The 128,951-nt window shown below is 37.3% G+C and overlaps 9 protein-coding genes and 1 long non-coding RNA gene across 19 annotated transcripts; 5 read left to right on the forward strand and 5 right to left on the reverse strand.

Moving 5' to 3' along the window:
- Positions 1–16,478: 16,478 nt before the first annotated feature.
- LOC147761395 (uncharacterized) lies at positions 16,479–27,190 on the reverse strand. The gene is made up of 6 exons (XM_087014614.1): positions 27,092–27,190; positions 26,799–26,944; positions 26,248–26,412; positions 25,461–25,507; positions 23,465–23,527; positions 16,479–16,608 (listed from the first exon to the last, which is right to left on the reverse strand). The coding sequence occupies exons 1-5, from the start codon at positions 27,151–27,153 to the stop codon at positions 23,495–23,497; spliced, it is 453 nt and encodes a 150-aa protein (XP_086870740.1). The 5' UTR covers positions 27,154–27,190; the 3' UTR covers positions 16,479–16,608; positions 23,465–23,494.
- Positions 27,191–36,088: 8,898 nt separating this feature from the next.
- On the reverse strand, positions 36,089–41,511 carry LOC147761396 (uncharacterized). The gene is made up of 7 exons (XM_087014635.1): positions 41,424–41,511; positions 40,608–40,685; positions 40,313–40,458; positions 39,762–39,926; positions 38,980–39,026; positions 36,540–36,602; positions 36,089–36,209 (listed from the first exon to the last, which is right to left on the reverse strand). Exons 2-6 carry the CDS (start codon positions 40,667–40,669, stop codon positions 36,570–36,572), a joined length of 453 nt encoding a protein of 150 aa, XP_086870761.1. The 5' UTR covers positions 40,670–40,685; positions 41,424–41,511; the 3' UTR covers positions 36,089–36,209; positions 36,540–36,569.
- Positions 41,512–46,390: 4,879 nt separating this feature from the next.
- On the reverse strand, positions 46,391–52,798 carry LOC106156473 (uncharacterized). The gene is made up of 3 exons (XM_013531736.2): positions 52,502–52,798; positions 51,980–52,119; positions 46,391–51,542 (listed from the first exon to the last, which is right to left on the reverse strand). Exons 1-3 carry the CDS (start codon positions 52,597–52,599, stop codon positions 47,200–47,202), a joined length of 4,581 nt encoding a protein of 1,526 aa, XP_013387190.2. The 5' UTR covers positions 52,600–52,798; the 3' UTR covers positions 46,391–47,199.
- A 3,611-nt stretch (positions 52,799–56,409) lies between these two features.
- On the reverse strand, positions 56,410–64,768 carry LOC106158042 (uncharacterized). 6 transcript variants are annotated; one of them, XM_087015310.1, is made up of 4 exons: positions 64,438–64,768; positions 62,118–62,152; positions 59,328–61,271; positions 56,410–59,234 (listed from the first exon to the last, which is right to left on the reverse strand). In XM_087015310.1, the coding sequence occupies exons 1-4, from the start codon at positions 64,500–64,502 to the stop codon at positions 56,836–56,838; spliced, it is 4,443 nt and encodes a 1,480-aa protein (XP_086871436.1). In that variant the 5' UTR covers positions 64,503–64,768; the 3' UTR covers positions 56,410–56,835. The 6 variants fall into 6 exon arrangements, with proteins under 6 accessions (XP_086871436.1, XP_086871435.1, XP_086871437.1 ...); XM_087015309.1 differs by having other exon boundaries at positions 56,410–59,144; positions 59,220–61,271; XM_087015311.1 differs by having other exon boundaries at positions 56,410–58,727; positions 58,905–61,271.
- A 9,166-nt stretch (positions 64,769–73,934) lies between these two features.
- Positions 73,935–87,374, forward strand: LOC106158046 (contactin-2-like). Its single transcript, XM_087015427.1, has 26 exons — positions 73,935–74,055; positions 75,263–75,353; positions 75,825–75,919; positions 76,272–76,360; positions 76,712–76,899; positions 77,386–77,493; positions 77,626–77,839; positions 78,276–78,406; positions 78,939–79,034; positions 79,311–79,523; positions 79,817–79,928; positions 80,303–80,490; positions 80,646–80,939; positions 81,177–81,470; positions 81,963–82,177; positions 82,450–82,576; positions 82,807–82,971; positions 83,279–83,404; positions 83,762–83,859; positions 84,242–84,340; positions 84,511–84,664; positions 85,007–85,128; positions 85,616–85,805; positions 86,158–86,273; positions 86,463–86,640; positions 87,235–87,374. Exons 1-26 carry the CDS (start codon positions 74,050–74,052, stop codon positions 87,369–87,371), a joined length of 3,846 nt encoding a protein of 1,281 aa, XP_086871553.1. The 5' UTR covers positions 73,935–74,049; the 3' UTR covers positions 87,372–87,374.
- Positions 87,375–89,743: 2,369 nt separating this feature from the next.
- On the forward strand, positions 89,744–103,431 carry LOC106158041 (uncharacterized). 2 transcript variants are annotated; one of them, XM_087015553.1, is made up of 16 exons: positions 89,744–89,891; positions 92,045–92,200; positions 92,485–92,613; positions 92,982–94,257; positions 94,520–94,746; positions 95,139–95,294; positions 96,002–96,157; positions 96,436–96,759; positions 97,161–97,277; positions 97,931–98,032; positions 98,343–98,459; positions 98,756–98,826; positions 99,314–99,403; positions 102,264–102,365; positions 102,509–102,564; positions 102,742–103,431. In XM_087015553.1, the coding sequence occupies exons 1-16, from the start codon at positions 89,811–89,813 to the stop codon at positions 102,867–102,869; spliced, it is 3,288 nt and encodes a 1,095-aa protein (XP_086871679.1). In that variant the 5' UTR covers positions 89,744–89,810; the 3' UTR covers positions 102,870–103,431. The 2 variants fall into 2 exon arrangements, with proteins under 2 accessions (XP_086871679.1, XP_086871680.1); XM_087015554.1 differs by having other exon boundaries at positions 94,535–94,746.
- Positions 90,217–91,954, reverse strand: LOC106155081 (uncharacterized). The gene is made up of 3 exons (XR_001237572.3): positions 91,646–91,954; positions 91,136–91,191; positions 90,217–90,643 (listed from the first exon to the last, which is right to left on the reverse strand). It is a non-coding gene; the product is annotated as an uncharacterized LOC106155081 (long non-coding RNA).
- A 933-nt stretch (positions 103,432–104,364) lies between the features above and the next one.
- Positions 104,365–116,108, forward strand: LOC106158044 (uncharacterized). Of its 4 annotated transcripts, none has more exons than XM_087015453.1 (7): positions 104,365–104,501; positions 109,814–110,197; positions 111,114–111,269; positions 113,903–114,109; positions 114,389–114,485; positions 114,846–114,951; positions 115,168–116,108. In XM_087015453.1, exons 3-7 carry the CDS (start codon positions 111,185–111,187, stop codon positions 115,627–115,629), a joined length of 957 nt encoding a protein of 318 aa, XP_086871579.1. In that variant the 5' UTR covers positions 104,365–104,501; positions 109,814–110,197; positions 111,114–111,184; the 3' UTR covers positions 115,630–116,108. The 4 variants fall into 4 exon arrangements, with proteins under 4 accessions (XP_086871579.1, XP_086871580.1, XP_086871581.1 ...); XM_087015454.1 differs by having other exon boundaries at positions 111,117–111,269; XM_087015455.1 differs by having other exon boundaries at positions 111,120–111,269.
- Positions 104,551–108,692, forward strand: LOC147761397 (uncharacterized). The gene is made up of 2 exons (XM_087015452.1): positions 104,551–105,898; positions 107,557–108,692. The coding sequence occupies exon 1, from the start codon at positions 104,796–104,798 to the stop codon at positions 105,891–105,893; it is 1,098 nt and encodes a 365-aa protein (XP_086871578.1). The 5' UTR covers positions 104,551–104,795; the 3' UTR covers positions 105,894–105,898; positions 107,557–108,692.
- A 2,014-nt stretch (positions 116,109–118,122) lies between the features above and the next one.
- LOC106172992 (uncharacterized) lies at positions 118,123–121,046 on the forward strand. The gene is made up of 6 exons (XM_087016411.1): positions 118,123–118,253; positions 118,804–118,872; positions 119,231–119,470; positions 119,870–119,975; positions 120,283–120,396; positions 120,614–121,046. Exons 1-6 carry the CDS (start codon positions 118,244–118,246, stop codon positions 120,636–120,638), a joined length of 564 nt encoding a protein of 187 aa, XP_086872537.1. The 5' UTR covers positions 118,123–118,243; the 3' UTR covers positions 120,639–121,046.
- Positions 121,047–128,951: the final 7,905 nt, after the last annotated feature.

Genomic DNA, 128,951 nt, shown 5'->3' on the forward strand with positions numbered 1-128,951 from the left:
AAGCTCTGGATAGTAATCCGTCTGTTGGGAGATTCCGACCAAATCAGTGAAATATATATCAAAATGCTAACGATTGCAAGCCCAACACGACGAAATGTACGTCGAGTTAAAACTTCCTTTCCCATCTTTTGGGAATTGTGGCGTTTGTCAGTGTTGTCGACGCGGCTATGCGTTCATGTCATTTATATGTTGCATGTGATGTAGTTGTAGTATCTCACTGCTCAATTAGAGTTCTTAGAGACCATTCACAGACCCTATCGTACTAACTTTGGATCGAGCTATCTCCAAGGGGATTCTCGCTTAATTGCAATTAAACGGATTAGATGTCTGTCACGCCTACTGAAGCTGATAGGGGTCATTAGCTATTGTTTAACAGCTTTAGTGGGCGTCCCAGACATCTATGCCACTGAAGCTGGAAGCAATTTAGTGAGAAACCCTGTGGAGATGGACCGATTCTGTTAGATCGATCTGGCGATGGGAACCCAGTCTTAGTTTGCGTGATAGGGTGTGTCCGTGCGAGCCACAGCTTCGTATTGGTCAGTACACTGAATACTGTTCACGATGCTTTTCTATTGTGTGGTTTGCGTAGTTTTCAGAATGATGACTTCCTGTTTTTTGCCATATGACGTCACCCACCGGTTGTCTTTTTGTCTTTCTTGGAAAAGACTGGGAAATGTATCCATGGAGACACCCCAAAACTTCTGATTCATATAGAACATGTAAACTATCTGTTGTAGCAAAAATAAAGACGTGAAAGGAATTCGTAACGTGTTTGAAAAGTCGACATCCACCGTATATCATGACAATTCCATAACCGCGTGTCCTCATATTTATTTGAATACATTAAAATATGGGAATTACTTTTAACAGAAGTTGTTTTCGACCGGTACAAAACTATCCTGGTGATAGGCGTAAGTATTTTACTGAGATATACTGTTTATCTATGAGGTTTATTTCAAATGGATATAATAAGGACCTTTCAGCCACCACGCTAGTTTTTATTTTGAAATAATTAGAGAATTGTGGTATTCACCAAAAATTCTCAACATTACTGATGATCCATAATTATATTTTTTCGCCATGATTTCTTCTTTAAAACTGGAACTGAAAAGGAAAAAATATTAAATGAAACTAGTATGTTTAACTTTGGGAGTTCAGTCTAATACTATATATTTTACGTAATTTAATGCATATGTAAATATTTCACCAGCTATCTATCTATGTACTTGTACATATGCCAAGTACAGGTGTCACATATTCACCACTTACCGCTTATGGCAAATATTGCGGGTAGTTGTTTACTCCAGCGTGGGGTCGTACTTTTTCAAAAGCTTAAAAAGAAACAATATTGTAGAAATTTTCCGAAATACTGTTCATTACAAATATAAACCAATTTTTATAAGCGTGTAATATCACTGTAGACTTTAGGTTTCTATGAACTAAACCGGTTTCAAACACTCTGACCTAATTGCAGCCAAGTCAAACGCGCTTGCTGTCAGAAAAAATGAACGGTGATTGTTTAGACAAAATTATCTTAAACTTCCTTTCAAGTATTTCTTTTCGATTAAGTCGGGTATTTAATCCTTTCTATAGATTGTTTCAAGAGGTAACAAAATCTTTTTTACAACTAGAGGTACACATATCTAACTAAAACGATTCAAACAGTTAAAAAGAGCGATTGTTTTCATAGTAATAATGATATACAAAATAACCAACCATACCTTTTCACATAATTCAATACATTCATCATTGTCTGTTTGCCCATTTCCTGAATAAAATAATCAGCTGCCATTATATGCGCATTGCCATGACGTATACACATGCATTTACCTCATCCGCCCCACTCTCCTTCTAAACCGACGAAACTTCGCTTTATTTTACACTAAGACGCCAGATTTGTTACGGATGATCCCTTTTACGAGCATTGTCATTACGAACACTTAAGAACATTTTCGATCGACGGATAATGATTTTACTGTATTGGTTTTTTTCAGGCAAAGAGTGCGTTCTTCTTCAGTTGTTTGAGAAACGGGACCATGTTAGACATGAGAAACACTCACCATTGTTATCTAGTTTCCCAAATTTAAACATATCATCTTCTGTCAATACTCCATTTTTATCTAAATCACCCGCTTGAAATAGTGCGCTAGACCACAGTGGGCGAATTCTGCTATCCAGTTTGACCATATATCTCAGCAACTCACTGTGCGTGACTTCATCATTGTCTAAAAACCCAAAGAATAATGGGTATTGGCAATAATCTAAATTTCACATTCAATCGATTCACGAAATTATTATTTCAGATCACGCAACATTGAATGAGTTTACATGTTCATCTTGTGCAATGCTTATTTTTTGGTATTAAAATTAAGGTACAAATTCAAGCTGAAGTTACGCTTCTTTTAACTATTGCAGACAAAACATGCTAAAACTTACGGTCAAAGTCCATGTTAGCCAGTAACCCAATCCATTCCAGTTTAGTCATGATGCCATCGTTATTGGTGTCCGTGGCATTGCAGATTAACTCTCCAATCTCTCTCGCTGTAAGCAGAGGCTTTGCGTCATTTACAGGAGCACAATTACTAAAACAATGTCAAATAAAATTCCAATAATTTCTCTGAAGGGTGCTTGCAATTATTGTGCTGTGACGTGAAGACAAAAGAAATATCCATATCAGCAGAAATAGCATATGAGTTTTAATTAATTATACACTGTTATAAGATGTAATGTATATAACATGTATTTATGTTATAAGACAGATTCATCCTAATTATAAATGTTTACAGCTCATCGATTATTAAGTAATCCTGCGTCATTGATCAAATGCCTAAAGCAGTTAAAAACGGATTCCAGTGGAGCCCAGACCGACAACATACAGAGAGAGAGAGAGAGAGAGAGAGAGAGAGAGATGAAAGCATGATCCCTAGTACTTACATGTTTGTCACCATGGAGACAACAGACAAGGTCACTGTCATCATGTGGAACTTCATCTTCTATCTATCGTTTATTGCGATAGCTATGTGAAAGTCACGTCATCAGCGTGTCCGACTTGAAACAGGGATATCAAATATGATTCAAAGAGAAATTTTTGCCTATATCATATGTCAGAGAAACCTGTTTTAATGAAAAAAATCATATACAAGAAATTATCGGTTAAGATCACGTAGGGAAGCCATTAATGTCTGCCTCGACGGCTGCCGGCATCACTAACACATGTTAATACATACCGTGAACACAAAAGGACTGGATAATGACAAATCAGCAACAATCAAAACGCAGTAGTTTCATACACCAGTATTACATTTTTTCACAATTATTATTGAAATGTGCATTTTTCACTAAACAAACAGAGTTTCATTTGTCAAAAGCCATAGAAAAATTAATGGGATTTGCCAGTATTTCTTCCTTTCACAGTCTGATCTAACCAGAGACATGAGGGCTTTGATAGATATTTTGATACTTTAAATTGCTTTTAAGTGCGTTTTAAGAATTCTGATCTCAGCCCCGAAGCTGCTGGGCGTATATATACTGGAAAGTTAGTCCGTTGAACTCTCGAATATATCCAATTTAAGGTAGTATAATTGTTGTCTGCACGAGACGCAGCATATACACTTTGACATACTTTTTTTGTAGACTTAGTTGCCTTAGTAGCTAACAAGTAGCAAAATCGATGAGTCTATTGCGAAAAAAATGTTTTATTATACTCCCACACCACAAAAACAAATTGGTTCCATGAACTGACTACAGTATACAGGCTTACATCCCGTACTACCGTCAATGTCATTAAATGGATAACAGGGTTATAACATAATTATGTTATTGACTTAGTTTCAATTTGATCTTGGAAAAGCCATTTATATAACACAGAAATTTAATTGTCAACGCAATCTCATCCACGTATCCCTGTCCATGTATCTAAATAAGTTAGACGTTGATCTGAAAATAACAAATCTTAATTAAGCTTTGATTAAATTTCTGACATTACAACTTCCTAACATACTATCAAAGAAGAGACATACGAAAAGTATCGCCTTAAACTGAAAGTACGGCTGGCATAAGTTTGGTGGTATAGCCGAGCGAAATATCGTAAATGAATATATGCACTGCAACCCTGGATGGCCACCATATGCTACACATGCTACCCGAGCTTACTTGACAGTTCCATACCCGCACGTGTCTACTGGGATGACGTTACCAGCTCATTAACAATCTACAGTGGATTTTGGCAGATGTCATTTTAATGGGGCATATAACTACTATCACTGCAATTCGTGTTACCAGGTAATATGAATAGGCAATATTGAAATACTAAAAATCATTTGGAAGTAGTGTGACATTCTATTTTTACTGTGACAATCTTTGAAGTGAAAACACCACAGTAGTATCACACAAAATTTCAAAATCACCAAAATGAAATTTCCTTCACATGTTTCATCCTTATACCAACCCCAACTGAAATGGAAAAAAAGTAAACGGAATCAAACATGTCTGTAGTTTATATTTCCCGACCGAGGATCCCGACATTACTACAGTTTTTTCTCTCTCTCTCAAATTCAGTAATCTTCTGACATATTGCTAAGCATAACTTAATTACAGGTAGCTTGCGCTATTTAATCCTATTATATAAAACAGAGGGTCATCTGGCTGAAACACCTGACATACCGCAGTAGTAATTATTCTAATACATATGTAAGCATATATTGCATGATATCTCATGTAATGTATGGTAAAACTTACCATTCATGATAAAGATTGGGGGTAGCTTTTTACTGCAGCTGAGGGTCAAACATTTTCAAAATCTGCAATTGATTGAATATTGTATGTTTAACATCAAATACGAAAAGAATTTCATGGTAAGAAATGACCGATGATTATTAAGAGAAAATTATTTGATTTTTTTTCATTGAGACGTTTCTTATTATTCTAAAGTGAGGTACGTAATTCCTACTGCAGATACCTGCAAAAACTAATACGCACATTTTACCTATCGCGGTGTTCAATATGAATTTTCTCAAACAAACAAATCGTTATCAGGCCTACCCAACTACCAGACTCGGCACCGAATGATCCTGAATTCACCGGTAGATCAGACCACACTACCCGTTTTCAAGGTGTGAGTCAGTACGCATTACACAGTATCATACCCTGAACAAATTTTGAGTGGTGATGCAATGCATTTCAACCCCGCTGAGAATCGTCACTATCACATCGCGTACTAGGCAAGAGCGGTGTCGCGTCTGATACTGTGAAATGCGTACTGATACGCACCTTGAAAACGGGTAGTGTGATCCGATTTACCGGTGAACTCAGGATCATTCGGTGCCGAGTCTGGTAGTTGGGTAGGCCTGGTTATTATGTGCAGAATAATGAAAGAATCGTTCTAATCAAGTTTACCTTTTCACATGCTTCAATACATTCCTCCGTCCTCACGATCCCATCACCTGAATTAGAAAATAATAACTTTGTGACGTAACTTTTAGAATTTGTGCAACATAAGGCATCGGCTCTGTTTCAGAAAAATATGAATTTAAGGTTTACTCTTCATTCGAAAGAATAAAGCAAACTAACCATCGATATCTAGTGTGAGTAAAAGGTCTACATCAGCCGTAGTCAAAACACCATCGTCATTGAAATCATCCAGTTCAAATAATGCACGGATCCACTTTAATTTTAGATCATGATCAGTTTCAATGAAAAATCTCATATATTCGCCTAGAGTAACTTCATCATTATCTGAAAAAAAAGGTTGGTATTTTTAAATGTGGAGAAAATTACGTGTCAATTTTCTCGATTATAAAAGACTTATATGACAAACTGGAATGGTATCCATTCCATGTTTCTAATTCCAGCTTATGCTGAACTATCAATACCGTTCCGGTTAAGTAGTGACGAGACTTAAACCCCATTCCCAGTGATTAGATCGATCCAACTAGATCGACCTAACTCCCTGGGGGTTCACGCTAAATAGCTGTCAGCCGAGCGGTCACGAAAGTTAAATACCCCCTTAAAGCTTGTAGTAGGCGGGACGGGCATTTAAGGTGGATTATCTGACAGCAATCTAGCGAGACTCCCCACCGGGATAGATCGCTCTAAAACCTATGGGAATGCGCCCTTACGGTTCAAATCTATACTGGCCAGTACAGCCCCCCATTCGAGTTTTGTGAAGATACCATCGTTATTGGTGTCCGTGGCATTGCAGACTAACTCTCCAAGCTCTCTCGCTGTTAGCCGTGGCATTGTGTCATTTACAGGAGCACAATAACTAAAACAATGTCAATTTAATTTTAAAAAATTCCGATAATCTTTATGAAGAGTATTTGCAATTATTGTGTTGTGTTCAGAGATGTGAAAGGAAAGCCACAAGAAGTATTCTTAAATGAGGCAAGCCTGTGTTTATAAGGAAATGGTTTAACAAAGGCGTTAAAAGTAGTGGCGATTTTCTTGAAAATAACAGAATTTTAACAAAGGAATAATTTGAACAAATATTTAGCCTACAAAACTGTGGTGTGCTCACATTTTACGGTGTACGAAATTCTGTTAAGCACAGGCCTATGAATAAAACACAAAACGATGTTCTTGAGTTTACCCTTCACCCATTTTTGCCTCAAGCAATGGAGTTTCTTATCAAACATAGTAAAGGGTGTATAGACTTTTATCAAACTCTCTACCAGCCAGCTACACGGATGACAAACGAAAAAAAATTGAATGCAAAGTTAAATTTTGATGTACATTGGAAAGATGTATATAATAACTGTTTCGAAACAACAAAGAATACCACACGCAGTGGTTCCAGTGCCACATAATACATAGTCTCCTGCCTGTTTAATCATATTTAAAAACTATAGGGCTTGAAAATAATGACGTCTGTTCTCTGTGTTGCCAGGAGAAGACATTTCGCTTACTTTCTTCCACTGCGCGTATAGTAAGAAAATTTGGGCAGAACTGAAAGCTTACATCTTTATAAGAACAAATAAAGACATTACCTTTAATGAAAAATGCATCATTTTCGGCTATTCAACAAACCCAAACAGCCCAATTAATTTTGTTATTCTTTGTACAAAATTTTATATTTACAAAATTTTCAAAAAGAAATAATGTGTGCGTCTTTTTTCATTCATAAATTACACAAAGGATCAATTTATAATAGAAAGATTCAATGTATTAAAAAAGCTAAATTTAACAAGCTTTGAAAAAAAATGGGAAAATTGGTCAGACGTGTGAATTTAATGAGTATTCATCTGTTTCAGCAAAATAATATATTGCACTTTTTTCTTGTTTAATAATCTATTGTATGTTTAGTTGAATACATTGAGGTATCGATATTTTTTTACACCTATTGCTCATGAGATTATAAACGTATATTCGTGTGTGTGTGAGAGAGTGTGTAAGAGAAAGAGAGAAAGTGAGTGTGCATTTAATATTTTTATGTATATGTTCTTCCCTGGACTGAAATATATCAATTAAAAAAAAGAAGTATTAGCACAAATAGCTAATTTATCATACGCTGTTATAAGCTGTTAATATACACATGTTATACATTCACCCTAATTATTAGTTGTTTACAAACCATTAATTGATTTTAAGTTATCCCGAGTCAATGATCAAAACACTAAAAGAGTTAAAAACGGATTCAAGCGAAGCCCAGACCGAAGACAAAGAGAGAGAGAGAGAGAGAGAGAGAGAGAGAGAGAGAGAGAGAGATGAGGGGAGAGAGAGAGGTTTAAGCATGATCATTAGTACCTACATGTTTGTCACCATGGAGACAACAGACAAGGTGACTGTCATCAAGTGGAACTTCATCTTCTAGCAGCAGTGTGTGCTACTTTAACATAATTTATTTATATTAATCCAGTAGATGAGAGTACAGTGAGACAACCAAATGCATATTTTAATTTTACTCTAACACGTACGGCATGGCTTAAGGTCGCAAATTGCACCTCAAAGGGACCACGCGTAAAGATCAATTATAGAATCAGTCTCGCTTTAGCAATGCTCTTGTAGCTACATTTACCTACTATTTTTCTGACTAATTCTAAAATCTAAATAAATGTCTACATGTAACTGAACAAAAAATATGGGAAGATTTAAAGCAATTGGTTATAATGTCATTTCACACCTTTATTGTACTGGTATATTACAGTCTGTCAAAATGAAAAAGTTTGACTTTGGACAATACGAATACTGGCCACTTAACGTATAAGTAACAAAGCGGAAGCAGGTACACAACGTAAAGGGTAACCTGGTCTGCTTTATCAAAAACGATTAAAAAAAACGAATTATCTTTTTTCATGAAAATTAGATGAAGCATTGTAATTTTGTGAATTGATACAAATTGAAATATCATTGGAATGATCATATAAACTGTATGTAAATGGTTTAAGAAACGGGGTCACATGATGTTTCTGATCCAACTATCTGGTATCACTCAAAATCCTTTAAACAGAATGCTGAAGAATCAGCTTACATGTAGGTTTATGTTTTGCAAACATAAACAACTAGTAAATCAAGCTATGTCAACTAGCAATAATTTCATTTAAAAACTTACCTGATATGATTGTTTACATTAGCGATGTTTATCAGTAGAGATCTCCGATTAAAATGACAAACTGAAGCGCACTTCTCTTCCAAGGGAGTTTATTGCGATAGCTATGCGACAGTCACGTCATCAGCAGACATACGGGTATTTTCGAAGTATTCATTGACGGATGGAATTAAATCGGAACCCCTTCTACAACTCCTATCATAACTGCTGTAATAATGAACGTGTGTAAGGCAGACATGAGTGTCCGCCTTGAAACAGAGAGATCAAATTTGAATCAAAGTGAACATTTTCATCATGTCACATCCAAGAAAAACCTGTTTTAATTACAAAAACATATAGAGGAAATTGTGAAAACTATCGGTTAAGATCACGTAGGGAAGCCATTAATGTCTGCCTCGGCGGCTGATGGCATCACTTTCACATGTAAATAAATACCGTGAAAACACACACACACACACACACACACACACACACACACACACACGAATAAACCCTGGATAATAGACAAATCAGCAACAATTAAAACGCAGTGGTTTCATATACCAGTATTACATTTTTTTTTCACAATTATAATTCAAATGTACATTTTTCACTAAAACAGAGCTTTATTTGTCAAAAGATTTTAAAAAATTAATGAGATTCGCCAGTATGTCTTCTGTGATATATATTTTAATACTTTCAAGTACTTTTAATACATTTTAAGAATTCAAAAACAGCTCCAAATCTGCTGGGTGTACATTACATGTACTGGAAACATCCCTAGTCTTCTAAACTCTTGAATATAGCCAACAAAAAGTAGCATATTTTTTATCTAAACAAGACACAGCATATACACCTTGACATAGATTATTTTATAGACTTAGTTACCTTAGTAGCTTACAAGTGACAAAATTTATGGGGTCATTGCCAAACAAATGCTGTATTATACTCCCATACCACCAAAACACAATGGTCCCATGAACTGACTACAATATATACAATCCGTACTACACTCAAACCCAATATAGAGGTGTAATTGAGGTCAAAGGCATGCTCTTAAAATATTTAGTGCACAGACTGCAATCTGTGTTTGATTATTTAAGGGTCCCACAGGAAGAAGTTTGTATCAAAGTTTCACTCTCATGGAACCATGAATAATAAAAAATAATTCATCGTCTATCTCCAAAAAGGAACATACTTTACCGTCACAAATGCAAAACGTCCAGCTGTTTTTTATTTACTCAGCTTGAAAACCGGTTGTCTTATTGTCTTTCTTGGAAAAGACTGGTAAATGTGGCCATGGAGACACCCCAAAACTTCTGAGTCATATAGAACACGTTAACTATGTTTTGTAGCGAAAAAAAGAGGAAATCGTACCGCCTATGAAATATCAACATTCATCACATTCCTCACATTTATTGGGACACATTAAATTAAAATCTGGGTATTAGTTTTAACAGAAGTAGTTTTCTACACCATTGTAACGATACTGGAGGTCCGTGTAACAGAAAGTCCGTACTCCATTAAGTTATAATGGTTAAGGTTAGTCTGACCTAAGTGGGTCAAAATCTAGGGCTAGGTTTACTTGAACATGGGGGGGGGGGTCTCTAGATCACGTTACACCGTTATTTATGCAAATCATGTTGCCAGGCATATCTGTATTATTATATTATTACATTATATTGTATTATATAGTTTTATATACTATATTACTAATATGTTTGGTTATACAGTTTATTACAAATGGATATTATAACGAAAACCTTTAAGCCACTAAACTAGTTTTATTTTTTAATAATTAGTTAATTGCCCAAATGGTATTGAACCAAATATGTTCAAAATTGCTGATGATTCACTATGATAATTTCCTGTCACGATGTCTTCTTAAAAACAGGAACTGAAAAAGAAAGAAACGATGTTGAATAAAACAAGTATGTTAACTAGACCAACCGACTGATACACAGAGGTGTCACTCAAGTGGCTGAACATGCAAAAAAATACTCCCCCTCCAAAAAAAATAAAATAAAAGTGTTACATTGAATTTCATCTTCTGTTATTGAATTTGTGTGAATTTAGTCCGGAAACATCGCATCATTTGTCTTTTGAGCATGGTTATTAGGCTTTTGGGACTTCAGTCTAATACTGTTTTACGTAATCTACTGCATGTGAATATACCTACAAATGTCTATGTATTTATCGATACCTGCGCATACACCAAAATGCATGAGTCACACATTCAAAACTTACAAATTTTAGGGTAAATATTGTGGTAGCTATTTACTCCAGCGTAGGGTCGTACTTTTTCAAAATCTGAAATTGATTAAAATAATTGATTAGCAATAAATATGAACGTAATTTTCTGTAACACTCATCCTTATACATTAATTTTCGAGTGTGCTGTCTCAAAAGGCTTTAAGTTTCCCAGCATTCATTCAAAAACTGTGATGTGGTAATTCGTCAGATGGTAGCACTGTGCATTCAAGCGTGCTTACTGTCAGGGGCTGCTTCTTTTTAGTTTAGGGAAAGATCATCTGAATTTTCTTTCGTAAAGTGATATATCTTTCATATTGACATATGTTTCAGCTATTTGTGAGGTATTTAATTTCTAGTATAAATGAGCTAATGAAAACGTTTCATATAAGATACGTATTTCCAACATGCTTAATTTCTAAGATTAAAAATGTTGTTGCTTTCAAAACGCCATCCATACGGATATGGATACAGACATGGATATGGATATGGATACGGATATGGTCTTACAACGTAGTAAGTACGAACTTGGTTTTTGTTTATATTCGTACTCGTACTTCATCTCTTGCCAAACCTCCCTCAAATTAAAACTCAAACAGACCTTTACACACGCCTCGACACATTCCTCCTCTTCTAACTGGCCATTGCCTGAAATAGAAACCAACAGTCATTTTATGGGATGTCGGATAATTCAAGCACACGTCTTCGACATTTAAGTTTTATGATATACAATATGACGAACCATACATGATTATAACTAGGTATAATACTTCAGACTTGTGCGTAAACATTTATTGGCTCCTGTAGCTTATTACAATTATACAAGTTACATCTGCTTCTTTGATAACAGTGTTTTATTTATTTATTTATTTATTTATTTATTTATTTATTTATTTATTTATTGTTTTTTTATTATAACTTTGTATTTTTTAAAAAGTTTCGAGATCGCTAATGTTAATTGAACAGCAGGAATTTTACAAGCTCTGAATCGAGTTAGAATTGAATTAGAAGCTGTGTCTATATGTTATATTGTGGTTAAGACGGCATCAGGTCTAAAGACAAAATTATCAAAGCCGTGCTCATACTCTATTTCACTTGTAATATGTGGAGATTTCAATCAGAAAGATTGACTTTCAGAATAAAACATCCCTTGTGTGTTACATTACATTTTGATGAAAATATTAAAATAACTTTAGTATCATTGACCACATAACAAAAAAGTTTTAAGTGAACTTCTTGGGTAGATTTCTTTAATTTACGTCTGTTTTACAACAAGAAGCAAAAAATCCATATTTTGTTTTCATGAATATCTATTTTTTCAACTGTAACCCGTATTTTTTGTCATTAAATGACTAATTCATACTTCAGATATTTGAATAAACTGTTATGGCAGGGGCAAAATGCACTTACCATTGGTATCTAGTGTCAATAAGTCAGACAATTCATCTTCTGTCAGTACCCCGTCTCCGGTAAAATCAACCATTTCAAAGAGTGCACGAGACCAAAGCGGCTTAAATGTGGGATACTTTTTGGTCAAAAACCTCAGCAGTTCACTTTGTGTGACTTCATCATTGTCTACAACACGGAAGAATATTGAGCATTGTCGGTTAAGCAATACTTAATTGCATGGATTCGTACAATTAATCTTTCAGAGAATGTTCAATGTGTTCACAGTGTCGCCTTATATTTCATACTGTAGCTTATTGAGAGAGCAATTAATATTAAATTTTATTCAAGAATTTCCACCATCTCAGTGCTATGAATATTAGCAAAGGTTGTGGTCAGTGACTTCATAATTCCAGAGTTATTTGTGAAAAATATTTAAATTATATCACGAATTTGGTTTGGTTGCAACGTTTAATGCTAACTTACTGGTACTAAAAATACAAATAGAAATTTCGGCTATGTTGCGGTGTTATAACCGTTACAGATAAGACATACTGCGTTACGAAAGTGACACGCTGCAACTTACGATCAAAGTCGGCGGAAGCCATGACGGCAGCCCATTCCAACATAGTGATAATATCGTCATCATTAGTGTCCAAATAATCGCAACCCATCCTCCCAATCTCCAACGCTGTCAACTGAGGCTTTTCCTGATTTGTGGGAGCACAGTGACTAAAATAAAGTAAATTGATTCAAATAATCAAGTATGTGCTATGTTCAAGATGTACGTATGTTTCATTTCAAATGTAAAAAATGCATCCTTTTGATTTTGTGTGTCTTGCACAACCATCCTGTGTTGTGATTGAATTTCGAAGTGTTGAAAATAATGCCAATGGGTTTTAATAGACAGACCCCTGAGTGCCGAGAGAGAGAGAGAGAGAGAGAGAGAGAGAGAGAAACCGAGCATAAGCACAAGTACTTACATTTTCCTAGCCATGGAGACAACACACACAACCACGATTATCAACTTCAACTTCATTCTGCAGTTTGGTGTACTTGAACAGAAGTAATTGATACAAATATGAATATAATTTCAAAACTCACGTGTTGATGTTAATGTTCAAAAACGCAATGGAGTAGAGCTCTCCGACCGAAATATCCACAAAACAGGATTCGCTCGAGTCTTTTTATGAGAAATTATAGTGAGAGCTAAGTCAGCTGCTAACATACGGGTATTTTGATGTACTCTACAAAAGGTGAAAGTACACTGTAAATGAGTCCTTGAAAAGTTTCCACTTGAAAAGTGTTTTATTAAGGCGTTTTTGTCCGTCTTGGGAGAAGGAGGTAGAATTTGTTTCAGTCAAAAGGATGTTTTGCTTACGTAAAATTGTGTGAGAACAAGTTTGCCCTGTTCAAGACAAACAAATATAAAAAGGAAGTATTGACCCTTTATATATATATATATATATATATATATATATATATATATATATGGAATTTCCAATAGCATTTGATAAGGTCACGTACGACAGCTGCCAGCATCACTTAATTACATGTTAAAAAACCCATGGAGCCAACAGACAACATATAATAAATCAACAGAAATAAATTTAAATGCAGTAGTGGCACATCTACATTTATATAGTATAGCATCATGAATAGCGGAAAATCAAGACATTCAATCACTCTGTCCTTCCATGGTTTTATTGAAACGTCGTTACATCAGCAATTTGATATGGTTTGTGACAGATGTCATTTTGCACCTGCACAAAATTGTCCCTGGTAACCAGTAGTAACTAAAGACATATCTCTGCCAGTTTTGAAGATATAAGGAACGAAAAAGTTGTCCAATTCAGTTCATGGTGAAAAATAGACCAAAGGTCAATTTGAAGGTAACAGTTAGATTGCCAATATATATCTTCCTATGCAAGTTCAACAGTAACTATAGTTCAATAGTATCTCTACCAGTGTTGGAGATATTAGGGAAAGAAATCTTGCAAAAGTCGGTTCATGTTGAAAAGTAGGTCCAAGGTCAATCTCAGGGTCACATTTAGATTGCCAGTATATGACTTCCTATTCAACTTCAATAGTAACTATGGCCCTATCTCTGCCAGTTTTGTCGATATAAAGGACTAAAATGTTTTTGGAGTTACGGTAATTTGCCATAAATTCCTTACAGAAGAAATTAATTGAAATAAAGAAAAGGGACGTGAGACGTGCTCAGAAATTCCAGATGTTCGAATTTAATGAAATTAATTTCATTTTTTACCATGGCGGCGGAGCCGGCGGACGAGACAGGTCGGGACTTAAACCATGCGTATCGCCAGCGCCTACGCTGGTGGTAAAATAATAATCCATTTTGCAATCTTAAAGTTTAAAATTGAAAAAACATCACAAGATTCCCTCTAAAAATAATCAGAATGAAATAACACCCATTTCATGGGCTTATTGGAGTTGTCTAATTCCAATTATATGACCTCAAAAATAGACAGTACTTATACTGGTTTGGCGTTTTAGACATTTGTATCAAAAGACGTCGACCTTTGTCATCAAATATAACTTAAAACATTCTTTGTATTTATAACATTTTAAAAACCTCATTATGACTTTATAAGAAGTATTCGCAAATAAGATTTTAAGGTAGTCCTCACCCTAACCTTGAATAAATTTTAAGTAGTTAGCAATTGCTATCAAAAATGAACGATTTCATTTCAAAACTTACTTGAATTCTCACCAGCGATGTACATCAGTGGCGATCTTCGACTTAAATGTCAACTAGGAACCCCCTACTGTTGCCATCAGCACAATATGGGGATTTTTAAAGCTTGAATCGATTGCGTAATGTATAGTAAGACATGACTGACGCCTGCCGTTTTTAAACATATACACACGTAATTGTGAAAAGCAAAATCTATTTTGATCACGAAAGGAGGACGTAAAATGGCAACGATACCGGCATTAGTGTTTGCAGTGTTAAAAGCGTAATTGAAAGTTTGACAGATAATAAATAATCACCTAAAAACATATAAGCGCCATACACGTCTACCAGTATCTCACGCTTCACAGTTAGCACGAAAAATTACACATTCGACACTAATGTGAAATTCATTCAATTCACTGTGTTAGGAAAAAGTTACTCAAATTTTAAGCCACATAAATCGTGTTCCATAATCCCTCACCACAAAGCTCGTGTATATTGATTTCATTTGATGAACTCATTTAGTATTATATCTTTCTCAATAAAGCGGGGTAAAGGGATATAAATTTGATTGATTGTGTTATGTCCGTGGTTTCGTCTGATATGACCGTCGGGTTCTGCTTGAAACTGAATGCGATGTATTCACAATGCCCGAGTTCAGTTGAGCGATGGCGTAACAAGTTGTGCAATACAGAAATGTGCACAGCTAGTGAATAACCACGGAAATACATATATATCGATACATATCTGGTGAAAGCGCCCGCTCTGCAACACGACAGAGGGTATAGTTTGGTAGAAAAAAGAGCCAAGGGTCGGGATTTCATGTGCTGCTGGGATTAGCAAACCTGACATATGATCAGGGTGCTGCACTAATGACTGACAGGTGTAGACAAGCGTATTTTGCGTCAACTTCAAAGGGAAATTTCATTTTAAAGAAAAGGATAATTTTTTTCTTTCGTTTTCAACCGTTAATAATGTGTGCTAGGAATGCTTTTTTAAAGAATTTTCTGTGAATACGGTTTTCACAAAACTTCGTGCCGGGTTCCTTTGACTCTTTGATTCCAAAGTTACATGAATAAACTAGAACATACATGAACTGGAGTGTGCAATGCAGAGAAGAACCAATCCCCAAATAATCTGGACCAACTTCGCTAAGTTCTTTATGAAAAATGGGACAATGTCCCACAAAACAAGATTGTTACGCTTGGTGAAGGCTTGTTGCGCCGCCTACAGGAGATAACTGCAGTGCGCGGTAAACACACACGCTATTAGACACGTGACCGTTAATAAGCAAATTCTAATGCTAATTGTGTGTAAATTTGGTGATATTTGGTGGGCTCTTTTTAATTTAACAGACGCTGCTTTACCTCTGTGGAAATCACAGTGATATATAGATATTTTCTCCGCTATTTTGAATTTTCTGAACGATTAATCATGAAAGTTATGTTATTTGGAATAAAAAGCAATGTTTAGAACAGTTTACACCAGTGACGTTACCATTTGTTAATAAAAGCACATGGAATTGGGGGTCGGATAACCTTTTTGGCAAATGTTGTATGTGTATTAGTAATATGTTTGATTATAAGGTTTATTACAAAGGGATATAATAACAAAGACCTTTAAGCCGCCAAACTAGATTTTATTTTTATAATTATCAGTAAATTGCCCAAGTGGTATTGAACAAAATATTCTAAATATTAGTGGTGATTCTCTATAACATCTTCCTGCCATGATGTCTTCTTAAAAACAGGAACTGAAAAGGAAAGAAATGATGTTGTATAAACAAGTATATTACCTAGATCAATCTAATGATACACAGAGGTGTCAGTCAAGTGGCTCAAAATGAGAAAAAAAAAGCATTTTCCCAAAAACGTGTTACATTGACGCCCATCGTCTGTTATTGAATTTGTGTGAATGCATCGCATCATTCGTCTTTTAGACCATGATTATTAGGCTTTTGGGAGTTCAGCCTAATGCTGTTTACGTAATCTACTGCATGAGTAAATATTCCGACAAATATATATGAATTTATTGTCGTTTAACGAGTCAACGTAAATGTGTTAGAGAAGCGAGTAAGGTGAGAAAATGAGTTCATAGGGCGGAGAATTCGAGATGCGCAGATTGAGTATTGCGCATTAGTATAAAAGGAATAACGAGATGAGTAGTTTTCATTCGAGACTGTTTCAGCCGTCTGCGTCGGACTGGTGAAGTAAATCGCGAATGAGTTAAAAAAGGAGGCAGGAGTCGGATTCGGATAGTGAATTAAGATTCCGTAGACGAACGAGAGAGCAGAGATTTTGTAGAGTTGGTGGTAGACGATAAAGAGAGGGTAACGAAGAGACATAAATCAGGACAGGGGATGTAATTGAAAACAGTTCCGTCGGTAATATGGCAGACACGTTATCGTTGTCTAAAGTCCATATGGGAAAAACAGTTCAAATAGTTGAAAAGAGAACACGCACAAGAAAGTCAAAGCCAATACACAAAGTTCAAGACGGTATAGCAAAAATCTTTATTTACGGGAAATCAAAAAACAGTAAGAAATAAATACCGAAGTAATTGAAAAAATTCAAAAAGTAGATATGTTAATTAAGGATGAGCAGGTAAAAGAAGACCGTAAGGTATTGAAAGAAAGCATTGGCATTTTTCAAAAGCGTAATAAACACATAAGAATAGCAGAGAAGTCAAAAGCAGGTTAGAAAGCGGTAAAAGAATTTAAACTGCACGAGTCAATTTTGCATGTGTTTCTGACAGAGGATATTTCCTTTTTTGAAGAGAAAGATGCCCAAAATCAAAACCAGTGATTTGCCTACGGGATATATGGCCATTGGACGGAGTTCTGCACAAATAGATATCAAACCCAGGGTACAGTGCCTCCACGTGAAAGAACATACGGACACACAATTCGGGAAAGAGAAGATACAGGTAGCGGGAGATAACAGAACTAATAGAAGCAAGACGAGCAAATGAAAATAACAAGATAAGTATATGATCGATAATAATTTGAGAGATTCGGATAAGATGAAGAATTACCAATTTAATGTTAAAGGGAGACGTAAGAGAAACTACCAGTTCTGGGAAAGCATACAGAATTTTAACTGTGTTTTAGACGTATTCAAAAATGGATAAATCTTTCCATTTATTCAGACTTCGTTGGATTCAGTTATCAAGAAAGCATCTTTCGAAAACACAGAATATGTCAGCAAAGACATTTGTTAAAATCTGTTAGAATTTGAGAAGTGAAAGAAATCCCAAAGGTGGTAAGTCCGTTGAGGGTTACTTCTAACAGCAGTAATTGATTTAAGACACGCGAATCCATACATTTGAAAAGAGAAGGTAAAATTTAAAGATGCGAACGAGGATATACAATATGTTAAATTGGGAAGGTTTAAGGTTGATTTGAAAGATGGTTATTATCACATATATATATATATATATATATATATATATATATATATATATATATATTAGGGAATCACAATTTTTGTTTTCAACCAATTTTTCTTGATGTATGAACGGTTAAAAAAATACGATATTGATACAATGCTTTATTTTTAGAATTTCCTCAGCAGGTTACATATTCAATAAAGTTTTGAAATGTTTAGTGAAACAGAGATCAAATCATATAACAATTATTATGTAGATGATTTGGGATTTAGTGAAAATTCAGAGACTTGTGGAAATTTTACGAATCTAGTCGGACACGATTCAATTAAACCTGGTGTCTGGTATACGGAAAATAGCACAAAAGTCGAGCTGGTTGGGGTTAAATTGGAATTTGGAAACAGCAATTATTTCAATAATTAACAAATCATTTGCAGATTTTAAAGTTCATTTAATGGATATATCAAAATATGATATAATATAAAATATAAAATATATAAAAAATATCTGCTCGAAGTTACGAGAAAAATTATGTATTTACATATAGTAATAGGTGATGTAACGAAAATGACGACTAGAAATTTGTATCAAGTCATAAATGGCTAGGAAAATTGGGATGGCCTTGATGATTTACATTACAAGTTAGATATGTTAAATGAATTAAAATTTTGGTTGTCGGACATAAACAGACTAAATCGCAGAGACATGTTCGTGAATGATGCACCAAAAATACTGGGTTTTTCAGATGTAAGCGAACACACATTTGGCGGTTATTTGTTTTGATGCAATTTTGAGATTTGTTAAAAAAATGTGATCAGATATTGAGAAAAAGCAGAGCTCAATACGGAGACAATTTAAGTCGTTACTTATTTCATTGCAGTCATTTATAAAATTTATTAAAAATCGCAAAATCGGGTGATTTACAAACAATCAAAATGTTGTGAGAATGTTACAAACATGGTACAAACTGGATTGACTAAAGTGAATTTGCAAACATTGGCATTAAAAATTTCAATTTTAGTGTAGAAAATAATACTATTTTGCAAATAAAATGGATTCCAAGAGCACAAAACGAAAAAGAGGATTATGTAAGTAAAATTATAGACACGGAAGTTTGGCAAGTTACGAAAAATTTATTTAATTTTATGATTAAAAAATGGGGCACATATACAATAGATAGATTTGCAAATTACGAAAATACAAAGGTATCTCGTAAAGGTAATTCAAAATTTAAGAACTAAAATACAGAAGCTGATGATTCGTTTTTACAGGATTTGTCAAATGAAAATAATTGGTTATTACCTCCAGTGGTGTTAGTGACAAAAGTTATAAATCATTTATTATTTTGCAAATTAAGAGATAATTTAGTAGTACCAGATTGGAAATCGCCAACATTTTGGTCTATATTGCAGGATTAAAAATCAAAGCGGAAATGGTATGTTTAAGATACCATAGCTTTTAAGAACAGACATTTGCAAACAGGAAAAACAAAGGTCTTATATAGGATCAAATAATTCAAGCATTAAATTCTGGAAATAGTGATAAATTGCTCTGTATGAAACGATTAGATCGAGATCGAATTTAGAAGAAATTGAAATAGTTATTGAAATAATTATATAGCGAGTTTGAAATGGACACGGAAGAGGGTAAAACGATGTTTGTTTTGATAAAATTAATGAGAGAGAAAGACAATGAGGCAAATTATTTTTATTTAAAATATAACAGGTAAAATGCAATGGAGCACGAGTAAATCGAGAAGTGATTTGACGGATTTACAATGGATTATGCTATTAATTACATAAAATTTGTATGTATTATAATCATTTATGAAGAAGACATAGTGAGATATTGATCAATATGGTTGATAATCGAATCGAGATGTGATTCGATGTGAACCGAGATGTGGTTCGATACGAACCAAGGTGTAGTTCGTTAAGAAGTGAAATCTGATTTGATGCGAATCAAGATGTGATTCAATACGAATCAAGATGTGGTTCGATATGAACAGAGATATTTGATACGAATCGAGATGTGATTCGATGCGAACCGAGATGTGGTTCGATACGAACCGAGGTGTGGTTCGATACGAACCGAGGTGTGGTTCGTTAAGAAGTGAAATCTGATTTGATGTGAATCAAGATGTGATTCGATATGAATCAAGATGTGGTTTGATATGAAAAGAGATATTTGATACGAACCAAGGTGTGGTTCAATAAGAAGAGAAATGTGATTTGATGTGAATAAAGATGTGATTCGATATGAACAGAGATATTTGATACGAATCGAGATGTGATTCGATATGAATTGAGATGTGATTCAATATGAATTGAGATGTGATTAGATATGAATCGAGGTGTGGTTCGATATGAACCTAGATGTGATTTGATATGAATCCAGATGTTATTTAACATGAATTGAGATGTGATCTAATATGAATCAAGATGTGATTCGATGTAAATCGAGATATGATTCAATACGAATCAAGATATGGTCGATACGAATTGAGATATGAATCGAGATGTGATTTGATTAGATGAATGTGGATTTGATATCAGTTTGAAGTTAAAAGGTAGAATTGAGATGAGATCGAGTACGATATAGTCTAAATGTGATTAGATTTCAAAATTGCAAATAATACAATGATTATATGGCAAAAAAAAAATAATAATAATAATTGATTAGACAAATGCAAAAAGGGAAATTGTAAGGTGAATGTGGAATGGTGAAATTACCATACTGAAATAGACCGAGCTTAGAGATGATGATAAGAGATAAGTAGCATAGATATCCATTATTGGTATTAATGTGAATAATAATTTTCCATTGCAGATTTTCAAAACGGAGATAAAGACAAAGTTGAGAGAGGCACAGGACACATCACTAAAGATTTTGGGTACAAATTTACCACAGGTGTTGGAACATTCGAGAGCAGAAGATACTGTGCGGTAATACTTATATGTATTTCAGAGAAAAATGGGCAAGTAATTTTGTATAAGTAAATATTTTTTCCAGAAAACAAGCATGACATTGAACTTTTAAGTTAAAACATGTTTAGTTTTATACAACAGTATTGTAAATCAGGAACGATTCAAGACTTTAAGTACGGTTTAAAATGGGCAGATGAAATATCAGGTATGAATACAAATTCTTGCGATAATATTATGACAAATTATCTTGTTGAAGCGTCAAAGAGAATGTCATGCAAGAAAACAGTGAAAAAGGAAATAGTTATTCCGAAAATATTAGAATTCAAATTGTAGTTTAGCAGATTTACGAGATGTTGGTATATTCTTAATATCATTTGCAGTTTTGTTAAGATAAAGTGAAGTATGCAATATTAAGAGATCGGATTAATATATTTATAGAAATAAATAAAGACTGACATTTAGGCTTCGTTCACATGCAATGTCTATTTTCTAATTTCTATTTTCTATTTGCGCTATCTTATGATCACGGTCTGTGGCCTGAATATCCCGCCGCGTAATTACTGGCAGCGCGAGCCAGTTACTTATAGTAACTTATAGTAACTGGCTCGCGCTGCCAGTAATTACGCCGCGGGATATTCAGGCCACAGACCGTGATCATAAGACATACCGAAAATAGAAAATAGAATTTAGAAAATAGACATTGCATGTGAACGAAGCCTTACAGGGACGGATCTACTGCTTAGGTTGCTAAAACCGGAGAAGCTACATGTTAAAAAGACATTTGAAAGTAGGTAGTATTGATGAGAATTCAGATAATTATATATTTAGAACAGTTACTTATTTAAAGAAATCCAAAAAAGCACATTTTACGTAAAAATGGGAAATCGTCGTAAACAAGAATAAGAGCAGTTATTTTAGAGAAGTTAAAAAAAAAGTTTGGTTTACATAGTGTTGGAGTCAAAGATCATTTGTTTAAAAAGCATGGACGTTGGATTTAATATAAAGCAAAAGACACATATACAAGAGTTTTTCAAAAGGAGTCAAGTGTCTCTAAATGTGGTAAATTTTAAGATGTAGAATACATTATTTTAATCGGATTCATAATTCGTGATCATTATCAATCACTTATTACGGTAAGTACTTTTTTCAGGTGGTAAGTATACATGTATATCTTTGAATAAAAGAATTAGTAGTTGTCGTTTTTTAATCAAAATTAAAATAAAATTGCCCGTTCTTTGTGGTCGACGCAGACAGGCATGCAACAGCTCATAGCAAGGGTTAACGAAATAAATGATTTGAATTGGAAACGGTGGTTTGTGTTTTCGTTGCGAGTTATTAGACAATAAATGATTTATATGCGATTAAGTGAAACGAATAAGAATATAAATGAATTTATTGTCGTTTAACGAGTCAACGTAAATGTGTTAGAGAAGCGAGTAAGGTGAGAAAATGAGTTCATAGGGCGGAGAATTCGAGACGCGCAGATTGAGTATTGCGCATTAGTATAAAAGGAATAACGAGACGAGTAGTTTTCATTCGAGACTGTTTCAGCCGTCTGCGTCGGACTGGTGAAGTAAATCGCAAATATGTGATAAAATAATAGTATAGATAGCATACGAAGAAATTATTAGCAGGTCAGAGAAGTAATGTTTATAAGAAAAGGTATAAGAGGGTCCAGTTGACATAAGTTGATGTATTGAAAAAGGGTATATATATTTTGTAGTATTAACGAGTGCAATTTCAACACTGTAAAAGGTGAAAGCGGGGTGTAGGTAACAAAGAAGAAGTGGTAGTAGTGGTAAGATTGAGAAGGTGATAGTTTCTGATGTTCAGTTTGTTCGTGGTATGTACGCATTCGGTAATACAGATAAGAAGGCAACCATTAAAAGGGTTAATTGAATTGTATAAAAGGTGGAGACCTAGATGTGTGGAGAGACATGATCGCCAACGCTGAACAGCAGGGCACTACAAAAAGATGATAAAATGTAAATGTGTATAACAAAATAGCAGATGTATTGTATAAGAGAAGTTGATAGAGGGTTATAGTTTGAGAGTGGGTGAAGTACAGTTAATGCGTGGTATGTACGCATTCTGTGACGCAGACAGGCATGCAACAGCTCATAGCAAGGGTTAACGAAATAAATGAATTGAATTGGAAACGGTGGTTTGTGTTTTCGTTGCGAGTTATTAGACAATAAATGATTTATATGCGATTAAGTGAAACGAATAAGAATATAAATGTATTTATCTATACCTGCGTATAGACCAAATTCCATGAGTCACACATTCAAAACTTACAAATTTCATGGCAAGTATTGTGGTAGCTATTTACTCCAGCGTAGGGTCGTACTTTTTCAACATCTGAAATTGATTAAACTTATTGAGTAACAGCACCCTGAGCTTCAGAGCTGACTTGACACTAACCTTTTCACTGTAGCCTATCTCCATCGTGTCAAGTAACCTCTGACGAAAATAGTTTGACCTATTTTATATAAGCCAATCGAATCCATGTTTCAAAATTTTTCACCAAAGTTTGGTGAAAACGCTGATTGGTTGATCGTCAATCGGCAATCCTCGGCTGATTCCGCAAGTTCCATACTAACAACATAGTTATTGTCGAGTGCGGAGACATCCGAGTAGTTCCGAATGGTTCCGAGTGCATAACCGTACACAAAGAAAGCATGGAGTATATCGGAATTGAAACCAGAGCAGTATGATGCCCTGCATCATTATCTACTGAGGGATGATGTATTTTGCGTGCTGCCCACAGGTTACGGCAAGTCCCTGATATTCAGCCTTATCTTTGATTGGTCCGGATTTGAACAAAGCGCGCTATGACTCGTTCGCGTTCATTGGCTAGATCGTTCAATGAGTCATTGAGTGCGGGCTTTAAATTTGATTGGCGGGCGGCGGGGGCACTCGAATCTGGTCAGAGGTTACTTGACACGATGGAGATAGGCTACAGTGAAAAGGTTAGTGTCAAGTCAGCTCTGAAGCTCAGGGTGAGTAACAGTGGATATGAACGAAATTTTCTGGGACACTCATCATTATATAGAAAAACATTATTCGTCAGATGGCAGCACTGTGCATTCAACCGTCAGGACTGCTTCTTTATAGTGTAGGCAAAAGTCACTAGGATTCCCCATAGGGGAATACTATTGTTTTTGGTATTATTATTATTATTATTATTATTATTATTATACTTATTCTTTCCGCGCGTTTTTTTTTTGCAAAAAATCTGAAATAATTTACATAGGTAGCCTATGGTAAGAACATGCCATAGACCCAGTTTCAGTGACCTTGACCTACTTTTCAAGGTCACAGGGGCTTTTGAAGGCAAAATTTGTAAATTTTGAAATTGCCATTAGCCCTTAAGTATAAGCCATATGGCTAAGTGCCTTAGAGATAATGATACGGAGCCAAATCGCCACATATTGACCTACTTTTATGCAAGTAGGTCAAGGTCAAGGTCGCTAATGGCCAAACGGGCTCAAAAAAGGTTTGTTTCGGAGATCTCAAAAAACCGGAAGGCCCAGAGCCCCAATCATAGTGGCAAATGATGCCCTATATATTTATCTAAGGTTAGCTGTAAATTGGTAGCGACTGCCTAATTACTTTTTTTAATATAGATTTTTAAATATTTATGACATTGCAGAAATCTTGAGTTTGGCAATTTCTCCATGAAACACTGGTTTTTGGTCATAGCATGCTATAGTAAACTACCCCAAACATATACCCAAAACCCCCAAATCAAATGTCAAATTTGACCTTGACCCTCATTTTCAAGGTCATTCGGCTATTTCATGGAGAAATATTGACGTGGGCTAAAAGTGATGTTTTGTTGACCCCCCCCCCCCCCCCCCCAAATTCGCATATGCTCTTTCAGAATATGGGATCAAATTTAACCCATGACCTTCACATGACCTTGTAAGAGCATTTCCACGCCTATTTTGCAGGGGAATCCTCCGCCACTGGAATTAGCTAGTTGCAGTCTAGTCTGAATTTTCTGTCCAAAAGTGGCAGTCTTTCGTATTTACATGTTTCTGCTGTGTGTCAGGTATTTTATTTCTAGTATAATGAACTAAACAAACGTTTTATATAAGATACATAGCTCCAACATGCTTAATTTCAAAGATTAAAAATGTTGTTGCTTTCAAAGCGCCATACATATGGATACAGATATGGATACGGATATGGTCCTACAATGTAGTGAGTACAAACTAGTTTTTTGTCTATATTCGTGCTCGCACTTCATCGCTTGCGAAACCTCCCTCAAATTAAAACTCAAACAGACCTTTTCACACGCCTCAACACATTCCTCCTCTTCTAACTGGCCATTGCCTGAAATAGAAACCAACAGTCATTTTATGGGATGTCGGATAATTCAAGCACATGTCTTCGACATTTAAGTTTTATGATATACAATATGACGAACCATACATGATTATAACTAGGAATAATACTTCAGACCTGTGTGTAAAGAAATTATTGGCTCCTGTGGCTGATTACCATAATACAAGTTACATCTGCTACTTTAATGACGGCATTTTTTGTTTATAACTATGTATTTAAAAATAGTTTCGATATCGCTAATGAAACTTGAACGGCAGGAATTTTACAAGCTCTAAAATGAGTTAGTATTGCTGTTAGAAGCTGTGTCTGTATGTTATAGTAAAGATGGCATGTGGTCTAAATACAACGTTATCAAAGCCGTGATCATACTCTCTTTCACTTGTAATATGTGGAGATTTCAATCAGAAAGATTGAATTTCAGAATATAATATCCCTTGTGTGTTACTTTACATTATGATGAAAATATAAAAATAACTTTGGTATCGTTGACTAAATAACAAAAAAAATTTTAAGTGAATTTCAATAAAGAAGAAAACTTGAGTGGTTTTCTTGAATTTACGTCAGTTTTACAACAAGCAGCAGAAAGCCCATATTAACCAACAGTTAATTTGTTTTAATGAATATATCTTTTTTAAACTTAAACTCGTATTTTTTGTTATTGAATGCAGATTAACTCATACTGCAGATATTTGAAGAATGCTGTTATGGCGGGGGTAAAAAGCACTTACCATTGGTATCTAGTATCAATATGTCAGACAATTCATCTTCTGTCAGTACCCCGTCTCCGGTAAAATCAACCATTTCAAAGAGTGCACGAGACCATAGCGGCTTAAATGTGGGATCCCCTTTGGTCAAACTCCTCAGCAGTTCACTTTCTGTGACTTCATCATTGTCTACAAAACGGAAGAATGTTGACCATTGTTGGTTAGGCATTGTTTAATTCCATGAAAATGTTCAATGTGTTGACAGTTTCGCCTTATATTTCTCACTGTAGATCTAGATTATTGAGAACTCAAATTAAATGTAATTTTATAAAGAATTCCCACTATCTCAGTGCTATGAATATTAGCAAGGGTTGCTATCGGTGACACCATAGTAATTTATTGAAGGGAAATTTTGTGAAAATATTATAAATTATATCACGAATGTGGTTAGTTTCCAACGTGTAATATTAACATTTCTTGTATTAAAGGAAGCTTATTTTATAATAAATGCAGATACAAATTTCGGCTATGTTGCGGTGTTATAACCGTTACAAATAAAACATGCTGCAACTTACGATCAACGTCAGAAGAAGCAATAAAAGCTGCCCATTCCAACACAGTGATAATATCGTCATTATTAGTGTCGGCGAAATCGCAAACCATTTTCCCAATCTCCGCCGCTGTTACCTGAGGCTTTTTGTCATTTGCAGGAGCACAGTGACTAGAATAGTGTGAATTATTTCAAATATTCTTTCTGCAAGGTATTTGCAGGTATATGCTGTGTTTAAGATGTATACGCATATTAAAATGTCAAGAGAGAGAGAGAGAGAGAGAGAGAGAGAAACCGAGCATGAGCACAAGTGCTTACATGTTCGTCGCCATGGAGCCAACACACAGAACCACAATTATCACGTGGAACTTCAACTTCATTCTGCAGTTTGGTGTACTTGAATAGAAGTTAGATATCAGCTAAATATAAGAAAATACAGTGAGACCTGTTAATAATTTCTAATGTTTTTTTAATGAAAACAACTGTCGTTTTGGACAAGAAACGAATTTTCCTGGGGTAAACGACGATTTTCCCATACTTACCAATGGTTATTGAATCTATTCCGGCATTCAAAGTAAGTCCACGCTATTTTTTTCATAAGTTTGTTTGTAATAATCTCGTACATGTAAGATTTGGATACATTTGAATCTGTATAGATGGGAAATGGGTTTAAGACAACTAAAGCCCCACATAATATTTAACGTAATATTTACCATAGTGGATACCAGTAGAAAACTTAAAGGGTACCATGGTCTTATATATCACAGGAAATAAATATCCCCGAATTTAATCAATGATAAATTACAAAAAATTAAAATACCCTCAAATGACTAGAGAATGTTTAAAATGGTACAAAAACAATATCGCTGACAAAATGATCAGGTATCATGTTTTACATGTAGGTATGACTAGATCATGATCATAAAAAATAAAGTAAGAGGTTCGATTGAACCCAAGTGTTCATATAATTCTAAAGCTAAAGCTTTATAATTCTAAAGCTGTAATATTACACAAAGGTGTAACAAACGAAATAGGTCATAGAAATGTAATAGAGCAATTGATGAAAATATAAATGCTGTGTCAATACAATAATCGAGCAATCGATAAAAAAAATAATTTCAAAACTTACTTGTTAATGTTAATGTTCAAAACAGCAACAACTTGGAGTAGAGATCTACGACCGAAATATCCACAAAACAGGATATTTCGAGTATTGAGTATTTTTATAAAAAATTCTAGTGAGAACCACGTCAGCTGCTCACATACGGGTATTTTGACGTTCTTGATGTAATAGTAGTATTTATTTTCTTAAATTTTTATTTATTTTGTCATATTTTCAGTCTGTTCCGTTTGTATGTTTCCATTCCTTATTTTCTGTATTCCCTGATTTCTTTCTTATTCCTTGTTTTCTGTCTCTATACGTTCTTGCTTTTCATTGGTTTAAAGTCTCTAACCGGTAATTTCCTTTGTCCGATTCCTCACTTTCTCTTAGATCTCGTAGGCTGAAGTTGTCTTTTATTTTACAGGTAAAATTATTTTCTTTTTATCTTTAATTTATATTAAGTCATATATTATTTGATTAACTCTCATTATTTAGTTATTATTATCAATTTAATGTTTAATTTAAATATTTATTTAGCAAACTATGTAATTTATGTAAAAATAAAGACTTTCTCTTAGATCTCGTAGGCTGAAGTTGTCTTTTATTTTACAGTAATAAAAACTGTTACAATTTGGCGCCCGAACAGGGACCTACGATAGTAAAAGAGAAGTCACGTAACACGTATCTGCAGTTGGTCGATCCCACTCATTGAGCTAATGGTAGCCCGAATGGTGATTCCTTGGTGTTAAAAAAAAAAAAAACTGGTTGAGCATATCGGGTAAAATGATCGGTAATGACAAGAACATTGCCCACACCACCTTTGCAATCCTCAATAGACAAGTAATCATGCGTGTACACTCAAGAAGTTTTACATTGACAAAAGGTAAAAGTACATTGTAAATGAACCCTTTAACAGTTTTCGTGCGACGTGACTGTCCGTCTTGGGAGAGGGAGGTCGAATTTGTTTTAGTCTGAAGGACATTTTGCTTACGTAAAATTGTGTGAGAGCAATCTGTTTATCCTGTTTAAAGCATACAGATGTAATTAGGAAATTCTGTCGTGTAAAGAGGAGATTCTGTCCTGTTTAAAGCATACAAAAATATATATATATGGAATTCCCAATAGCATCTGATAAGGTCACGTACGACTATTGCCTGCATCACTTAATTACATGTTAAAAAACCCATGAAGACAAAAGACAACATATAATAAATCAACAGAAATACAATAAAAAGCAGTAGTGGCTCATAAACGTGCCGGTATAGCATCACGAAAATCGGAAAAAACAAGATTACTCAACCCTTCCATTGCTTAATTGAAACGTCGTTAAATCAGCACTTTAATACGGTTTGTGACAGATGTCATTTTGCACCTGCACAAAATTATCTTGTTTATGTTAATGTTTTCCTGGAAAACGTGTTTTTGTTACTATACAATTGACCATTATGTATTTCACACATATGAATATAATAATAAAAAAAAAACATTTAATCATGCTGAGAAAGAGTGTTACTGGTGAAGTCAAAAGTGTTTGGACGAAAGCAATTAGTGTAACTGAACAGTTTATAATCTTCCTTTATATTACAACACTATTACACAGAACAATTTCTTTCAGGTAATGTGTTTAAGCCAACTCACTATATTTTAATATTTATGAACAATTAGCAGCCTTTTGTACTGGACAATTTCTTAGAATTAATTGAACGCGTGAATTATCTACCTTTTCTCTGATAATATCTTCAAAATAGGAAGTGAAATGGAAAAAAAAACTGAATGAAACAAGTCTATTTAGTATCAGTGTTTGCAGTGTTAAAAAGCACTATTATATATTGAAAGTCTGACACTATAAAATTCCTAAAACACTTAAGTGCCATCGAGTCTACCAGTATCTCTCGCTTCACAGTTAGCACGGAAAATGACACATTCGACACTTATGTTAATTTCTTTCAATTTACTGTGTTAGCTACTCAAATTTTAAGCCACGTAAATCGTGTTCCAAAATCCCTCACCTTTTTGACCAATGTTGTGTGTGTATAAGTAATATGTTTGATTATGAGGTTTATTACAAAGGGATATAATAACGAAGACCTTTAAGCCACCAAACTAGTTTCAATTTTTAATAATTAGTTAATTGCCCGAGTGATGTTGAACAAAATATTCTCAGACTGATGATTCACTATAATATTTTCCTGCCAAGATGTCTTCTTAAAACAGGAACTGAAAAGGGAAGAAATGATGTTGAATAAAACAAGTATATTAACTAGTCCAACCCAAAGGCCGAAACCTGTTACATTGACTCTCATCGTCTGTTATTGAATTTGCGTGAATACATCGCATCATTCGTCTTTTAAGCCATGGTTATTAGGTATTTGGGAGTTCACTTCAGTCTAATACTGTTTTACGTAATCTACTGCATGAATAAATATTCCGACAAATATCTATCTATTTATCGACACACCAAATGCACGAGTCACACATTCAAACCTTACCAATTTTGTGGCAAATATTGTGGTAGCTATTTACACCAGCGTAGGGTCGTACTTTTTCAACAACTGAAATTGATTAAACTTATTTATTAGCAAATAGATGAATGTAATTTTCTGTAACATTCATTCTTATAAATTAAAAACATTTATTTTCGAGTTTGCTGTCACGAACGACTTTTAGTTTCCCAACATTCATTCAAAAACAGTGTGGTGTGGTTATTCGCCAGATGGCAGCACTGTACATTCAAACGTGCTTACTGTCAGGGTTGCTTCTTTTTAGTTTAGGCAAAGATCATCTGAATTTTCTTTCATAAAGTGACATTTTTTCATGTTTCAGCTATTTGTCAGGTACTTAATTTCTAGTATAAATGAGCTAATGAAAACGTTTTTATATAAGATACGTAGTTCCAACATTCCTAATTTATAAGATTAAAAGGTGTTGCTTTCAAAGGGCCATCCATACGGATGTGGATACAGATATGGATACGGACATGGAAACGGATATGGTCCTACAAAGTGGTAAGTACGAACTAGGTTTTTGTTTATAATCGTACTTCATCGCTTGCGAAACATCCTCAAATTAAAACTCACACAGACCTTTACACACGTCTCGACACATTCCTCCTCTTCTAACTGGCCATTGCCTGAAATAGAAACCAACAGTCATTTTATGGGATGTCGGATAATTCAAGCACATGTCTTCGACATTTAAGTTTTATGATATACAGTTTGACAAACCATACATTATTATAACTAGATATAATACTTCAGACCCGTGTGTAAAAATTTATTGACTCCTGTGGCTGATTACCATTATACAAGTTACATCTGCTTCTTTGACAACAGTGTTTTATCTATTTATTTATTTATTTATTTATTTATTTATTTATTTATTTATTGTTATTTTATTATAACTTTGTATTTTTTAAAAAGTTTCGAGATCGCTAATGACATTTGAACAGCAGGAATTTTACAAGCTCTAAATCGAGTTAGAATTGAATTAGAAGCTGTGTCTATATGTTATATTGTGGTAAAGACGGCATCAGGTCTAAAAACAAAATTATCAAAGCCGTGCTCATACTCTATTTCACTTGTAATATGTGGAGATTTCAATCAGAAAGATTGACTTTCCGAATAAAACATCCCTTGTGTGTTACATTACATTTTGATGAAAATATTAAAATAACTTAAAAATCATTGACCACATAACAAAAAAGTTTTAAGTGAACTTCTTGAGTAGATTTCTTTAATTTACGTCAGTTTTACAACAAGAAGCAAACAAACCATATTTTGTTTTCATGAATATATATTTTTTCAACTGTAACCCGTATTTTTTGTCATTAAATGACTAATTCATACTTCGGATATTTGAATAATCCTGTTTTGGCAGGAGCAAAATGCACTTACCATTGGTATCTAGTATCAATATGTCAGACAATTCGTCTTCTGTCAGCACCCCGTCTCCCGTAAAATCAACCATTTCAAAGAATGCACGAGACCAAAGCGGCTTAAATGTGGGATACTTTTTGGTCAAAAACCTCAGCAGTTCACTTTGTGTGACTTCATCATTGTCTACAAAACGGAAAAATATTGAGCATTGTCGGTTAAGCATTACTTAATTCCATGGATTCGTACAATTAATATTTCAGAGAATGTTAAATGTGTTCACAGTGTCGCCTTATATTTCATACTGTAGCTTATTGAGAGCGCAATTAATATTAAATTTTATTCAAGAATTTCCACCATCTCAGTGCTATGAATATTAGCAAAGGTTGTGGTCAGTGACTTCATAATTCCAGGGTTATTTGTGAAAAATATTATAAATTATATCACGATTTTGGTTTGGTTGCAACGTTTAATGCTAACTTACTGGTACTATAAATACATATAGAAATTTCGGCTATGTTGCAGTGTTATAACCATTACAGATAAGACATACTGCGTTACGAAAGTGACACGCTGCAACTTACGATCAAAGTCGGCGGAAGCCATGACGGCAGCCCATTCCAAAATAGTGATAATATCGTCATCATTAGTGTCCAAATAATCGCAACCCATCCTCCCAATCTCCAACGCTGTTAACTGAGGTTTTTCCTCATTTGTGGGAGCACAGTGACTAAAATAAAGTAAATTAATTCAAATAATCTTTCTGCAAGGTATTTGCAAGTATGTGCTGTGTTCAGTATGTACGTATGTTTCATTTCAAATGCATCCTTTTGATTTTGTGTGTCTTGCACAACCATCCTGTGTTGTGATTGAATTTCGAAGAGTTGAAAATCATGCCAATGGGTTTTAATAGACAGACCCCTGAGTGCCGAGAGAGAGAGAGAGAGAGAGAGAGAGAGAGAGAGAGAGAAACCGAGCATGAGCACAAGGGCTTACATTTTCGTAGCCATGGAGACAACACACACAACCACGATTATCAACTTCAACTTCATGCTGCAGTTTGGTGTACTTGAACAGAAGTAATTGATACAAATATGAATATAATTTCAAAACTCACTTGTTGATGTTAATGTTCAAAAACGCAATGGAGTAGAGCTCTCCGACCCAAATATCCACAAAACAGGATTCGCTCGAGTCTTTTTATGAGAAATTATAGTGAGAGCTAAGTCAGCTGCTAACATACGGGTATTTTGATGTACTCTACAAAAGGTGAAAGTACACTGTAAATGAGTCCTTGAACAGTTTCCACTTGAAAAGTGTTTTATTAAGGCGTTTTTGTCCGTCTTGGGAGAAGGAGGTAGAATTTGTTTCAGTCAAAAGGATGTTTTGCTTACGTAAAATTGTGTGAGAACAAGTTTGCCCTGTTCAAGACAAACAAATATAAAAAGGAAGTATTGACCCTTTATATATATATATATATATATATATATATATATATATATATATATATATATATGGAATTTCCAATAGCATTTGATAAGGTCACGTACGACAGCTGCCAGCATCACTTAATTACATGTTAAAAAACCCATGGAGCCAACAGACAACATATAATAAATCAACAGAAATAAATTTAAATGCAGTAGCGGCACATCTACATTTATATAGTATAGCATCATGAATAGCGGAAAATCAAGACATTCAATCACTCTGTCCTTCCATGGTTTTATTGAAACGTCGTTACATCAGCAATTTGATATGGTTTGTGACAGATGTCATTTTGCACCTGCACAAAATTGTCCCTGGTAACCAGTAGTAACTAAAGACATATCTCTGCCAGTTTTGAAGATATAAGGAACGAAAAAGTTGTCCAATTCAGTTCATGGTGAAAAATAGACCAAAGGTCAATTTGAAGGTAACAGTTAGATTGCCAATATATATCTTCCTATGCAAGTTCAACAGTAACTATAGTTCAATAGTATCTCTACCAGTTTTGGAGATATTAGGGAAAGAAATCTTGCAAAAGTCGGTTCATGTTGAAAAGTAGGTCCAAGGTCAATCTCAGGGTCACATTTAGATTGCCAGTATATGACTTCCTATTCAACTTCAATAGTAACTATGGCCCTATCTCTGCCAGTTTTGTCGATATAAAGGACTAAAATGTTTTTGGAGTTACGGTAATTTGCCATAAATTCCTTACAGAAGAAATTAATTGAAATAAAGAAAAGGGACGTGAGACGTGCTCAGAAATTCCAGATGTTCGAATTTAATGAAATTAATTTCATTTTTTACCATGGCGGCGGAGCCGGCGGACGAGACAGGTCGGGACTTAAACCATGCGTATCGCCAGCGCCTACGCTGGTGGTAAAATAATAATCCATTTTGCAATCTTAAAGTTTAAAATTGAAAAAACATCACAAGATTCCCTCTAAAAATAATCAGAATGAAATAACACCCATTTCATGGGCTTATTGGAGTTGTCTAATTCCAATTATATGACCTCAAAAATAGACAGTACTTATACTGGTTTGGCGTTTTAGACATTTGTATCAAAAGACGTCGACCTTTGTCATCAAATATAACTTAAAACATTCTTTGTATTTATAACATTTTAAAAACCTCATTATGACTTTATAAGAAGTATTCGCAAATAAGATTTTAAGGTAGTCCTCACCCTAACCTTGAATAAATTTTAAGTAGTTAGCAATTGCTATCAAAAATGAACGATTTCATTTCAAAACTTACTTGAATTCTCACCAGCGATGTACATCAGTGGCGATCTTCGACTTAAATGTCAACTAGGAACCCCCTACTGTTGCCATCAGCACAATATGGGGATTTTTAAAGCTTGAATCGATTGCGTAATGTATAGTAAGACATGACTGACGCCTGCCGTTTTTAAACATATACACACGTAATTGTGAAAAGCAAAATCTTTTTTGATCAGGAAAGGAGGACGTAAAATGGCAACGATACCGGCATTAGTGTTTGCAGTGTTAAAAGCGTAATTGAAAGTTTGACAGATAATAAATAATCACCTAAAAACATATAAGCGCCATACACGTCTACCAGTATCTCACGCTTCACAGTTAGCACGAAAAATTACACATTCGACACTAATGTGAAATTCATTCAATTCACTGTGTTAGGAAAAAGTTACTCAAATTTTAAGCCACATAAATCGTGTTCCATAATCCCTCACCACAAAGCTCGTGTATATTGATTTCATTTGATGAACTCATTTAGTATTATATCTTTCTCAATAAAGCGGGGTAAAGGGATATAAATTTGATTGATTGTGTTATCGCCGTGGTTTCGTCTGATATGACCGTCGGGTTCTGCTTGAAACTGAATGCGATGTATTCACAATGCCCGAGTTCAGTTGAGCGATGGCGTAAAAAGTTGTGCAATACAGAAATGTGCACAGCTAGTGAATAACCACGGAAATACATATATATCGATACATATCTGGTGAAAGCGCCCGCTCTGCAATACGACAGAGGGTATAGTTTGGTAGAAAAAAGAGCCAAGGGTCGGGATTTCATGTGCTGCTGGGATTAGCAAACCTGACATATGATCAAGGTGCTGCACTAATGACTGACAGGTGTAGACAAGCGTATTTTGCGTCAACTTCAAGGGGAAATTTCATTTTAAAGAAAAGGATAATTTTTTCTTACGTTTTCAATGTGTGCTAGGAATGCTTTTTTAAAGAATTTTCTGTGAATACGGTTTTCACAAAACTTCGTGCCGGGTTCCTTTGACTCTTTGATTCCAAAGTTACATGAATAAACTAGAACATACATGAACTGGAGTGTGCAATGCAGAGAAGAACCAATCCCTAAATAATATGGACCAACTTCGCTAAGTTCTTTATGAAAAATGGGACAATGTCCCACAAAACAAGATTGTTACGCTTGGTGAAGGCTTGTTGCGCCGCCTACAGGAGATAACTGTAGTGCGCGGTAAACACACACGCTATTAGACACGTGACCGTTAATAAGCAAATTCTAATGCCAATTGTGTGTAAATTTGGTGATATTTGGTGGGGTCTTTTTAATTTAACAGACGCTGCTTTACCTCTGTGGAAATCACAGTGATATATAGATATTTTCTCCGCTATTTTGAATTTTCTGAACGATTAATCATGAAAGTTATGTTATTTGGAATAAAAAGCAATGTTTAGAACAGTTTACACCAGTGACGTGACCATTTGTTAATAAAAGCACATGGAATTGGGGTCGGATAACCTTTTTGGCCAATGTTGTATGTGTATTAGTAATATGTTTGATTATAAGGTTTATTACAAAGGGATATAATAACAAAGACTTTTAAGCCGCCAAACTAGATTTTATTTTTGTAATTATCAGTAAATTGCCCAAGTGGTATTGAACAAAATATTCTTAAAATTAGTGGTGATTCTCTATAACATCTTCCTGCCATGATGTCTTCTTAAAAACAGGAACTGAAAAGGAAAGAAATGATGTTGTATAAACAAGTATATTACCTAGATCAATCTAATGATACACAGAGGTGTCAGTCAAGTGGCTCAAAATGAGAAAAAAAAAAGCATTTCCCCAAAAACGTGTTACATTGACGCCCATCGTCTGTTATTGAATTTGTGTGAATGCATCGCATCATTCGTCTTTTAGACCATGATTATTAGGCTTTTGGGACTTCAGCCTAATGCTGTTTACGTAATCTACTGCATGAGTAAATATTCCGACAAATATATATGTATTTATCTATACCTGCGCATAGACCAAATTCCATGAGTCACACATTCAAAACTTACAAATTTCATGGCAAGTATTGTGGTAGCTATTTACTCCAGCGTAGGGTCGTACTTTTTCAACATCTGAAATTGATTAAACTTATTGAGTAACAGTGGATATGAACGAAATTTTCTGGGACACTCATCATTATATAGAAAAACATTATTCGTCAGATGGCAGCACTGTGCATTCAACCGTCAGGACTGCTTCTTTATAGTGTAGGCAAAAGTCATTAGGATTCCCCATAGGGGAATACTATTGTTTTTGGTATTATTATTATTATTATTATTATTATTATTATTATAGTTATTCTTATTCTTTCCCCGCGTTTTTTTTCGCAAAAAATCTGAAATAATTTACATAGGTAGCCTATGGAAAGAACATGCCATAGACCCAGTTTCAGTGACCTTGACCTACTTTTCAAGGTCACACGGCTTTTGAAGGCAAAATTTGTAAAATTTGAAATTGTCATTAGGCCTTAATAATAATAATAATAATAATAATAATAATAATAATAATAATAATTTATTAGATAAAATTGCAACCCTAAGGTTGAAGTTGTACAAAGAATGTTTAAAAGAAAAATTGACAATAAACTTTAAATTATAAAACAATAAATTATTCTTAAAATACTACAAATTAAAAAGGCATCCATAATTACTACAAGTTAAAAAGGCAATAATTAATAAAGGAATTTTTAAAACGTTCCGTCTTCACTTTTGGTTGTAAGAATTTGGTGTTGTTTCGTAAAGGGCGGGTGTTTCTTTCAGGCAATAAATGACTTAACTTTTCACAATATTTTAATTTTGTATAAAACCTCTGATACAGCAAATGTCTACGTTTGTCTAGGGTGTCAATGTTACAAACTTTTAAGGCATCATCATAACTGAAACCCGGGCAAATAATCCTTAAGGCTCTCTTTTGAACTGATTCTAGACATTCAGATTGCGCAGCAGTCAGACCTGGTCCCCATACTGGACAGGCATATTCTAAAACTGATCTTATTACAGACTGGTAAATAGTTAATAAATCTTGTATGTCCAGTTTTGCCCTCTTTAGCTGTCTGAGATAAAAAAAAAAAGCTTTAAACATGCCTTAGCATACATGGTTTGGATGTGTTCAGCCCACTTGAGGTCTGGGGTTAAAATAATACCAAGTATCTTAAACGTTTTGACCTTTTCTACACGTTCACCATCTATTTCCAATGTTGCTATTGTAAGATTACAGTTCTTGGTAAAATTAATGTCCATCAACTTAGTTTTCTTTACATTAAGTTTCATCTTGTTTTGCTTGACCCAGTCAGCCAATTGGTCTATTGCTTGTGGTAGATGCGGTGTTTTGCCAAATTTGCAAATTTCGTAAATGGAGGTATCATCGACAAACTTAATGTCTGAATAACAAGTTTTCAGGTCATTAATCATTGCAAGGAAAAGAATGGGACCCAATTTAGTGCCCTGAGGCACTCCCCCCACTAGCTGAACCCAATCAGATTTAAAGCTACTGCATTTTACTCGTTGCAACCGTTCGCAAAGGAAGGAATAAATATAAGCCATATGGCTAAGTGCCTTAAAAATAATGATACAGAGCCAAATCGCCACATATTGACCTACTTTTATGCAAGTAGGTCAAGGTCAAGGTCGCTTATGGCCAAACGGGCTCAAAAAAGGTTTGTTTCCGAGATCTCAAAAAACCGGAAGGCCCAGAGCCCCAATCATAGTGGCAAATGATGTCCTATATATTTATCTAATGTTAGCTGTAAATTGGTAGCGACTGCTTAATTATTTTTTTTAATAAAGATTTTTAAATATTTATGACATTGCAGAAATCTTGAGTTTGGCAATTTCTCCATGAAACACTGATTTTTGGTCATAGCATGCTATAGTAAACTACCCCAAACATATTCCCAAAACCCCCAAATCAAATGTCAAATTTGACCTCGACCCTCATTTTCAAGGTCATTCGGCTATTTTATGGAGAAATATTGACGTGGGCTAAAAGTGATGTTTTGTTGACCCCCCCCCCCCCCCCCAATTCGCATATGCTCTTTCAGAATATGGGATCAAATTTAACCCATGACCTTCACATGACCTTGTAAGAGCATTTCCACGCCTATTTTGCAGGGGAATCCTCCGCCACTGGCTTTAGCCAATTGCAGTCTAGTCTGAATTTTCTGTCCAAAAGTGGCAGTCTTTCGACATGTTTCTGCTGTGTGTCAGGTATTTTATTTATAAATAGTATAATGAACTAAACAAACGTTTTATATAAGATACATAGCTCCAACATGCTTAATTTCAAAGATTAAAAATGTTGTTGCTTTCAAAGCGCCATACATATGGATACAGATATGGATACGGATATGGTCCTACAAAGTAGTGAGTACAAACTAGTTTTTTTTTGTCTATATTCGTACTCGTACTTCATCGCTTGCGAAACCTCCCTCAAATTAAAACTCAAACAGACCTTTTCACACGCCTCAACACATTCCTCCTCTTCTAACTGGCCATTGCCTGAAATAGAAACCAACAGTCATTTTATGGGATGTCGGATAATTCAAGCACATGTCTTCGACATTTAAGTTTTATGATATACAATATGACGAACCATACATGATTATAACTAGGATAATTCAGACCTGTGTGTAAAAAAATTATTGGCTCCTGTGGCTGATTACCATAATACAAGTTACATCTGCTACTTTAATGACGGCATTTTTTGTTTATAACTATGTATTTAAAAATAGTTTCGATATCGCTAATGAAACTTGAACGGCAGGAATTTTACAAGCTCTAAAATGAGTTAGTATTGCTGTTAGAAGCTGTGTCTGTATGTTATAGTAAAGATGGCATGTGGTCTAAATACAACGTTATCAAAGCCGTGATCATACTCTCTTTCACTTGTAATATGTGGAGATTTCAATCAGAAAGATTGAATTTCAGAATATAATATACCTTGTGTGTTACTTTACATTATGATGAAAATATAAAAATAACTTTGGTATCGTTGACTAAATAACAAAAAAATTTTAAGTGAATTTCAATAAAGAAGAAAACTTGAGTGGTTTTCTTGAATTTACGTCAGTTTTACAACAAGCAGCAGAAAGCCCATATTAACCAACAGTTAATTTGTTTTAATGAATATATCTTTTTTAAACTTAAACTCGTATTTTTTGTCATTGAATGCAGATTAACTCATACTGCAGATGTTTGAAGAATGCTGTTATGGCGGGGGTAAAAAGCACTTACCATTGGTATCTAGTATCAATATGTCAGACAATTCATCTTCTGTCAGTACCCCGTCTCCGGTAAAATCAACCATTTCGAAGAGTGCACGAGACCATAGCGGCTTAAATGTGGGATCCCCTTTGGTCAAACTCCTCAGCAGTTCACTTTCTGTGACTTCATCATTGTCTACAAAACGGAAGAATGTTGACCATTGTTGGTTAGGCATTGTTTAATTCCATGAAAATGTTCAATGTGTTGACAGTTTCGCCTTATATTTCTCACTGTAGATCTAGATTATTGAGAACTCAAATTAAATGTAATTTTATAAAGAATTCCCACTATCTCAGTGCTATGAATATTAGCAAGGGTTGCTATCGGTGACACCAAAGTAATTTATTGAAGGGAAATTTTGTGAAAATATTATAAATTATATCACGAATGTGGTTAGTTTCCAACGTGTAATATTAACATTTCTTGTATTAAAGGAAGCTTATTTTATAATAAATGCAGATACAAATTTCGGCTATGTTGCGGTGTTATAACCGTTACAAATAAAACATGCTGCAACTTACGATCAACGTCAGAAGAAGCAATAAAAGCTGCCCATTCCAACACAGTGATAATATCGTCATTATTAGTGTCGGCGAAATCGCAAACCATTTTCCCAATCTCCGCCGCTGTTACCTGAGGCTTTTTGTCATTTGCAGGAGCACAGTGACTAGAATAGTGTGAATTATTTCAAATAATCTTTCTGCAAGGTATTTGCAGGTATATGCTGTGTTTAAGATGTATACGCATATTAAAATGTCAAGAGAGAGAGAGAGAGAGAGAGAGAGAGAGAAACCGAGCATGAGCACAAGTGCTTACATGTTCGTCGCCATGGAGCCAACACACAGAACCACAATTATCACGTGGAACTTCAACTTCATTCTGCAGTTTGGTGTACTTGAATAGAAGTTAGATATCAGCTAAATATAAGAAAATACAGGGAGACCTGTTAATAATTTCTAATGTTTTTTTTTAATGAAAACAACTGTCGTTTTGGACAAGAAACGAATTTTCCTGGGGTAAACGACGATTTTCCCATACTTACCAATGGTTATTGAATCTATTCCGTCAAAGTAAGTCCACGCTATTTTTTTCATAAGTTTGTTTGTAATAATCTCGTACATGTAAGATTTGGATACATTTGAATCTGTATAGATAGGAAATGGGTTTAAGACAACTTAAGTCCCACATAACATTTAACGTAATATTTACCATAGTGGATACCAGTAGAAAACTTGAAGGGTACCATGGTCTTATATATCACAGGAAATAAATATCCCCGAATTTAATCAATGATAAAATTAGAACAAATTAAAATACCCTCAAATAACTAGAGAATGTTTAAAATGGTACAAAAACAATATCGCTGACAAAATGATCAGGTATCATGTTTTACATGTAGGTATGACTAGATCATGATCATAAAAAATAAAGTTAGAGGTTCGATTGAACCCAAGTGTTCATATAATTCTAAAGCTAAAGCTTTATAATTCTAAAGCTGTAATATTACACAAAGGTGTAACAAACGAAATAGGTCATAAAAATGTAATGGAGCAATTGATGAAAATATAAATGCTATGTCAATACAAATAATCGAGCAATCGATAGAAACATGAATATAATTTCAAAACGTACCTGTTAATGTTAATGTTCAAAACAGCAACAACTTGGAGTAGAGATCTACGACCGAAATATCCACAAAACAGGCTTCGCTCGAGTATTTTTATGAAAAATTCTAATGAGAGCCACGTCAGCTGCTCACATACGGGTATTTTGACGTACTCAAAAAAAGGTAAAAGTACATTGTAAATGAACCCTTTAACAGTTTTTGTGCGACGTGACTGTCCGTCTTGGGAGAGGGAGGTCGAATTTGTTTTAGTCTGAAGGACATTTTGCTTACGTAAAATTGTGTGAGAGCAATCTGTTTATCCTGTTTAAAGCATACAGATGTAATTAGGAAATTCTGTCGAGTAAAAAGGAAATTCTGTCCTGTGTAAAGCATACAAATATATATATATATATATATATATGGAATTCCCAATAGCATCTGATAAGGTCACGTACGACTATTGCCTGCATCACTTAATTACATGTTTAAAAACCCATGAAGACAAAAGACAACATATAAGAAATCAACAGAAATACAATAAAAAGCAGTAGTGGCTCATAAACCTACCAGTATAGCATCATGAAAATCGGAAAAAACAAGATTGCTCAACCCTTCCATCGTTTAATTGAAAAGTCGTTACATCAGCACTTTAATACGGTTTGTGACAGATGTTATTTTGCACCTGTACAAAATTATTCCTGGTAACCAGTTTTCCTGGAAAACCTGTTTTTCGTTACTATACAATTGACCATAATGTATTTCATACATATGAATATAATAAAAAAAGCATTTAATCATGCTGAGAAAGAGTTTGACTGGTGAAGTCAAAAGTGTTTGGACGAAAGCAGTTAGTGTAACTGAACAGTTTATAATCTTTTTTACATGTATATTACAACACTACTACACAGAACAATTTCTATCAGGTAATGTATTTAAGCCAACTCACTATATTTTAATATTTATGAACAATTAGTAGCCGTTTGTACTGGACAATTTCTTCTTTGAACGCGTGAATTATCTACCTTTTCTCTGATAATATCTTCAAAATAGGAAGTGAAATGAAAAAAAAACTGAATGAAACAAGTCTATTTAGTATCAGTGTTTGCAGTGTTAAAAAGCACTGTTATATATTGAAAATCTGACACTATAAAACACCTAAAACACTTAAGTGCCATCGAGTCTACCAGTATCTCTCGCTTCACAGTTAGCACGGAAAATGACACATTCGACACTTATGTTAATTTCTTTCAATTTACTGTGTTAGCTACTCAAATTTTAAGCCACGTAAATCGTGTTCCAAAATCCCGCATCTTTTTGACCAATGATGTGTGTATATTAGTAATATGTTTGATTATGAGGTTTACTACAAAGGGATATAATAACGAAGACCTTTTAACCACCAAACTAGTTTAATTTTTTAATAATTAGTAAATTGCTCGAGTGGAGTTGAACAAAATATTCTCAGACTGATGATTCACTATAATATTTTCCTGTCATGAAGTCTTCTTAAAAACGCGAACTGAAAAGGGAAGAAATGATGTTCAATAAAATAAGTATATTAACTAGACCAACCAAATGGCTGAACATGCAAAAAAAAAGTGTTATACATTGACTCTCATCGTCTGTTATTGAATTTGCGTGAATACATCGCATCGTTCTTGTTTTAAACCATGGCTATTAGGCTTTTGGGAGTTCAGTCTAATACTGCATACGTTAAATATTCCGACAAATATCTATCTATTTATCGATACACAAAATAAAGGAGTCACGCATTCAAAACTTACCAATTTTATGGCAAATATTGTGGTAGCTATTTACTCCAGCGTAGGGTCGTACTTTTTCAACATCTGAAATTGATTATACTTATCGAATAGCAGTGTATATGATCAAATCATCATTATACAACATTCATTTTTGAGTTTGCTGTCACAAACGGCTTTAGTTTCCGAGTATTCATTAAAAAAGTGTGATGTACCTATTCGTCAGATGGCAGCACTGCGCATTCAAACATGCTAACCTACAGGGTTGCTTCTTCATAGTTTAGGTAAAGATCATCTGAATTTTTTCCAAAGGTGACATGTCTTTCGTATTTACATGTATCTGCTATTTGTCAGGTACTCAATTTCTAGTATTGATGAGCTAACCAAACGTTTTATATGAGATACATAGCTCCAACATGCTTAATTTCAAAGATTAAAAATGTCGTTGCTTTCGAAACGCCACCTATACGGATATGGCCGTACTTCGTTAAGTACGCGAAACAGTCCTACAAAGTAGTAAGTGCGCACTAGGTTTTTGTTTATATTCATACTCGTACTTCATCGCCTGCGAAATCTCCCTAAAATTAAAATCAATCAGACCTTTTCACACGCCTCGACACATTCGTCCATTTCTACCTGACCATTACCTGAAAAAGAAACCAACAGTCATTTTATGGGATGTCGGACAGTTCAAGCACAAGTCCCCACACTGACATTTAAGTTTAATGATATAAAAGAGGAAGAACCATGCATATTATTAATATGACTTAGACGAGTACTTTTTGACATAAAATGAAAACTAACTCATACTTCAGGTATTTGAAGAACGCTGTTATGGCGGGGGTAAAAAGCACTTACCATTGGTATCTAGTGTCAATAAGTCAGACACTTCATCTTCTGTCAGTGCCCCGTCTCCATTAAAATCAACTATTTCAAAGAGTGCACTAGACCATAGCGGTTTAAATGTGGGATCCATTTTGACATTAAACTTCAGCATTTCACTTTGTGTGACTTCATCATTGTCTACAAAATGGAAGAATGTTGAGCACTGTTGATTAAGCATTGTTTAATTCCATGGCTTCGTACAATTAATCTTTCAGAGAAAGTTCAATGTGTTCATAGTTTCGCCATACTTTTCATACTGTAGATTATTCTAAAATACCCACTATCTCAATGCTATGAATATTGGCAAGGGCTGTTGTCAGTGACTTCATAATTCAAGGGTTATTTGTGAAAATATTCTAAATTATACCACGAATTTGGTTATTATGCAACGTGTCATGTTAATTTTCTGGTATAATATCAAGTTTATTTCAGAAAAAATACAGTGACAAATTTCGGATTTGTTGCGGTGTTATAACCGTTACAGATAAGACATACTGCGTTACGGAAGTGACATGCTGCAACTTACGATCAATGTCGGCAGAAGCCACGACAGCAGCCCATTCAGACACTGTGATAATATCGTCATTATTAGTGTCCGCGAACTGGCAAGCCATCCTCCCAATCTCCGCAGCTGTCAAGTGAGGCTTTTCGCCATTTGCAGGAGCACAGTGACTAGAATAATGTAAATTAATTCAAATAATCTTTCTGCTGGGTATTTGCAAATTAATACTGTATGTACTGTGTTCAAGAAGATATGTACGCGTATTTCATTAAAAATGTCAAAACTGCAATGCTTATGTGTACGTTTTTCAAAATCACCCTTTTGATTTTGTGTCTTATACAACCATCCTACATTGTGATTGAATTTGGAAAAGTTTGAAAATCATGTCAGTTGGTTTTGATGCAACAGCAAATAAAATGTCGAGAGAGAGAGAGAGAGAGAGCATAAGCACAAGTGCTTACATGTTCGTCGCCATGGAGACAACACACAGAACCACGATTACCAACTTCAACTTCATTCTGCAGTTTGGTGTACTTGAATAGAAGTTAGATATCGACTAAATATATAAAAGTACAGTGAGACATGTTTATAATTTCTAATGTTTTTTTAAATGAATTTTAATAAATTTTCCTAGGATAAAAGACGATTTCCCATACTTACCAATGATTAATAAATCTATTCCACATTAAAAGTAAGTCTGTGTTTTTTCTAATGCTTTTTGTAATCATCTCTCATTATTAATCTCTTAAGAGATTATTACGGGGGTATAACCATCTACGAAGGTCCATGGTCTGACACACGAGATACAACACTCCCCCCCCCCCCCGTTAGATTATCTTCTAATAATTAAACGCATCAATCACAGTTCAAAACATATTTTAAAAACCCTCAAAATAAGCAGAGACTACGTATAAAATGGTACATAAATCCTTGCTGAGATAACCGATATCGACGACGAAATTATCAGATATAAATTTTTGTATGATTGATCATCAAAAATAAACTTTCGATTGGACTAAAGTGTTTATGTAATTCTAACATGACACTCGTGGTAAAGCTGTTATATTACACAAAGTTTAAACAAGTGAAATAAGCCATAGAAATGTAATAGAACAATTGATGAAAAACATAAATGTTGTTTTTTTTTACAATAATCGAGGAATCTCTTTGAATATGAATATAAAACTTACTTGTTGGTGCTAATTTTCAAAACCGCGATGACTAGGAGTGGAGCTCTCTGACTGAAATATCTACTAGAAAGGCTTCGCTCGAGTCTTTTTCTGAGAAATTATAGTGAGAGACAAGTCACCTGCTCACTACGGGTATTTTGATGTACTCGATGAAAGGTTAAAGCATACAAAAATATATAGGACATTTTGAAAAACAACGGATAAGGTCATAGAATGTCTGCCCGACAGCTGCCATCATCACTTTTACAAGTGAAAAAGACCCTTGAAGACAAAAGACAATATATATAATAAACAAATGGAAATTAAAATGCAGTAGTGGCACATACAGGTACCAGCATTTCATCATAAAAAAATGTACATTTGGATTAGATGTAAAATTCATTGTTCCCATTCTGAAAACGGTTTCGAACAAAGCTGATGCATTTTCTGACATATGTTTTCAAACAGCCACTGTTATATTTGTGGTTTTGGGATTTCTGCCAGGTCCGAACCAAACTAGGTCTTATGATCAAAAGGCAACAGCTGCTTTCGAGGACTACAGATACCTATATTATTGTATTTTATGTTTCAAAGAAGCCACCTGTTTCATTGTCAAATTTTAATCAACACTTACAAAACGGGAGTCAGATTTGTTAATGATTTATTGAGATTTAATAGGTACACTCCTATATTCGTTACATGTCTCTCGGTACAAACATTCGAGTGTTTTTCTTTTTCTCTTCTGTCTTTACTTGGCAAGATACAGATAGGTTAAGTTTTACTTCATTTGCACGTCACTTGTTAGTGTGCTATGCTAATATGGAAAAGACGATTCCAATATACAAGATATAATTCAAAAAGGTAAATAATCAGAATAGATACACTTTTATAAGTCATACGTTAATTAGATATTATATATCCTGGGTAGCTTTATGTTAAGAAATATACGATATATACGAGTTAAGGAAAAGTATAAAAAAAGTAAGGATTCCATGCGTTCCAAACTGAAACAAAAAAGCAACAGAATGCCATCAACCTGTTGAGTTTTTCAGTTGCTTCTTTAACAACTTTGTCCGTCAAGTATTATAGAGGCATTCTGGCACACCGACTTTGCTAACTACACGAGCAAACAGTTCAGTAAGCAGCCGAAGAATCGCACATAGGCAACTCCCTGCAGTCTTAATCGCTTTCATTTTCACTTTTATATTCTGTCTAATCAAACCGGAGAAAAAGAAAAGGATGAACACAAATTATCATAGATTGAGGGCCATTTTTAAAGGTATTACCGCGTTAATGTGTTGTGGTTTTAAAATATATTTGATAAGTGGTAAGATTTCACTGTCCACAACTCTCATTTATTTGCATAGACTTCTTTGCTACCTGCTGCAAAGTTATGGACCGCTGTTCAGCAACTGATATCACGTTTCCTTCTGTGTCACGATGTACACTGACAAGGCATAAAAACAAAGTTCAATGAGACAGCACATTATCCGCCAGCAGATGGCGCGGGGCTTTCAGCACGATACGCAGGGCCAAACGATATATTGCTGATCGCCGAGTTCCCAGTGAAAACCTGCGATACCACATCAATGACCACTCCGTCTGAGGTGTATCTTGTTATCAACACTTCCCGACGATCCCCTACGGTAGATTCTTCCGTTATCGTATACCTGCCATCTGGAAACGTTTCTCGTGTGGTTGTGATCTCCCTTTGCGTCCCATCTGGTCCTGCTTCTACCCTGCGGCTGGTTGTGACCTGGGGGTTGGCGGTATTTGACGAGAGGGTGCGAGAGTTGGCGGTACTTGACGAGAGGGTACGAGAGTTGATGATATTAGACAAGATAGTACGAGAGGTATCAGTAGAGCTTGCGACATTTGCAGAGGTACCGCTTGTGTTCGAGTCACAGATTTCATTTCGTCTCGAGATCTCTGGTGGTAGGTTGGGATCCTGTGTTGGAACAAATTCCGTTATGACACGGCAACGTCCGCCACTGCTGCTAGACAGAGGGATTTCTTCTTCCATACGACCAAGCACCTGGTTTTCGGCACCTCTTGTCACCGTTGATACAATTCGCCGACCGCCCTCAATCCTCTCCGTCCGAGTCACTGTCCGTGTCTCCCTTATCGTCTGCCCGGATAATGTTCCCCCTGAAACGACCTGCCCGCTTATCAAACTGGAGGAACCTGTTTGCCCAGCAATTGTTGCTGTCAGAGTTTGACCATTGCGACAACCAATGATGACTTCTCTCCCTGATGACGTCACCACCTCTCGCGGCAAAATCTCACTTGAAGTACATCCACGAATCAGAACCCGTCTCCCATTGCTTGTGAACACTTGTGATCCAGATATCCTTCCGCCGGTTATGATTATTTCTCTACTGGAAGTTGTTCCCGTTGTCGCAGTGCCTTGCCCACTGATTGAAACGGTTGTCCCCTCTGTCCTGTTACTGAGAATTTGACCATTTGCGCCAATTACCGAGAGACGAACCCCGGTCTGTCTTCCCCCGACCAATGTTACTTCACGAACATATGTCTTCCCCGCACTGTCTCGAGTTCTGGTAGTAGTAACCACCGTCAGGACTCCATTGATATCCAGTAAAGTCCTTCGCTCTATAGATCTCGAGATATTACGAACGAGTTCAGCCTCAGTGGTAGAGCTGCCACTCCCTTCAACGCGTCTGTCGATAACTTCACCATTTGCTCCAAGAAGGGTGATGACCACTCTTCTAGTTGTGCCTCCTACAACGGTCTCTTCCTGAACGTAAGTTCTCCCTGCGCTGTCCAGGGTCCTGGTTGTCGTCACCACAGTTAACACTCCATCGATGTCGAACAACGACCTACGCTCTATCGATATTGAAATATTACGAACAGGTGGAGTGGGCGGAGTTACGACTATGGCACTACCCTCCACTCGTCTATCAATCACTTGGCCATTCGCTCCAATAATTGTTACTATAACTGTAGTCCTTTGTCCTCCGACTACCGTTTCTTCTCGAACGAAAGATCGACCGGTACTGTCAACAGTTCTGGTTGTAGTTACTACAGTTACAATGCCATTGATGTCCGTTGATGTTCTTCGTTCTACGGATGTTGAAACATTACGGACTGGTGGAGTGGGCGTTGTTACAACAATGGGACTACCTTCTACTCGTCTGTCAATCACTTGGCCATTCGCTCCAATAATTGATATTATAACTGTGGTCCTTTGCCCTCCAACTACCGTTTCTTCTCGAACATAGCTTCGACCGGTACTATCAACGGTCCGTGTCGTAGTTATTACAGTTACAATGCCATTGATGTCCGTTGATGTCCTTCGTTCTACGGATGTTGAAACATTACGAACTGGCGGAGTGGGCGTTGTTACAACAATGGGACTACCTTCTACTCGTCTGTCAATCACTTGGCCATTCGCTCCAATAATTGATATTATAACCGTGGTCCTTTGCCCTCCAACTACCGTTTCTTCTCGAACAAAGCTTCGACCGGTACTATCAACGGTCCGTGTTGTAGTTATTACAGTTACAATGCCATTAATGTCCGTTGATGTCCTTCGTTCTACAGATGTTGAAACATTACGGACTGGTGGAGTGGGCGTTGTTACAACAATGGCACTACCTTCTACTCGCCTGTCAATCACTTGGCCGTTTGCTCCAATAATTGTTATTATAACTGTGGTCCTTTGTCCTCCGACTACAGTTTCTTCTCGAACATAGGATCTACCGGTACTGTCAACGGTTCGTGTTGTAGTTACTACAGTTACAATGCCATTAATGTCCGTTGACGTTCTCCGTTCGACGGACGTTGAAACATTACGAACTGGTGGAGTGGGCGTTGTTACAACAATGGGACTACCTTCTACTCGCCTGTCGACGACTTCTCCATTTGCCCCATACACTGTAATAATAACTGTTGATGACTGACCTCCTACGGTGGTCTCTTCACGGACTCTAGTCTGACCATTAGGAAGTGTAGTCCTCGTGGTAGTCACTACAGTTCGGACTCCGTTAATGTCGATGGACGTTCTGCGTTCCACAGATGTACTGCCTGTCACAATCTGGCCCGATATCACGCGGCGACACGAGATGAAGACCTGACGTCCTGATGACGTCACGACTTCACGTGTCAGCGCACCACTCGCGCCGCAGCCTTGCACAACCACCTGCCTGCCATCTGACGTCAGCACTTGTCCACCGATAATTCTTGCGCCACTGATTATTCTCTCTGTCAACCCAGTGGAAGTTGACGTGGTCAGAGATCCAAGGTTAAGAACCAGACGAGTTCCCCCAGTGACTGTTTCTCCAGTTACAACACGGCGACATCGGATGTAAATTTGTCTGCCAGAGGATGTTGTCTCCTCGCGCGTGATCACCCCTGCGCTGCCGCAGCCTTCCACCACCACCTGCCTTCCATCACCTGCAATTATCTGTCCTCCACTCACTCTACCGCCGTTTACTAAAAACTCTCTGTTGGTGGAGAAACCGCCATTGATTATCAATCGTCCGCCAGAAGTACCAGAAGTAGTAGTAGTAGTGCGCTGTCCATTTACAATGACTGTGATTTCTCGTCGACTTCCGCCCGCTGTCACGGTTCCTCCGTTAATCACTCGGCGGCAACTGAGATAGATTTGCCTCCCTGCAGACGTCTGTATTTCTCTGTTGATGGTTATCCCAGTGGAGCCGCAGCCAGGCACTTCCACCAGCCTCCCATCACTGGTGATCACCCGCCCACCAACAACCCGAGCGCCATCTAGGAGAAATTCCTGAGTGGGTGACGTAAGACCGCGTACAATAAAGCGTCCTTGTGAAACGTTGATCCCACCACCGCCACCAGAGATCCGTATGATTCTCAACCCTCCGTTTATGATCATGAGCCTTCCAGTGATAACTCTTCCTCCACTTATTACAATCTGTCGTCTGCTCGAACTTGAGCTAGAAACAGAAGTGGAGCTAGAGCTGAAAGTGCGAGAAGAGACAGAAGTTCCCGAACCTCCATTAAGTACAGCGCCACCTCTGAAGGGTGAGGAAGCAAATCTAGGCACAGGTACCTCGTCTACAGCAACACTGCCCTCTACCATTTGGACGTCGCTTCCAGACCCCGGGACAATGACAACTTCTTCCTCGCTTTGACCTTGACCTCCAGTCACTGCTGTTTCTACCAGAGTTCTGTTAAGCGTGATCACGCGTCCTCCACTGAACAATCGGCCTCCATTTATTATGACTTGCCGGCCGTCAGTGGTTGTCGATGAACCCCCTCGATCTTGTGTGACCCTCAGCGAGCCGCCAACCCGACGGATGGTCAGTTGACCTTGACCTTGACCCTGATTGACTATCACTGTCCCATCAGGCTGGACGCCGCTCACTGAACCGCTGATTGTGATTATGGAATCAGTATCGGGAACAATTTTCCCGCCGGTGATAGCAATATTGTCCCCGCCCTCAGAGACACTACCTCCCCTTACACGAATGACTCGCCTGCTTGAAGAGGTAACCAGGTTGGAGCTTCTAGAAACAGAATCCGCTGTCGAGAGGACGGTACCAGCGGACGCTGAGGTTCCCTGTAACACAAGAGCTGGACGTTCTCGTATCACTGCGGCTGAGAGTTGTTGTACAGGTGCACTGAGTAAAGCAGAGTTAACAAGTACTCTTGACCTGGCACTGGTGTTGCCTTCCAGGATCATCCCACACGTAATAGGGCCGGAACCTGTCACGCTGGCTGGGTCTATAGCCGTCCCTGGAGCGCACGGCATCTTATAGGCGTAACCATTGGAACACTGAACAAGAGAGCGCATGTCTTCGTGAGCATAGATGATGTTTGGAGACTCGCACGATCCTGGAAATGAAGACGAAACTCGAATTAGTGATCGTGTGAACTTCGTGGACGCCAAAACGAGTTTAATCAGTAAAACATTTGAACTTAGTGCTGTAGGTCTGGCATTTGGTCATTTGAAAATCAAAACGTCACCTGTTGGCGAAGATTCTTTTTCTTGTGTTAGTACGATAAAAGGCCATTGTGCTAGCTTTTGTCTATGTAAATCTAAGCAAAGCATAATGAAAATTTTAAGTGTGCCACAGAAATTATGATACAAACGTCTTCCGTGTCTAAATTAGCAAAACTGTGCCGAAATAGAGTATCAGAGGCCCGTATTTTACTGCGTTCGTGACGTCAAAAGTTTCAGCGCGTTAGTTTTTAAGCTTACACATATTTTGAAATAAAAAATAGTAAATGCCAATAATATTGAACATTTCATTGACACAGGGATCACGAACCTCGAAATATGCCTCCGAACGCTTTCCCCTGCTGCACCGTGGCTTGGTTCATGTTAAAAGGGTTGTGAAGTCCCGCCGACCCCGCGGCCTCGTTTGACATACGGAAACCCATGAAGTGCTCGCCGCCCGATGCTGAGTCACTGAAAAGGTAAATACAAATGGTCTTCTTATGAAATATGTTCATTATGATAAAGTTTTAATTTATTCGAAAAACCATATGAAATGGCAGACGAAAAGACAAAATACGCGCCTTGTGTTTTACCGATAATAAAAAATTAAGTAGCAAATTTGGATGCCTTTGATATTTTTCTCAAAAAAAAAAAAAAAAATCACTCTTGACTCGACAAGTGCTTACAATTTGGCTAACTTTCTCTATCTTCTTTGATTAAAAGTAAATAAAATTTGCTTCCAAAATAGGAGCATTTTGGATTTCGCGAGGAAGGTATTTTCGCGAACAAACACGTACCAGAATCATATCAAGTAACTTTCAAGATCTTTTCTTTTTTTTTAAATTTTATCTACCTTTGTCCAGCTGATGTCCTAGTGACAGTCTGACCACATACAATGTCCAGTAATACAGCGATGACCGCCAGGTACGTCAATCGTCCTAACACCGCCATGGCGTACCTCTTTCTATCCCCGATAGACCCGCGTCTTCACCCACTAAAATATCCCCGTATTTCAGTCGTCCAGTGCTCCTTGCTCAGCCCACTAACACTTCTGCTGGTAATATCAAGTGTGATGTTTATTTAAATGCACAAACCGGGGTATACACTCATATGTTTGGCCTGATTCACTCGTCTTTTTTCTCTACACCGGGCTCCTGATCAACTACGACACACGTGTACCATAGCATATATGTTTTAAGAGACATCAATTCGCATCAGGCATTAAATTCTTATTTCTAGGAATTATGTGAATACTAGATTTGGGGACAAAAAGTTTAGTTACCTGCGTTTTACTTAAATAATTTTTTTTATTTTATTTTATTTTATTTTATTTTATTTTTGGGGGTGGGGTGGGGTGGGGGCTAATGGCCCTAGGATGTTTACACAACGTCTTCACTATGCTTATTTCAGATATCAAATGTAATGATAAAATCATATCCTTAAAATTCATCCCACCTTCTCATTTTGGTCCTACTGCTTTATTTATTTATTTCTTTTATTTTTATTTTTGCTTTTTTTCAGACTATCTAAACATACCCACGCCGCACCTGGACCGCACGCGAACTCAACCAGTGTGAACAGGCCTCGCGTCTTCTCCGTCATGCCGCTGGTTTGACAGATGGAGGTGGCGGTGCCGTGGAGCAGGTCTCGTCTGGGGCGTTGAAATTCTGGACATAATTACTTAGGATGATTAATTAATCAGCTTGTCAGTGTATTATTTCCGCTCGTTTTTGTCAGGTGAGAAAGGATTGCCCACCGGTTTAATTAGACTGAAGGTGCGATTATTTATGGAACCGCTGCAGAGGACGACTGACTTGATATCCTCGCTCATGAGAAATAGAGTTATCAGGTCTATAAGTCCTAAATACTGGTAGAAATGCAAACAGAATGTTATCCAATCAAGCAATTGGATAATTTTTGAGAATGTTAAACAGGAATTGCACAGCATTTTACCAGATCATGATATTTCAGCAAAGAAACAGTCAACGATAGCTTCTCCTCTCTCTCCTGTCTTCTTCACAATGCCGTTTTTATTCTCAGCCAGGAAAAATTAAACATAGGATTGATCTTTAAAACATGAAATTTATACACCGACATTTTGCATTCTTTTGAGTGACCACGTGAAGCTGTGAAGATGACACGTTCATTTAGTAGACAAAATATTCTACGATTGTATGTTAAAACTGAACTATTCAAAAGCTCTGTGAGAAAAAAGTTTTTTAACTGAAGTGTTTCTCTTGGACAAAGTAGATTTATTATTTCAAGGTTCTTATGCGTCTTGTTTTTATTTATTTCCTTTTCTTTTTCTTTTTTATGACGATAAATTTACAATGTTTTCTGTTCGCAACCTGTTGATTAATCTATTCATTTCTAATTCTTTTAAATGATACAGTGAGGTTATTCATTCATTTATCTTTCTTCCCTTTTAGTCACTTATTTATTCTTCTAGTTATTCATTTATATTTGAAAAATTTCAGATATTTGTTTTCCTCATCTTTCATTCGTATCTGTTTGTGTCTTTTGCGTCCTGTGGATACCATACGGTACCAAGGGGCCAGTTGTGTTGGAGCAATTTATCTGGGAAAATAAATAGCACTGGATCGCACCTGTCTACGTTATGAGATCGGTCACTTGCCTCTCTCTCTCTCTCTCTCTCTCTCTCTCTCTCTCCCTCAGCTAATAATTGACTGCAAGCATACATTTACAGTATATTAATCATATATTTTTCTCTTAATCCCTTTGTCTTTTTGTCTCTTAGAAGAAATCTAACATACAGGAATCGCGTTATTTTTCATTTTTAACTCTCTCAATATAGTTTATGCTTTCTTATTATTATCGATACATGTTCCAAGGTAAACGCTCTGATTTACTGGAGAGAAATACATTATTAAAACGGATATGATTGTGTTTGCGATACTTTCCGAGTTTAATGAGCTTATTCCATTCATTTTAAACACAGTATAAAAAGGTGATTCCATCAAGCGTTAAATGGTTTTGTGGGGAAGTCTTAAAATGACAGAGATCTCAGGTCCAATAGATATGTTATGATCATTGCTAATATTGGAGGAAAACGTTGAAAAGAAAATTTTGACGAATTATGAAAATAGCACCCCCCATCCGAAAAACGAAGGAAAGAAAGCTAAAGAAAAAGAGCAAAAAGAGGGCGGCTGCATCATATTTTGGCGTTTATGATACTTAATAAGTGCTAGTTTGATTTCATTTTCTTAATTTCATTTGTAATAATTCAGTTAAGAACGAACTTTTTAAAAATCAGTATGCTAAAATTTAGAATTGCAAAAAAATAATATCGGGGATTGCATGATCAGAGTAATGGCTGGGAAGAAATTGAAGTCGCACACCCATAAACAATTCTACATGTACTCCTAACTCTCTCTGTCACCAACCCTGGAAGCAAACTTGTCGGTCTCCTGTCACCTTTCCTGTCACCAACCCTGTTGCCCCCTTCCTCCCCCCCCCCTCGTCACCTTCCATGTCGCTTTCACCTTTCCTGTCACCAACCCTTTCACCAACCCTGTCACCAACCCTGTCGCAACCCCCCCCCCGTCACCAACCCTGCCCCCCCCCCCCCCCCCCCCCCCCCCGTCACCAACCCTCATCTTACTGTCGCCCTCCTTGTCACCCTCCCCGTCGCATTCCCTGTCACCTTCTCTGTCACCAACCCTGGAACCACACCGTGAACCAGCACCTGACATGGCTGACAGCAAGGACATCTGGGGCCCAGCACTCGGTCATCCGGTCATGGGCAGTGGTGAGGATGGCTAAGTTTTATCGGTCATACACGGTGACTGGTCACTGAACACTGCCTTATGCCTTAAACTTAGTCGACTATTGGTTAATTCTATAGCCACTGAATGCCCCCCCCCCCCCTTCGTGATAAATTGGGGAATCTCACATGTAGTAAAGCTGCTCTGTGATGTATGCCAAGATTTCCGGCCCTGGAAGGGTTGGGTGAGCGTCGAAATGGTTTCAAAGTGTGTTAGAACAGTAGTACTTGCTGCAAATGAGTGATAAATTCTGGTCCCAAACCGCCATAATTCCTTTTAAAATGAACTTGTTTCCCACAGCAATTGACATACCTTAATTTTGCATTAATTTTGTAAAAACCAGGAAGTCAGAGACAAATGGGCAGGATTCTTGCTTAATTGACAGCCCGTTAAACCATGCAGTAAAATTTAAAAATTAAGAACCACGTTCACATTTTCACGTTTTGATAATATGCTTGGGAAAAAGTTATAGGCACACAGATATTATTTAAATATATGCGTTGTATGAAATATCTTAAATTCATATAATGTAAAAACAACATCGAAATTATCTACTTGCAGGGTGTGGTGATGAGAGGCAATTTGTGTGAAAACTGCAAATTATTTCAAACGGTCAGAAGAAGGATACTGGATACGCTAGTCTAAATACATGAGTGATATAAATCTCGGTTGGCATCGAGGGAAACTATTAAAAATGCGATTAAAGACCATTTCATGGTGTTTATTTTTTGCCCACCACCTCCATTTATACATTAAAACAAATGGGTCACAGGAGCGGATCCATATACCTTTTCTGACAGTCTTCCAAATTATCTTTGTTGGTCCATCCCCTATTTTTGACCCTCTTCCGACTTAAAAAATTAGATACCCGTCAGTATATATAACTTAAAAATCTGACTGTCTTCCAGAAGACCCAGAAGACGGCCTTAATCCGCCCCTGCGTCATAGCAACTTAAACAACAACAAAAACGTCACGCTCTTTTCACTTTTATGTATTTTTATTTAACATAAAACATTTTTGCTTGCAGAGTTTAATAAACACTTCGTATTAAATGTGATAACATGATGATAACGAGGCATCTTTTGCAGAGGAGCCTCTTTTCTAATACTGTCAAAGCATATCTGATAATGCTGTAATGCTGTACTATTTTTGACGGTGTTAAACTTGAGAGTAACAGGATATCGACATATAATGATATCGTGTTTAGTATTCATCAACCCTGACCTCTTACGTACACAATAGAAGTCAACATCGTTATGGCCTTTCTTTGATTTAGTTTAGAAATAATTATTACACCATAAAAAATAAGCATAAATCAACAACAGTTATCATAATTTTATGATTTGAACCCTGTCAATGTTCATTTTTTTTTCAAACAGCAAACACCTGCTTGCCATTCCTCTACCTTCCAAAATTAAAAGTACTTCCACCATTACCGAAAGTATTAAACCCTCCAGTATTGGTTGTAAATCCTCCAGTATTGGTTGTAAAACCTCCAGAACTCGTAGAGCCTCCAGTGCCGATGGTTCCGGTGCTGGCACCTCCAGTGCCGAGGGTTCCAGCACCAAAACCTCCAGATCCACTGCCGATGGTTCCAGTGCTGGTACCTCCAGTGCCAATGGTGCCAATGGTGCCGGTGCTGGTACCTCCAGTGCCAATGGTGCCAATGGTTCCAGTGCTGGTACCTCCAGTGCCGATGGTGCCAATGGTACCGGTGCTGGTACCGCCAGTACCAATGGTGCCGGTGCCGGTAGTGCCAGTACCGATGGTGCCAATGGTGCCAGTGCCGGTAGTGCCAGTGCCGATGGTGCCAATGGTGCCAGTGCCGGTAGTGCCAGTGCCGATGGTGCCAATGGTGCCGGGGTTGGTACCGACAGTACCGACAGCTCCTTCATTAATCGTGCTTATCGTGCCGGTATTGGGGATAACTTGACCAGCTCCTCCAGTAATTATCTGTCCATCGGTTCCTACATTTCCTACGGTTCCTACAGTTCCAGGGTTGACGGCACCCCCAGTGTTGGTAGTAGTGGTGACAGTGTTAGTCACAGCCCCAGCGCCGCCTCTTGGAATGTTGACGCCAGTCGTGCCCGAAGTCACTTGTACTCCATCAATGAAGGCTGTTGCCGGCTGCCCATTGTTGCAACTAATGACAACCTGGCGGCGCCCGCTTGGATCGACCTCCTCTCTGGCAGTGGCTCCTGGGCCGCCGCAGGGACCAATGGTGACGATTCTGCCATCTCTGGCTATAATCTGGTTGTCAACTATCCTGGCTCCAGTGATTGTGACGTCATTGGAGGTGGGAACTGTGAGCATACCAGTTGCTGTAGATGGTGCAGTCTGTCCGCCTGTTTGGGTGGTGGTTGTGGTCTGGGTGCCGGTTGGTCCCTGGACGGTGCCTGCGGTGCCTCCTGTCTGGGTAGTAGTAGTAGAAGTGCCTGCAGGAGCGGTGGAGGCTGGAGCTGGTCCGACTGTTGCGGTGAAAACTTGACCAGTGCGGCAACGGATGACCACCTGTGGCTGTCCTGTGGCAGAGACCTCAGAGCGCGCCGTATAACCTCCAATACCGCAGCCGTCAATCATGATAGGTCTTCCGAGGCTTGTGAAGATCTGATCACCTTCTAGTCTTCCGCCAGTAACGATGATTTCAGTGCCAGATGCTGTCTGGCCGGTTGTGTCAGGCTCAGCGGCACCAGTGTTTGTAGTGGTAGTGGTCGCTGTGTTAGTGGTCGCACCAGCAGGTGCTTGTCCACCAGTCTCAGTGGTGGTGGTGGTGGTGGTGGCAGTGCCTGTGGTGCCTGTGGTTTCAGTGGATACAGCGGGTGGCTCAATTACTGGCCCAAGAGTAACCGTCACTGGCTGACCATTTACGCAGCGGATGGTGACCGTGGTGTCGCCATTTGGCTCAATGTTTTCACGAGCGGAAGCTCCAGCGATTCCACAGTCTCCAACCTGAATGGATCGTCCATCTCTGGTGACGACATTGGAGCCGGAAATTCTGGCGCCAGCGAGATCGATCTGGCGTCCTGTAACTGTAGCACCCTCTCCAGCACCCCCGAAAACATCAGTTTGGACTGCTGGTCCTACCTGCCCTCCAGTCTGTTCAGTGAAAGTTGTAGTGGAGCCAGTGCCAGTTGAGGCACCTGTTACACCTGTTGGTCCGGTCTGTTCAGTAATGGTAGTTGTTACGGTATTAGTGCCTGTGTTTCCTGTTGGGGCAACCACTCCGCCAATTGTGCCTGTAGTGCCTGTGGGTCCAGTCTGCCCTGTAGTGGTAGTTGTCGCGGTATTTGTGCCTGGGGCAACCACTCCGCCAATTGTACCTGTAGTGCCTGTTGGACCAGTCTGTCCAGTAGTGACAGTTGTCACGGTATTTGTGCCTGGGGCAACCACTCCACCAATTGTACCTGTAGTGCCCGTAGTGCCTGTAGGTCCAGTCTGCCCTGTAATGGTAGTTGTCACAGTATTTGTACCTGGGGCAACCACTCCACCAATTGTACCTGTTGTACCCGTTGTGCCTGTTGGTCCGGTCTGTTCAGTAATGGTAGTTGTTACGGTATTTGTGCCTGTGTTTCCTGGGGCAACCACTCCGCCGATAGTGCCTGTAGTACCCGTAGTGCCTGTAGGTCCAGTCTGTTCAGTAATGGTAGTTGTTACGGTATTTGTGCCTGTGTTTCCTGGGGCAACCACTCCGCCGATTGTACCTGTAACACCTGTAGGTCCAGTCTGTCCAGTAGTGATAGTTGTTACGGTATTAGTGCCTGGGGCAACCACTCCACCAATTGTACCTGTAGTGCCTGTAGGTCCAGTCTGTTCAGTAATGGTAGTTGTTACGGTATTTGTGCCTGTGTTTCCTGGGGCAACCACTCCACCAATTGTGCCTGTAGTGCCTGTAGGTCCAGTCTGACCAGTAACGGTGGTTGTCACGGTATTTGTGCCTGGGGCAACCACTCCACCAGTTGTACCTGTAACACCTGTTGGGCCAGTCTGTCCAGTAGTAGTTGTCACGGTATTTGTGCCTGGGAAAACTGCTCCACCAGTTGTACCTGTAACACCTGTAGGGCCAGTCTGTCCAGTAGTAGTTGTCACGGTATTTGTGCCTGGGAAAACTGCTCCACCAGTTGTGCCTGTAACACCTGTAGGTCCAGTCTGTCCAGTAGTAGTTGTCACGGTATTTGTGCCTGGGGCAACTGCTCCACCAGTTGTGCCTGTAACACCTGTTGGGCCAGTCTGTCCAGTAGTAGTTGTCACGGTATTTGTGCCTGGGGCAACTGCTCCACCAGTTGTGCCTGTAACACCTGTAGGTCCAGTTTGTCCAGTAGTAGTTGTCACGGTATTTGTGGCTGGGAAAACGGCTCCACCAGTTGTGCCTGTAACACCTGTTGGGCCAGTCTGTCCAGTTGTAGTTGTCACGGTATTTGTGCCCGGGAAAACGGCTCCACCAGTTGTTCCTGTAACACCTGTTGGGCCAGTCTGTCCAGTGGTGGTGGTGGTGGAGGTTGTTGGCCTGTTGACATTGTTGCCAGTAAACCCAGTGTTGGTTGTTGGCGCAACACCAGTGCTTGTACTTGGACCGCTGACGAGGGCCTGCCTGGGGTTAGGTTCAACCATCGTGACGGTCACTGGTCGGCCATCGGCGCAACGGATGACGGTCTGGCGGCCAAAAGGTGCCACAAACTCGCTACCCTGAGCACCAGATGGACCACAGTCGCTAATCAGGACTCTTCTTCCGTCATTGGTGTACACTCTTCCATTGATGATTCTGCCACATGGAATTGTGATCTCATTGTCGGTGTAGGACAAGGAACCACCTGTGGTCAGTGGGGTAATGGCTCCTGAGGACTGGCTTTGGAAGGCATTACCAAATGGGGATGTAATGCCTGGGAAGCTGCCACCAGTGGTTGTGGTTGTTGTACCAGTTTGGGTTGGGAATCTGCCACCAGTGGTTGTGGTTGTTGTACCAGTTTGGGTTGGGAATCTGCCACCAGTGGTTGTGGTTGTTGTACCAGTTTGGGTTGGGAATCTGCCACCAGTGGTTGTGGTTGTTGTACCAGTTTGGGTTGGGAATCTGCCACCAGTGGTTGTGGTTGTTGTACCAGTTTGGGTTGGGAATCTGCCACCAGTGGTTGTGGTTGTTGTACCAGTTTGGGTTGGCAATCTGCCACCAGTGGTTGTAGTTGTTGTTGAAGTACCTGTCTGAGTCGGTGCTCTTCCACCTGTTGTAGTAGTAGTAGTAGAAGTTGATGTTGACGTCTGCCCGCCAGTTCCGAACTGTCCGCCGGTTTGCGTGCCTGTCGTGGTCGTGACTGTATTTGTGGCTGTTCCTCCTGTCACCTGCCCACCAGGACGTCCACCGAAAAATATCTGGCTCCCTTCCCCACCCTGGCCGCCGGTTTGCGTGCCTGTCGTGGTCGTGACTGTATTTGTGGCGGTGCCTCCTGTTACCTGCCCACCAGGACGTCCACCACCAATAAATATCTGGCTCCCTGCCCCGCCCTGTCCACCAGTTTGTGTGCCGGTCGTAGTCGTGGTTGTGACTGTACCGGTGCCTGTAGCGCCACCGGCCGTTCCGCCTGCAGCCCCACCTCCAATCAAGAGCTCGTCCCCTGTGGCTTGCCCACCAGCGCCCCCTGTCGTCACGGTGTTGTCGGTAGCAGCTGCGGCGATTTGGCGGCCACCAACAAAGTCACAAACAACGTCCGCCGAAGGGTTGGTCAAGATATTGCGGTTAATTCCAGTTCCCGGGGCGCAGGGGAAGGTGTAGGCTATCCCGTTGGCGCATCGGACCATGGCTCTGAAGTCCTCGCTGGAATAAATGGCGTTTGGCTCCTGGCAGGTTCCTAAAGGGTACAATCAGTGTGTTATGTTTGTGTAAAGATTTGGTTAAGATACAATGTTTATATATGTTAAAACACTGAATTTATGTGTGAGTCAAGACGATGTTAAAATCAAGTAGGACAGACAATCTGGACAGGTGAGAGGTCAATACTTTTTTAATACCTGTGACAATATGCCTTGGTCAGATGCGTATTTATGAATCTTGCCTTAACGAATTGCTCATCTGTTTTGGATTTGAATCTTGCTAGCGGCATACATATTGTGTGTGTGTGTGTGTGTGTGTGTGTGTGTGTGTGTGTTTGGGGGGGCAGGGCCGTAGCCTGAGCAAAATGCCAGGGGGGGCAGTAAGCGGACACGAGGGGGCAAAGCCCCCTGAGTGGGGAGGTTGTGGGAGGGGGTGTCCCACGGTGTGGAAAAATTTTAAAAACTGTATGTATAATACTGCATTCTCGTGCATTTTAACTGTTATTTATTGCTCAATCAGAAGTCAGAAATTGCGATTTTTTTTGCACCTCAAATCCCAGGGGGGGCAGCTGCCCCCCCTGCCCCCCCGGAGGCTACGGCCCTGGGGGGGGGGGAGAGAGAGAGAGATTGACAAAGAACTCCGTCATTAATGCGTGGGGACCACATGTGTACAGAAGTTTACATGGAACTTATTTCGATGGTACAAAAATTGAACTTTTATGAATTTTTCATTTAAGATAGATTAATGGTTGTATGATCCCTTTACGAAACTGATGAACACCTTTGTGGGTCTCTCTCTCTCTCTCTCTCTCTCTCTCTCTCTCTCTCTCTCTCTCTCTCTCTCTCTCTCTCTCTCTCTCTCTCAAGGGCTCATGCATTCTTACCTGAATATATCTTTGACGTATCCTGTGCGTTTACACTGAAATAATATAATATAATATAATATAATATAATATAATATAATATAATATAATATAATATAATATAATATAATATAATATAATATAATATAATATAATATATAGCGTACAATCTTGATTTTGAAGAAATGTCTATTTATAATGATATATATCAGATACCATTAAATTTTTACAATAAATCTCTTCGAGTATGTTTTCCTTTAATTTGTTTTTTTTATCACTTTATAAGTTTTATTGTATTTTTTTAACACTTCATTATTCCATGCTTTATTATAATTATCATTTTGTGTTATCATTTATATAACTTTTTAATGTCATTTTAACATTTTATTGATCTATTATTTTGGTTTATAATTTTTATTTCTTTCATTATTCTGTTCTATCAGGTTTAATCATTTTTATACTATTAATTCACGTTAACATTTTCATTACTATTTTTACTTTTCTTTTCCATCATTCTTTCTCCACCTGCTATACATCAATGAACTGAACGGAATCCTGCAGTCAGCATTAAAGCTATTTTAAAAAATGGCTGCCTAAATATCACTTAATTTTCTTAATTGCGGCTTTGAAATATTAATCGTGGTTTGAGATATTTCACAGAGAATGTATTGGACTTGTTGAGGATTATCGGGGTTTTGAAAGAAAACAATGGGTTATTATGGCGCACAGTGTAGATAGTATTTCTACTCAAGATAACATTAATGGAGAATAACATGCAAAGCGCGAATTTAGCGACCGCACGCGACATAGAATGTCGAACGTCACTTACGGCTACAATCAAGACGTTATGAAATTTCAAAGCGTTCTGTGTGACTTCCTTTTTAATGTGTCGCAAATCTGTCCCAAATGCATCCCAATTATGGCAATCAAACTAAAGCAGATATGTGTAGAAAAAAAACTACCAAACACCCAAACCAGGGCTCAAAGTTTCTCCGATACTATATGAGAATTAAATCCCGTTTCATGGCCGATTATGTAAATCCGTCTATAACACACACCATAAACGGAACCTGAGGTGTGTGTTGTGTGTGTGTGTTGTGTGTGTGTGTGTGTGTGTGTGTGTGTGTGTGTGTGTGAGAGAGAGAGAGAGAGAGAGAGAGAGAGAGAGAGAGAGAGAGAGAGAGAGAGAAAGGGGGGGAGAAAGGGGGAGGGAGGGAGGAACGATAGTAAAATGTGTGGAAACAATTAATACCCACGATTTTCTTTTAATCCCGAATACTTCACTGCTTCCCAACCACTCTTGATCGCATCAGCGAACATTGAAATAGATCCGGCGAATAAAAAACTTTCAATTTTCTTTCTTTTCAATTTAGAAAACAAGGTGAACACAGTGTGCAAGGAAAGGGGAAGAACACGTCACTTCATCAAGTTAAATATTACAGGTTATCCGTCCAGGCACTTAATGTCGGTCCGGCACTTTGGACTACAGGTTAAATTAAGAGGAATTTTTTTATATTAAAAAGCGTTGCTCAGGGCACTGGTTTGAGGCACTGATAAGAGCTCCAACGAATTACGTCTTATAGCTTAAATTTTCTTTTATACAGATGCAATACGCAGTTTTTGGTTAACTGGGTTTTAAGATTTGCAGCATTTTATTCATTTGTTGGAATAACATTGTCACATGGAAACTTCACCTCTGAATACAATAAATATATTCATGACACCGTTTGTTAGGAATTCAAATCAATTCAAAACAACGTTGTCTTCAAGGTCACTTTTTTGTATGTTTGGAAAAAGTTTATAAAGCAACTCCTGATTGTCTTGACAATGATTGTCATTGTCAGCGGTGACAAAAGCACATTTCGATGTGTCAGCTACATTTATTGCTGGTGAATCGTTCACAGCACGCTTTAGATTCTATTCACACGGTCGACAGGGAGATTTTAGAAAAGTCCAATTTTAAATTTTAATTTTAATTTTTTTTTTTTTTTTTTTTTTTGGTGAAACAGGACCTGGCTTCTTAACAGGACAAAAAAGCCGGTCACTTTTAAATTTTGTTTTCACTGTTATATCTGCCAGAAGATTCTAACTCTTGTGTCACAGCTACATGTTACCATCAAGAAAGTCTTCAAATTGACAATAGTATTCATAACTCGACTCTTTTTTATCAACAGAAAACAATGTCAACTAATAAAAAGAAACAACATAATAATAATAATAATAATAATAATAGACAAAATACTAAGCTCCACATCTAATAAGGCTAGTCAAACCCACATTCAAATATGTCGAATCCGTCAGTACAGTTTGTCATTAAAAACACATCTCTTTAAACACGTACCTTTGACCGTCGAAGGAAAAAGCAGCTACAAGAAACAGAACGACAACTTTTGGCAGCTGAGCCATTTTGTCTTTGAGGAGTCCTCACGTAACCAGATAGTCGAAATAGTCAGCACGTTGTCCAGGGGTACAATGTCTCGTTCTAGATCTCTCCGTCCCTCACGGACTGTCAGTCCTTTAGTGACCAAGGCGAGTCTTGTCCACCGTTTTATTAACTGGTCTCCCACGGCGGGATGAGTGACCCCGTGGTTCCTTCAACGTCGTGACTGTTTGGGGGGTGATTAAAATGACCACGCGAGCTGACCGGCCGCGTAATGGCTAAGGAGTGTCCGGAGAGAGAGAGAGGGCGGGTCTGCAGCTAGCTCTCCAAGCTGTGCCTCCGTGTTAACATATAATGTTTATTCAAAGCAATCCAGGGGTGATGGAGTCTGTATTTCTGTCATGCTATGAGAAGAGGGCTTGCACAATATTTATATCAGTCTTTTGAACGACATGCGTTAGTTAGCATGTTATTTGTTGTACGATGTGAAGAATATCGAGGGTTGTAGCTGAAGTGAAGAAGAAGAGACTTCTTAAAATTCACAAATCATGATACTGTGTAAAGTCAAACCAGTAAACATTTATTTTATTGAAAGCGTGGGAAGGTGGGGTGGGGAGGAGGGAGGACTAAAGGGTGCACTTCATGTTGAATTTCTAAAACGCAGATATGCGTTAGGTTTTTAGCATGTCACGATTTGTACCTTTAGAGGGACGACATTTTTCATACTTCTGTCCAACCTTTGACAGCTGTCATAATTTTTGTTTGTTTGTTTACTCGCGTGCATTTTCCGACTCTGATATTTTTAAGATGTGTTTTAAATGGTTTTCACCCCATGAACTCTGGATAAACGAAATATTTGGAGTGTTCTTTGCTCCAAATGCAATTAATCTACTAGTAGAAATGACCGCTTGAATACGTCATTATCAGAAGTGACTAGCTGTTTAAGATTAACCCAGATGTGACATTTAGAATATAGTATCTTTGTTGATAATATCTTAATAATTACTGATTCACTCATTTGTGATTTCTGACAATAGCGTTAATTGTGTCTGTCACTTCCTTCATTTACCCCTTCCAACGAGAAGAACGCATTTTTATTATCATTTCACTATATTGCACAAACAATTGGGACAATCCAAATATGGTCAGGAATAAAAAAGTAGAACTTTTTTCAAAATAGCCTTTGACTAGGTGCAAATTAGTTTCGTATTCTAATTCTTTCTTTCACTTTTGTATGCTCTATAATAGTCATGAAATTGGGTGAAAAAAGAACGAAAGGCACACACCTCTGGTGCCATCTCCTTTTTGTAAATAATGTCCTGCTTTTTCTTTCCTTTTTTCTTTCTTTTACGTGTTTTTGCCCGCGTGGACACCTTAACCTCAAATGACATCCACCGTTACTGTCATGATACACAGGAATAACAAATACATTACAGTAGCCATTAGGAGGCGAGTTTTTTTATGTGTCAGATGGACATCGCAACGATTACACGCCCCATGCTTTTTCGAAGATCAAGCTTCTGTCAACATCTTCGGCGAATTTTTAAACAAAAGACTATTAAAACATATATTTACTTTTTTGCATTACTAGATACTGATAATAGCCTTTGTTTAATATGAATTCCTTAGAACTGGCAGGTAAGCGTGTAAAGGTATAGAAAAACACATAGGATCTTGTCTTCTTCAGCACAGTGATAGTGCTGATGATAAAGCTATCGGTGTAGGATCATAAAATTGTGGTTTGGAGACGAAATCTTTGTAAATGATGCCCATTACCCTATGATACCGTCTCCTTTAGACCACTTGTAGCAGTAGAACTAGCAGCTCTTCACCACATAGGAACACATCATAGGTGGCCTGCCGCTGAGGTGGTGCCTACACCATGTCAACATAGAGGATTCAGATTCAGATTTATGCCTCATTATTATTATTTATACATTTTAACTATCAAAAACACGGCTGCAGACATAATTTACCGCCCCCTTTCTTTTTGTCGTTTATTTATTAATACTTGTGGTTTATTTCACGTCGTGCAACCACGCCTGTCAAGCGCCAGGTTAGTGCCCGTGTCATCCACTCCTGACACGATAATTTAGATGACCACTGACAGAGCCCTTGGAACGTTGCAGGAATGATGTCATACTGCCCCCAATACAAACAGTAGATGCATAGCGTATAACAGTGATCTGGCCCGAATTATCCGAAACCGCAGAAAAAAAAGACACGTGTATTATATCTTTATGACTGCTCCGCCCCAAATTACCACAAATATCGCACCATCATTCTCACCAAGTAACAAAGAACACAGGGTTTTGGTTGGTAGAATTGTGGCCAATTAAGGCCACTTTTATTACCTCACTAATGAATTCCCTTAATTTTTACATTGCAACTAATTATTGCCAGTATTCATAATTAATATAATGAAATCCAAAATTAAAATAGATATTTCATATTTAAGACAAATTATCCAAAATGTTGTTTTAAATAATCATGAAGCATCAGTCATAGTTTGGTATATATAAGGAACTGCACCCGTTGGAATTGCCTTGGATGATTCACATTTATGACGGTATGGCACACGACTTGGGAATTAGGTTGTTCCCATCCCGATTACCTTTTGCCCTCCTAATGTTATCAGATAGGGAAGAGTGGACAATGAAGAGATACAATGGCTAGTTAGTTTTTGTCACGAGGCGAGAACAAAAGACCTCTGAAGGACCACGGCCATGGTCTGCCTACTGCAAAACAAAATATCCTCCTATCTTGATGTAAAGGACACTTTTATATGCATGGTCAAAGGATGTATAATTTCTGAAGACGTTCGTTTGGCGTTAGCGTCTCCAAGACGTATGAGAAAAATGCTTGCGTTTTAGTAAAACGTTATCAAAACGGCTTTGGAATACTTCAGTAAGGCACACAAAGCAGGGAATTATATCGTCTATCAGATATAATTCCTTGCACAAAGTGCGCAGTCTAACAGTCCAAAGAGTGTACTTGAGTTAATGTATGTAAAACACTTCATAATATACTCAAATGGTTGTTCATATATAAAAATAGATCTACAGGAGAGTTGGTCTTGCAGCATAATTAACTAAAATGTCAAATCAAATTAAATTAGATATATACGCGGGGCGTATTTCTACATATTGTTGCCACAGAGAGCCACATGGTATTGTAAAGAACTTCCTCAAATTTCATTTAAAAAGTCGTACTAGTAATAGTAATTATGCTGGTATCATGTCTTTTAATAGAGCAGAGGATATGTCTATTTAATCAGGAGAGTAATTTTCTATAGTATTTTATAACAACCTACTGATCTTTGCTAAGATCTTCCGAGGTTCACGTAAACATTTGATTAAAACACATTTGCTTTAAATATAGTATCAGTAGCAAAAAGCAAGAAAAGAAAAGAAAAGAAAAATCAAACAAAAAAATTATTATTATTATTATTATTATTATTATTTGACGTGAATATGAAGAATTGACAACTTTGCCTATTTGAAAATCTTTGATATGTACTCAAGACATCTTAACGTTCCCAGTATGTAATACTTTTTGGTTCTTATAAGTATTTAAGACTTGCCAGAATTCTTCAAGAAAAACATCACCTGGATGTTTTTATGACCCGAAATGGTGGGCTGGGAACATTCCATTTATCACGTAGAGATTACCCACCTAGCCTGCAAAGTTATATCGTGCCATGTTGTGATAATACAAGAGCACGTATTAATTAACGTGTCACTGCATTAGAATGAACAAAGAGGCTGGCATATACTTTAATTGGAGGCTCACTGTTAAAATGAATTTTAACTAGAACAAAGGTAACTTCTGTAAGTATTTTCATATTTTCGCTGGCGCTTGGGCAATACCGACGATGACCACCCTCGGTCATGATATGAAGGACAAAAATTTCCATACATCACGTCTTTCCAATTATGCAATTACTGAGCAGTGCCCTAATTTCTTACTTGATTAGTTAATTCCTCTCTCATGGAGGGGCAGTAGTGACTAGAGTGCCTTGGAAGAGTACCTATCTTGTTTGTGCGTTCTTCTGTGGCGTATTTATGGTATTGGGCTCGGGGAAGCGACATAAATTTTGTTACACAAACCTTAATTTATGCCACATCAAAAAAAAATCGTTTTCTCTCATTTTTAAACTTTCCACAAATCAGAAAAAAAGATGTCTTTGAAAAGTAGAAGATCGTCTGTTTTAAATCCCCTTGACCTTGCTCAAGAGTGAAACATGACATCTTGTTAACCGAGTTGATCGAGTTTGTTTTTTTGCTGCGAGAGAAAACATGGTACTTGTGAAATGTGCACAACAACACCACTTATCATCTAGGACAAATTGTGACAACGCTTCTTGTCTTGGCGGAAACCCTTGGCGTCGCACAGACGCAGGGCATGGATAAATGGACAATAAAGAGTGGACTTATATGCCAAGAAGTTGAATGAATCTAGATAATTTGGGGAGAAATGTGCTCGCATTGAACGACTACAAGATCTACAAACCATTAAAGAAAATAATCCAAAGCTTGTCATTGTTGAATGTCGAGTAAGAGCACGTACTCATATATTGACGGGCGCGCACGCAACGCACACACACACACACACACAGAGAGAGAGAGAGAGAGAGAGAGAGAGAGAGAGAGAGAGATCTTTGCTGTTCTTCATACTACCCTGTTTTACAGTGAAGTAAATCACGCTGTCAGACCATTCTCCATACATCATCGTCAATTAAAATTAATCAAATTGCTGATTCATAATTAAGATATTTGTCAAGTTCTCACATAGCGTCCCTAAGTGGTGCCTATATCTGTGACAACAGTCTTTGTGTGCTACAGACAGAGTCCATTGTTTTGCTGATAAAATACAGAGATATTGATCATATCAGAAAGTTCAAGATCTGATACTGGTTTGGACAAAGTTAAATTTTATAAACTTAAGATACATATTACTTGGTGCATGGTTACTGGCCACTTCAATAAGCAGGTCGCAGTTGGGTTATGATTACGTCATTTTATGCCTTAATAGACGGTATAATTAAAATTTTGAAGATTCGCTTTAACAGGTCGTTGATCCTTTTTGCATGTGATCCTGCATTCCTTGTTCTCCTGGCCTGCATCATTATAAAGACTCCTATTTCATGCATATTCATTCTAGTAATTGCAGCTGAAAAAAGAGAGCCTTCTGCGCGAAGTTAAAGACAACAGGCTTTCTTTTTCAGGTGGATTATATTCCAGGGATAATTTGCTACCCCTTTGTCACTACTTGGAGATCGTGGGATGTCTGACACAGTGATGTCTTTTTTCATTTGGAGATTAAATCCCGGCGGACACAAAAGCCTTTTATAACGCATGGAGTGCTCTACCAGGGCCACAGATTGACTTTTCACAGGATATTCACAGATATGTCTTTAGATAAATAGACAGTCATTTTACTATCTCTGGATTTCCCATTTTTCCCTGTATAATCTGCCACCCTGGTAGAGGGTAGGTGTGCCCAGTGTGTGAGCCTCAGAGAGGTTGATAACACTGGGGTGTTCGGAATTGAACTTGGGGTGGGGAAATTGGGGGTCGCACAAGGTAATAGAACTCATAATCTTGTTTTGCTCTACATGTTCGTATACCAAGAAACAAGATTTATTCTTATATGGCGCATTCCATATCGTATCAAAGGTTATGAAAAAATTACAAATTTCTTTAAAAAGCATAAACTTATGAATCTAAAAGAGTAACTAATTGCTCAGAATGCTTCATTTTTAAATTAAAAAAAAAAATGAAAGGGTTGGAAGATATAGAACAAAATCTTACAGTATCAGTTTCTATATATAAAATGTTAGTCTTAACAGTTTTTGCACTTTCTTATCAATAGGCAAGTATTCCATATCCCTGGTGCTTATAATGTGTATTGTATATTGTCCGTTCCCTATAAAACGTCTTAGCTTTTTCTGTTTAAAACATAATGTTCTAAGCAAAATAGTTTAATGGGGGTTGAGAAATGCCATAAAACTAGACTTATCATTTAATTCTCATTTGAGGCGGGGAGATATGTCTTACGTCATCCTGTCTGCCTCAATCTATCACTGCCTCGTGTTATGTGACACCCGCCAGGGTCATTGGTCTGCTATGACAGGTGCCCGTCAGCCCATACTGCAGGGTTTTAACATGACTAGAATTATGTGGGTTATAGTATAGGAGAGAGGGGGTGGGGACAGGAGAGGCACCCCCCTCCTCCCTTAGCAGACTTCATATGTGCTCTTCCTTTCTACACTAAAATGGTTGAGATAAATAACCAAGCACCAAAACCATTTCCAAGGTACCCTTTGTGTAACGGCCGACAAAATCACCCCCCGTATTTGTATTTGTTTTCAAAAAAGTATTTCTTCCTTTTCCAGATAGGTCGAAGTTTTCTCCTCTTCACTTTAAAGTCTACCGTCCTCTTCAAACAGAGCTATTCCAACAGTCATTGTACCAGAGAAGATGAATGGCCGGCAGGGCACTGTTTACGGCTTACTTCGAGCATTACTCACGCGGAAATGTCGCCGATTGTTGCCTGCATGGAAACAGGAGTGGGGATAATGGCTTCTCGACATCACGATTTAGTTTTTTTTATGTCTTGATCTTTGATCTGCTTAGATAACATAGTTTATTAACCACCAACGTTATTAATAGATACTTGAGTTTTAAAAAGTTACTACGAAATTCCAAATCCAGTTTTGTCTTTAATGATATTCTTGAATTTGTTCGTGGCATATCTGAAACTACTACGTGTTTCAAAGGTACATGGCATAATATTTAGTTTATAAATGGTCTTTTTAAACAATTACAATTTTATTAATGTAAAGGTTTATTTCGTTGTTCATTTGAACTCTCTATAGTGTTCTGAAAGTGGTGCATTTTCATTTCAGAGAATCAGGTTGAAGGAATGGAAATCACGACTTGCTATGATGTTTACAGAACCAGCGTTCGACCATGCTTTAACGAATTCCGACGAAGTTGCATAACAAGGCGGGATTAAGTTAAAGGTCATGGCGGACCGGTAGCTAAACCAGACCTCAGCACGCTTGTATTTTTCTGTGGTATGTAAAGGTGACAGCTACTGTAGAATACGGTACAAATGAGAGGTGAATATTAACTACATAGTGATGGTGAAAACACCATGGTTGTAATGGTCACTGGCACGCTCAGGTAGATTGAAGGGCGCTGTCTGTAACACGAAGGACAAGTGTTTAAAAAATGGGGGGAAAATGGAGATAAGTGGACATAAACAATTCGACTAATACATGTAGGCAGAGTTTGTGTACATTTCCAGACCATCCATCAGCGTAAATTCCACTGTTTTTTGTCTTTGTTTTGTTTTTACCATTTACATTTGTCTTGTTTTGTAAGAATGAGAGTGGCACTGCATGTGTGCCGGGTGGGGGGGGGGGGGGGGGTATACAGACGGCTGGACAGTCGGATAAATTGACAACTACTTAAGACTGAAATACAGAGCAAAGACAGAGGGACAGACACACAGACAGAGGCAAAGGTAGACAGAGGGACAGACACACAGACAGAGGCAAGGGTAGACAGAGGGACAGACACACAGACAGAGGCAAAGGTAGACCAAGAGACAGACACACAGACAGAGGCAAGGGTTGACAGAGGGACAGACACACAGACAGAGGCAAAGGTAGACCAAGAGACAGACACACAGACAGAGGCAAAGGTAGACCAAGAGACAGACACACAGACAGAGGCAAAGGTAGACCAAGAGACAGACACACAGACAGAGGCAAAGGTAGACAGAGGGACAGACACACAGACAAATGGGTGAGTAAGTAGGCGGGAAGACATGGGCAATAAACTGACCAGTAACCACACGATCAATCAACTCTCGCACTGACCACCACAAACATGGTCAAAATGATCAAAATGACCAGCCCCCACCCCAGGCAGGGATCGCGCCCAGTGTCCGTACCAGCCCGTGGTCAGAGAAGACAGGTGGTCTTGTCAACCCATGAAATAATACCACACGCTGGTGACACTTTTCATATTGATGATCATATTTATTATCCTTGGCCGTAAAAATACTGAAAAATAACCTACGTTGCTAGAGCATACCGTCTCTTATAGCCAAGGAATCATGTTTTTTTGTCACGGACGCTGGGCAGGTCTTTTGTACCAGACCATTTGTCTTTGATTTTATAACTCTTGCGTTGGGAAGACCGCAATTTCGTTGTAATTTTGACGTTAATTAGCATTCTTCGCGTGCCGGTCATTTTCGATTGTTGTTAAATCGACCACAAAGTTGTAATAGTCTCAAGACAATAGTTTAATTTGTTCTGGGCTGAGGTTGGTGAGGTCTCACACGACAGCCCCCATGACCAGACCCACACTGAGGCTACAGCGTCCATCTCCTGTTTCCATTTTGGACGTTAATGACTTGTGGAATATAACGTACGTGTACCGCCTGTCCTGTTCCTTTTACGCCCTCTGCCTTCATATGCCTACCTCTATATTACCACGTTTCTCTTGATTTAACATGTCTCCGTGTTAATAGATTATTGATTTTAATAAAACGAGAATGCTTGAACAAAATACTCTACCCGACAATGTATGCTTATTGTCCATTTATTACATGCTAATTTCCTTTAAAATTCACAATGTCACAGACTGTCAATGAACACGTAATAAAATAATTTAAACAGCACAAAATGTTTTTTATATATATTTGGAGGCTCTTTAAACTGCTCGAGTACAGTACATGTGATTTAAAATACAATTTCGTTCAATGTAAACGGCGGGTTAGATAAACTGTGTGAACACAACTTAAAAGTCTTAATGGTTGTAAATTTTCACGACAATCATTTTTGTAGGGGTCTGCATTTTTGTATTACTTCGTTTACACATTATATTATGACAGGCACACCATGCACATTGGGTGGGTTTAGTTAAATTGATTTTTTTCACATAATGTAATTGAATATTTTCAAATAAACTTTGTTCTGTAATTGGCAACCGATACGCGACTTGCATTTGTTGTGCACAAACGTTTTAAATAACTAAATTACGTTAGTGGCAAAGAAAACACGCTGAAAATTGACATCTCAATATCCAAACTAAATCCATTTATTTATTCACCTCCTAGGTCTTTAAACATGTAGGCCTATGTAGCGTCCATCCACGCTCGACTGTCACCTTGATTGGGTTATCAGTCTGGTTAATAAACTGAAAAAATAACAGAAAACGACTTTAGAACATACTTCTTTACCATATCACTAAAAAATCAATAAAAATCGGCTAAGTTTTCAAAAACAATTTTCATGACAGTCGAGCGTGGGTCTGGTGAAAGAAAAGCCGGTGTACTATGCAACTTGGTTGCGTTTCCCCTCCAAACGCAATGCGTCAAGCCAAAGCAATTTCACCTAACACATGTACAGTGGACAGGTCCTCGGCAACCTGTTGATTGGTGTCACACCTGCCCGTGAGATGGCGCTGGTGGTGATTCAGCCGTTAGTCAGTGTGACCTACTTTCCCAGTTTTGTCACAAATAATTCCGCCATCTTGAAATTGGGCCAGGTGAAAGATGCAGGTAGGTCTTTGAAATTATCGATGTTTTCAGTTGATCACAATTAATTAAAGAGGCCTCTTTTAAATCATGAATTCTATTGACTGGTACGGACTTGGTGAAATTTAATTAAAATTTTAGACTTTTTTGTGTTTGGAGAATTTTGGATTTAATTTTACCTGAAGTGCCCGCCAAGTGCGACCCAGGTGAGTCATGACCTGAACTATGCAGAAACAGCGATGCCGCATTCCAAAGGAATTGTTCAAAACCTCGGGAATGATTCAAAAATTAATAAAACCGTTTATATCACTTGGGTTTTTCTTGGCGATTGTGTGAAAAAAGGTAAACTTCAATTTGTTCAAAAGGTTCAGTTGAAAGGAAAATGTGCAAGACGTTGACAAGACCGGAAGATATTTTATAACTTTTATGTTCAAAATGGCCGAGTGTTTGCCTTTCAATAACACAGGATACAAGGTTACAAGACCAAAAGTGTACACGTAGTGAACGGGGAGGCAAATTTATAATTATATCTATTTTGATATCGTTGGATTTTTCACCTGGATTTAATCAATTTACGTGCATGGTATACTTTAAAAACATTGGATCGTATGGCATAGGCAAGTTTGTATTTGAATAAATGTTTTACGATCTTATTACAATGTAAAATATTTTTAACAGCTTTTGATAATTTACATTATTTACAGTACTTTGTTCTAAAAAGAATGAACAATTCATTATTTTCTTTATCCAAAAATTTTCATTTGGTAATCAATTACCATCATGTGCGTAGTTTTAGGGTACAACATGCTGAGGGAACAGCTTGAAAGTTAAATTAGAGCTCTTAGACCATCTTAGGTGGAGAGGATCTTTTTCTGACCAAAGCGGACATTCAAGAGAATCACCACTTTGGTCAGAAAAAAACTCTGTCCTGAATCTAAAATCATTCTAAATTCTGTCATTTCTCAAGTTTGTCATCTAAGGAATCTGTAATATTAATTTTTTTCACTAGAAAAAAGAATCCTTCTTTTGAAATAGCTGTTACACAAACACACAACATGGACTAAGAAAAGTTTAATTATTAGTTGATTAATAAATTACACTACATGGAACTGAAATCAAAAACAATTCTTTAAAGCTCAGAGCCACATAGCGGTTTTATGGTAACTCAAACAATCAATTCATAATTTATAGTCTTTTCTGAAATATTATCTTATTCCTGCATTAATTTCAGATGAACTCCCGGGGCCCAAGAAGTATGAATTCTATATTAACCGCAGTAGTTGTAGTATTAGCTATCAGCAGAGTTAGTGGAGTAGATTACGGTAAGTAGAAACTGATCAACACGTATAATTTCTGAAATACATAAGATGAAAACAAAAAATGCAAGTTCATTATTCATTGATGCAAGTTCTTTATTCAGTAAATACATAAAATAACATGTTCATTCAATTGATTTTGATGAAGACAATAAGATTTGAAATGCTTTAATAAGTTAAATTTTTTGAAAATAAAATTAAGACATGATAAATCTGAAAAAAAAGACATACTCAAATTTTCTTGTCACATTAGATCAATTTGAAAATCCCCCGCCCCCTTTATTTAGAATGGCAGAGAAAAAAGGTGAAAAATTAATAGAAATTAAAATGTTTTGTGGTATCATTTAGACAAAATCTCACCTAACTGGTTACTTAATCCTTTGTCCTTTTAAAGATAGGGTAAGTATTAAGAAATAACATTTCTGTGTTAGAGAAAAGAAGGAAAATCAGAGCATTCATATATTATTTCCTCTACAGCTTGTCCGGCCGGCTGGGAGACCCACAAGGATCATTGTTATAGGTTTCATGTCCAGGGACAGAGTGCCGTCACCGAGGCCAAGGAGCTTTGTGCGGTAAGAACCACACATGAGCTTTTTCTGCGGAAAAGCGTAATTCTGCATTTTTTACTTCAATTCTGTTGGTTTCTGAGATTTGTCAAGGTTAGGTGTTGGGTCCCATAATAAATGTTTTTTTTTTCTTTTTTTTTTTTTGAAACCTAGGCTCATGTCTGAATAACACAGTAGAGAGTTTTTATGATTTGTTATCCAAGTTACCATTGAATCTTAGTGTCTGTGATCTCCTTAATTTTATGCTTGGTTTATTAATTTGAATTGTGCAGTATTAAGCAATTTAGAAATTTAAGAAATTTAATTAGAAGTGATAAGAAGGATGCCTTTTAGCTGACTTTATTTCATTTCTTTTTAGCGAGATGGTGCTACATTATTAGAAATTGATGACAAAGAGGAACACGACTTTATAGGTTCAGTGCTGTCAACTTTAAATGTTGTACAAAAGTAAGTTTTCTTAACGCAAATTACACTGTCAGATTTCTGAGCAAAGAATAATTAAAATGGTGTTTTTTTTTTAAATTGATATGACAGGTAACAAGAAACTAAAAAAAGCATGTTTTTAGGATTGAACATATGCAATTGTCATACTAAAGCTCTGACAGTGGATGATTTTAACTTCCTGATCAGAATGCCAATCAGTCAGTTACCATGGTTTCCACATCTAGTTTTTATAATAGGTGTTATGGCAGTCAGTCTGTTGCCATGGTTTCCATAATGGGTGTTTTGCCAATCCAACTGTTTCCATGGTTTCTGTAGTGGGCGATATCTCAGTCAACCTGTTGTCATGGTTTTCAGGTATGATTACTACACTGATGGTGAACGCAGTGATAAACTAATCGTAGACCCAGATGACCCTAGCGAGCAGGTGGACAACTTCCGCTGGGCCACCTCTGGGAATACCATAGCAACCGATTCCTTCTGGATCGACACCACCGTGAAGACAACCATCCCCAACGGAAATTATATTATTTATACATTCCAAGGTGAGAATTAAGGCATGGGAGGCATTTGATTTATTTGTTGCATATTTTATCACCTCCATATAAATTGTCTTTAACTCTTGGTTTTAATGTACATTTATATATGATCCAAGTTGTAAACCCCTATCACTGTTAGTAGGTAGGTAGGTATAGTACTCATAATGCACTCTCTTTGCACATCATTATGGGCCAGCATGTGTTATGACAAAAAAAATTAAATTGATATAACATGTGAAAGAGGTATGGTGGTGTGTGAAATAGAATATTATTGATACTTTTCAGTATTTTATTCTTGGTGTTCATTTGGCAAATTTTGCTTATTTCCATGATGTAAACATTCTAAAAGTAACTAAAGGTACTTATTATCTAAAGGTAGATAAATATGGGTTAGACATGAAAATCTTCAATTTTGAAAAGTAAATAGGCTGTGTTATTATCAGTTTGTTTTTTAAAAGCTTTTTCTAACACATTTTTGAATTTCTTTCCCAGATAATCGTTGGGGTTGGACACTAAATGACGGGCAGGCTGAGTTATCTTTTATCTGTGAGATCCCCAACACAGATATTTACAAGATTGTAGAGTCTGAACGCGATGCAGGTGAGAGCAAAGATTTTCTTGAAAGGTTAAAGAGAGATATGAATAAAAGAAAAATTCTATGAAAATACATATATAAAGGAGATAAGACATGATTGACTGTATAATCACACCCTCTGACATTTTCATTTCAAGGTTTTGGATCCACGGTCCAAGAACCAGAGTTTTACGAGCGTGGACCCAAAATCACTGAGCAGCCACAAGACACTGTGTTTGATACCTCATCCAAGAGAACATATGTGACCTTCTCGTGCTATGCTGATGGATATCCATTTGCCACGTATGATTGGAGGAAAATAGCGCAGACGTCTTCCACCCCGCTGTCAGAGCTGGCACTGCAGGAACCAAGGTATGGAAAGATGCTGTTATGAGATTTTTCTGATTATTGCCGAATTTCAGGCTTTTTTTAGCCAAAAATATCATTTTTGATATCATTGCAGGCATCCCCTGGTGCCCCTATCATATTTTTTTTACTTTTTCTCTAAATGGCTGTCTCATCCCTTCTAGGTAGATGACTGTCAGTTTCGTGTTGAATGATTTTTATATGGAACTTAAAATGTTGAGATTTGAGTCCATTAATTTTGAGTAAAAAGATTGAGCCAAATCCTTCTTTAACATATGTGGTAAGATGAGTTTCAATATCCATGACTAAATGAACATTTAGTTTGAGAATCAATTTTAACACAATTACAGGAAGGCAAACCAAGCATGGAAAATGCCAAAAAACTACAAATTCACACTACCTTTGCAACTTTTTAAAATATGCTCTGTTGAACGTAATCTAGGTACACAATTAACAATGGCAAGCTAACCATCCACACTCCATCCAAGACCCTGGACTCCGGCAACTACCAGTGTGTGGCCAGCAACAAGTATGGTTCAGTTCTCAGCAACCAAGTCCAACTGCAGTTTGGATGTAAGTATGGCAGGGACAAGATTTTTCTGACTTTTTGGGAGCCAAAATCATCATTGGCTTAATTTATCAGTTCTCTGAACCACACGCCATATTTTCTGACTTATTTTCACGAAATGGCAGTTTTTTCCCCTGTATGGGCGGGGTTAACATAGGTCACATTTTGTTCTGTCTCAGCACTTTGTGTACTCTCTGGTACAGACATGCTTTTCAGTGATTTATGTATATTTTTCTGGGAGTTTTCTGTCTTAAGGCAGCCCCCCTCGATTGTAAGGTCACCAAGCCATTTTTTCATGCTTTTTTTCTAACAATCCAAACTTATCTCAGAATTAAGATATAGCAATTTAATCAAGAACTTTGTCAAAGAATTTTATGCTTAGTTGGTTGATTTGTAGACTGTATGGTCAAGTCTGTGATAGTACCCAGGCTGAGCAAATTTACACCAAGAGCATAATTCAGGATATTTCTTTCTAAAGATCAGCACAACAGTGTTCATCTTTTCATTTTTTTTAAACCTTTTTTCTTTTTTCACCAGTTTTGGATGACTTCCCTAACGTGATTCGTCAGCCAGTACAAACCTCTGTCACTGTGGGGACCGCCATTCCCTGCAACGCACCCAATCACTATGGAGGTAAGAGTGAACCGCTTTCTTCTCAGTTTGATGGTAGACATTTAAGTCTTTTGAATTTATCCAGAAATTCAGACTTAACATTTTTGCTGCCCATCTTCAGCTCTTGCATTTTTAGGATTATTTTTAAAGATTCAGTTTCATCAGTGTGATAAGGGAATTGTGTGTTATTTTAAAAAAATTCTTCATGATTACAGTACACAATTTTACTGCATCATTGAATATGAGGATAGTGTTATTGGTGATTAAATAATTTTTCAAACACAATTTTATTTTCAGAGCTTATTTATCAGTGGTACAAGAACACCCTGAGAGACTACATCCGTACTGACGTCAAACCCTGGGTGTTCATCTCCCAGTCTGGCTACATCTACTTCTCTTCCGTGACGGAGGAGGATTCTGGAAACTACATCTGTCACGTGTACAGTCCCATCTCCACCTCTAACACTGGAAAGTTTAGCAAACCCATCCAGCTGATTGTCACGAAAGGATGTAAGTATTTAACTATTGCTATTTCTTTTTATTTCTATACTGTTTATGTGGATTGTTTGTGGCAATTGAAAATAAGTATTTTCTGGTGCTTATTTGGTGGACCTGTATCTTACCAATATTAAATTGAGTTTACCAGTTGATTGTGACTCAAAGGTTTTTTGTCCTTATTTCCTCTCATATGGTACCAATTAATATCCTTAAATTTTACACTTTCTCCAGTTGTTTGAAATTAGAAAATTAATAAATCCATTGATTTTTATTGTAATCAAAGCTGTCTAATTGTTTATTTTCAGTGTCCCGTATTGTTGAGCCTCAGATAGTGAGTGGTTTTCCTCAACTGTTTCCACAGAACACGGCCTTACTGAGAGGCATGGAGATTAGACTGGAGTGCTTCGCCTGGGGAACGTAAGTGAATTGATCAAGTTTTAGTGCAGGGATCAGTTTATCTGTTTTAAGTTTGTGAAAATCGTTTAGAATATTAGAAGTTTCTTAGTTTCCATAGAATATAAGAGATTTTTTACATCACATGGAAAAATGATTTGCCATTTTGTTGGCTAAAATGAATTATAACATTTGACAGTTATGTTTATGTGACATCATTTTATACCTATAGTACAAGGTCAGTTTTACATAATACTGTTTTTATTTACAAAACTGAGTTTCAACCTCATTTGTAATTTTATAAACAGGCTTATTGAACATGTTTACATATTATATAGATGCCTGTTCAGTTTGGTAGAAGCAAGTCTTATATTTCACCCCTTTTTCTTTCTTCATAGAAACAACCTATTCTACCAGTGGGGAAGAACTGATGGTAAGAACATGCCGCGTCGTGCTATCACTAAAGACAACAACCGCGTTGTGATCATCCCCAGCGTGGAACTCGCAGACGAGGGGACATATGAGTGTAGAGTGCAGAGAGAATTTGGGCAGACGGCCACTGGAACTGTTACCATTACTCTGGAAGGTAGGCGGTAATCCTGATGTGCGAGCAATTTATTTATTTTATTATTTTTTATTATTTGTTGGTTTCTTTTTGAAATAGTGTTCAGGTTATAAACATTTTTTACTGAATTATTTAAAATTCGTAAGATTTTAAATTTTGTTTCATTTTCCCCCTAGCCGAGCCCTATTTCCTGGTCTCTTGGAAGGATGAGTTTGTGGACCAGGGCGATTCCGTCAGTTGGAGCTGTCGGGCCAATGGAAAACCAGAAGTCGACTATTTCTGGTTCAAAAATGGTTTACCCCTCAGTGAAAACACCCTACCTGCCAATGAAGTGGGCCGTTTCTCCTGGACTCAGAGAAAAGATCGCCTGACTATCCAGAATTTGAAGCAGTGGGATTCTGCGATGTATCAGTGCGGGGCTAAGAATCAGTATGCAATGAGATACCTGACCAGAGAACTGAAAGTGATGAGTAAGTTGGAAACATTTCCTGATTGTTTTCATGATTTATTGGGCCTTTCAAGTAATATTTATTAACTATACCGATTTGACTTTTAGTGGAAATAATTATGATTCTGATTTCACAAATCACACTTGTGAAGATAAACTATAAACAAGATAAAACTATGAACAGATAGATATGAATATTAAGTAATACATAACCATTATAATATTTATAATGAAATGTCACCCCTTCTTCATCTTCTAGGATTTGCACCATCTTTCATCAAGAACCCAGTAGATCCCAACCAGTTTGCCGTCCAGGGAGGTAACGTCACCATCGTCTGCCAGCCCGAAGCCGCGCCCAAGGTTCAAGTGGAGAAAATCACATGGAAGAAGGATGGTGGCTCCCTCACACTGACTGGTGGTGGACGCATCAGTAAACTGCCCAATGGCAATCTCTTGATTCGTTCAGTTCAGTACAGTGACCGAGGAAATTACACCTGTGTTGCGGAGAATGATGTTGGGTCAGCCGAGAGTACTGGGTTCCTGACTGTAGTAGGTAGGGAGAATTTTGATTCTGATCATAAATTTAATTGATTCTTATTTTGACTTGAAATTTATGAATTAGTTGCTTAGTATATAAAAATAATGTTTTAATTTTCATTCGAATAAAGAAGTGAAGACTTAATGAAAAAAATTTTATTTAAAATTTAATTATTTATTTTCATCATTTTAGTAGTATATTTGTGAGTACTTCCCTTAATATAAGTGCTAAAGTGTTGGTTTTAAATAAAAAAATTATTACCTCCACCACGTGTAAGCATTACTGGGTTGCAAGCTCACTGACCTGTCTGAAAAAGTAATGGACAAAATTTTCAGGATATGGGCTTACTTAGAGTCAGTTAACTAGATCTTGGTGGTGATTTGTTTATGGATTTATCTTGAAATTTGAGCTGCCTTGGCCGAGGTCCGCCACATCTAAACAGCATTTGAGTGCTTAAATTTCTTCTTGCCACCATTTCAAAACTGCAACTTTTTTCTTGCGTATCAGAATCCACCAGTCTCCAGATGAAGCCGTCAGAGCAGTCTCCTCCCATCAGGACAACATATGTAGGTCAGAACCTGACTCTTTACTGCCTGGCCACCGTTAACCCGCTACTCGACCTCAACTACATATGGCGGTTCAACGACCGTGATATTGACTTTGAGGGCAAGTACGACCAGTATGGGCTGCGGGTGGAGGAACCAGACAGATACTGGCAAAGGGTAAGGAGCTCTTGTCTTTGTTTTTTTTAATTTTTATGAAGTTATTTTATAAATATTTAATGTAGTTTATAAAGATCTTTGTATGGGTGAAGGCTGTATGAACTTGCATATAGTGTAAGGGCCCAAGCTTTTTTATTCAGCGAATTAAGTATCCCTACCTAAACTGTAACCTAGCTATTTGTAATGTGTAGTGGTTTATATAATATTCAAAACAATTTTAATACATTGTATTTTTATATCAAAATAAAAACATGGCAATACTGTGTTTCTAGGGAATTGGTGAATACCGTGGTAACCTGTTGATCTACCCGGTAACCTTTGACGTGGAGGGCTGGTATGAGTGTATAGCTAAAACACCTGCCGACCAGGCCTCCGCTAAAGTGGAGCTCAGAGTTGAAGGTATAAGAATATTTACTTTTTATTATTTGAGATTGAAAAATTCAATACTGGAATGATCTTTGTCAACAGTTGTTTTATGATAATATTTTATTGAGCTCTAAATATGCCACATTTCCAAAAAAATTATTGGAACTGATAGGTGGTAAATTGATGAATCATTTCTCACCAGTAAGACTATTTCTCTCTCCCTTAGAGGCCATAATTCCTGGACATCTCTTGTCGTGTTTTAGGTCCCCCAGGCCAGCCGTCAGGTATTGAGTGTGTGACCTTGAACTCCAGTTCCGTCAATGTCACATGGTTCCCAGGCCCTGACCATCGCAGTGCCATACAGCAGTATAAGATTGAGGGCTATAACGCTGCCGAGGGGATCTGGAAAACTGCCAAAGAACCAGAAAGTGAGTGATTCATTGTTTGTCACTTTTCACTATACCTTATTTTTTCCTTTACGGACTTTCCTTTGAGTGATTCATGCCTTTAATCTATTGCTAAGGAATGTGTCAAAAAGTTTTTGAATTAAATATGGAGAATAAAATTCCATAATACATAGCACGTTGAACTCGCCCAGTTCACAAAATACAAAAGTTTTCTTCTTTGTCAAAACTTCTTCAATTGTGATTTATTAAATTATTGTATTTGTATAACATTATAAAGGTACCAAGATCTTATTGAGGTAATTTCTGATGTGGTGTTATGGAATTCTAGTGATCACGCAGGCAGAGTTAGGGGCCAGACGAGCCACAGTGACGGGACTGAACCCGTGGAGTACCTACAAGTTTAGATTGTTGGCAAAGAACGGTTACGGATGGGGTGAACCCAGCAAACCTTCTCGTGAGTAGCTGAAACATGTTCAGTCGGTTTATTAATTGCTATTGTTTTTGTCGTGATGTTTTTCCTGTAAATGCACCAACAGTATATTAATGTTTTGGCTTTTCTAATAATTTAGTGCTTGGAAAATACAGACCAAAAAGGATGAATTTAATAATTTTTTTCCATCATCTGTATATATGTTCAGCAATAATCAATGTCAACTAGTAAAGCTAGAAACTTTCCAGCAGCCTGAATCTAATCTATCGTGAGAATTACATAAGTTTTTTAATGTTACTGAGAAGTAAAATTTTATAAAAAATGTGTGTGTGTTTGGGTGAATGTTGTCTATAGATTATGTGTGAAGTTGTTTACTTGTAGCCATGGTAACCACTGCCCAGTCCATCCCGGCCCGGCCAGTCAGGAATATCACCAGAGCTGTGGACTCCAAAGTTGGCACCCTCGTTGTGGAGTGGGAGGTGGGAGTTGATGGCCATTTTATCTTCTTTTTTTAATATCCATGATGGTTTTGATTTACTATTCCAATTTTCAAAAAGAAAATAATGTTCTTTTACCAAAAATGTAAAATTTAAATATTTTTTGTATACTTTGTGAAAAGTCTGTATTAAGCCTGTTTAGACAAAAATGTTTATATCAGTATTTTTGAAAATATAATTTTGTCAGTGGTTTTCATTTGAATAGTTGAATAAATAAATTCAAATCTTAATACATATTTTCCTGTTTTCTCACACAGGCATTTCAGTCGATCTTCAAGTAAAATTAGAAAATAGTAGCTTAAGATACACCCAAACTGTGGAAGATAACCTGTAGGTCATAAATCTTCTTTTTTTCTTTTTCCAGCCTTTACCAAGATGGGAGCAGCATGGTAACAACACAAAGTACAAGATTTACTACAGGAAAAACCAACAGGGCAAAGTCAGTGATCTAGACTGGTCTACGGTACGTACACTTTTTTAAATCAGACATATTGGTGTGCGTTATAGTAAGGGAGTTTTCTTTTCTGACACTGCCTGAATGGCTGTTAATACTGAAAATTGAAAAATCAAGTCACTAAGAATATCCTTGTCATCTCACTTGTGTTATTAAGAGGAACTGGTTCACATTTGCAGGGTATCGTGGATGACCCTGGCCATCGCTTTGCCACCACAGTTGGCGTAGATAACACATACACTCTGTATGACATCAAGATTCAGTCCATGAATGTCAAGGGCACATCCGACGCCCTCATCTCACCCATTGTCGAGATCAGGTCTGCTATGGGATGTAAGTATGCACTGACCACTGCCACTGACCACTTAATGCTGGTCAGGATTTAAGTGGTACTTGTTGGTCTACAGAATGGACTTTAGAATTGAAGTCCAGATCAAGATGTGATCTGAAGAAATGAAAATTCCTTTTTTTATTTATTATTTAAAATTTATTTTTCTTATAGTCTTTTGTTATCAAACTCTCAACTCCCAAAGAAAGAAGAAAGGTTGTCGGTCTTAAAGTGATTTTTCATAGTTTTCTTTATTATTATTAATATTATTATTTTTTTTTACTGAAAAAGAGACTTTGTTACAACAACTTTGATTACAATTAATCTTTTCCTTCCTCTCACCTCAGTGCCAGTAGCCGTCCCCAAGGACATTGTGGCAGAACAGTATAACGCCACCGCACTGGAGGTCACCTGGATACCTGTACAAAACACCTTTGTTAACCTTAAAGGTGTCCTTGCTGGATACAGGGTGAGCAGAAATTTAATAGTAAAGATTTACTGACACATAATTGACACACTTTTCTTAATCTTCTGAAAAAATATTGTTTGGCAGCCACAGTTTACAATTAACAGCTTTCATATCTTGAAAGTAAAAAACGTCTTTAAAATGTTTTTTTAAATTTAGTTTAGAGAAAGTTTCAGTGTCTGGTATGTTTTTCTTAGATTTACCACTTTACTGTAATTAAATATGTACTATCCAACTTTATGTTGCTAATAAATATTCTTCTTATTATCACTATAAGTATTATTAATATTATCATTACAGTATAAGAATTTTTCATCTTGGTGTTTTTAGTTTAATTTGTGTGTTAAGAGATTTTATCTCAGTCAGAATGAGGATTTATCCCAGTGATATAAGGATGAGAATTCATGTATTTTTGTCAGATTTATTAAATGTTTATATCAGTGATATGAGATTTAGATTAATTTATGTATTTGGTACTCAATTTTATCAGATCAACTATTGGGTCCGTGGACGTGAGAACTCCCTGATGGCAGAGGTGGCCACCATACCGGGTGACGTGGACAGAGGTCTCATCGTTGGACTGTACCCAGACACCTACTACGAAGTGACCGTCATGGTCTACAATGAAGCAGGAAATGGAGAACCAAGTCAGCCCTATCCACAGAAGACACTGAGACAACGTAAGTTTGCTCAAATTACTGGAATGGTTCTAACTTTGGGTTGTGCATATATAATTCTTTTAAGTGAAAGGGATTTGTAAAGTTGGTGTCCTTGTTGACAAATAACTTCCATCCTGTCACTGGTATTTAATTATCAGCAGAGTTCAGTATATATAGTTGTCCACAGATGCAGGTTCTACCATGTTTTTTAATTTTTTAATAGCAGTTTTTTTAACAAATACTTAATGAAAGTAGAGGTCAGGAGTTTGATCATTTGAAAAACCTAAGGGGCACCATGCATGCTGTAAGTAAGAGTTGTCGGATGAAAATATCCAGACTCAGTAGATGTGAATATTATCTTTGACTTCTCCAGCCCCCAAGGACTACCCCACAGAGGTGGAGCTACACAACGTGGACACTCACACCATTAAGGTCAGCTGGAGGGGTATCAGTACTGACCAGACTGAAGAGCCGCTACAGGGATACAAGGTGGGCTGAAGAGAATTTTTTTCTTTTAATGAAGTCATATTCCTTACCTAATTACAGTGTATTAACTGTTTTGTAAATCATCTGAAAGTTTCAGTCTAAGCTTCTTCCAATCAGGGTAGGCTGAAGAAAAACTCATTTTGAAAATCCATCAGCTTTTAAAATTTTTATTTTCTGTTGATTTTCTTTTAGGTCAAATACTGGCGCACAAGTGAGAAGATTATCGATGCCAAAGATTTTGATGCAGGCAAAGACACATTTGCTACCATCAGTGATCTCTCTGCAGGAGAGAGTTACTATCTTCGTGTCTATGGCTACAGCAGAGGGGGGCAGGGGGCCATGAGTTCCCCCATGGTCATGTTTGTCATGGGTAAGAACTAGGTTCATGTTTGTTAGCAAGTTTGTCATGGTATATAGGAACAGTGCATGTAGTCTTTGGTCTTGGGTTGAAGATGAATATATTTAACAGTTAAAGGGATAATAACTCTTCGTTTCGGCCAAAAAATGAATTTTCCTGGAGTAAACAACAATTTTCCCATACTTACCCATGGTTAATGAATCCATTTTTACATTCAAAGTTAGTCCCTGGTTTTTTTCTAAAAAGTTTAGTTTTTTGTTAAAATCTCTTAAGAGATTTTAACAGAGTATAGCCATCAATGGAGGTCACGTGGTCTAAAGACAAGCTCAGATATCAGAAAAATAGCTATAACTGCCGTTTTTGTGGTAAAACAGAATATATTATAATGCTGTGAGTTACTCACAATGTTTTATTGAGAAATATAGATCTCATATGAAGAGTTATTATCCCTTTAACTTGCTGTGCAGTCAATTTTGTAACTTTCATTATAAAATTATTTGATTCTTGGTATCCCACAATTTTTGTTTTGTCATTGATATTTATTCTTGATGCTTTGATGATTTTTATCTCATCTTTATTTTGATTACATTTTATTCAATATTACAGCTAAATCGGGTTGTACATATACCCAAATCATCCCTGAGGCATCCTATGTAGAAAAGTGCAGCTCCTGTCAGCATCTCGCCTCTGGCTTACTACTCTTGACTGCTCTGCTAGCACAGATACTGAAAACCATTTTATAAAAGGTAGGTTTTTAAACGTTTTTTTTTTTTTTTTTTTACACAGAAATCCTTGATTCTATGAATTTACTATAGGTAAAAGTATTCTGCCAGCTGTCAGTGCATAACTTTTGGTACTTTTAATATTATAATTGATTTTATGATTTTAATTTGAAAAACATTGGTTACATATTCTTTTCAGACTTTTATTGATTAGTAAGCAAAAAAGGTTTATAAAAACCAATCATAATTAGCACTATGTTTTCACTGTGATCTGAAAGAAAGAAATATATGTATAATTTTTATGTTTCAGAAAACCGCCATTGCTCCATGTAAATATCTGTTCTTGGGGACCATTCCATTACATAACTCCATCAAGTCTTTTTTCCTGCCATTCCTCAGATAATGTGGTCATGTGATAGACTAGTCATGTGACAACCAGAACATGTGATAGACTGGTCAGGTGACTTTCATATCACATGACTGTTGGACCAAGACAAGCTGTAAATATTCACAGGGGTTTTATATAATGAAAAATATTCTGTATATTAGGGACAATTTTTGCAAATAGAAATTTAATTGTAGATACATTTACTACTGCCTATTTTGTTGGAATGGAAAGAAGCCATTTTAGGCCTTTAGGTACAAATGTAGGTTTTGTAAGAGAAGAACCTCTCATTAATATTTCTCATGTGCATTTAAAAACTTAATTTTTGTACTTGCTTTACTGAGCTCTGGCGAATTGTGAAAGAAACTTGAGTATTCTCATGTTGTATACTTCCATCTGTATACTGCAACTGAAGATGAATCTTACATTTCAAGCACAACTCTTTGCTTGATGTGCATCTTAAACATATACCTTCTATACAAGAGGAAAACAGTAAAATATATATAGACTTAAGTGATGATGAATTTTGTAAATTTGATGCTGTAGATTTATATTTTTATCACAGCGGCTGATATCTTTTATTTGGTAGGGGGCTTGTGTATCAAGCGTGAAATGTTAAATTATACAAAGATATTCATGATCAGGGCCCTCATTAATAAACTATGAGTGAATGTGGAGGATAGCTATGAATTCATTTCAACAAATTTTTATTTAGTGTATATACAAGACTAAGTGATATGTATGAGAAGTTACCCCAAGGTTAGTGAATTAGTTGCTACAAGGTTAATTACAAGTAGAAGTTTTAGGTGTAACATAGTTTTATTCTGTAAAGATTGCATCAAAATGCAAGAACATGTTTTTGTACAAACTATTTAGTCTTAGATATTTACCTATATTCATGAATAGGACTAGTTTTTGATAGAAGAGCTTTTATAACTTGTATATAATCCTGACTAAGAATTTGTTATCACAAAGAGAGGAGGAATTGAAATTGAAAAATTGCCCAAAAAAAATCTTCACTAAAAATTGCTCTTCATCTCGCGTATAAAGGATGACTCTCATATTCAACACTTAAAGTATCAGACAATTTTTAGATTGTGTTAATATTATAAGTTCAAGAGGTTATGTGCTCTATCAAGGTTCATAAATTTGCTGTTTTTATGTAATTTTTTCTTTATTTTTAAAGTTTTAATCTTAGTGTTTTTTTTAAAAGGGCAACCCAAGATAAAAAAAAATTAAAAGCTGCTGCCAAAGAAAACATTTCTTTGGTTTAACAGTTACATATATATAGCCTAACTCAGTCTATTATGAAAAAGTGTTTCCAGGCCACTTTTTTATCATTAATTCATCTGTGAAAATTATAATACGTTTGTGTTATGGGGTGAGCACTACGCCTGGGAAGATCGTGAAAGATAAACATTTTTCTAGCAATAATTGTTAACAAGATAAAAAACTGTTCTAGCATTGTATCAAAAAGACGTCATCTCATGTTTGTATGTCTGAGAATAAATGAAGAAATCTTTTGAAAAGAATGTGTTTATTATTTTCTTTATAGTTTAAAAGTAACAGCTTGGGGACTGAAGGGGATGATATCTTTTCACTTGGCTGGAAAGGCCTCATAAAACGAATTTTCCTGGGGTGAATGATAATTTTGCTATGCATGATGCCAATGGCTAATGAATCCTTTCCGAAATCCAATGTCAGTTGGTTGATTTTTTAGAAAGAAAACGAATTTTGTAAAAAAAAAAAAATGTTAAGTTCTCAATACCGTATTACATCTCAGTACGCAATCTCTTATTGCTTAATTCTTCAAATTATTACTGACAGTGAAATGTAAATTGTGTACATTTTTATTGTCAGTATATTGTTATATTTGCAAGAAATCAGCTGAAATTCTATAAATGCGCAACACAAGCACCGACAATATAATACGCGCGAATTTTCTCCATAGACATACTCCTTTGCAAACGATTGTTTTCGCGCGGCTGAATTAGAAGCTAGCATGAGCAAAGCTCCAATGCAAGCGCGTTTTCTATTGGTCATCCTAGCTGAATAAACCAATCGATAACACGATAATGTTTCTGATGAGCATAATTTTCAAAATGGCGCGGGACAACAGCAACAGCGCCACTGGCAAAGGAAGCGAGAAAGATTTGGTGAGAAATCTTAGTATTTAAAGATTCAGAATTGCACACCCAGTCATAATTCTACCTTGGGTCAACTTTTGCTTGCAATTGGCTAACAGAACGTCCCCAACTCGTAGCACCCTGCGAGACATAGTAGAAATGGTGAATCAAAATTTTAGCGTCAAACTGCAACCATCATCGATCAAAGTAAAAAGAGACTATTTAGAAACCTGTAATGTTAAGTACAACAGTGTGTGTTGCATGTGGTGCTGAAATCAAAGCACTAAAACGAACCCGTAGTAAATGTTCATAGTGAATATAAGTCGCGTGTTTCATCAGTTTCAAGGGTTGCTTTCTACATAACAATATGTTAATTAATAATAACAGTTGGATAGTACATGTTAATTTACTAAAGGGCCAGTTCTTAGAAAAACATGTTCGACATTAAAATACATTCTAAAAAAGTTTTCAAGTATTGCATTAGAATTGAATCTTTGGATGTATTTGACAAAATTATAAAATTATTGAAGAGTTGACAATGCACAGAAAATAAAGGCCTTGAGGCTCTCGCTGATCTCAGTCTTGTCACTTTAAATACATGTACATGGGCATTATAATATAAAACTGTTCTGGTTTTGGTAAAAGGTGGTGGATCATGTGGTCAGCGCTGCAAATTTTTGTAGCAGTCTTTTACACAACTTGTCACACCGACATTGAAGTGATGCAGTATTGTAAGATTGGAGTGCTTCCTGGTATGAGTTTTCCAGACATAACTTGAGGCACTGTAATAGTAAAATTACATAAAATGGTTATAAAGAAAAAAATGTATTGATATTATCATAACAGCACTATTCTTTAACAAAAATCAACAAATTAGAGGGCATGATCACTACATGATAACCAGCTTATTATAAAGAAGCAAGTCTGATTATGGCAAAAAAAAAAAAAATTAAATTTAAATATCTGCAGCTGCATTAAATCATAAAGGCCACAAGAAGAAATAACATAATCACACATGGTTTCAAAGAACTGATGTAAAAAAATCACACTAATATTCCCCACTTGGAATTAGAATTTTGACTAGCTAATTTACTACAGTGGAGTGCTAAACCGTACCAAATGGCACTGTTCACCCTCTAAAATACCAAAGTTTTAAGCAGGCCCAGGACCCCACGCCAACTAAGGGGGGGTCGGCTTTGCATCCGCGGACCCCCCCCCCCCTTTCAAATAATCCTGGATCCGCCCATGTTATACTGCTAAAATTATTAACATACCTGATCTCTTCACTCGTGCTTGAAGGGGTGTATCACCCAATTCCTCCTCTGAAAGGCTAAAAAATCATTCCTTATAATCATATTCATTGACAATATTATTAAATTTACAAATACCCACTAGTACTCGAGTTACATTGTATATCTCATGGGATTCCCCTGCGAGAATATGGTGTGAGGTTAGTCTGTAAGTACTGGTAGATGACCACATTGAGCAGAAAAGGGTATTCCTCCTGCTTTACAGAACTATACACCTCAGGGGTAAACATTGAGCAGAAAAGGGTATTCCTCCTGCTTTACAGAACTATACACCTCAGGGGTAAAGTGCACTATCTCGCTTCATATAACTAGTAGTACGTACCCAGTGCGAGTGATTTGGCTGCGAGTGCGTTACCCGAGGAAACGTTAATTATTAGCAGTTATCTACGCTTTTTAACTTCCTCTGCCAGACATTTTGATTTCCACTGCCATCTTCCCATTTTAAAGTAATTTTGGTAAATATAACTCGCTTACCTGCAAAGATTCGGTGAGCAATTCCTCTTCTCCTTCACGTCCACGCTCACCTTCGAAACGACATGCTGTCTGCATTTGTTTACATCTCGTATCTGAGTCGAGAAGCCGCGTTATTTCAAACTGTGTCAAGATGGCTGACGCCCGGGGTTCGAAAGTGGACGGTGAATATGATTCTTTTTTTCGATATTGATTAAGGCCATTTACCTGCCATTTTATGCTTTACCCATAGCAATTGTTCTCAGATAAGTTAAATAAGAAGCAATCCATGCACTAAAAAGGCGTTTTTAATCCTATTTTTTGTCCCTTTAAAAACATAGTTGCTTGTATTCTATCCAATGCTTTGAAAATATCGGCAGAGAGAGTGAATTGTATCACAGTAATGTTTCTAATTCTTTTTAGGAGATGACTCTTATGATGATAGAGGAACTCACGGAATTCTTTGATACCCAGAATTCCCAAATGGACTCTGCTCTATTCCCCTCAGGCTACATCGGTTTGGATACAGGATATAAATCAATGATAAGGATGGACGGAGCTCCCATTCTTCCTCCAGTGGTAGGCACACCCCTCTTACCCTGAGCCCATTTTACACTATTGTTTTTAACTTTATGACCACAAATTTTGATCATCTCTAATTCTGTATAAAGGTGTTTTAGTTTACTAAAATTAAGTAGCTTTTGCTTTAGAATTGTAATACAAAGGCAGTATTTCACTGAAGACTTCAAGTGAACTGCTACACTAATCTAGCAGAGCTTTTCACAGGCAAATTTCTTTTGGTCTTTATAATCTTTGTAAAAGTCTATGACTAGGAATTAAGTGAGTATTGATACTGTTTACAGATGACACATGAGAGAAGAGAGGAGATGCAGCAATACAAGCGTCAGGCAGTGATAGCAGAAACCAGGTTGAAAAGCAGAAGAAGAGAGAAACTGTTGGCCAAAGTCCAGTCCATTGTAGATGAGATTGAGGTAAGTTATCTAACACGTGCTAACTTTAATGTCAAGTTTGTAAAGAATATGGATTTATAAACAAGTGTCTATGTTAAGCTTTCATTTAAAAAAAGAACACTTTTTATAGGAAAATCAAGTGATTTTCATATGCTTTCTGATGTAGAACAAGGCATATTTTAAACATTTTGACAATGTTTAAATTAAAGTGTTGGATTTTAATTCAGCTTTTGAACTCATGTAAACTGCACCCAACTTCTCATATAGTCACGATAAACAGCCATGCATGCACACGCACACACGCACACACACACACACACACACTGATGATAGATTATGTTTAATTTATACACTATTGCTCAATTAAATGATAATTTTTGTAATTTTAGACAAGAAGAACCCCATCTCCACAACAAGAGGGCCAGCCAACTAACCAAGGTGTTATCACAGCCACTATGACCACCACAACCGCTATTATGACCACATCTCCTACAACACAGCAGGGGTCTTCTACTTATGATAACCAGCCAGATGTGACAGACAGCAGTGGCAGTGACAGACCAGTCACAGTGTCTGGTAGCTGTGCCAGCAGTGGAAGCAGTGTCAGTGAACTCAACAGGACAGTCATTGAAACCAGCACTTTGTTGAAGGAGAAGTCTAAAATAAACAGTGCCAGTGATACTGTAGAAAACACTACTCTAAACAACTCTAACAGTGAGAAAATCCAGACACTAGATGGTGCTGGTGGTGCTTTAGAAATGACAGGTGCTGTTGGATCTGACAATGTGAAAGACCAGAGTAGTAGCAGTGGCCATGATAGTGGCTTTGTCACAGGGTCTGTGGCGCCATCTACAGACTATACAGACAGTCAGTTGCCTAACTCTGAACTGCCTAACTCTGATCTGAGTGACTTGTTAAGCCGTGTTGTACTCAGTCCTACAGACGGAGAAACAGCAGACAAAGTGCCAAATGTTGTGAAGCCTGGAGATCAGAAAACACCTGAAAAAGTAAATGAAGTTGGTCAGAGACCAGATGATGTCAAGGGAGGAAATGACCAGTGGCACAGTAATAGCAGTCCCAGAACAGAGAGTGTGTGTGACAGTGAGGCTGTGAGTTATATGGGAGAATACTGTGCTCTTCCTACCCCAGCACCAACCGGAACTGCTACTACTCTACCCAGTAGTGGTGATCAGCAGTTACTGACACCAGATGTCTCTGTTATCCCATACGAGACCAACTCCGTGGTGATTAGCTCCTCAGTACCTTCTTCTAGTCAAAATCAACCTCTTCTGTCCATAACTCAAGCATCGATGGGATCTACTGCCAGTAAACCAGAGCAGTTGCTGTCACAAAAGTCTTTAAACCCAGACTCTGTTGTCACTGCCACTAACACTGCCAGTACTGATCTAAGACAATACATGCAAGGTTCACTAGACACCATGGCCAGCTCTCTCACACTGAAGGAAGAAGCTGTAGGTAGCACTGCTGGTTTGAAGAATCTAAGCCAGGAAAAGATAAGTCCTGGGTCTAATTTAGAGACTAAGTCTACCCCAGGTCAAAGCCACTTGCGCAAGTCTTCATACACTCTGGAGCATCCGTCCCCAGCACTGCTGATGGCTCATGGTCAGATGAAGACTAATACTGGGGTAGCTGGCACTGAGAGCAGTAAGTGGAACTTGGGTGTCAAATATTTTAAGTGTGTGTTACTTTATTTGTGTGATTCAGCCAATTGTAGTCTTATACAAATAGGAAATGGAAAATTAAATCACACTCCAGACTCCAGCATGCAGGTAGTATGAGCTACAGTGTTTAGTCTGTCTCTGCTAGACTTAAGTTTACTGGAGAAGTATATGTGCGATAGAGTGGTACCATTAGTGAAACTGAATCTGATGTTAATCTAACTAAAATTATCAAAATTACTTAGCAGGTTTTGAACCCTCAGGTAGAGACAAGCCCAGCACAGTACAGAGGAAACTGAACTATGAAGAAGAAGAAGAGCTGGTCACCCCCAGAGACAGTCTGGACAGACACAGCTCCAGTAGGAAGGACGTCCAGGACTCCGAGGCCGAGGGGAAGAGAGAGCACCTGCAGAGATACCTGGCTCAGATCAGTGCACAACCCACTGTGTCACTCCCTGGGGACCAGTCTGTAGTGGTAAGTTATGAGAGAGAGAGAGAGAGAGAGAGAGAGAGAGAGAGAGAGAGAGAGAGAGAGTGGCTCAAATCAGTGCTCTGCCGACTGTGTCACTCCCTGGAGACCACTCTGTGGTGGTAAGTTATGAGAGAGAGAGAGAGAGAGAGAGAGAGGAAGGGAGGGTGTGGCTCAAATCAGTGCTCAACCCACTTTGTCACCCCCTGGAGACCACTCTGTGGTGGTAAGTTATGAGAGACAGGGCGCGGTAGCTGGTAGCTTGGGTCTGGAGATTATCAAACTATTTAGAAAGGCCACATGTTCACTGGGCTGTCCTAATAGGGACAACTAAGTCTTCCTTGTGGTACATTTATCAGATATATTATATATTATAATATTATAATATTATATTCCAGCCCAGTGTATCACAGCCCCCCAAGGACAGCCCAGGGTTCCTGTTCAGTACGAGCTCTATGTCAGGTCTCTGTGGGGGCAGTGAGGAGGTGTTGAAGAACCAGGCTAGACAGTTTGAACAGCTTAGACAACAGCTGGTGGGACAACAGAAGTCTCAGGTAATAGAGGGGTTCTCTAATCCTCTAGTTATATCTGTTGTTCTATATTATATTATATTGTTAAAGAACCAGGCTAGACAGTTTGAACAGGTCAGACAACAGCTGTTGGGGCAACAGAAGTCTCAGGTAATAGAGGAGTTTTCTTATCCTCCAGTTATATCTGATGGTATTACCTCTGTCAGGGAGGTTATGTTTTCTCCCCTGTTTGTCTGTTTGTTTGTCTGTCACCAACATAACTCAAAAAGTTATGGACCAATTTTGATGAAATTTTTAGGGTAGGTCAGAAATAGGTCAACTTAGAAGTGATTAGTTAATGTTGGTGATCTGGATCAATAATCAATCAATAATAATAAAAAAATTGCTGCCTTGGCGGAGGTCTGCGCTCTCGGAGTGCTTTTCTAGTAAATTATATATTCTGTTGTCTGGTAATATCAGTCTGGTGATAGCCATCAGTTCAAGGCCATTGGCTAGTAGAATTGGTTTCAAACCAGAAGAAAAAGAATTAAAATTCGTTTGAAGGTTGGATAAAAGTAGATCTTTGAAGAGGTGTTTTGAAGGACTTGTATGATTAAATGGGTGCTTTTCAAATAGATTTAAAGGTTACATATCTTACATTCTCATTGTGAAAGACTTCTTAATTTTTTAAATTCAAAATTCAGAAACTGAACTGAAATTGATGGTTTCAAAACTGTTTTATTTTCCATCAGCTTGCGGCTCTGCTTCTCCAGCAACAGAGGGAGCAGATGCTGCTACAGCAGGAGTTGGAAGAGCAAGAACAGAGGTTCCAGCTTGCTAAGCAACAGTTGCTACAGCAACAGGGGAGACAGATGGAGAGGGCCAATGCTGAGCAGTGGTTGAAACAGGTTGATTACGATTGCGTCTTGTTTACCAAAATCCATCAACATATTATGTGTTAAAAAAATAAAATACTGGAATTCATTTTGTCTAGTTGATGGTGTTCTTCTCACAGATTTCAGTAGTCCAACTCAGAATACAGATGAACTATTCTCGGTGAACAAGACATAAGTTCTCAAGTTCAGTATGAGATTTTAAATAACTTCTTCTAATATGTGAAAATATGCTTGGGTGCCGAAGTTAAACATAAATAGTATTTTAAGTTTCATCACTTCTCACTTTGCAGGTCAACCAACAACAGAGTCCACATGTCCAGCAGATGTCCAATCCGTCCACTCCCCAGGGCTGTCACATAACTGACCACCACCTCACTAGGTCTGGGGGACATGACAGTGACGATATAGCCCTGGACCAGGTCCATATTGTCAACAAACCTGGACATCAGCTTCCCAGTGGTCAGTTACCTAGTGGTCAGTTTTATAGCAGTCGGTCACTGCCCAGTGGCCAGTTACGGCAGAGTGGGCCATCGTCAAAGGAAGCATCCCCAAATTGGCAGAGTCAGAAGGTTGTGTCACCTAGGCAGAGGCTGGGAGAGAAAAGACACAATGTGGTAAGTGGAGGACAGGCTGGCAGGGAATGAGGACATTTGTGGGCTCATTTACATAGTGCTGACATCTGGTGGTTGTATACACCTTTACACAAACATAGTCACATGTACACACACTATTACTGAGAATAAGACCAGATACTCACGGTTGTAGTTGTCATGTGAAAAAAAATCAGTTTATTGATTTAAAATATCTGAAGTTAAATGTACAGTTGTGTAATTGTTTTCATTTTTAAACATTTCATAAATATCTATGAGGCTTCTAATACAATGTAAGTAAAAAAAGAATAGCCATGGCAAGCATATATTTTGGAGGTGGTAATAGTAGAGTTAACCTGTGATTATGTGTTGCTCTAACGTGAGGAATGAACCAGGGTAAACTCACCCCTGTATTCTGGTTGCAGGCTATCACCCCGGCCATGGAGAGAAAGTTCTGTATGCTGTCAGCAGCTGTAAAGGGTTACCTTACCAGAAGATTGTACAGGACAGAGAAAGTCCAGGCTATTATACAGACTATTAAGGTAAGTTTACGTGGGCTGCTCTCAAACAGTCAAAACTTCTGGGGTTTTACAGACCAATCCCCATCCCAGCTTTCTGTTGGATGAAACAAATGATGGAGTGAAGTTTCCGAGAGCTTTTCTTTCTCTCACTGAATGTGTGTTTTATTGAAAGATCATCATACTCAGATCTAGAAGAGCCGAGTGCTAGCTAGGCTGTGACTTTAACATGGCGGACCTACATGAAAGGAAGACCGCTTAATCCTGTAATGGTCTCTCCTCCTCTCACACACCTCCCCACGTTCCTGCAGGGGTACAGTAATTAAATCTCGGCTCAATTCAACTGTGTGAGAGGAGGAGAGACCATTACAGGATTAAGCGGTCTTCCTTTCATGAAGGTCTGCCATATTTAGGTCGCGGCCTAGCTAGCACTCGGCTCTTCTCGATCTGAATGGGGCCTATGTTAAAGATCTAAGTGATTGCTCATATTTTCTCTTGAAATAATTTCTCCCTGTTTCCCAGGATACCACAGACTAATATTGCAGTGAGGTTTCCGAGAGCTTTTCTCTCTCTTACTGAATGTGTTTGTTATTGAAAGAGATCATTATATAATACCACAAAATATCAAAATGATGATTTAGATTTTCTCTTCAAAAATTGTTCTCCCTGTTTCCTAGGATACCACAGACCTAGCCATTAGCATCCAAAGTGAGAGTCCATCTAGGAAGATGGCGTACCTGAACCAGGACAAGAATCTCCAGGACAGGGTGATTGCACAGGTAGAGAGATACTGGGTTTAGTTCACTTTAAAGATTAAAAGTTAAGAGAGTAGTTTTATTTAACAGGATGGCATTAGTTTTGAAGTGTTTAAATTGTTGAGTGCAGATAGGCACACTTGCACTTTTGCTTTCTTTTTTAATTTTGATTGAATTCTTTTCTAGAAAAAAAACCTACTTTATCAAGCCAATGATTAACTGCTTGAATAATGTCACAGTTCACAATTTTAGACATTAATGAGAAATTGTTAGTTAGCATTATCTTACACATTAACCTTTCCTCCAAATATTGACTGTCACATTTTGGTTTCAGTTGAGAGCCGGGTTGCTGGAAATCCATGACATATTCTTTGGGCTGCCAGGCTGGGAGAGGATGCAGATCATAGCTCAGGACCGACAGCTAGAGCAGGAGAGACTGGCCAAACAGAATGTAAGTATACAGGGAATATCTTAATACTGCCGTCTTTATTATGCTTAGACATTTTATCTATCTGTATGGTTTCAATGATGATGATGATCAGTGGCTTGAAAATTCAACATATAGTGGAAACCCTGTCAAATGTTATGTTCATTGTTTAACAATTCAGTTCAAAATCTTCAATTTTATTAAGGACAGTAAAATTTGCTTGTTTTAATTGCAAGTGATGGAAAATTTAATATTGATATGACTTGTTGTATTATTCTGGCGAGAGTTTAGTAGAATATTTTAATATTTTATTAATTCAGAAGAATGAACAGAAGAAGAAAAGACTGAGTGCAGCCACACAGAAAGCCCTGGAGAGAAAGAAGAAAGCACAGTATCCTTTAGTTACTTTAAATTAAGGGCAGAATATTATCTGACTGAAGAACCTGAAGAAAAATATGTGCTGAAAAATAAAATTCATGAAAAGGGTACAGATTTCGTTGAAGAAAGGTGTGAAGTATACTGACAATCAGTGAAAAGGCATCGTTTTTTTAATCAAATAATATTTTAAGTTCCTTTGGAACATTAAGAAAATAACAGTTTTCCTGTGAAATATGACTCCTTATTCAGTCAAATAAGGTGACTCTCTTATGACCAAACAAGTGCATTTGTACTGTTTTATATGGTTGGAATTGATTCGCGGTAAAAAAGTACAAGAAAGTTTTCTTATGCTTTTTCATTGACTGTCAGTATATATGGTGAATTTTTGCACATGTAATATGATAATAGTAGTATGATAATTTAAAAGGAAGACACTTTCATAACAATCCCAGTCTTTCACAAATGTATTATCATTTAAAAAATCCTCAACCCTGCTCAAGACTAGCAGAGTCTGCAGTGTTTGGTCATTCTATGCGTCCCAAGACGTCCCCAGAGACCAGTAGCCCCAAGGTGGCCAGGACTGACCTCAGGTAGGAAGATAGGGGGGGAGTTTTTAAATATTTTTATGTACAGACACAGATGTGTCTGTACATATTGCCATCACCTGCGTCTGTCGTCGCCGTCGTCGCCGATGGCGATGCCGATGCCGATGCCGTCGCCGTGCACTTTCACTGTAAACACGATAAGTGGAACACAGTTTTATTTTTTGGTTTTATATTTACAGAGCTGATGAATATTCATAAAACGCCGGTCAAGTTCGAAAATCAGCATGAACGGGCCATTATTGTAGAAGTTATGCTGTTTTATCACTTTTCAGCATATATGCAACCCTGTAAACACATTTTAAGGAAAACCGTTAGGCCTGTTGTCATGAAAGTCACAAGAGTAATCAATCTTACTAAAACGCAGGTCAAGTTCGAAAATCGGCATGATCGGGCCACTATTTTAGTAGTTATGCTGTTTTTTCCTTTTTTTCAGCATATGGGCAAAACTGTAAACACAATATAAGAAAAACAGATAGGCCAATTGTCATTAAACTCACAGGAGTGGTCAATCTTACTTAAACGCAGGTCGAGTTCTAAAATCAGCATAATTGGGCCATTATTTTAGAAGTTATGCTGTTTTTTCACATTTCCTCACATTCAATTCTTAGGCATGTTAACAGTCTTATTATTTTACTAATAAGATACATTAAAGTGTTTGTTTGACTTCCTGCATCTTTACAACATTGTGAGTTGATTATGTAAAAATGATGGTAAACTTGTTATCGTGTATTGTGTAATAAAGTGTCAAAAATGGAAATAAACTCATATCATTGCAGTTTGTCAGATTCAATCATTCACTATGTTCAGAATCTCAGAATGGAGGAAATTGGACATTTAACACTATTCTATTGATATTTTTCCCATCTCATCAATTATTTTAGTTGATCATATAAAAATTGCAGTAAACTGTTTATTTTGTTTTATGTTAAAAAAAGTGTTAAAAATGGAAATAAACCCATGTCAGAACAGTGCTGTCTTGTTTCACATTTCCTCAGATTCAATTCTTAGGCATGTTAACAGTCTCATTATTTAACTAATAAGACATGTAAAAGTGTTTGGTTGACATTTCCTGCATCTTTACAACATTATTAGTTGATTATGTAAAAATGATGGTAAACTTGTTATCGTGTATTGTGTAATAAAGTTTCAAAAATGGAAACAAACTCATATCATTGCAGTTTGTCAGATTCAATCATTCACTATGTTCAGAATCTCAGAATGGAGGAAATTGGACATTTAACACTGTTGTATTGATATTTTTCCCATCTCATCAATTTTCTTAGTTGATCATATAAAAATGGCAGTAAACTGTTAATTTTGTTTAATGTTTAAAAAATTGTTAAAAATGAAAAAAAAAAAAAAACATTTCAGAACAGTGCTGTCTTGTTTACATTTTGGCATTTTCAAGTTGTGACTTTGAAGTTCCATGGGCCTGAAGACCTTTGCTAGTCACATTTTCTGAATATCCATGATACTAATATTTTATTATTAAAAATTGATGGTCATTATGCTGTTAAACATTATGTAATATTGCATCAAAATTTGAAAAAAACCTATTTTGGGCACTGCTCCCATGATGACCATTTAAGAAAAACCATGTCACTTACTGTTCTCAAACAGTACAGTGAATATATATATATATATATATATAGATGTGTCTGTACATATTGCCATCACCTGCGTCTGTCGTCGCCGTCATCGCCGGGGCCGGCGCCGTGCACTTTCATTGTAAACACGATAAGTCGAAGGCAGTTTTACTTTTTGGCTTTATATTTACAGAGCTGATGAATATTCATAAAACGCAGGTCAAGTTCGAAAATCAGCATGATCGGGCCATTATTGTAGAAGTTATGCTTTTTTTTCACTTTTCAGCATATATGCAACACTGTAAACACATTCCAAGGAAAAGCGATAGGCCTGTTGTCATGAAACTCACAGGAGTAATCTATCTTACTAAAACGCAGGTCAAGTTTGAAAATCGGCATGATTAGGCCACTATTTTAGTAGTTATGCTTTTTTTTTCACTTTTCAGCATATATGCAACACTGTAAACACAATATACGAAAAACAGATAGGCCAATTGTCATTAAACTCACAGGAGTGGTCAATCCTGCTAAAACGCAGGTTGAGTTAAAAAATCAGCATAATCGGGCCATTATTTTAGAAGTTATGTTGTTTTTACACATTTCCTCAGATTCAATTCTTAGGCATGTTAACAGTTTCATTATTTAATAAATAAGATATGTGTTTGTTTGACATTTCCTGCATCTTTATAACATTGTTAGTTGATTATGTAAAAATGATGGTTAATTTGTTATCGTGTATTGTGTAATAAAGTTTCAAAAGTGGAAATAAACTCATATCATTGCAGTTTGTCAGATTCAATCATTCACTATGTTCAGAATCTCAGAATAGAAGAAATTGGACATTTAACACTGCTCTATTGATATTTTTTCCCATCTCATCAATTTTCTTAGTTGGATCATATAAAAATGGCAGTAAGCTGTTAATTTTGTTTTATGTTAAAAATTGTTGAAAATGGAAAAAAAAAAACATTTCAGAACAGTGCTGTCTTGTTTAAATATAAAAATGTGTTTTTTTAGATCAACGTTTTTTCATTTAATCTGTTATATATAAACAGGATTTCTGATTGTGGCATGTCAGGAGAATAAGCAATTTATATTGTCTATTTTACTTTTTGGACGGTTTTGGTGAGCTTGAGTAATTTCAATTAGACTTTTGCTTATATATATTTCAATGAGCATTTATGTGTTATAAATCTTAACCTGGATTAACAGAAAGCCAGGATATGAGTGTTCTGTTAATTGGTATTGATATCTTACAGTGGTCCTCTCCGCAGACAATACCAGTCTCTGTTCTCTAAGGCACTTAAACCAACACATGGAAACCTGTCACCTATCAAACCAGTGTCTGATAAAGAAAATAGGTATGGTTATACAGTGTGTGTGTGTGTGTGCGTGTGTGTGACGTACAATTCTCTTTGTTCAATTTTTCAGATTCTGTCAGATTTATAAGTTTAATGGGTTTTTAATTTTTTTTTTTTCAATTATGACTTTTTATTTTTTCTAGGTTGAAAGTTGCTCCAAAGGAAGTTGCTGGAAAAATTAATGCATTTTCTGTAACAGGTAAGTTGGAGTTTGCACCCACCTGTGTAGGCTTATTGTCTTTTCTAAGACCACCACAACTTGTTTCCAAATGCTGTTTTTAATGTCAGACTTAGATAGAAATATTCATTGTTTGATTATTTAACTTATATATCATACTTTATCTCCATATTCTGATGTTTGATGTTGTCCTTGCAGGAGGAGGAGCCCAGAAGTCTGCCAGACGTAATCTCCAGTCAGCTCTTGGAAGTCCTAAGAGAAAAACAGCTGTCAAATCTACTACGAAGCCAAAACTGAATAATGTGTCTAGAGCAGCATGGAGATAGCAGAAATAGGACACTTGCCAAATACATGACAATGTACAGTTCCTGTTTTACTGTATTTGATGGAATTTTGAAAATTTTACTTAAAATTTTTTGGGGCCCAAAGTTGACGGGATCAGTGTGACCCTGAGACTGTAGACTGGTGGTAGAGTCGACTCTGAGCTGCTTTCAAAACAGCAACTGGCTTAATAATCTCAAGCATTTTCCCATTTGATGTAAAGCAAGTGGGTTAGAAGGTACCACAGAATGTTTTCTTATGGGTGTGTAATTCATCTATGTTGCAGAATCTTTTTATAACCTTTGGAGAAAGATTCCAAAGTTAAATCTTTCAAATGCTTGACGCCAATTTTCAGATTTCGATTTTTCTGTCTTGGTGTACTGCCATGCACTTATTAGGCTTCTTGCAGCGCTTAATCTCTAAAGACAGTGATTATATATATGCCAATATATAATTGTATGTATACTTTTTCTCATATTTACATATGACTGTGATAAACTGCTTATTTACATTTTTTATCGAGAAATTGGGTTCTTGTCTTGATTGAAATAAAAATGTGAAAAAGACCCAACCGTTGTTTATGGTTTTGATAAATCTGTTTCATTTCTTCTTTGGTTGTGAAATAATTCTAATGAATACAACGCTGCACCTAAAAGAATTGGGTCGTACAATGCAATTTTTCAATCATTAAATTTGTAGTTTTGTGCGGGTGTAAACCGCCAGCGCAGGAGGGGACAAAATATATGGCTCGAGACAACTAGATGAACAGTCTTCCATCATATCACTTATATCATCCTTCACCACTTAAACACGCTATCCATATTCTTGAATGTTATTAAAATATACGGCCTATCTGTAGTAATGTCCACCCAAACACTGTCAGCGTCTTCTCTGAAGTGCGCAATCCACTCTAGCGCTGCGGATCGTGCAGTGTACACAAGGCAAGCAAATTCTGCAAAAATAGTTTGGGTTATTTCCGCATGTAATGATTTCCAATTTTTTACTGGATAAAGAAAATGGGGAGCAACTTTACTAAAGCCAAATAATAGTTTCAAATGAGCGTTTACTCGTTGTGTTTGTTACTATTGAACATTCAACTCGTTTACAGTACAAACGCAATTGAAAACGTTTATTGCCAGACGACTGAGCGACAGCGAGAAACAAAACTTGTTTGTTAAGAAATAGCAACATATGAACAAAAGCACATGGGTATCTTTTTCCATAAAAAAATAATAATTCAGATCTTTGATACACGCACTGTCCTTTTCTTTACGGCTACGGTCTCTTTTCTGTGGCGATTTCTTTAACATTTTTTTTTTCATTATTTTTTATTTGACCTTTTCGAAAGTCATGACAACTGATATATTCAGGGCAAGGCAGTTTCCTGATAAATGTTAACTGAACATGCAGCTATTGTCCCCGGCTGCCTTTCAGTCATAATGAACGGCTTTGTCGCCAAAACAAACTCAAACAAGGTTATTTACATTTAGTGAGGTGTCATAAAGACAAGTTTACCAACAGTGGTGCGAGCTGTGAGCGAGCAGCGTATCATGACATTGTGGCTGGGTCAGTGCCATTAGCTGACCAAACGCTGCTTAACAACACTGACACAGCGAAAATTAAGTCCTGAATAAAAGGTAATTCTTTTTCGTAAGAAGAATTTCGTTGGTCTTAACTGAGATCCGGTTGCGCGCGCAGGTCACTTTAGGTTGCACGCTAGTTGAAGCAAGGAGTCTTGGTGCAATACTCCTTGGTTGAAGGGCGAATTTGTCTAGTGACGCTGATCTTTTTCACCGAAACGTAGTTTTGGGTGATTTTTATTGTGCACGTGGTGCATGCTATATCGTTATAGACAGTGGTCTTGCCGTTTGCAACGGTATTTGGCGCAATTTCAGTCAGGTTTCGTCGTCTGCTTCTGAACACGTGGTGTCATGGCGGACGAAACTACATGTAGTACCATTACTAAAAATGGACCTGAACACGTGAGTGATGGCAGGAAGGGTAAAGGGAAGTCGGCTTCCAAAAACCCTAAGTCTGTGGAGAAATCCTCGTCAGAGGATAATATTATGTCATTACTTGTATCTTTAAAAGCCTCTGTGGACGCTCAGGACGGCAGGTTAGAGAACATCGTCAGCCGTATTGATAATATGGAGGCGCAATATTCTCAGTATGACGACGAAGTTTACGTCGATAATGAATGTGTTGAGCCGGAGGAGGCAGGCACAACGGGTGAAAAAAGGAAGTTGGACTCGTATCTTCCCGACACGGAAGACAACCTGTTTAAGCACATGGCCAAGAAGTTTAACATGTCGGAGGAAATGGCCGACAACGTGGATGATGTGCTGGCCAAAACTGTGAACGATCTTTTTATGAATGGCCTGGACGAACAACATTTAAACGAGTTGATTAAACAGAACCACAGGCCAGGTAACTGTGATTACCTGCAAGTCGTGAAAACCAACCAGTTGATATGGGACCAGGTCCCAGGTTGGACCAAAGCAAACGATAGGAAAATGCAAAACATAGCACATACTTTGGTTAAAGGTGCAAACATTTTAGTTAAAACTGTAAACCAGATGGCCTTATACGAAAGGAATCCAGATAAGGACATGAGTGATCATATTGGCAGCATGATCGAAAACTGCAACGATGTCCTAGCACTCATGGGACATATGAACAGGCAGATAAATATGACAAGGAAAGATTTTTTGAAACCGCAATTGAGCGGAGAATATGCTCACCTCTGCAGTCATGAGCTGACTTACAGCCAAAAATTTTTATTTGGAGACGATCTTCCCAAAATGGCAAGGGATATAGAGGATTGCTCAAAAATCAAACATAAATTGTTTGACAGATCTCTCAGAGGACGTAGAGGACGTGGTGCCAGAGGCCGTGGATCTGTGTACAGAGGTGTTAATCGACCTACTGGAGGGGGAAGACCCAGAGTGTGGCAGGATGATCCTGGAGCAGGGCCTTCTTTTGCAAAAAACTATGTACGCAGGGGACAGAGGAATCTGCCCAAGCAATAAATGAGGTAAATAATTATTTTGAAGCAGGTAGATTGGCTGACTTTATTGATCAATGGAAACTGATTACAAGTGACCTATTTATTCTTGACATTGTAAAGCATTGTCATATTAATCTAGATTTTAACGGTGGGATTCCTGCCATTGTGAAATCAAATTGCAAGTTTAATAGGTTAGAAATGTCCATTATTGACATAGAAATTAAAAAATTATTGGACATGAAAGTGATTATTCCTGTGAATAGTGAAGCAGGCCAAATTTTATCACCAATTTTTTTGAGACAAAAAGAAAATGGTGAATACAGATTAATTCTGAATCTAAGGGAATTAAATCGGTTCATTCCATATCAGCATTTTAAGATGGAAACCTTTGAGAAAACCCTACCATTGATAACCAAAAATGTAAAAATGGGGTCTGTCGATATCCGTCATGCTTATTATTCAATTAAACTTGCAGATGAACAGCAAAAATTTTTTAGATTCCAGTGGAGGGATAAAATCTACCAATATACCTGCTTACCCAATGGGGTCAGTGAAGGCCCGCGATTGTTTACAAAACTTCTTAAACCAGTTTTTGGGAAACTGAGAAGTTTAGGTTATGTTAGTTCAGGGTACATTGATGACAGTTTAATAATTGGCAGTGATGATTTAGAATGTACGGAGAACTTAAATGCAACAGTTACACTTCTGTCCAAATTGGGTTTCATCATAAATGAAGACAAATCAGTTTTGAGACCAACAAGCAAGTTAAAATTTTTGGGAAATGTTATTGATTCTGACAAAATGATAGTAACACTGCCACTTGACAGGCAGGAGAAAATAATTTCTGCATGCGAAGAGTTGTATAATGTTTCAAAGGCACCTATTAGACAAGTGGCGAGAGTCATTGGGTTGTTAGTAGCAAGTTTTTCAGCTGTGGATTATGGCAAACTGTACTATAGGAAGTTAGAAAGAGCAAAGATTAAGGCTTTACAAGAATCGAAGGGTAACTATGATGCACCCATGATAATATCAAACAGTATGAGGTCAGATTTAATTTGGTGGATTGTCAACTTGAAATCCCAGCATAGGGTTATTGCTAGACCAAACCCCTCAGAGACTTTACATACAGACGCATCCACTTTAGGTTGGGGTGCAAGTTATAAAAACAATAATTTTGGAGGTAGATGGACGGATGTAGAGGGTAAATTGCCTATTAATGTATTAGAATTAATGGCCATTTTGAATGCACTCAAGTCCCTCAAACGTGATCTTAAGTCAAAGCATATTAAGGTGATGTCAGATAACACTACGGCAGTGTCATACATTAACAACATGGGAGGCACAGTTTCTGAAAACTGTAATAAAGTAGCATGTGACATATGGATTTGGTGTATATCACATGATGTCTGGTTAACATGTACACATATAGCTGGCAAAAATAATGAGGCAGCAGATAAGGCTTCCAGAGAATTCAAGGATGATCTTGAATGGAAATTAGACAGCAAGATTTTTCATAAGATATGTAATTTTTGGGGAATCCCAGATATAGACTGCTTTGCATCTAGAATAAATGCTCAAGTAGAAACATATTGTTCATGGAAGCCTGATCCAAACTGCTCTTTTGTTGATGCTTTTACCATTGACTGGGAAACTTTTAACTCAGTTTATTTGTTTCCACCTTTTAGCTTACTGGGAAACTGTGTGCAGAAAGTCAGACAGGACAGAGCCAAGGGAATCATTGTAGCACCAATGTGGCCCACACAAGCATGGTTTCCGAGACTGATGGAATTGTTGGTGGAGAAACCAGTCATAATACAGAAAAAGAAGAATCTTTTAAGACTTCCTCACCTGCAGTTGAAACACCCTTTGGAAGGGAAATTAAGACTGATTGCTTGCAAAGTGTCAGGAATAGTTTCAGAGAACGAGGATTTTCAGAGGACTCTACCAAAATACTTATGTTGTCTTGGAAAACAGGGACACAAAAACAATATAACACACACATTAACAGGTGGTTTCAGTACTGTAGTAAAAGGACGATTACTCCACTTTCGCCAACTTTGGAAGCAGTAATCGAGTTTTTAACTGAACAATTTAATAAAGGTTTGGGTTATGAGAGTTTGAACACTGCACGTGGAGCTCTCTCAGCTTTAGGAATAAACTTTGATGGATTCAGAATTGGAAATCACCCATTAATTATCAGATACATGAAGGGTGTGTTTGCAGCCAGACCATCACAACCCAGATACACAGAGGTGTGGGATGTTGAAAGAGTATTGACATATTTGAGGAAACTTTCTCCTGTTAAGCATATAACTCTCAAAGATTTGACATTAAAGCTAGTGATGCTCATGGCTCTGACTCAAGCTGCACGTACACAAACTTTGCAGTTGTTAAGTTTTCAAGGTTATAAAAAATTGAGAACTGAGTTTTTGTTCAAGTTAGATGGTTCTTTAAAACAAAATAGGCCAGGTTATAATGTTGTTTCAGTATCTTTTAAGGCCTACCCTCCAGACAGGAGGCTTTGTGTGTATACTGTATTGAAGGAATATTTGTTTCGCACAAAAGTCATGAGAAATGACAAGAACTGTGCACGTTTGTTAATAAGTTACATGAAACCACATCATAATGTCGCAAGAGACACAGTAGCAAGATGGATAAAAACTGTTATGAGTAGAGCTGGTATAGACACTTATACATTTAGCTCTCACAGTGTTAGAGCTGCAGCTACCTCTAAGGCAAAAGCCTCTGCAGTACCTATATCAGTCATTATTGACAAAGCTGGTTGGTCTAAGAAAAGTACTTTTGCGAAGTTCTATGACAAGCGCATTGTAAGTAATCAAGACAGATTCCAGGATGGAGTTCTGGGTAAATAAAGAATCTTTTGAAATGAATGAAATGTTTGTCACATCAAGCTTTAAAGTCTCAGTTAAGACCAACGAAATTCTTCTTACGAAAAAGAATTTAAAAAATTAAACGAGACTTACCTTGGTTAAGTCGAAGTTTGATTTCAATTCTTTGAGTAAAGAATTGAGGGAGGGCTTAACTGCCACCCTCCCACCCAACTTTGGGTTACAGCTCATTGCTTGTATTATAGAGGAAGAGAGCTGTGGGGAATTAATGTAATTAATTCCATGTGGTTAATGTGACAAACACTTTGAAAAGTGCCCTGCGCGCGCAACCGGATCTCAGTTAAGCCCTCCCTCAATTCTTTACTCAAAGAATTGAAATCAAACTTCGACTTAACCAAGGTAAGTCTCGTTTAATTTTTTAAATTATGCCGATGCTTGTGCATTTTAAAGAGATTTGCTTGCCGTTATTTCAAATACCAATACTTCAAATACATTTTACAGGGTTAATATCATTTAACAAGCCACTGTGTCACTTGATCGTAACATCATTTTGATTTTTTTCACGAATCCGTACTTTGGTCAAAAATGAAAATTATTCCTAGAAATACACAAGATGCCTGTAGGGTGCATGCAATAGCTCCTGCTTGAATAAGGTATGTTCTTGTAAAATAACACTCACATGACGTACAGGTGACTTTGTGGAAAACTAAGACGCAAGATGGTAGGTCCATGAAGTTTTCTCTAGTTGTCCAGTCGGTACCTACACGCACGCACTACCGTCACCCGTCCACACACGCACGCGCGCACACACACACGCACACACGTGACGGGGCGCAGGCACAAAGCGTCTGGTGTCACTCAGGTATTCAGGTGGGTCGTACTGTATCTACAGGTGAGAAAGGTGAATGAAATACATCGTAATTTTAATGGAACCGCTGTCATTGTTCTGTCGTTATTTATTATTTTGCTCCTTGGAGGACATTAACAACGGACTCATTGGCCTATGTCAATTGAAAAGAGAAAAAAATAACGCCCTTTGCTTGTAAACACCACAATTTCAATAGACTATAGTTTTTATTCATTTATTTTTCAGCTGTCTGTTTAAGAGAACAAGGTTACTCAAAGGCCTTGGGCACTTTTTGGGTTCGATGTGAAAGAAACTGTTGCTCTCTGTATTAGCCCAGCGAACGCCTGGGGCACATTTTAGATTCGAAGGGAAAGAAACTGCTGCTCTCTGTACTAGGCCGGTGAACGCCCTGGAGAAGACTAATTCCCCACTTCAGTGTGACACGCACACCAAGCACGGGGTCAAAGTATTGGGTTAAAACGTGAGCAAAGGACGTGCTTCTCGCTTAAGTACACTTGACGACTAACTGGTGCAGAAAAGACTCGGTGGCTTCAGTGTTGGCGATAGTGTGACCGGGATGGCGTCGTCTTGGAAAGTGAAATGGCTACTTGGCTTTTGATACCCCACCGGGTAAGTTTATCTCACTTTGTTCAAGTTAAGGTAAATTTAAAATGACTATCTGTCGTTTTCATATTGGTTCTTGGCCAATTATTAAGATTTTATTATGAAAGTATCAGATCTTATAGTAAAATGCAGTGCTGTTCTAGGTGTTTTTAAGCACAGAAAAAAAATCTTACAATAATTCCAATGTTTTTTTTTTTAATTCTTTTTGTAAAGGTTTTGTATTTATTTGATCAGCAAATCCTGTGTCAATCTACGTGGCTTTGTTTGTGAAAGGGATAGGTTGGCCACATTATTTCTCCCCCTCTTACACCCTGTACCCTACAAAAACTTTCTAACATCAAAAATAAAAATAGGTTCTTTTACGATAACTTTAATGTCGTCGATATTCTAGCGCTACCTCTGAATTATTGCAACACTTTGATCACTGCCAGGTTACTGCATGAAAACCAAGACAAATTGTCGTCTGATTTATTTCTCATGTGTTGATGTCTCTCTCGTTTCCATTTTCCTGGTAAACAACAGATAAATGAAATACGAACGAAAAAATAGAGTGTAACGAGTTTAAGGCTCATACACCAATTTTCAGATGTATTTAGGTGAAAAGAAATAAGATCGAGACCCCCTGCATACAATAGACTAGCTGAATATGTTCAGTGATACGTTATATATTACAGGGATTTTTATTCATTCTCTTGTATGAATATTAATAAATTGGTTTATCACAAAATGGAAAAAATATTATAGGTGTAAATTTGGGCACCTGTAAGAAAACTATTGTAATAAGATCTAATCTGTTCAAGGTATTTTCACAAAGCACTGCAAGGTGTTGCTGTACAGGTCAGGTCAACATGGGGTCCTTTTATAAGGAGCTATCATGATTTGTGAACTTAAACCGTTAATGCAAAATCAACCTATTTTTCAGCAGTTTCAGTGAAGTTAAACCGACAGCGAAATATCTGAACTAAGTTTGGGTTTTGGAGCACTATCTCGACCATGGCACTGTACAGTACTAGTTGGACGGTCAAGCTTGGTCTTGGCCTTGTGATCTTGGCCTCACTGACCACGGTGACCTTGACAAGTAAGTTGGGTTTTTTTTATCGCTGTCTAACTTTATGTCTAGTTTTTTGTGCTCCCCCCCTCTCTCTCTCTCTCTCTCTCTCTCTCTCTGACGCTTACGCAAGCACGGAGTATAGTCTACAGAGTCGATTAAAAGACAGAAATAATTTTAAGAAATCAAATAAAAACTTAATGCTGGACTCTTGTAAAATTAAATTAATTCTAAGAAATTGAGGATTCCTCACTTCAAATGAGAGTTCATTATTTAAGAATAAAACCAATAGCAGTAATATCCCCACAAAAAGCCCCGTAAAATGGCGTCACAACCCAATACACAGAATGCTAAAAATTCGACTTAAAGTTATCAAACAAAATTGAATGACAAGTTTACCAAGTGATATAAGAGAAATGCCAGGATTATTTAAATAGCTCAATAATCTTAAATAGGGTATGGATATTCGGGAAAATAGGCCAATTTGTGCTTTTCTTCAAATGCTGTGTAGATATTTTATCCAAGTCTTAGTAATCAGTCAGTAAATAAATCTTGATATATTACTTAACAGCGATCGAGGATTATTCCTTTCTCAAACCATGCCAATATGTGGTTTCCCTTATGTTTAGATATTTTATCAACGTCGTTAACTGGGTCTTAGTAATCAGTAAGCAAAAAATCTTTATTTAACAGCAATAAAGGATTGTTCCTTTTTCCAGCTCGTTTAAATATAGACTTATACCCGATTCCCTTCATTACTTTTTATTGAGGAATACCTACGGATGCGCATAAATTTTTTTCTATTCATCTTTTTTTTATCAAAACATCATTTCTATTCAGGTAATCTGCCGTGGCGTTGTCAATATTTTGTTAGGAACCGGTAATAGTGGAACCACAGAGTAAAGTCTACCGGGGATGGTTGTTGACAATAATATTGATTCGTAGCCTGGGGAGGTTCATAATAAACCTTTGGGTATAAATCGGTCTTGTGTGACCTCGGTCTCTTTTGTAAACTAATACGGCCTTCAGAGTCAACACGTACAAACCGTGCAGTGACGGTTTGTTTTGAGAGACACGAATTATAAAAAAAACATTTTGAAGAGTTTTTGTCGTGCAACACAAAGCTCTGCTGGTTTTGAGTGGATTTGAAACGGTTTGTTTCGTTTTCATAGCGATTTTACCCTTCCTGTCTCGCGTGTCACAAATATTATCGTTGTAAACGCAGCCTAGATTAATCATTATGAACCCTATATATACCGTGACAGGCTGCCTTTATAAAATATTGACCTCGTCATTTCGACAAAAAAATTCATTCTTATTAAGTCTTGGTGATATTCGGGTCAAAGTTACACTGTCATAGTCTAGGTTTGACGAAAGCTTTTTAATATTAAGACGCACGCGAAGCGTTTTTTTTTTTTTTTTTAGGTAATCGGATACTCATCCTGCTTGATGTATTGGTCTTGATCTCGTGTGTTGATTGACGGAGGCGCCCTAACCCTTGAGTGCACGTGACTGACGTCTGCAACGTCATTGTAGCGTTACTTTGAAATACCTGAAAAATGTTGCCGCGTTTTAACTCCTAAGGTTATCTCTGTTTGTGTTGACAAATCCGTTCCACCCACCAACCCGTACATCAAATACAACTGACAATTGAAAATTTAAAATAAAATGATATAAAGATTAAGTTGAGTTAACTTGGTTTGGCCTTAAGATGGCAATTAAATGGTCCTTAATGACGGTTCAAACTAATACACGTCACCGCGTCATCGTAACTATATACTTAAGAAAACAAATGCCAAATGCAATTTTTTTTTAAAAGTCAAAGACAAACTTGAAGATCAAAGAAGCAGAAGTACCTCACGTAATCGGGTATTAAATCCAGGCCACACAAAGACCCGCACAGACGGTGACGCACTTATTTTCATAAGCTTCCCTGTATCTCTTTATTAAATAAAAGCGATATAAAGGGATTGGATAAGCTACGGGCTCTTCATGTCACTTCTATGGTTCAGTTTTATGCCACAAGTGAAATGTGAGAAACAATTAAGGAACTTTCTTTATTCATTCAATCGTTTGTCTATTGATTTATCTTTTTGTCGGTTTAATCTGTTTATCATTAATTCTATGTATTGCTTTTTTTCGTTTACATAATTAATTATATTAAATCTATAAGCCAAATCGGTTTATTTAAACATTAATTTCAACTGACGAAAATACAACTTGCTCCCATTTCTGTGACCATAAGGTTTATACATATACATTTTCGGGACGTGCGTACTTAAGTGTGTGAGCGAAGTTTTGCATCATACGTATATTTCTGCACTTTCCTTTCTTTCTTTTCACTCTATTTATGTATTCCTATTGTAACGTGTAATCGAAACAAAAACCAACCTACTATACTATTATATTATATTATATTATATTATACAATTATACCATTATACTTTAATTAACTATTATTAGAACTATATTGCTACAGTTTCATCCAATCCTCTCTCAGCTCCAGTGGTTTGGTGTTAAAATCACCTGAAGGCTGAATCTAATTGTAAAATTTTGAAATAAAGATTATATGTGAATCATCTTTATTTATAATTATGATTAAGGTAAGTAGCACTGAGGCAAATGTATGTATGTATGTATGTATGTATGTATTATTATTCCAGCGACATGTTCCATCCCTCTCGGCATCTCCAATGGGTTTATCATCACCACAGGACCGTACGTGAATGGTACTACGGTGATGTATGGCTGTATGACCGGGTTTAGGATGTCTGGTACACCGTCACAGCTCTGTAACTCCTCCCTGGAGTGGGAGGGGCTACCCCCTAACTGTACCCAGCCATCTGAACCGACGGAAACCGTCACCAACAGTACGTTTCTGGCCAACTGTCTTCGACTTTGGCTTCGATGCATTTAATATGGACGTTGAGTCGATTTTTATTCACTTATTTTTAAAAGATGAAATCTCCCTAATTTCTGGTTATGAACATTTAAATGCGGTTTAGGCCTATCAAAATGAAATTTCGAGTGGCATTACTTACATTAATGCAATAGAAGCGCAGTTTGCAATGGGTTTCTAAATTAGAAATTAGAAAATAGTTTATCTTACTTGATTGTTTTAATCTTTTCTTCTAATCTTGTCGTTTCAGTTGTCCCGTATTGGGTATTTCTAGTCGCAGCTTGCCTCATACTGCTTTGTCTTATATTTATCGTCATTGTGTCGTGTCTGTATTGTGTATTTAAACGGTAAGTCGAATTTAAAATAGTGCTCTGAATTCTAAAACATAGGTACATATGCTATGATAAAGCAAGAGAAGGGATGAAGTAAAATTTGAAGCCTTATTAATTACAAATTAAAGTAGGAAGAGTGAAGAATTTTTCATCAACTACTTCCCTTTCATCGCATTCTTTGGTTCCAATATAAGTTTAGGCTTTATTTGAATTTTCGATTTCTATGCCATATGTTTTTTGATAAACGAATATGATAAAAGCAAGGCATTAACCAATGATCATTTCAGTCTTTTTACTGTTTTAAAGAGTAAAATGCATCTTTTAATTTAAGCCCTTTAAATCCGCTTTTTTAAATTACTTATTTTATCATTTCAGGCGGTCGCATGGAGAAAACCAAGTCAGGTCGTCCCCACTACCGACCATTGTGACGCCACGCGAGGAAAAGGTCCATTTTGCCGGGGATCTATATTCAAATGATGGGGTAAGGACGTACATCTTTTACACAGTACCACAGGGGAGTGGCCAATCTCCATATCTCAATGTCAAATATCATTAATGTTGTATAAAAAGTCATTCTTTTAATTTGATTGTTCACGTTTTCATTCACAAGTGGTCCTTTTAGAAATTATGAAAACAAATTATCGAATTAAATTTCTGCTTGAATGGAAGAAATATTTGTCATATTTATTTATTGCAGGTGCTATACGTTAAGAGTTATCATTCGTCCGGGCCTGAAAGTACGCAATACATGAAGGGAAATACGACGCTTGCCACTGAAGACGGAGGCTGGATTACAGTGGTGACAGACGATTTTCTTCCCAAGAATGGACGCCTACCTTGCACGTGCAGCGCGCACTGGCAAAAACACTATCATTTCCGGCGTTTTACAGAGACGAAGGATATCTCCACAATGACCGACGTTAAGAAAAACAATACAACGCTTGAGTCGGATGCTACCAGTCCTAGAACGTCGACGGATTCTGGTGAAAATAAGTTTAGGAAAATAGCTGAGATGGTGGGCACCAAAGCCACCATAGCCGAGGCGTTAGGAAGAAACACACAACTGGCGGTGAAATACAAACAACCGGCTAAAAAGTTAGAAAATAAATGGCTGCCGCATTCACATAACGTGAGATATGAAAACCAAAGTACGAAATGACCGCTGCTCAATTTTTTTAAAAATATATTTAATATCAAAAAGAAACAATGAAAATGCACATGTCTACGGAAGAAGGGCATGACATAACTTCATGCTACTTTAGTGACATTAGCCTATATTCTATGCATGCTGCCACAATTGTGGTGTTTCTTATTTGCCTTTATTTGCCTGTCTCGTCTTTTTGCTAGAACGCCTTATGTTCTTGTAGAAATGCATGCATGGTAATCGACACTAATTGGCTCCAAATGCCATTGTTTCATTGTGTTCACTTTCATATGAATTCCTTCATTTACTATGGGTATTGTAAGAAATTTCACATTGCTGGTAATAGAAGGTGAACAATTTTATAATTATTTCCAAATTTTGATTATGCTCAGACACGCGTGTTAATCTTAAGCCGATTCTGTCTAGCCTGTTTGTTGCAATGTTGGTGCTTTTTTGCCTTATTGTGAATAAATGGATTATATTTTCCTACACAATTTACGGTTTAATTTCTTTTTATTGAACTACATACATAGCCCTTATAAAATCCCTACCTCACTGTACAGGGCCTCAGCCAAGACCAATGTAAAACCACCTGTTTAATAATCCAGTAGCCATTATGTCTTTAAAATTTTACGTTATCCCCCTGTGGCCTTGTAACTTCATCCTTAGGCTGAAAAGAGTTACATTAAAGCGTTGTATTCAGTAACGCTGTATGTAAAATTACAACACAAATAACTTTATTCAACTGGTATCAGTTTTCGGCGAGGCTTTATTGAACATGTCAAAATTCAAAAGTTTCTTAAAATCACTGCAACTTTAACAGTGCATTGATGTAATGAAGCGCTGATTGCTGGCGTACGATGTTGCGTGATAGATTATTCAGTGATCAAAGGTTAAACCTGTAACTGTAAGTTGATTTCGATTTGATAATACAGAATTTAAAGAAACATGCAAGCTCCATTGTCTTCGTCGACTTTTTCAATGTATTGCAAGCGTTGCTAAAGCTGAACAACACAAATCGTTTTGACAAAAAGCTACGACGTTCCTTCTTCTGGGGTAATGTGCCGGGTTTATGGGCTGATAAAAATGGCAAAAGTTCAACCATGTCGATGTAAAAACCTTCAACTGGGTTCCCATACCTAGATCGATCTAACAGGATCGGTCCATCTCCAAGGGGTTTCTCGCTAAATTGCTTTCAACTTAAGCGGCTTAGATGTCTGGCACGCCTACTAAAGGTGCTAAACGATTGTTAATTTCCCCCTAACAGCTTCTATAGGCGTGTCAGACATGTAAGCCTCTTAATTTGATTGCAATTTAGCGAGAATCCCCTTGGAGATAGATCGATCCACAGTTAGTTCGATAGGGGCTGGGAATGGTCCCAGAACTCTAATAACGCCCGTATTAAAACCCACGTTAAAATGCCATCGAATTTGAAATGCATTGTACTTAATGCCTCAATATTTAAACGCTGAGATAGGATTTACTTTTCAAACGGCTGTGGTGTTGTAATGCTATCCCTCTGCAAATACGTCTATTGCACAACTATTATTGGTAGATTTACAGAAGTTATTTGATCACCTTTACAAAGCTTTGACGACGAAGATTAAAAGCCGTTTACTCATTTAAAGCGTCATCAATGTCAATTTGTTCAAATTATCACGAAATATTTATCCAAAAATAAGGACCACTTTATCCTACAATTTGCAATAACATTGTGATGGCCTTTGAACAAAGGTTAGATTGGTGTGTGCCTGCTTTTTGACAAATGGTAGATCTGAGAAGAGTTTTGAGAGGGATTACGAAGGAAAAAGATAGGAATAAGAGGTCTTATGACGGCTGTGACACCGGAATCCGCAATATTGAAATCTAACATGAACTACGCCCTTTAGTACACACATTATTGCAAATAAAATCCGTATTTAATATTATCCTTGTGTTAAATATTTCATTAAAGTTCTTAAGTTGCCAAAAGCAAGTCAATTCAGTTTCAAAACTCCCTTGCATGTTGACAGAGGACAGAGGCAATACATTATGCCCGTCACGTAACCCCAAGATTGTCTTAATCTTACGGGTTACGACCGTTAAATTAAAGAAACGCACCGAGTCTATGAAAGTGTCCATTATACCGGCTGGTATATTTCTTCTAAATTTTAAACGCTAAAAGGACAAACAGCGTACTGCTGTGACATTTGACCCATCGAGCCTTGACCCTACCACGGCCATGTCCCGGGTTTAAGTCCATAAACATTTTTCATACGTTGGTTTCAAATTTCCAACCCCATTGTTTCCCAAATAAAACAGATTAGTTTAACAAATAAAGCGTTGCGATTTTTTATGCGCGGTAAATACACTGAACTGTTGCCGAAACCAAATTGAGCGCATGATAGAGCCTAGGGTATCAGGTGTGTGTACCCGTTTCTATAAACATTTCTATTCACGTGGAGTGTGTTGTCATTTGTTTGCCTGTGACCTCTGACCCCTGAAGAGGCTGAGTAAATCAAACACACTGCATGCTGTAGTTGACTGGTACCTTACCTGTCTATTCCCGCTGGCCGACGAGAAACAAGATGGTGGTCTTCTGAATACATGTATTAACCGGGTAGATACATTGAATATTTTGAGACTTGGTATGTCTAAAGGTATTTCTAATTTCTACGTTTTATCCCATAAAAGAAAAAGGTTGAATCCAATTGATTTATTCTGTCTATTCCTTTCTTTCTCACTCGCTCTCCGTTTTTTTTTCAATGAAATCTGTAATCCGACAGGCGATATTTTAGTCTAAGCAGTATAGGGGTCTGCTTGAAATATCCGATCAGTCAAAGACCCAATAACACGCCCGTGAAGTGAAATTTTTCATAGGAAGATAGTAATGAAAGTCAGGAACTTTGTGGCAAGTGGTCTCTCTCTGTTAGATAATGTAATAGATGTATTTTCAAGCTTCCAAATGCAGCTTGTAAAAATGCGAATCTTTGATAGGTTTTAGAATGTGAATTCACTTCCTTTCAGGTATTTTTTTTTTATTTTTGATTAACATGACAAACATAGACACTGCTAATCTTGAATTTGAAATCGGTAGCCACGGATTTTGACAAGAGCTGTTTCTTAAGCCGGATACTACATATCCTTCATGTAGTGATTTATGATTGAGATTTTCTCTCATTTCATTTTTGTGATATTTTCCTTTTACAGCTACAAAAATGACTACATGGCTATGTGCCTGTGTCCTTTGCGCTTGCGCACTTGGGTGGCACGTCACAGGTAAGTTTTAACTGGTGTCGCAAGATCAGACGCTGGTAGAAAACTATTTATGCTAAAACAATCTGTACTTAACGTACACGGACAGGGGATTCTTTAATCCGACTCCTACAATATTTTGGTCCTCTCCCTCCTTTTTTATACCTCCGCCTTTTCAATGAATGTTTACTCTCACGATCTTTTTCCAATTTTAACAACATTGAGTTAATACGTGTACATCTAAAGTTTTTAACACTGCAATACATGCTTACGTTTTTTCTCATAGCAAATATTATATTGTATTATTATATTGTATATTATATTATATTATATAAACAGCTCGAAAAATCCAACATTTTGTTTTATTATTTCTGTATTTTAGACGCCGCCTGCCCCGACCCCGAAAATGTCACCAACGCCATCATTGTGACAACCGGTCCTTATAACGGCGGCGACATTGTGACGTATTACTGTACGTCAGACGCCATCATGAGTGGAAAGCCCTCTATGCTTTGTGTGAGTAACACTAACCAATGGCGGGGCTCGCCTCCCACGTGTGAGACGACAACCACCGCCGTCCCCACCACCACCACTGTGAAGAACTACTATGAACTCGTCAGTGGTACGTGTGTTCTCCTGACTATGAGCTCATTCCCAATAAAAATGTCCTTCTACGTGGATCGATCCAACTCCGCGGGACTTCTGGCTGAATGCAAACAGTTGTACAAATTTTAAAACACGCTTCCTCTTGTTTCCAACGTGCTGTCGTGTTAGCCTGGTAATCTGATTGCATTCAGCGAGAGTCCCTGCGGAGTTGGATCGATCTAAGTAGAACGATTGTTCCATTGGGAATGAGCCTATGAACCAGATTTAGCAGCAACAATATCGTTTTAAATACTTTTCTTTTTTTTCTCATTTTCATTTTAGAACCTTTTCTTACTTAAGTTTTGGATTTAATTATGTTATTATATGATAATATATTTAGAAGCAGCTGTTTTTAAATTTTTCAAACATTTTCCAGGTGTTTTGGTAGACGAGTGGGTGTTCATCCTTACAGTTGGCATATTCTCAGTGTTACTGATAATTCTCATGGTGATGGCGTTTCTCATTCTATGCTGCTACTGGAGGTGAGTTAGCAGGGACTTCTGATCTCTTTTGTATAAACTCAGATCCCTTTTTTATCTATTATCCTTATTATTTTTTGTTAACAGATCTTATTTCGCTCGTGAAAATATATGGTGGGCGAATATTTTTGTGTTGAAATGTAACTCTTTTTAAAAGGGAGTTGAATATCAATGGTGCGAATAATGGAGTGTATTGTAGTTTAATTCAAAAACTTTTTAACTTGTTTGTTCTGGAGTAAAAACCTAACCTATGGTGTCATAGAGATTGCTTTAGTTCTAGCGTACTGATTTCAGATATATCTCGTTTTAGGCGCTACAATAACGGGACGACAATCAAAACCATAGAGAGACAGCCCACTGTACAGAGTATAGTTTTGATGGACATAGAAAAGGACGGCTACAGCATCACTCCCAACGGCAGCAGGTGCGTGACACAAGCAGTGGTGACTTGAGAGAGAGAGAGTTGCTCTTCTCTGTACATGCTTTTTATAAGGCTTACATCAACTTATCTTTATGACTCTATAAGCACAAGAAGTCAGTGTAACGTGCCCAGTGTATAAGTTGCTTGCGAGATGGTTACACAGATATACCCTGATATCGTTAACGGTTTTTTAAGGTAATTGTGTTTGTTTTACTTTCAGTCGGCGGTCTTTTGAAGCATACTGACATGCAGTGTACGACGTGAGGTGGCGCTGTTATGTTAGCCAAGACAGGCCCTTCCAAAACTATATGCTGCTCTTGGATTTTATTTCAAATTTTTTATATTTTCCCCACCATAAATCTGTATATGATTTATTAACATGTAAACTTTATAACTCAAGATTTGTTTTGTCATCTCAGTAAAATACTAGACCGGATGAAGGTTTTTTTTTATCTCGAAAGAAACTATTTATTTATTCATTGGGTCAAGGTTGTTTTGGCATCGTTTGACCTTAAACTATGTCCGTTCAAATTATCATTCTAAAACGATATGATTTATATGTGAAAGTGACAAAGCTAGTCATCCCATCTTATATCTATGATGAAATCAATGTTCTCTGGACAACGTGACTTAATTTGTTATATGTTTACTGATGTGCTTTCAAAATGAATAAATTATTTTGCTTAATTGCTTCTACATTGAGTTGGTTAAGGGAGTTAAGTACTACCATTCTTCTTATTTGATTGGATAACCCCATAAAAACATTAAAATATAATTTGACTGTAAACTGACCTATCACGGCCTAATAAAAATATTGGCCAAAATAATATGAGTCTCTCCCCCCCCCCCTTACACAAATCAATACGACACAGGCGCTGAGTGCTAATGGTTGCGTAATGCATCATGCATTGTTTTTTAATGTCTTTATGTTTTGTGTATAACCAAAGATACGGGCATACAGGCATGGTAACAGCGACTTCACGTTGTATTTACCTGCCAAAAACTGTTAAAAGTTTGTCAGAAAAGATAATGAAGCTAAATTATACTTGTTGTATAAAGACGCTGCCTCCACCGAGGTAAAATACGTCCCAGTTAAAATGTTTAATGTCAGCGTCTGGGCAAATGTCTACAGTCTACTGCCCCTCTTTAAGGTGGCCAAATGGCTCATTTCAAAAAAAATATTTTCAGGTGTTCAGGTTTAAATAAATTGTACTAGAGGTACCAAAAATATAGTTTAAAAGAAAATGAAAAAATAGCTTACTTTTGGTGCCGAACTTAAAGTCGAGTTGGGGGGTGATTAGCAAGGAATAAAATAGCACAACTGAATGAGCAGATCAAGAAATATAAAATCGTACGCTGTTAAGGTTCAGTTTTTTCACTTTTCAGCATATATGCAACACTGTAAACACATTTCAAGGAAAACCGATAGGCCTGTTGTCATGAAACTCACAATCTTACTAAAACGCAGGTCAGGTTCGAAAATCGGCATGATCGGGCCACTATTTTAGTAGTTATGCTTTTTATTTTCACTTTTCAGCATATATGCAACACTGTAGACACAATAAAAGAAAAACAGATAAGCCAATTGTCATTAAACTCACAGGAGTGGTCAATCCTGCTAAAACGCAGGTTGAGTTAAAAAATCAGCATAATCGGGCCATTATTTTAGAAGTTATGCTGTTTTTTCACATTTCCTCAGATTCAATTCTTAGGCATGTTAACAGTTTTATTATTTAATTAATAAGATACGTAAAAGTGTTTGTTTGACATTTCCTGCATCTTTACAACATTGTTAGTTGATTTTGTAAAAACGATGGTAAACTTGTTATCGTGTTTTGTGTAATAAAGTTTCAAAAATTGAACTAAACTCATATCATTGCAGTTTGTCAGATTCAATCAATCACTATGTTCTGAATCTCAGAATGGAAGAAAATGGACATTTAACACTGCTCTATTGATATTTTTCCCATCTCATCAATCTTCTTAGTTGATCATATAAAAATGGCAGTAAACTGTTAATTTTGTTTTATGTTGAAAATTGTTAAAAATGGGAAAAACATTTCAGAACAGTGCTGTCTTGTTTACATTTTGGTATTTTCAAGTTGTGACTTAGAAGTTCCATGGGCCTGAAGACCTTTGCTAGTCACATTTTCTGAATATCCATGATACTAATATTTTATTATTAAAAATTGATGGTCATTATGCTGTTAAACATTATGTAATATTGCATCAAAATTTGAAAAAAAAAACTATTTTGGGCACTGCTCCCATGATGACCATTTAAGGAAAATCATGTCACTTACTGCTCTCAAACATACAGGAAAGAAACAAGGGACTAAAATACAGCTTCAGTGGGCAATGCAGTCTGTTTGGTAATTCTTACTGCCAGTTAAACAGTTTTTTTGTGAAAATTTAATTTTTCACATATTGGCATTTTCAAGGTGTGACTTTGAAGTTCCACGGGCTTGAAGACCCATGCTAGTCACATTTTCTGAAAATCCATGATACGTTTATTTTATTATTAAAAATTGACGGTCATTATGCTGTTAACCATTATGTAATATTGTATCAGAATAGAAGAAAACACAATTTTGGGTGCTGCTGCCATGATGACCATTATGGGGAAACCATGTTACGTATGATTGCCAAACTTTTGAACAAAAAAGAAATACGGGACTAAAATGCAGCCTGAGCTGGAAAAGCAGTCTAATTGGCTTCTTTTTCTGGAAGTTATACATTTTCAAAGTGTGAACTTGAACTCCCATGGGCCTGAAGCCTTATGCTTGTTACACATTTTACTTACATTGGTATTACCTGTTGAGCATAATTAAAATTTGATGTTGAATTTGCAGTTTAACATAATGTACTTTTGCATCAGAATTGACATTAGCCTATTTTGTGCATAGTTATTTCCTGTTTTTTGTCTGTACGTTTGACAGCTTTGCTGCCTTGTTTTAGTTGTGTATACGCGTATTTCCAAACAAAAGTCAATCTCTATTTAGTGTCTGAGTATTTGAAGTATATTATTTTGCTTTCTATGGATGTCAATTAAATTTTTTATGTTTAAGATTCCCCATAGTAAAAAAATAAATATCATATATAATACTCTATTCATATGAATTGGATATCAAATATTGTATATTTTGACATTTGATTGATGTAAGACCACACTTTTTTTATTTTTATGGACGACATCCTCTGGGTACCCCAAAATCGGTGCGAGAGGGCGAAAAAAAAACAGTCCAAAAAAATACTGCTTAAGTAAAGGAATGCTGTCAGTACACAGCTGGAAACACAAATTTTACCACAGAAACATGTATCAAACTAACAAAATGTCTTTATCCATAAAAAGAAATATCAAACAAACAGTGTGTCTTTATTTGTATTCTCAGAATATTAAAGCATTTTGAACACTTCACAGAAATGTTTAAAAAATGATGCAAAGGTATGCTAATACTACCAAATCTATTAAAGGTCATTTCGGACGATGCCATTTTGTCTACTTCGACTCACACGAAGCAGCCAAACTGTCAGGTGGCCTGTCCGACCTTCAGCCCACCAAATACCTCGACGCCCTTGTCGACCCTTTTTTCGCTACAGAAAACCGGGTATTAATGTGCTGCTTTGTACAGAATGTCACAGCAATTTTTCAGGCGATAATCGCTGGATGCCGCCAACCTTTCGCACAATTGTTAAAAGGTGATATCTCCATGCCCAATATCAATGGCATACCAATCCAAAACGACGGGGCCCGTTCTCTTTATTACTTTTATTGTTGTGTAATTTGAAAGTAGGCCTAATCCTAGAGATGAATTTGACGGCAAAGCGGCCACATTTCCGCGTGGCGATAATACGCATGCGCAGAAAGCCCATTTCCTGGCAAATTCAATAACGAAGTTTGCTACAACCGACTTCGTTGGGGGGGGGGGGGAGTTTTTTTTTTTTTTTTTTTTTTTTTTTTTTTTTTTTTTTTTGAGAACGGGCGAAAATCGGTGCGCGCGCAGGATGTCATCCATAAAAATTAAAAAAGTGTGGCCTAATTATAAATCAGATATGCAGAGTATTGGAGAGAGAGGTTCAAGGAACAGCCTTTGGAAGACTTTTGTAGTGTTATCAACACAAATACAAAGGAGACCGATATTGGTAATGTATTCTTATTTTTCTTACCTCCAAGACTAGAAAGATATATTTTGACCTTTATCCTGTAAAGCAATTGTTTATTCTGGATTTTTCTTCTGCATTTACAATTCTCAGTGTGACTTATATATAATTGGCTTTCAAATGATATGCCATGGGTGATAACCTATATGAATATTTATTACTGATTGAATGATATTTTTTATATTAAAAGGTCCCAAGGAATCATACTACCTACTATGCGATTTGCTGCCAGAAGATAAACAGCTGAGACATAAGATTCAGAGAGAAAAATTGATGAGGATATGTCAACAATTGATCTTTCCCTTTCTTTTTCCCTCTCCCCCTTCTCTCTCCTTCACCCCCCCCTCTCTTTTTCCCTCTCCCCCTTCTCCCTCCTCTCTCCTTCATGCCCCCCTCTCTCTCTCTCTCTCTCTCTTTTGCCCTCTCCCCCTCCCCTCCTCTCTCTTTCACCCTCTCTCTCTCTCTCTCTCTCTCTCTCTCTCAGCCCTGAATTCAACATTATGTTTTGCTTAATGATGGTAGTTCAGTTTAGGATGGATAAAGAAAGATAACTTTAAAAAAATCAATGGAATTTAATTCTATTTGAGGATAGGCCTACTGTCACTTTACACCTAGGTGCTTGTGTTAGAACAGCAGCAGAGGGAGAGAGATGACACAACTTTCTCCAGAATGTGTTTATTCTGCAGGGAGCTTTTTCATGGAAACAGGTATAAGAAAAATATCAGTCTTCAAAAAGACATGAAAAAGTTCCTTCAACCTTACACAGACACAAAATGGCTGCGTGCAGTGTCACAAATTATTCTGATCATATCGGTATCTACGTGCTTAATATTGCCAATGGGTGATTCCACAAAAGTGATTCTCTCAGTGACTCTCACATCATATTAGCATAATTCTGACAAATTGCTCTGTTATCTGTGATCTGATTGGACATTACACACACTCTGGTCATGTGACTCAGTTCCCAGAATCCTCAGACTGGGACCAGCCTCAGTAAGTGTGGAAACATCCATAACCTTAAGTTCTGTCATATATGAAGATTTTGAAGAAATGTTCTTCATGTATGTAAATGTAAAAGCAGTCTCAAAATTAATATTAAGTCACTGGTATCAATTATCAAGCATATCAAGATTTTAATTGCAAAATGTTTTTATGACTCTGGTATTTCTTCCCAACTTTTGAAAATGACAACCTACTTTGCGGGCTGGAGGATGACAGAGAGGATGATGGGAATGATAGAGGGGATGATGGGATAGCTGCTAAAAAGGACTGCAACGTTGTGATAGCAGAAGACACCCAATTGCCAACTGAATCAATGTTACAAGAAGGAACTGTTTTACAAGAGCTCATAAGGTTAAGAGTCTCTCTGCACCTTTGCTAGAAAAGGTGTAAAGAAAAGAAACTTTGGTACTAATATGCTATGCAAATTTTCAGGGTTTGAGATCATGCATTATCATGCATACTTAGAAATGATGATTATATGCTTTTTGCATCCACATTAATTAACTCTACAACCCATACCTTTAGAGATAGACAATTTCAAACCCAAACAGATGACTTTCCAGAGCAGACTTGTGTAAGTTATCTCACAACAAAAACTCTTCCGTGAGGTTTTGAGTGGAGTTCTCTATGCCTTGAAACAACCTACTAGAACCAGTCTTATATACCCGAGACCGGCATTACCTGCAAGTTACAGATAGAAAGTGTGAAAGCAATTATTATAAAATAGCAGAAAAAAGTCTTAACATGAAAGAGTCGTCAACAAATACCCCAACTTACCCCATTGATTTCACAATATCCTAGGACAGATGCATGTACCAAGCTTAAAGTTTGATGTATTTTATATCATAACCTTTTGTGTTGGGGTCAAACTATCTTTTATGGCATTCCTAGGTTCTGTCACATGAAGGTCCTTGGGATTTGTAACGACACTATATCCTAAACTTATTGTAGCAGTTAAGCCTGGATTATGTACAATAACATCTGAAATACCCTCTTTCTCTGCAGTACTCAAAAATATCCTGATTTGAGAAGTCAAGTACAATACATATCTTTTCTCTTCTTAGAGTTAATTGTTAGTTTGTTGCTGTTTAACTGGTTGTTTAGAATTCGACAGTGTTCATGCCACATCAGTGGCATTTTTGAACCATTCAGTTACAATGCATATCTTAAAAATATTGTCATTTCATTTCCCATTCAATGTTACTTAAAGTGATTCCACTCTAGACAGAAACATGAAAATTGCGACAAAATAATGGTACCATTAACCTCAAAACTAACTGTATTCTATTTGAATATTGCACAACGCGGTTAGTAGTTGTCGTTCACTAGATGGGAGAGGTGTGCCAAAAAGATCCCCAGAGACACATCCGCCACATAATAGTTACCTAAAACTGGAACATGGTGAGTCAACAGTAAATACGTCAAGTAAAGCCTTGGTCCCAACTACGTTTTGGACGCACGGTTTTAAGTTCCTTGCATCCGGCTAGGACGTAGCTAGATCGCACGTAGCGGCTGTTGATCATGTCGAATAGTTTCTACGTGCTGTTTCCGTCCTCCAAAAGTCGCACGATGGACGTTCTCCTCACGCGCGAACTCCCACGTTTTTCCCTGTTTTTTTTTTTTTGGCCGTAGACCACACGTAGCAGCCCGTACGTTCGGTTGGGACCTAGGCTTAAACAAGTGTCTTGGTCTTGAAACTGAAAGTTTTAACATAACTTTGCAAAAATATACCCTGCATATATCTCTTGCATTAGGGTTACTCCGTTCCTTTGTTTAAGGAATTCGATCTCTTTTGCTACGTGTGTTACTACGCATCGGTAATAGTGGAGCCGAGAGAAAAAGCCATGTGGGCTGTCTAAACTATGGTAAGCCACGGCAGTGTGATTCGCGGTGGAAGCGAAGAATTTGCCAGCGAGCAGTGGTACAAAACACACCGGTATTTTAGTCGAAACACGAACGCCAGCATCGTGGCTGAAGGGAGGAAGATCCTACTGTTTTTTAAAGACTGGTACGGCATCGATGTGGTCGTTGGTGACGATACCTTGTCAGCATGGGCGTCCGCAGGGGGGGGGGTCTCAATGGGATTACTTGACCCCCCCCCCTGGAATTTTGGCGGGCACGTCAATTGCTGTTACCCAGCCAATCATTATCTCCCCCTTCAATGACTTTTGACCCCCCTCCCTTCCCCTGGAAAAAATTCTGCGGACGCTCATGCTTGTCAGCCATTCGGTTTCAAGATTACTGTATGGAACCTGGCGGTATAGGGTTCAATCGCGAAATTAAACTACATGCAGAAGATCGTGTTCCAACTCTTTGTTTTTCCGATCCCCTTGGGTCAACACTCTGATCTGACCTGATATGACGTCACACAAGGGACGTACGCCGTCGTCAACCCATACGTCATTAGTCTGACCAGGCCCGAGTTGGGTGAAGGCGTAGGGCGCGGAATCTTTCTCAATGCATGCGTCCAAACGAGACTATGAATGGTGGTTGGATGGGGATCACCTTTTCCTGTGACAGTTTAGATTATCGTGTACCATAGATCAGATTTCGTTAATTCAAAAGGTATTTTCCGGGGAAATATAAACACATACAAGTCTTTTTTGCTTGGTTTTAAGGTTTAAATTTAAACAAATAGGGATAATTGTAAGGAGTAGGCAAGGACAAAAATCTGTTGAAGGAAAACACTAGCTCTGTTTGTCAATGAGAGAGAGAGAGAGCTTGCCCTTTGTTCATTCCCCATTACCGATGCTTAGGCAAAAGAACCATCAACTACGAGACAAGTAAGACGATATATGTAGGAATTGAATCTAGTACAAAAAATGTAATATTTGAATGCAGCGTTAAGAATCCAATTCAATCGTTTGTTATATAAGCAACGTAACTGTTTCAGACACAATCTGAAAATAAAAATAGACTTTTGGTCTACGTCATTGCATATAATGTTTCGTTCAAAAAAAGCTGTCACCCCTGTTAAAAGGAAGGACGGATCTGAGGCACGGGAATATAGGAAGAAGCTGATACATGTATATCTAACAGATATTGCGTCTCAGTTGACACCTGTGAATAAGCGTTAGTATATAGATAACGCCAGCATCCATTAAAGCAATAAAAGCTTTTGTGCGGGCGACTCACTGGTTCAGGTGATCTTAACTTGACTAACACGGTGACAGTAGATAGAAATAATTTCTGTCGAATTTAGAATGTGCACCATATATAGTGTGACGAAAAAGAACGGACTTTGTGAGCAGAAAGGTGTTATTTTAAGCACCATTTCCTAATGTTACTCGGACTGGGCTAGCTAGACAGGCCATAGTTTCTGAAAGAGAAAACAAAGAGAACATTTGAATAGAATCTTTTCATATAATCTGTCAGGTTGCTGAAGGCGTCAAGGC

This window comes from Lingula anatina, chromosome 6, assembly GCF_051362555.1.
Source record: "Lingula anatina isolate TDL-2025a chromosome 6, LinAna3.0, whole genome shotgun sequence".
NCBI lineage: Eukaryota > Metazoa > Brachiopoda > Lingulata > Lingulida > Lingulidae > Lingula > Lingula anatina.

Coding starts and splice junctions, on each gene's coding strand:
- LOC106158042 (XM_087015306.1), bottom strand. CDS start 64,502: ATGGCTCAGCTGCCAAAAGTTGTCGTTCTGTTTCTTGTAGCTGCTTTT. Junction 62,153..64,437: donor TTTTCCTTCGACGGTCAAAG/GTACGTGTTTAA, acceptor ATATTATTTCAG/TGTAAACGCACAGGATACGT. Junction 61,272..62,117: donor TACGTCAAAGATATATTCAG/GTAAGAATGCAT, acceptor TGTACCCTTTAG/GAACCTGCCAGGAGCCAAAC.
- LOC147761395 (XM_087014614.1), bottom strand. CDS start 27,153: ATGAAGTTGAAGTTCCACGTGATAATTGTGGTTCTGTGTGTTGGCTCC. Junction 26,945..27,091: donor GGCTCCATGGCGACGAACAT/GTAAGCACTTGT, acceptor ACACTATTCTAG/TCACTGTGCTCCTGCAAATG. Junction 25,508..26,247: donor ATTGATACTAGATACCAATG/GTAAGTGCTTTT, acceptor TTTCTATTTCAG/GCAATGGCCAGTTAGAAGAG.
- LOC106158046 (XM_087015427.1), top strand. Junction 77,494..77,625: donor AGAGTCTGAACGCGATGCAG/GTGAGAGCAAAG, acceptor TTTCATTTCAAG/GTTTTGGATCCACGGTCCAA. Junction 84,665..85,006: donor GATCAGGTCTGCTATGGGAT/GTAAGTATGCAC, acceptor CTCTCACCTCAG/TGCCAGTAGCCGTCCCCAAG.
- LOC106158044 (XM_087015453.1), top strand. CDS start 111,185: ATGGCACTGTACAGTACTAGTTGGACGGTCAAGCTTGGTCTTGGCCTT. Junction 111,270..113,902: donor GACCACGGTGACCTTGACAA/GTAAGTTGGGTT, acceptor TTATTATTCCAG/CGACATGTTCCATCCCTCTC. Junction 114,952..115,167: donor ATCTATATTCAAATGATGGG/GTAAGGACGTAC, acceptor TATTTATTGCAG/GTGCTATACGTTAAGAGTTA.
- LOC147761397 (XM_087015452.1), top strand. CDS start 104,796: ATGGCGGACGAAACTACATGTAGTACCATTACTAAAAATGGACCTGAA.
- LOC106158041 (XM_087015553.1), top strand. CDS start 89,811: ATGTTTCTGATGAGCATAATTTTCAAAATGGCGCGGGACAACAGCAAC. Junction 98,460..98,755: donor AGAGACTGGCCAAACAGAAT/GTAAGTATACAG, acceptor TTATTAATTCAG/AAGAATGAACAGAAGAAGAA. Junction 102,366..102,508: donor GTGTCTGATAAAGAAAATAG/GTATGGTTATAC, acceptor TATTTTTTCTAG/GTTGAAAGTTGCTCCAAAGG.
- LOC147761396 (XM_087014635.1), bottom strand. CDS start 40,669: ATGAAGTTGAAGTTCCACGTGATAATTGTGGTTCTGTGTGTTGGCTCC. Junction 40,459..40,607: donor GGCTCCATGGCGACGAACAT/GTAAGCACTTGT, acceptor ACACTATTCTAG/TCACTGTGCTCCTGCAAATG. Junction 39,927..40,312: donor TGCTTCTTCTGACGTTGATC/GTAAGTTGCAGC, acceptor TCCGTTTTGTAG/ACAATGATGAAGTCACAGAA.
- LOC106172992 (XM_087016411.1), top strand. Junction 118,873..119,230: donor ACTTGGGTGGCACGTCACAG/GTAAGTTTTAAC, acceptor TCTGTATTTTAG/ACGCCGCCTGCCCCGACCCC. Junction 119,976..120,282: donor ATTCTATGCTGCTACTGGAG/GTGAGTTAGCAG, acceptor ATCTCGTTTTAG/GCGCTACAATAACGGGACGA.
- LOC106156473 (XM_013531736.2), bottom strand. CDS start 52,599: ATGGCGGTGTTAGGACGATTGACGTACCTGGCGGTCATCGCTGTATTA. Junction 52,120..52,501: donor AGGACATCAGCTGGACAAAG/GTAGATAAAATT, acceptor TTACCTTTTCAG/TGACTCAGCATCGGGCGGCG. Junction 51,543..51,979: donor GTTCGGAGGCATATTTCGAG/GTTCGTGATCCC, acceptor CTTCATTTCCAG/GATCGTGCGAGTCTCCAAAC.